The sequence below is a fragment of the Numenius arquata genome, chromosome 26 (genome assembly GCF_964106895.1).
Source record: "Numenius arquata chromosome 26, bNumArq3.hap1.1, whole genome shotgun sequence".
Lineage (NCBI taxonomy): Eukaryota > Metazoa > Chordata > Aves > Charadriiformes > Scolopacidae > Numenius > Numenius arquata.
The window spans coordinates 6,157,673-6,278,360 of NC_133601.1; the positions used below are offsets into that span (position 1 = coordinate 6,157,673).

The window sequence follows — 120,688 nt, forward strand, 5'->3', positions numbered from 1 at the left end:
TGTCCACTTATACCTGACCAGACTTCTCCAGTCTCTCTACAAGGATGTTTTGGCTGACAGTGTCAAGAGCCTTACTGAGGTGGAGGTGAACACCTGCTGCCCTTCCACCAAGCCAGTCATCTCACTGCAGAAGGCCATCAGGCTGGTGAAGCATGATTTGCTCTTTGGCAGTCCATGCTGACTGCTCCTCACCAGCTTCTTCTTCGTCATGCACTGGGAAATGGTTTCCAGGTCATCATTCTTGCCCTTCTCAAAGATAGGAGTGAAATTTTGCTTTCTTCCAGTCCTCGGGAAGCTCTGCTAGTCCCCGTGACCGTTCAAAGCTAATTTAGATCCAGCTCCCCCAAGCACTCCAGAGCTCCTGGTGGGTCCCCACATTGCATCCATCTGGAGAGGCCCCCACACCCATTCACTCCCCATCACATCCTTGGCCCTGCACCCCACAGTGCTTGGCACTGCACCCCACATTCCCAGTGCTGCCCCCCTCGTTCCCAGTGTTGTACCCCTTGTCCTGTTGTTGCCCCCGCAGGGCTGCAGGCACACCTGGGTCCATTCCCATCTTTTGGGGTGCAGGGGGATGAGACCCATGGCCCCGGGACTTGAGTCTTCCCAGCTCCATCCAGTGGCTCCTGCCTGTTACCCCCGCACCCTCACCTGTCTGGGGCAGATGGGGCCACCCAGGGGTGACAGAAGAGCAGGATGGGGACAGGGTGAGGGCACAGGGTTAGCCTCTGCTGCTGCTGCCTCAGGGGGCTGAGAGGGGCGAGAGGACCTCAGGCCTGTGCACCCCAACCCCCCCAGCCCGCCCTCTCCGTGCGCCCAGCACCGCACGTGGCCGGGGACACCAGGCACGCAGGGACACGGGCCGGACTCTGGCCCGGTGATACGGGGGCAGCAGGGCCGCTGCGTCCCGACCGCGTCCCCCCCACCGGCTGCCATCCACCGGCCCACGTCACCAGTGTCCCCACGGTGCGGTTGCCCGTGGCTGCCCAGTTCCAGCCGGCACCGAGCTGCTGACCCGTGTTCGGCCGGACGCCACCGCTTCCTGCGCTGGGCTGCCCCGCTGCCCCGCCACTGCCCGGCCTGCTGGGCCGCAGTTCCTGCCGGGCAACGGTCACCCCGCGGCAGGGCCAGTCACCGGCCGCCCCAGGGCCCCCGTGTGACGCTGATTCAGAGCCCGGAGCTGCTCCACGGGGCGCCCCCAGTGGTCTGCGTCTCGGTGACCCCCCGACACCCGGTGCGGTGCCGGTGCTGGGCCTGGTGCGGGCTAGTCCGGAGCCAAGTCCAGGGCAACCTGGCCCCCGAGCTATGCCGGACCCGCATGGCCCCAAAGCACGAGCCCACACCCGCGCCGCGCCGAGCCGGAGCCCGGCCGGTCCCACACCCGCGCTGGGCTGCGCCGGACCGTGCCGGAGCCGAGCCCGCAGGGCCAGGCTGTGCTGGGGCTGCGACCGCGCCTGGGTTGGACCGGGCCGAGCCCACCCGAGCCCACCCGAGCCCCCTGGAACCGGGCCGGGCCGAGCCGAGCCGGGCAGAGCCCCCGGAACCGGCCCGACCCCCCCGGCCCGCCGCTGGGCGCGCACGTGGTGCCGGGGCGCGCTGCCCGCGCGGGGGCGCGGCGGCGGCGGCGGGAGGGGGTCGTGGCCTGGGCTGCGTGCGCGGCGCTGTCCAATGGCGGCGCGGCCTGGCCCCGCCCCGGCGGCGAGCGGGCCAATGGGGGCAGCGGGCGGTGGCGCGCGGCGGGCGGGGGGGCGGGGGCGGAGTCACGTGGGGCGGCGGGGGGCGGTTAAAGTGCGGCGGCGGCGGGCGGCGGGGGCGGTGCGGTGCGGAGCGGAGCGGAGCGGGGAGGGAGCGGGACCGGCACCGGCTCCGGCTCTTCCTGGCGAGCGCGGCCCGGGCCGGCCGGTGAGGAGCAGCCGCTGCCTCGGGCGGCAGTGGGGCGGGGGGGTGGCGCCAGCCACATGGCGGCGGGAAGGGGGTGGTGCGGCGCGCGCGGGAGGGGCCGTTACCGGTGCGCGGGAAGGGCCGTTATTCGGTACCCCCCCTTCCCCCCCCGCAATCCCTATCCCGCTGAGCCCTGTTATCCGGTACCCACTCCCCCCTCTATCCCGCTGAGCCCCGTTATCCGGTACCCGCCCCCCTCTGACTCCCATCTTTCCCGCAGGATGAAGAGCAGTCCAGGCCATGGCGCGGCACCCGGTCCCCAGACCCCGCGGCCGGTGGGGCCGTAGGACGGCAGAGCCCCCCCGCACCCTATAGCGGCCCTCCTGCTATCTGTCCCCCCTATTTAATTTTGTACCTAATTTATTAATACCTGGCCCACACCATGGACCCCACCCCTGCAGTGCCCCCTGCCCCCATGGCAGGCTTCCTCTGGATGCTGGTCCTGGGCTTCGTCATTGCCTTCGTCCTGGCCTTCTCTGTTGGCGCCAATGATGTGGCCAACTCCTTCGGCACAGCGGTGGGCTCAGGGGTGGTCACCCTGCGGCAGGCCTGCATCTTGGCCACCATCTTTGAGACAGTGGGCTCTGTCCTGCTGGGAGCCAAAGTCAGCGAGACCATCCGGAAGGGACTGATCGATGTGGAGATGTACAACTCCACACAGCAGCTGTTGATGGCGGGTTCGATCAGCGCCATGTTTGGTGAGGAACAGGAGGTCAAAATGGGAATGGGGGGGTGCCCCAAGGTGCCCTGGTGATGGCTTTCTTACCAGGCTTCTCCTCCTCTTCCAGGATCTGCTGTGTGGCAACTGGTGGCTTCATTCTTGAAGCTTCCCATCTCTGGTACCCACTGCATCGTCGGAGCCACCATCGGTTTCTCGCTGGTGGCCAGAGGGCAAAAAGGTGTCAAGTGGTCTGAGCTGCTAAAGATTGGTAAGTTCAGCGGGCACAAGCACCCAATGTGTCCCTGGGGCTTCCCCTTCCAGCAGCAGGAGGCTGATCCTGCCTCTTTTCTCCTAGTGTTGTCCTGGTTCATCTCACCCCTCCTTTCGGGCATCATGTCTGCTATCCTGTTCTTCCTTGTCCAGAGGTTCATCCTCTGTAAGGTAAGGGCCGTTCACCCCATTTTCTGACACCCTGGGGCTCTCGGGTGCTCTGTTGTCTACCCCTTGGACAGCTTGGTTGGCTTATGTGCACCAAAGCTTCTCCAGGCACATCCACCTTTGTGTTGGCTCTTGGTGAGCCCTCACCCAGCAGGAGCTGAAGGGATGGGAGAAATGGGACCTGCTCCCCAAAGCAGAGCCTGGGTGTGAGGAGGCTTCAGTTGGCCCCCTCCAAACCTTTTGGGCCAGGAGGGTCCTATCTGGCCTCAGAAAGAATAGGCTGCAGCTTCTGACTAGTGAAGTGATCCAGAAAAACCTCACAAGAAGCTCTGATCTTAAGTCCTGGTGTGAGGCTGGGCCTCCCCTTGTGTCCTGCCATGGAGGAAGGCAGTGACTAACAGCAATGGCTTTTTCAAAGTCAGGAGGGGCAGAATTGTCCCTGGCGCTGTGGAAACTGCACTCCCCTCCCCCAGGTCCACCGAAGGGTGCTCAGCCTGGCTTTGGGGACACACTCCCACTACTGGCAGCATCTGACAGCCCAGGAAGGGGCATCAGGCACCCAGAGGTGGCAGCTCCAGGCCTCACCTTCCTGAGATGATGGTGACCCTGGAGTGCAGGATGCTGCCAGCCCAGAGCAGAGGTACCCAGCCAGCTCTGCAGAGGGACCCTAGCATTTTCTTCTGCATATTTGAGGCTAACAAATTATTTTAGGACTTAGCTCTAACTATTTCTGGTTCAAGAGATGTTAAGATCTTATCGCTGCTGGTTTATAGCTGGCATCCCTTTAACACAATTCAGCATCACCGCTGTCACAGTAACCTTGCATAACTGGCCTTTCAAAGCTGGGCTGGCCCTGTCAGGCTTCATTCTGGCGTGGAACAGTCCAGTTGCTCTGTCCTGCCCTGCATTCGGTAACGCTCAGTGTGTTTGTACCAGTGCTAGACCCCAATTGCTGGGCAGCAGCAGAGATTAAGTGCTCCTGCTGCTTGGGGGAGGGCCTCTCTGTGCAGGTATGTGGTCAAATAAGCTGCTTTATGAGTAATAGACTTCTTTTATTTTGTCCAAGTCGGCTGGAAAGAGGTAAAAGCTTTGACAAATGGTTTTGTCTGAAAGTGCCTGGGGAGTTGAAAGAAAATATCCATGTGGCTGGAGGCTGGGGAGAGTTTGAGAGCTAGGCACCCCCAGCTGTGGGCACAATGAGATGCTCCAGCCCTGGGACACTTAGCTGGTCCCACCCTGGGGAGCCCCATGGCACCCCTGGTGTCCTGCTGCCTTCCTCCCTGGGCACAGACAGTGGCAGCCCCTGGGTTCTCTAAAAGCTGTTGGGAGCTCTGGCTCTTGGCAGAGGTCATGGGAGGCTGGTATCAGAGCTGCTGTCAGCAGCTTGGTGAGGGCACGAATCCCCTGGTGGGAAGAGGCTGCTCCTCAGCAGCTGCTCAACCCCCAGGGTCTGTGCTTCCTAGCACTGGTCCTTGTTTTGCAGGCAGATCCTGTCCCCAACGGCTTGCGAGCTTTGCCCGTCTTCTATGCCTGTACCGTGGGGATCAACCTCTTTTCCATCATGTATACCGGTGCACCCTGTAAGTATGCCACAGAATACTTGAACCTTAATTTTTAAATGCTTTACAAAACCTCCATTAAATGCACGATTTACCCCTTTTTTGCTTTACAGGGCTGAAATCTCCTAGAAGGCGGCTGGCCTGTGCCGGTTACAGAAGGCTGCAGGCTAGCATGCGCTGAGTTCTGGGCTAGATAGTTGCCCAGCCAAAGAGACCTGCTCAAACTAAACCCCTCCAGACCTTTCTCCTTAGACTCCACAGGACTGGCAGATAACATGACTTCCCCTTCCCTTCTCTTACCTGTACTAAAACTCAGCTGCTGCTGCAGAGACTCCTGGGGCTGCCAGTAGCGAGGCTAGGAGAGGGATGGAGGCTGTGCCTCCCCATTCACCTTGTCCCTAAGAATAAACTCCTTATCCCTGGCAAGAAGAGCTGGCACCTGCACTGAGAAGAGGCATTTAGGCTTTGAAAAGCCAAACTGAAATGCTTGTTTGGCTGTTGTGTAGGGGACCGGGGCGTGGGCAGGGCTAGGAGAGGGCTCGGCAGGGAGGGTGCCTCCATCCGCTGGGGTGACTCGGCCTGAGCTGTTTTCGGTCTGAGATGGGTTTCCTGTTGTGGAGGAGTTGCTGGAGGTGGTGAGGGCAGGCAGTGCTGGCTCCGCAGGGTTTTCTCTGTAAACAGTGGCTGGAAAAATGTTTGGAGAGATGTTGGTTTCCCCTTCCCTTGGCGTTCAGCCCCGGGGTGGGGGCGGGCAGGGTCGCTGTGGTGCTGCTGGGGGCATTGGGGCTGCAGAGCAGCAGTGGTGCTGCTCCGAGATCACCTTATCACTCGGCACCCTGAAGGTGGATTCATGTTTATTCAGAGTCCTCAGCTGCAGGAGGGCTGGGTGAGCTCTGTGTCTGGCAAGTACAGGGTTTGTAGCCTTCAGCAAGCCAGGTTTGGCATAAGCAAAGAGCTGAATGTGGGGAGGAAGTAGCCATGGCGTTGCTGGTGGTGCATTAGGAGTAGTAAGTTATTGCCTGCAGCAGAAAATGCAGGAGTTGAGGGGTCACAGGCACCTGATGCCCCAACTGGGGGCTGTAACAGGCTCTTCAATGCTACACCTCTGCTAAAAGTCACACCGCATGTGAGAATGCCTGTAACTGGGTCACAGAACACCTCAAATGCCTTGAAACGAGTTCCTAGGGACTTGGGGAGCAGGAGAACTCTCTCCCCTCAGCAGCTGGAGGGGTTAATGGAGGTGTGGGGCTCTCCCTTGGGAGCAGCCCAAGCCCTGCATGGGGGAAGAGGTGCTGTCGCTGCAGCAGATGGGCTGGGTGTCTTTTTTTTCTTTGACATTGCAGCAAGTGAGGAGCCTCCTGTCCCTGCTCAGAGCAGACACCAGTCCCTGATGGCGCTTGGCTGTGGGAGGGAGGGGAAGGTCCCTGCACATATGAAAGATTAGCTTTTGATGGGGGGAAATTCTGCATGGGATAAAGTTTTTGGTGCGGTCAGTGATGGCTTTCTGACAGCGTTTCTCCCTGGCAGGTGAATTAGCTCAGGGATGTTGCAGGTGATGGAGTCCCTGTGCTGGGAAGAGCAAAGTCGTATGTTGAGGAGGCTTTTGCCCAGAGGTTTTCAAAGATCCGTTGTTTTATTTCCTAGTGCTGGGCTTTGACAAACTTCCTCTGTGGGGTATCCTCCTAATTTCGGCGGGGAGTGCTGTTGTCTGTGCTCTCGTCGTCTGGTTCTTTGTATGTCCAAGAATGAAGAAGAAAATTGAACGTAAGTAATGCCTCTCTTTGCAATCCTTTGGGGAAGGGCACGCTCGGACTAACCAACTTCTTTTCCCAGTGGGAGATCTCATTAGCTGCAGGGCTGTTATTGGCAGGGATCCTCGGTGTCAGTTATCGCTTAAGCTGCTCTGCAAACCCTGAGTCACTGGGGCGCATCCCCTCGAGCTGGACCCTGCCTGCTCCCAACCCGCCGCAGCACTGGAACACTGCTCTGGGGACCCCAAAATCCCCCTTGAAGTAGCCATTGTGCTGCCCAGCGGCATCTGGCCCCTGACTTCTAGGCAGGGCAAGCACTCCTGGAACTGTGCAGGACAGCAGCCAAACAGCCCCATTTCTCTGAATAGAGAAGAAAAGGAGGCAGGAGACAACCTGCCTGTTAACCGGTGTAACCTTTAATCCTCTGCATACCTGCTGATCAATCTTTGGCCTGGCAGATGCAGATCACAAGTTTAAAGCTGTGTAAGCTGATGAAATCCTTTCCCTGTAGCAAAAAAAATAAAAAAAAAAAAATCTATTGGAAGGCATCCAAAAGAGCAGTCCTGAGCTCTGCCTCCTGAAAAGTACAGGCAGCTCTCCTGGAGCCGTGTGTGGTCTTGCATATAAATGTGGTTTGCCGTCTGGGGCACTTAAGGAACTGGAGATGAGGGATAACCAGTGTCCTTGTCAGACTGGTGTAACTGGGGTGTGACTAACAGCTTTATGGCTGTCTTTGACATTCTTCCGGCTATTCGAGCCTTGGCTTCACTCCTGCCTGCAAGACAGCCTCTGCTGCCTGCCGGGGAGCATCGCTGGGAGGAGGCGGTGGTGCAGGGGGAGACAAGCTCTGCAGGGGCTGGATGCCAGGGTGTTAGATCCTGGTCCGATTGTTGGTCTGAGAGGGGCCCTCACACGGAGTAAGGGGCTGGAGGCCACAGCAAACTGGCTGGGAAATGGTCATGTTTGTGATGAGGAGTTTTTTGTTGTTGTCTGAAGGAGCTGACCTCATGTTTTCACCTGGAGAAAACATGCTTTTCCCGGTAGAGGGGGAGTAACAGCCTCTGCTTCCAGGGCTTGGTGCTGCTGGCTTTGGCAATTCCAGTGGGACAGGAAACCAGGCTGCCCTCGGGAGGTGGAGACCAGCTCCTGTTTGGGTTTGTCACCCACCAGTGGGAGCTGGAGAGGAGCCCAGGCGGCCAGTCCTGCCAGCAGGCTGAAGCCGATGGGCTGGCAGAGGAGCTGGGCTCTTCTGGGCACCTTCACATCAGCTTCAGGAGTCGCAACCATCCCAGAAGCAGGTCCAGAGCATACCACGGCCTCTGGGAATGGGGAAGAGACAAACATGGCTGGAGGAGGAACCTCTGCCATTGGAAGAACAGGCATAAAAGCCCCATAATGGTGCTCACCACACCCTGTGTGGGTGGGTGGGGTGCCTAAAAATAGGAGATGAGTTGGCTTGTGATGGTTTGGCTGTCATGCCCAGGACAAGGTGTGACTGCCCAGCAGTTTCCAAAGTTCAGTATGAGGGGGAAGCTGTAAATTTTATTTAGCTGCCATCTAAATTAAATGCCATCCATTAAATCTGAGTGGTGAGGGGTGTGGGTTTGCTCCTGTTGTTGGGTGTGATGGTGGGATTTGATGGTACCTGTGTCCCTTCCCAGGAGAAATCAAATCCAGTCCTTCTGAAAGCCCCTTGATGGAGAAGACCATCACCCCAAAGGAGGACCATGAGGAGACCAAGGTGCCCTTGGGTGATGCCAAGAGCCCTGTTGCTGATGTGGTGTCAGCTGTGACCCACCGGGCAGCGGTGGAGGAGAGGACGGTCTCCTTCAACATGGGGGACCTGGAGGAGGCCCCAGAGCAGGGGAAACTCCCCAGCCTTGACCTGAAGGAAACCAGCATCGATGGTGGTGAGTGGTGGGGGTGGTGTGGGGGTGCCGGGGTGGTCTCCTGCCACCCCAGGTACCCCAAATGTTAAACACCCACTGTCTCTTGGCAGGAGCTGTGCGGCTGCCCAATGGCAACCTTGTTCAGTTCAACCAGGCTGTGGGCCACCAGCTGAGCTCCAGCGGGCAGTACCAGTACCACACCGTGCACAAGGACTCCGGCCTCTACAAGGAGCTGCTGCATAAACTGCACCTGGCCAAGATGGGGGACTGCATGGGGGACTCAGGGGACAAGCCTCTGCGACGCAACAACAGCTACACCTCCTACACCATGGCCATCTGTGGCATGCCCCTGGACTCCCTCCGTGCCAAGGAGGGCGAGGAGGTGGAGAAGCTGACCTGGCCTGTGGTGGACACCAAAAAGAGGGTCCGCATGGACAGCTACACCAGCTACTGCAACGCGGTGGCCGATGCCCAACCGGCTGCTGATGTGGACCTGAACACAGCTCGGGTGGAGATGGGCGTCAGTGACCGCAAGGGCAGCAGTAGCTCCCTGGAAGAATGGCATGACCAGGACAAACCTGAGGTGTCCCTCCTCTTCCAGTTCCTGCAGATCCTCACAGCCTGCTTTGGCTCCTTTGCTCATGGTGGCAACGATGTCAGGTCAGTTGAGCCAGCAGGAGTGGTGAGGTTGCTCACTGGAGCTGGTGCCCGCCTTGCCCACAGCCTCTGGCCCTCTAGACGAGCTCTCCTTTCTCTTCCAGCAATGCTATAGGGCCCCTGGTCGCGCTCTACCTGGTCTATCAGACGGGTGATGTGGCTACCAAGGTGGCAACTCCCATCTGGCTGCTGCTCTATGGAGGTGTGGGGATTTGCATTGGCTTGTGGGTCTGGGGAAGGAGAGTCATCCAGACAATGGGGAAGGACCTGACGCCCATCACCCCATCAAGGTAAGGTCTGCGTTGGGGCAGGGGGAGGCTTCTGGCAGTCCTAGAGCCCCTCTCTGTGCTGTCTTCTGGGGTTTCATTGCTCAGGTGGTGGTGCTGGGGGGTGTGTGGCCCCCATAACACCTCCCTTCATCCCTTGGGGGGCCAGCCTGGGGCTACTGGGGTTTTGGAGAGCTGAGTGAGGAGCTGACCCTGCCTGGGGTGAGCAGTCCCAGCTCCAGCTTGGGCTAAGCCAGCCTGGTGAGCCAGGTCCTGCGGGGGCTCATGTGCCTTCTGTCTCTGCAGCGGCTTCAGCATCGAGCTGGCATCTGCCCTGACAGTGGTGATCGCCTCCAATGTTGGCCTCCCCATCAGCACAACCCACTGCAAGGTAGGTGGGGGTGGCAGGAGGGGATGGTGCTAGTGCGGGGTGAGTTTGGCTTCCCCTGAATCCTGGTGCTGAGAAGTTTGAGCTGTGCGGGAGGTCTCAAAAATGGGCTGCTGGCTGGCCATCAGCTCCCAGCTCTGCCATTTGCATCTCAATGGGGTGGCACTGGCTGCCCATGGCTGGGTGAGGGGGCACTTGAGGAGGTGACAAGAGAACAAAACCGCTTTGATAGGCTCTGCCAAGCAGCCATGGGAACCAGGCTCTTCACTGCTCTGGGATGGTAGCTCCTTGCCCTGCACTCTGCTGGGTCCCCAAGGGCTTGAGCAAGACCCTGGGCACCACTGGGAGGGGCTGTGGAGTGGTGGACACAGGGGGGGGGGTACCCCATTCCCCTGCCATGCTGAGCACCACTTCCTCATGCAGGTGGGCTCGGTGGTCTCAGTGGGCTGGCTGCGCTCCAGGAAGGCAGTGGACTGGTGCCTCTTCCGCAACATCTTCATGGCCTGGTTCGTCACTGTCCCTATCTCGGGTCTCATCAGCGCTGCCATCATGGCTGTCTTCAAGTATGCGGTCCTGAAGGTGTGAGGGCACTGGGGCTGCTCCTGCTACCCTGCTGCCATCTTCCCTCTAGGAGCTGGGGAGGCTTATCCCGGCATGGGATGGGGGCTACCATTATCTCTGGGGCTTCCTCAGTTCTGCATAGTGTTGTCACTGAAGTATATATATATGTTTTTGTTTTTTTTTTTAATATAAATGTCTTGGCGCTAAGTTTCTAGAGGGGGGTGCAGTGCTGAGGCTGTGCCTGCCCCGGGTGAGCCTCCTGTGCTGCCCTGTAGCTTTAGATTAGCAGTTATGGGAGGCCACTTTTCTTATTTTTAACGACTTAATTCAGATCCCCTGGCAGTGATTGCTCCTTCAGTAAAGACCAGGGCTTGTCCTCACCCCTCCTGGGAGGGCTCAGGGGCCAGGGGGGTTATCCCCCACTGCGGGCTGTGCTGCGTTCAGCTTTGCCTCCATCGCTGTAGTGCTGCGGACACCAGGCACTGCCCACCCATCCTGCTGTGGGGTGCCTGGGGGTACACCCTAACCCCCCCTCACTGCTGCTACCTCGGATTCAATAAAGATTTCCTTCGTATGTCAGTGCTGCTGGTGGTCCTGGGCCCTGGGGGTGGGTGCTGTCCTCTGTCACATGCTGCCCTGTGGCTTCTCTCCTGCCCCTCCTTGGACCCACGCCCTGGGGCTGGGGTGGCTGATAAGAGCCCCACATGTCCTCTGCTGTCATGGGGCCAGCTGCACCCCAGCCCTGCGGGGGGCTTATCAGGGCCCCACAGCTGGGGGGCAGGTCCTCACCCTGTTACCAGCCCTGGAGCAGGAGCCGCTCCTCTCCCCTCCGTGTACCCGGTGATGTCCTGGGGGTCAAGGGCAGGCCTGGGGACCCACGTCAGTGGGTCAGCACTGGGGTGTTGCAAGAGCTGCCAGCGAGTGCCAGGACTGGCCCTGGGCCGCGGTGGGGGCAGGCTGGACACCCAGGGACCCCTGGGGGTGCTGAGCCAGGATGGGGACGAGGGCTGGGGATGCGGGACCAAGAATAGAGGTGGGGGATGTGCATGGGAGCTGCGTGGGGATGTCACCAACTGGGATGGGAAGGTGACAAGTCCCACGGGGATGGGGACGTTTCCCACCGGCACTGCTCTGCTCTGTGTCCTATGGGACGTGGGTGCCCCCTCCTCTCCTTGTCCCTGTCCCTCCGGCGGTGCGAGGTGCCGGGGCGGGGCGCTGAGCCGCCCAGATCCCCCCCCCATCCCCCGGGGCGGCCTCGGGGCGGTGGCGGGGCCGGTCCTTGACCCCGGTTAATGATTCGCCGCCGGGCGCTGCCAGCGGGGCGCTGGGCAAACACCGGCCCGGGGGCTCGGGGCCCGGCGGGGCGCCGCCAGGGCCGTGGGAGGGTGCTTCCCTCAGAGGGGCGGGCTGGGCACGGCGGGGGGGGCACGGGGGGCATCGCCGGGGGGGAGGAGGGGGCGCGGTCCCGGGAGCCTCTTTTGTGGGGAGCACGGGGCGGGGGGGGATCACCGCCTCGTTTTGAGGGTCGTCACCCCGGGTCCCGTCCCGGCTGTTGTTGCCGGGAGGGGGGGCCGGGCCGGTGCCCGGGGGGGGCCGGGTCGGGGCGGTCCCGCGGGACCCCCTTAAAGCGGCGGCTGGAGGCGGCGGCCGGAGACGGCGGCGATGGGCAGCGAGGGTGAGCGGGGCCCGGCGGCGGCCCCGGGCCCGGGCGACTCGCGGGCGCTGCGGAGGGACTGCCAGCACCGGTGGGGCTGGGGGGGGACACGGCGGGGACACGGGGTGGGGGATGGAGGGCAGCAGTGGAGGGGGATCGGGAGGGTCCGATCGGGGGCAGCGGGACCTGGAGCTGCGGGGAAAGGGATTGGGGAGGGACTGGGGGGGTTACTTCTGGGGGGACGGGACCTGGGGGAAGGACCCCAGGGATGCAGGTATGGGGGAGGACTCGGGAGGGCAGGAGGGGGCAGTGGCCCTGAGGGGACACCCCCCCCTTTTCCCTCCCCTCCCCATGGGGACACACCGGAGGGTGCAGGCCAAAACAGGGGGCTCACCGTTCCTCTCCACACGGCTCCATTTACAGCTCAAAAGCCCATTTTTCTGCTCCAATAACTCGCTGTGGGGCCCCTGAGCCAGGGTGGGCGTGCAGCGCACCTCCCTCTTTCTCCCCCCCCCAGCCCCCTGGCCAAGGACAGGGGACGTGGGAACTGATCTCCATCCCCTCCTCCGTGCCCCCCCTCCCATCCCTAGACACCACTCCCATGCCATAACCTCCCCCACTTCCCCCCGTTGCCCCCTCAGGATCTTCGTCAACCGGAGCCTGGCACTGGAGAAGATCAAGTGCTTCGGCTTTGACATGGACTACACCTTGGCCAGTGCGTTTTTTTGGGGGGGGGGGAAGAAGGGGGGTGTCTGAGGTGGGATGGGGGGTGGTGGGACCCCTCCCCAGCCCCTGCCCATGCTGCCCCCCACAGTGTACAAGTCCCCTGACTACGAGGAGCTGGCCTTCACTCTGCTGCTGGAGCACCTCGTCTCCATTGGGTACCCCCATGAGATCCTCGCCTACAAGTATGACCCCACCTTCCCCACCCGGTGAGTTTTGGGGAGGGGGGAGCAGAAGTTGGGCTGTTGGTGCACCCCCACCGGCTGATGGGGTGTGTGGTGCAGGGGCCTGGTGTTCGATGCCCTGTATGGGAACCTGCTAAAGGTGGACTCCCACGGGAACCTGCTGGTCTGCGCCCATGGCTTCCGCTTCCTCAAGGGGTGAGTCTGGGACCCCCTGTCCCGGGGCTGGGGGGGGCGGGACATGATGGGGGGGACCCTTGGCATGGGTTGCAGCTCTGTGCTCCCTCCCCAGGGCTGAAATCCTCCACTATTACCCCAACAAGTTCATCCAGCGGGATGACATGAAGCGCTTCCACATCCTCAACACCCTCTTCAACCTCACCGGTGAGTGAGATCTGACCCCCACCCCCATCGAGGGGTGCTTGCCCTCTCCCCCTCCCCCGTGCCCCCTCTCACAGCCCCCTCCCTGGCAGAGGCCCACCTCTATGCCTGTCTCGTGGACTTCTTCACCAACTGCTCCAGATACGTCAAGTAAGGAAGCTGGTAGATGGGGCTTGGGCCTGGTGGATCTGGCATGGGGGGGGGAAATGATGGTGGGGTAGGGGTGGGGGGGTTGTCTTCACCCCCTCAAACCCACCCCCTTTTCCTGACCATTGCAGCTGCGACACTGGCTACAAGCACGGGAACCTCTTCATGTCCTTCCGCAGCATGTTCCAGGACGTGCGCGAGGCCATGGACCACGTCCACCTCTCGGTGGGTGGGTGGGGGGATGGGGGGGACAGGAGGGGGATGCTGAGGGTGCTGGGGATGCCCCCCTGCTCCCAGGAGGTTTTGGCCAGACCCATCTGTCCCCTCTGCAGGGCTGCCTGAAGGAGAAGACACTGGAGAACCTGGAGAAATATGTGGTGAAGGACGTGAGTGTCTGCGAGCCATACGCCCCCACCCCTCTATCCCGGTCCCCTCTGCCAGGTCCTCATGGCCCCCACCTGCTGACTTACCCCTCACCAGCCCCGGGTGCCGCTGCTGCTGAGCCGCATGAAGGAGGTGGGGAAGGTCTTTCTGGCCACCAACAGCGACTACAACTACACCGACGTGAGTAGGGGGTGTCTCTGTCTGTCCCCACCCCGGTTCAGCCTGCCCCGGGGAGGCCCTGGGCAGGGGGTAAAGCACAAGCAGGGGAATCTGTCCTCCTGGGGACAGTGGTGGAGATGCCAGGTGTCCTTGCAGGCCATCATGTCCTACCTGTTTGACTTCAGTGACGGGGACAAGGTGAGTCTGTTCCCTGGGTTGGGGGTACATGGTGCCATCAGCAGCCCCTTCCTGACACCCCACACACACCCAGCAGGCTGAGACCCCACAGCGTCCCTGGCGATCCTATTTTGACCTCATCGTGGTGGACACCCGCAAACCACTCTTCTTCGCCGAGGGCACTGTCCTGCGCCAAGTGAACACGGTGGGGACCCCTCCGTGCCGGTGGTGGTGGGCACCATCTGGGCATGATGGGGGCTCCCATGGGGACAGCTGGGGGGATTTGCTGTTGGATGGGCACTGGGGGGGCACAGGTAAGGGTATCCCCCCATCATCCCGGCGTCCTCTCACCCCGCAGGACACAGGGAAGCTGCGCATTGGGACGTACACGGGCCCGCTCCAGCACTGCGCAGTCTACTCTGGCGGTGAGTGCCCGGCTGGGCTCTGTGGGCAGTGCGGGGGACGTGCCTGCGCTGTCACCCTGATGTCCCACTGCCACAGGCTCCTCGGACGTGGTGTGTGACCTGCTGGGTGTGAAGGGCAAAGACATCCTCTACATGGGGGACCACATCTTCGGGGACATCCTCAAGTCCAAGAAGCGGCAGGGCTGGCGCACCTTCCTGGTGGTGCCCGAGCTGGCCCGTGAGCTGCAGGTCTGGACAGAGAAGAGTGGTGAGCAGCACCCGGCCAGGGACACAGGCCCTGCTCAGCCTGGGACACGTCTGAGCCCCGCTGGTGGAAGTGGCCAGAGCCTCCTGCCCCACCTCAATGGCAAAGCTGGCCCCGGTGGGACGTGCCCCAACCCCCCCGTGTCAGTCGTGGCAGGCAGTGGGGGATGTTGCCCGCACTGATCCATTCCCGTTGCCCTTACAGAGCTGTTTGAGGAGCTGCGGAGCCTGGACCTCTTCCTGGCGGAGCTGTACCAGTGAGTGGGCACAGGGCAGGTGGGGGGGGTGCAGGCACCTGTGGTGGGGCCCTCCAGTTGAGCCCCCAGTCTCTCTCCCACTCCAGGCACTTGGACAGTGGCAGCAGCGAGCGCCCAGACATCAGCTCCATCAAGCATCGGATCCAGGTGATGCCCAGGGCACCATTCTGGCACCCCCACCCCCAATCCCTCCCCAAGGGGAGCTGGGTGCCCTGACCATCCTACTGCACCCACAGAAAGTCACGCACGAGATGGACATGTGCTACGGGAAGATGGGGAGCCTTTTCCGCTGTGGCTCACGCCAGACTCTCTTCGCCAACCAGCTGATGCGCTACGCCGACCTCTATGCTGCCTCCTTCATCAACTTCCTCTACTACCCCTTCAGCTACCTCTTCCGGGCGCCCCCTGTCCTGGTATGCAGCCCCTGCCCCGTTCACCCACCGGGCCTCAGTTTCCCTCCTTGCCTAAAGAGGGGTTACAGGGCTGATGGGGGCATTCACTGGGCACCCAGCCCCTCAGCTGGCTGGTCCTGGCCCCTCTCTGCACGCCTTCTCCTGCTGCAGATGGCACACGAGTCGACAGTGGAGCACAACCGCCTGGATGCAGGGGAGGTGAGCACAGCCCTGGCACCCTGGCTGGCCCAGCATGGCCCCCCTGGCCAACAGGTGGGTGGCAGGGGATGGGGGGGGCAGGGTGTGGGAGTCCCAGCACTGGCCCCCTGATGCCAGTGGGGTCCTGTGCCCACTGAGTTCCCCACCTCTGTCTCAGGTCACTGGGGTCCCCCCGGACTCTAGTGGGGAGGAGGATGACGGAGAAGCCTGAGCCCACCATGGCACCGACAGCTGCTGAGCTGGCAGGTGCCAAAACGCATGGGGGCATTCAGTGGCCCCGGACCACTGCCAGCTGGCAGACCAAAGCCACCCATGGTCAGCCACCGCCTCCAGTGGCCACAGGATGGCTGGTGGCCCTGGCTCATGCCCCATGTGACACCTCTCCTCGAGCAGTGGTGCCCCTTCTGCCGCCTGCAGCAGGAGCCAGGTCCCTGAGCCCACGGGCTGCCCAGTGCCCCCCAACTTTCACTCATGCTCTCCCTGGCATCAGCTGTGTCTCCCAGCCAACTCGATGCCAGTCTGGGGTCACCTAATGCTGGGGTGAGCCGGCCGCAGCTGAGGACATGGCTGGACCACCTTTGCACCAGCTGGTGGTCCCAGCAGCTCCGGCTCTTCCAGCTTTGGTGCCTGGCCCCAGGGGCCACTGTGTCGCTGGACTCCAGGGCAACACGGGTGGCTGTGGCTCAGGTGAGGAGGGCTCTGGAGGCGACTGCTGCTCCCTGGGAACCTCTTTTCCCTGCTATCACCCTCTTCTGTTTTCTACCCTTTTCTATTTATAAAAGATACTCAAACTCCTGGCACTGGAGAGACATAAAATTGGCTATTTTAAAGGAAAACTGCTTTGCCCTTGAGCCTGGGGACAAAGGGCAATTCCCAAATCCTTGGGCAGCAGCTGGGATGACTGCAAGCCCCTAGGCAGAGAGTGGCCACCCTGAGACACGCCCCCCCATCTGCCAGCACTGTCCTGCACCCCAGAGGAAGGGGCCTGGCCTGCTGGGACTTCCAGATCCTGCTCTGACTTCTTCCAGCACCAGGGTTCTCAATAAAGATGCTGAGCCAATGCTGGTGGTGGCTGTGTCAGGAGGAGGCAAAAGGGTGGGATGAGGACAGGACTGCCACTTGCTGAGGACAGCAGGGTGACAACGAGGCTCCCCTCCACCCTTCATGGCAGCCACAGTGCTTCACTCCTCACAGCAGGGAAACTGTGCAGGCTCCCAGCACCTGTCCCGTCACCAGCAGCCAGTGCTGCTGCTTCTCTGGGGTGCGAACCGCCCTTGAGGGAGGGGGGCTGCTTACAGAGCCCAGTGCCCAGAGCACACTCCCAAGGCTCAGCTGTCCCTGCTGTCCCATCCCAGACCCCCATCCCTGCCCAGGGTCTGGGAGCCTAGACGGCTGCATCCCGAGGACAACTGCATCCCTTGCCTGTGCTGCCTTCAGCCTCCCTGGGGCCCATGCAGCAGCCACTGGGTCCCACAGGTACCCCAGTGCCTTTAGCTCTCATGAGTGGGGCACAGCTGGTGCTGACCCCTGACTCAAGACATCAGGTCTGCACATGGCTCTCAGCCGGGACCCTCCAGGTGCTGCCCAAGCAAGGCACAATGCAGCTCTGAAGGAAATCCCTCAAGACATCGCTTCCAAAACACTGGAAGTTGCCCAGAGCGCTGCAGAGTCTGACTGACGTCATCTTATGGCAGGAAAAATCAGGACGTGCGTCACAGCAGAGGAGCCAAGGGCAGCCCCAGGGGACACAGCCCTTGTCTCCAACCCTGGACCTTGCACACTACTCACTAAGCCACACTGCATCTCTACTGCAAGTTTTTATATATTTATAAACAGTGCTTACATATTTAAAACAGGCTTATTATGTGCCACCCCTACATATTTACATCTGAAAGGCAACAAGAGTCAGTGGAGTGCATGCAAGGCAGCCTGTGGGAGCGAGCAGCCTGCACCTTGCCAGGAATCCCTCAGCAGCACTCTGGGGGATATGAACTCAAACCCTCCAGCTCCGTCACCTCTGGCAAAGCCTTGTTTTTCCGGAAGAAGAACTGAGTCTCCTCCTCAGCATCCAGGATTTCGCTAAGGGACGACACCACGGGGTCATGGTCCTTCAGCATCTCTGGGTAGCGGCTTCCAACCTGCTCTATCCGCAGCGAGCGCCGCACCGGCGTCAGGAATTTCAGCTCCTGGCCTTCCAGCAACTCCTTTCCTCTGCGGAGAGGACAAGAGTCTTTAGGTGAACCCTGCAGAGGAGTGGTGACAGAGAGGGCGCTTGCTGCCAGGAGCAGGCAGCTCAGCCTTACCTGGATGCAGATGTAACTTGTAACTTGATGGAGACAGGCAGGCTGGCCAGGGACCTCCCCGTCAGGCAGGGAGTTGCTGCCACGTCCTGCCTATCGCTCAGGCAAGGCGTTGTAGGCTCCCGAGGAATGGGCTGCTCAGCCTTTTCCCCTGACAGGAGAGGAAAAGGGCAGCGTGGTTGCAGGGAGCAGCAGCTTGGGAGGGATTACAACACCGCAGCGCTCCAGACAGGGGTGAGGGCACCTTGCTGCAGAGGTGTGATGGGCTAGGACAGCTTCCAGCCCTGGCAGAGGAATCTTGCCCCAGTTTTGAGACCAGGATTGCAGACTTTCACAACACTTGGCCTCCATCAAAGTCAAAAGGGACACAAGGTGCTGGGACAGACCGCAAACCAGGCTGCTTCCCTGCCTGCAGCAGCAGGAAACCCCAGCCTGCCTGTGCTCCAGCCTGCCAGCGAGCCCCCCCCCCCAACATGTTACCTTCTGATGTTTGATCTGCAGCCTTCAAGATATCAAGGACAACTTCTCTGAGTTCCTGGAGTGGCTGCAGGAAAAGCAGAATGCAGGTCAAGGCAGACTTGACTTGGGAACGGAGACCAGAGTAACAACTGACAAAGAAAAACGTTTTTTGTTACATTGCAACACCCCACGCTGGAGCCAGAGGGAAAAGGCTGCAGTTTCCTTTCTCCCAGCGCAATCTGTCAACACACAGGCGCGGCCGGGCAGGCACCCACCCTACGCAGTGTTTACCCTGCTAAATCCCACCAGATGCTGCAGTTACACTGCCCAGAATGGCACAGAGATGTCGTCACACTGCTTCCAGCCACAGCTCCACACGGTGCAGGGTGTGTGTCCTCCCCCTGGCCCCATTCGTGCCCGCGCGGCACTGCACGGGACAAAATGAGACTGGCAGCTCTAAAAGGCTTTTTCACCAGTGACTAGTGTTGCTAACCTCATCCCAAAAATCCGACCCCTGGATCTCAAGGAAACCCACTGGTGCAGAGGCAGGGAACACCGGGAGCTACCGAAGAGATGCACATCTCACTCACCACAGCACCAGCGCAGACTGCTGCTTTGTACAACCCCGTCACATCAAAAGGGCCACTCCGGGCAAGGAGTTTCGCTTTGCAGATCCAGAACTTGGCAAACTTCTCTGCCTGGGGCACTTGAGACAGCACTGCAGAGATGTCTTCTGCTCGGACACCCTACAAGAAGGGCAAGGTCCCAGAGAAAGGTGTCAATGGCAAGGGCCAGAGGTGTGCACTGGGGGAGCTGTCAGTGTGTAACTGCTCTCCCAGCGCTCTCTAGGAGAAGGAGCACATAAAGAGTTTGGTTTTGCAAGTTCTTTTACATGACCATGGACAGATAATAGCTTTCTTGCCTCTATTTTCCCCTTGGTAAAATGAGTCTAGCATTTCAGAGGGATGGCAAGGGATAGACTCTTCAGTGCTGGCACTAATGGAGCCACTAAACCCTGGGGCAGGACCAGTGGCCAAGTATTCCCAGAGGCAAGACTTCACAGCAGCTGTGAGGTCCACCAGGGACGTACTCCAGGCCAGCTCAATAAGCCTGGGCTGCTGCCGCAGAAATTGCAGCTGCAGGCTGCACCGCCAGGTACCAGGACACTGGCAATGACACATGCAAGCCCTGTGACCGAGTGTTGCTTCATTTTCCCCGTTAGCTTATCTCGCTGCATGCCTTTGGCCTATCCGTAACTCCACAAGGACTTTTACTTTTCCTACATGTGATGCTACCCCTCTGGCAACTGCAGCCAAGCCAGCAGGAATGCTTGCTCCAAACCTCACTGTGCTGCTGGGCGAACATGGTGCTCATCTCCTGGGGTGCTCCAGGAGAAGAGGAGCCTGTAAAAGCTGCTCCTTTCCTACTCCCACCTCCTCAGCGAGCTCCAGGCACTCAGTCAGTATGTTGTTGATCTTTTCCAGGCAGAGCTGCTCTGGTTTCTCTTGCTTCTCTTTCTCCTTGACATTTCTGCAGGACAGCTTCACTGCCTTTTTCTGAAGCAGCATCATAGGCGGTCGCTTGTATATCTTGCCTTTGGATGCCAACCACTCCTCCAGCTGTTTCCTGTTAAAGGACCAAGAGATCACTGTTACCACCCCAGCAGACCAGCAGCACTTGCCAGGCTACTGTTCTCCCTTGGAATCTCCCTCTAGTCAACTTCAGCTTCTCAGGAAGAACTAGTATATCTATCCTAAACAGGCATCCAAGCTTCAGGCTGGGAAGGAAAACCCTTTCAAATTTAATTGTGCTTTGAGATAAAACAGGACAGTGGCCACACACTCTCCTCCTACTTGGTGAATCAGTGGCAGAGTAAGCCAGGGTACCACCAAATCTCATCTCCACCCTCCTCTTTTCTGGGGCACGGAGCTCCAAGCAGGCATTCACTGATAAGGGGACTCTGGACCCCGTTTACAGCAGGTTGGTGCCGGTTCACCCAGTTAAACACTTTAAACTCTGCTGTCCCCTGGAGGCGAGGTCAAAGCTGCAACTTACTTACGGTCCGCAGCCGATGGGGTCTTGGGAACACGCCTAGCCTGGATTCCACTTGCTGTTGGCAGCTTCGGTTTAAACCTCTCTCTCCTACTGCTAAAGTCACTCTCAGTTGCTTGAGTTTTGGAGCCATGTATGCTGTGAGGCTGGTTTAGGGGGACTGTCACTCGGGATGCCACTGCGTGTCCAGGAGGCACCACCCTCATGCCCTTTCTCCCTGCCTCCCCTGTAGCCGTGGGCCTTTGCCATGGCATGGTGCCAGCTGGTTTCAGGTTGGATTTCAGGTTTGCGGTGCCCTGGGGCCTGCTGGAGGTCAGAGGCTTTGTGGGAGATCTTTTCAGTTGGGGGGGTCTACCGAGGTGCTTCAGACCTCCTGCTGGAAGTATGTCGGGTGGCTTTCCTACGGGTTCCCTTGCTGTATTAGTTTTTTCCTGGTTTGCCCCTGTTTTTTTATGTAGCAAATTAGTAGAAGCAGTAAGTAACCAAGGGGGCTGTGACAGCTGAGTTTTGACACTTGGTTTTTGAGATGCGGTTTTTGAGATGACCCCTGGCAGGGTTTTCCTGAATTTATCTTGAATTGGCTTTTCCTTAGCCTGGTGGCTATTAAATCTGTTCTTTGGGCCCATGATGGTTCTTGACGTCGTGGCTGGGCTTTGCCTGTGAGCCAAGTCTTTCTTGTTCCCAAGATTGTTTCCATCAGACTGAAAAACTCTGCTCCGCACAGGGTGTACAGATGCTTGTGCTCGGCCATTTTCCTTGTTGCAGACCAGCCTGTCCCGCAGCCTCTCATTTTGGGAGCAAGGTACTTCAATAGAAGGGGGGTCACCTCCAGCCTGAGGTGCTGCCATGGTGACAGTCTCCTGTGCAGGCTTCTTGTTCCTTTCTGGCTTTAGGTGACCAGAGTTTGAAGCCGGTAGCCCCTCTCTGGGCTGCGTGTGGTGGCTCATGCTTGGCACAAACCCCACGGGAGGCTTTGTGCTCTTCCTCGGCAGTTCTGGATGCACCACTGCTGCTCTCTGTGATGTATTTGAAGACTTCTGCCGAGCAGTGTGGCCAACATGTGTCGATTTGGCACCAAGCTTGCCATCCCTCTGAGGGCCCTTCACCACATTTCTGCGAATGTCCTTCTTCCTATCAACCTGGAGAGGCAAAGGGAACCTCAGCCCTGAGGAGAGCTCAGCTTGGTCAAACCCTGACAGCTCCTGCCCCAGCCCCACTAGCCCAGGGGATGTCCACAGGAAGGCAAAGGTGACAAAGCAGTTGTCAACAGAACACCACCACAACACCGGCCAGCACATTGGCAGAGGATGAGTCTCCTACACTAAGTTCCTCTGAAAAATAATTATTTATAATAACTTATTGCCAGCTATTTAGCAATGTGTTGACTGCACCCCATTGGGGGTCAGGAACTCACTAACCTGATTTGGGAACGCTGTTCTGCCCAGGCTCACTTCAAGCATGAAATACAAAACTCAAAAGATTTCTACTTACATGCTCTAGTTTAGAGACTGGTTCTAAGGGTGGGTTCATGTGATTCGTCCGGTCCTTTAAAAAGGGTCTGTAGGAAGTTAAACGAGATATCAGGTTATTTAACAGCTGTGTCAGAAAAGGTTAAATATCTAAAACACTGCTGGTTGTCTCAGTCACAGGAGCTTACGAGAAGCTTTTGGAAATCAAAAAGCTGTCAAGGAAGTACTGTGTAATGTTAATTCCTTTTCTTCTATGTGGCAACAGAAAAGCAACATAAAACACTGACATCCAAGGTTGTCACAAAACTTATGGCTTCCAAAAGAAACCAATATGGTTCCTGCAGGCAGGGGGGGCTGGCAGGTAGCAGGTTTGGAGGCTGCTGCCCCCAGTTCCATCCCGACTTCGCCGTGTGCTGTAGGCAGCCGAGGTGCCTCTGAGTCAGCTGCTGCCGTGCTGCGGGTCACAGCGGTGTGTTGGAGCTCATCAGCAGGGTTTACTCTACCAGGATGAGCTACAGCCCTGCGACCGCTGGTTCATGAGCTCCGCAGCTGCCCAGGCACTGGCTGAGAAGCGGGGAGGTGGGACAGCAGCCCTGGCTGCAGCTTTCCCCATCCTGTCCTCCTCCTCCTCCCTGAATCAGAGCCCTCTGACAGCAGCCAGCTGCAGTGTTCTCCCACCTCTCCGCTCCACACCCAGCAGCTCAGCCTTAGGGAAGATTAATGCCTGTGCAGATATTATTCTGTAATGAAAGAGCCTGGAGAGTTAGGGTATTGTCCTCTTTTCTAAACTAGTGGTGTACTATGCCATAAAGATAGATCATGAATCTTCTCTCCTCATTTCTATTGTATTAGTGGTGTTTTCCAGAGTCTGGCACCAGGGACCGGTTTGTTCATTCTAGTCTCCGATCCTGCTTCCCTTTAACTTCTCCCCACAGAGCAGTTTTATGGCTTCCTTTGCACCACAATGTCATGAGAAATACTCAGTGCAACGGGGAGTCTTTCAAGTGTTCAGGTTTCCCGAGCGCATTAGCAGTTTCATTTAAAAGCTTTGCAGAAAGGTGCCTCGCTACCCACAGCCTGCAAACGGCTGCTGTTCTCACAGCAGCAAATTTGCCTGCACAGAGGAACCGAGCAAGGCAGCAAAGGGGCCCCAGAGCCAGGTAACTCATTTAACAGGTGGTTGTATCTATTTCCTTTTAAATGCACTGAAAATGCCCCTGCCTAACATTAACCTATCCCAGAAGGTCACTGAAAGCTGCCATTAAAAAGCAGTGGTAAGGCTTGAACCATCCTTTCTTCAAGACCCAGTTAGGTAGCTGAGATGTTGGCAAAAGGGCCTGTTCCGCAAGACCGAAGAGCTGAGATGAGAAAGTTTCACAGAATCAGAAAATACCCAGAAGAGACAATATCAACCAGCAGGAAATGTCAACACTCAGAGCATCCCTTTGCTCCCGCTGCCAGTAACTCTGGAGCACTGCCAGGAGATTCTCCCTAGGCTCCTGAATCGCTGCGCAGGGAAGGCAGACCCTGGCAAGCCAGGATCTCCGAGAATCACTGAGTGATTTGGGTCAGAAGGGACCTTTACAGATCATCTACCTCCAGTCCAACATCCTCCTCACTTAGAATCATAGAATTGTCTAGGTTGGAAGGGACCTTTAAGATCATCTAGTCCAACCATCAACCTAACTCCGATTAAAAAAACAAAACAAAACAAAACCATACAAAGGAACCCCCCACATTACCAAGCTATGTCTCTAAGCACTATGTCAACCCGTCTTTTGAAAATCTCCAGGGATGGTGCCTCAACCTCTTCCCTGGACAGCCCATTCCAATGCTTAATAACCCTTTCAGTGTAAAAATTGTTCCTAACATCCAATCTGAACCTCCCCTGGCACAGCTTGAGGCCATTTCCTCTTGTCCTATCACCTGTGACTTGGGAGAAGAGACCAATCCCCGCCTCTCTACAACCTCCTTTCAGGAGTGCACTTACTTTGCACTTGGGCATTTCAGCTTTTCTTTGGCTGCCTGATGCTCCTGGAGCCGTCTTCTCTGCTCTTCTGCAAAAAGATAGTAGGGAAAAATGCAGTGCCCGCACCACAACCTCAGTATTCGGAGCACCGATAAGAATGGATTTCTTTTACATTCACTGCACTGCCGTACAGGTCCCCCACGCTCCCCACCCAAGCCTGGTGATGGTGCTCCCAGAAATTCCCAGAGCGTTCCCATGCATGTGATATTGCCTGTCAGCACATAAAGAGCAGAGCTCTCCAACACTCACGGCATGATGCTGCTGGAAGCCCCAGTTATGTGGGGCTTAGTCAATTTGCAGAAGGCAAGGGGAGATGCTGCCCTTGACCCTGCTTCAGCCCCGTGTCCCATGAGCCCGTACCCAGCCGCAGGGGAGCCCTTGGCTAATGCAGGAAGGTGGGAAAAGCGAGGAGCATCTCAACAGGGGGCCAGGGGATATCTCTGACACCCCCAGTTTGGCTGAGGGCTGTGGTGCTGGGGCATCTCCTGGAAGGGATGGCCTGGCCTGGCCGGAGTCTGACATTGCCCTGTCCCCAAAGCTGTCCCACCCTCATAAACAGCCCGCGTGCCCAAGGCCCTGAGGGCACCTCGGTGCCCCCTCCCGCCACGGCCTCCCCTTGGCGCTGGACCCCGAGGCTTCTGCAGAGCCCCGAGAGCGGCGTGGCACCCCCGGGTGCCCCTGCACCCCCACAGGGGCCCTCCCTAACCCCGCCAGTGCTCCCGTTTGGTGGGTATCCTCCGCGCACCCCTCGCCGTCCCTTCCCCTCCGCTCCGCCCCCAGGACAGGCGCAGCCCCCCCCGGGTCCCCCCAGCACCCCCATTCCACCACTGGCCACTGCCAGCCCGTCCCCAGTGGGCTGTCCCCCCTACACCCAGAAGGGCGCCCGTGTCCCTGCCCCACAGGACCCTCAGATCGCCCACAGCGCCCCCCCGGCCTGCTCACCCTGCGCGGCCGCCCCTGCCCGCTCCATGGCGGCCACTCGCCTCAGCGGAGCCCCCGGCCGACCGACCCGCCCGCCGCAGCCAACCGCCGCGCCGCGCTCATTGGCCTCCGCCCTTCTTCAAACCGACCAATGGAAAGCGCGAAAGCGCCGGCTCCGACCTGGGCTAGCGGGCGAGGAGATCTCTGATTGGCTAGAGGAGGGCAGGGGGGCGGGGACAACACGTCCTCTCCGGCAGCGCTACTCCCTGGGGGGGGGGGCAGGGGGGACAGAGCGACAGCAGCTGCCCCGGCAATTAGACCATTTCCATCAATTAGCGTGCGGCAGGGCGGCGTGGCACGGCATGGCACAGTATGCCGTGCAATGCCACACAATGCCTTGCTATGTCACGTCGTGCCAGACCATGTCCTGCCACGCCATGCCTTACAGACCCCGGCCACACCATGTCGTGACATGTCATGGCAGGACATACCAGGCCATGTCATGGCACAGCACACCACGCCGCAGCGTGCTATGTGATGCTATGCCCCGGCAGGCCATGCTACACCAGGCCACATCATATGATGCCAGGCCACGCCACACTATGCCAGACCAGGCCGTGCCAGACCACGCTATGCCATGTGACAGCATGCCGTGCCGTGCCGTATCATGACATACCAGGCCATATCGTGCCGTACCACACCACACCATGCCATGCTGCCCCATGCAAGGCCATGTCACGCCATGCCACGCCACACAGCATGATGTCACGCCACGCTAAAGCCCACCACAACACGCCCCAGGGGGCTGCGGGTGACCCCCACCCATGGGATGTCTACCCCACAGATGGGGATGGGGTGGCCCCTTGGGTGTGGGCTGGTCCCAGGGCTGGAGGGTCACACCCCGCCCCCAGGAACCCAGGCCTGGAGACCCCCCAAAAGCAGCTGAAACACCAGGATTTTCCACCCTTGCAATGTTTAACCCTGTGAGAGCAATGAGCTGAGCGATGCCATCCGGAGGAACCTTTTATTTCCACCTCCATTACCAACAAATACCCCCATTCCCGATAACAAAATCACAATATTTCCATTTAAAGGCATATAAGTTAAAAGCAAGGAGGGGACACAATAAATATAAAAACTCTGGGCAGACACCATAAATAAGTATAAATCGGGGTGACTCGGGCCCACAGGGCCCAGAGCTGCTATTTCACCTGAAATAGATGGAGGGACATGGGTCCCGGTTGGGGGCAGGGTTGTACTCAGTACATACGGCCTGAAAACCAGCAACTGCCAGTTGGGTTGGGTTGGTTTGGGCACGGGGGCTCCTCAGTGCCCGCTCAGCTCATAGGTGGCAATGTTGACCTGGTCAGGGCGGTTGGTGATGCCAACGGGCTGGCGGGGCTGCAGGGAGGTGCAGATGAACCAGCCGGGGAAGGCGGCTGACTCGAAGCGGGTGGTTCCCTCGGCCGGGCTGTCCAGGCGGTAGAAGATGAAGCGGGTCAGCTCCACGCTCTCAATGTCCCTCCTGACGTCAGCTTCCTACAACCAAGAGGATAAACAAGGGGTTCAGAGTGGGATGGAGCCCTCAGCCCCATGGTGGATGAAGCTAGCAGGACCCACAACTCACCTCCAGCTGCAGCACAGGCTCAGCGCCGCTCATCACACATGACATGTAGAGTTGGTAGCCCTTGATGCCCAACGCCACTGGCACCCGCCCAGTCCCCAGGCCACCCTTCGATGACCGGGGACGGTACAGAGCAATGTTGAGCTTCACTGCAGAGAGAAGGGATGGGTTAACGGGTGGTCCCAGGGCTGTGGGGTGGCTCCTGGGTGGTCCCAGGGTTGGGAACGGGGGCATTGGGTTGGGACTGTGCCCCCTCACCTTTCTGCCCGGCAGAGGGTCCCTGCAAGTGCAGGGCCACCAGCTGGGTGGGTGACTCCAGCACAAAGCACTTCTGGTCAATGTCAAGGATGTCGAAGGACTGGGAGCGGGTGTAGCGGTAGACGGGTGCCCCAGCGGAGCTGCTGCTGACCCGCTGGAAGGAGATGGGCTCTGTGGGGAGAGAATGGTCAGGGGGATGCCGATGCACCTGGGTCCAAGAGCATCCCCTAAGAGCATCCCCTGGTTGGGATGCCACCCCCAACACCACCACCCCATACCGAAAATTTCATCCAGGAAGCCCCCAAGGTCACTGTCGGCAAAGTCCTTGTGCGCCGGCCGCTTCAGGAGCTTGGTCACAGCCACCACGAGGACGGCGGCCTGGCGAAAGGTCTTGGCAGGGTGTCCCTTGGTCACTGTCACCTGGATGCCCACCCCAGGCAATGTCACCTCCGAGTCTAGGCGAGGTTTCTGGGGAGGGAAGGGGACACGGGGTGAGAGCCTGGCTTCCCCATCATGGCGCTCCCAGGGCCATTCCCACTGCTCCAGCATTACCTTCTGCAGGCAGAGGCAGTCGGGGCCATAAAATGTCTCCTCGTTCAGGCTGGAAGGAAAGGTGAGATGGTGAAGCCAGGGCCACCATGGCACAAGAGCAGCATCGCGTCCCCAGTGTTCCTGCCCAGCACAGCCACACTTACCTGCCGCATTCCAGTGTGTCCAAGTCAGGGACAAATGCCATCTCTGCTGCTGACTGCGAAGACCCGGGCAGAGACTTGCTGGAACCTGCTGAGTGCTGTGGTGTGTGGCTGCCCGCTCCTGCCTGTCCTGCTGTCAGCGTCGCTTGAGTGCTCTGGGAGCCCAGCCTCGGCGCAGCCAGTTTTCAAGAGCTACTGGAAGGAAACGCCGTCAGAGCGGGATTTCCACCTTTCGCAATGCCCGGATTTGCCCAGTTCCTCCGGTGAAACTGGGAGGGCTGGGGGGCTGGCTGCCCCTGAGCAGTGATGGGGGGCTGAGCGAGGGGCCATGTGTGGGGCAGAGCAGGGGCAACACTCTGGGATCAGTGTGTGGTGCAGAGCAGAGGTGATGCTTTGGGGTCAATGTGTGTGGCAGGGCAGGGGAGGATGCGGTGGAGAGCATGTGTGAGGCAGAGCAGGGGCAATGCTTTGGGGTCGGTGTGTGGGGTAGAGCAGGGGTGATGTTCCAGGGCCAGTGTGTGGGGCAGAGCAGGGGTGATGCTTTGGGGTCAATGTGTGGGGCCAGTGCTCATGTGTCAGCCCTGGGTGGCTGTGCTGACCCAGCAGGGCCTGCCCCAGCCCCATCCCACCAGGGCTGTGATGACGCCCACCCTCGTCAGTGCTGGGGACTGCGGCTGCCCCGGAAGGGGCTGGTGGCGCAAGTGCTGCCACTCTGCCATTTCCCCACAGCTTGATCCTGCGCTGCCTGTGGCCCCTTCCGTCACCCCTCCTGTCCTCCCCATCCCAATACCCCCTCACTCCCTCGTGCCCACCTGTACCTCCCAGGGGACATGGCCTTTGGGGACACGGCCCTTGGGGACACGGCCCTTGGGAGACACTCCTTGCTACCCCCGGCAGTGGCTGCACACCCTGCATCCATCGGGGGGCCAGCGGTTGCGCCACGCCGGCTGGGCTGGGGATGTGCGTGGCCAGGCTTGCGTTGGCTGCGGGAAGTCCGGGTGTTTTCCTGGCACCCGTTTCACTTCCTGAAACGCCGTCTGGCTCCAGCCACCGCTGTGACTCAGCCCCAGGAAATGGCCAGCACCCCAAAACTCCCTGGGGGGGTCCTGCGCCCCAGGCTGCCTCTGCCTGTCCCCCATGCAGGGGCAAGGCCCGCTGGCTGTCATCCATCCATGCTGGGATGTCCCCAAAGGCCTGAGGTCCCCTAGGCCATGGGGTCCGTCATGCCAGGGGGTCTTCCACACCATGGTGAGGGTCCCCAGGCCACGGTGGAGGTCCCCAGGGCACAACAGGTGTCCCCAGGCAACTGTGGGGTACCCAGGCCATAGCAGGGTCCCCAGGCTGTGGGGGAAGTCCCCAGGCCATGGCAGAGGTCCTCAGGGCACAGCGGGTATCCTCAGGCAACAGCGTGGTACCCAGGCCGCAGCAGGGTACCCAGGCTGTGGTGAGGGTCCCCAAGCAATGGTAGAGGTCCCCAGGCCGTTGGGTGTCCCCAGACCATGCCGAGGGTCCCAGGCCACGGAGGGTACCCATGCCGCGGGCGGTCCCCAGGCCATGCCGAGGGTCCCCAGGCCTGAGGCAGGGGCCGCGCCGGATCACCATGGCGATCGCCCCGCCCTGACCCAGCCGCCCAAGCCCCGCCCTTCCACCTGGTCCCGCCCCGGGAGGTTCCGCCCGGCGCGCGGGGGCGACGGCGCAGGCGCCTTGAGCCAACTCTCGGCGGGGGGGCGTGGCGGCAGAGGGCGGGGGGCGTGGCGACGCGGTGACGCAGAGCGGGGCGGCACGGGGCGGGCGCGGCAGGCCGGCGCTGGAGCCGCTGTCAGAGCCGGGCCTGGAGCGGGGTGGACGGAGAAGCCGGTGGGTATCGCGGCGGCGCCGAGGGCCGGGCGCCGAGGGATGGGGGCCGAGGCCCGGGCCGGAGCCGGAGGATCGGGGGGGGTCCCGCCGGGCTGTTGTGGGGCGCGGCCGCTCCCCGGTGTCCTTGGCGCCGCCGCCCGGGCGCCTCAGGGCGGGGGGCGGGACGGCGGCTGGACGGGCAGCCGGGCACAGCCAATGGGAAGGCGGCTGGGCGCTTGGCTGCGCTGCGATAGGCGGAGTGGGGGCGCGCGCGGGTGTGTGTGGGGCCGCGGCCCCCCCCAGCTCTTACTCTGTGGTGAATTTTCGTGTTGTTCGACCTTTTGGTGAAATTTGGGCCAGGATTCGTCTGTGCGATTTTCCCGGGCCCCTTCGCAGCTGTCGCCGCCTCTCCAAGCCCCGGGTCCCTCCACACCGGCGGTCCCGGTCCCCGCCGCTCGCCTGCCCCGCCGGCGCGCGCTGATGGGATTTACCTCAGAAACAGCGCCCAGCTCGCCATGGCCTTCCGCGTCTGCGAGCAGCCAGCCCTCTCTGCCAGAGGCCCTCAGAGACCGGCTGGTTCTGCTCGTTTTGGGGCAAAGCCTGGCTTTAACCCCCCTGTTTTCTAGAGAGGTCACCGGGACGCTGCTGAGGGCGGCACCGAAACCGGACACCAAAGCCGGAGGCGCCGCCAACGCTTGATCCTAAAGCTTTTTTTCCTGCCGCGTGCCTGCCCGTGCGCCGACACCCCCTTCAGCCGGTCTCTGGAATATCTGTCCGTGTTTTGTTGCTTAACTCTGAGGAGGGTAAGCTGGGAAAAGATCTCGTGCTGCCACGCTCGCTGCCCTGCGCCCGTCTGCCATTTCTTGTTTGTTTGACTGTGTGGCAGAAGTGAGCAAGCAGGGTGGAAAGCACGAGGGGTCTTCCCTCCTTCCCTCAGGTAAATCTGTACAACACTTGGGCTGAATTAGAGTGATCCCGGGTCTTCCTCAGTCTCTTTGGACCAAAATCTTGTGTTTTGAGGTGGGAAGCATAGCCACCGCCATGCCGAGTAGCCAGAATTAGATTCTGCAAGGCAAATCTGGAAGCAAGGCTGATGAAACACCGGTAACAAAGGTGTATCATTGTCTCCAGTTCACTGTGATTTTAATCCAGTAAATGCACAATAGCTGCTTTGACATTGGGCTGCTGCTTGTTAATCTGGTCAGGGATATGGAAACCAGTCAGTTGGCTCCTCTCCAGCCTGAGGTCCCACTCTTGCGGAAGGAGCTGGGTGGAAAGGGCAGTTCCAAGAAGAGCTGGCTCCAAGTGCCAGTGCTTCCCCTGAGATGATCTTGCTCCAGCACTTTCCCTTGGGCTGTGGCTGTCGGTTGGATGTGTGTAAGGAGGAGCGTGGTTAATCCCAGGCGACCCCACCAAGAGCTGCGAGGTGGAGGGTGCTGGGGGACTGTGTGAGCCGATGCAGGAACAACCACAAAACCATGGATTAAGGGCAAAGAACAAATTTAATCTCAATACCTCATGGATCAGGGAACCTCTGAAGCACCACCTGGGCAGAGGCAGGCAAGCAGGGGATGCAGGCACCGCGGAGCGAGAGTCCTTGTTAGCAAGGGAGTGGAAGAGTGAGCTCCCACTTGCTGTTTGGGCCTGTATTTCAAGAATTCTGGCAGGCAGAATTTTCTGCTGTGCTTTGATCTATTCCACAGTAGGGCAGGAATCTCAGGTGTGTTTGATAAGGTGCCCCTGAGTCCATCCCAGGCCTGCGTTATCTAAGTGCAGATGTTCTACTTGTTGAGCACACAAGACTAAGCAACAATTAGTGTGATATATGTTTTCTAGCACCCCACATGCGAGTCACTTGAGCGTATTTACAGTCCTCCTCGCCAATCTTCCATTACTTTCCCACAGGGACCTTTGAAGGGGTCCCACGCCAGCTCAGGGTTGCTTTTCTGGGATCTCTGGGCAGGTCTCTCTGGGTCTTTCGACTGTGTTGGCCTTCTCGGATCTGAGCTTTTAAGGAGAAGCAATGAAGTGGTCTGTCCTGGAGCCCACATCTCAAGTGCTTTGCACGACCATACCTCTACTTTGAGAGGGGTCTTCCCTGTAGATGGTTTCTTCCCAGCTTTATCCTGGTGCATGTAACAAAAAGAAGCAAGAAGAAAACCTCAGCCAAGCAGAGTGGTCCTAGGTTGAGTAACGCAACAAACATTGAAGCCAAGACCTTCTACTTGGGAGAGAGAACGCAGAGAGAGAAAAAGCTTCCATGCTGGGTTGGTGTGATGAAAGCTGTCCTGTGGCTTGCGCAGACCTGGAGGAGCATGCCTTGCTAGATTCAATCAGCTTGATGTGAAGGAAAACATTCAGCATTAAAATCCAACTGGTTACAAGTTTTTTCCAGTACCCTTCTGGGCATAGTGCTTTAAAGTGCTTTTCTTCAAACTCGTACGATGTCCCTGCAAATGGGAGATGGAGGGGCTTAAGTGTCCAACTCCTGCTGGAATCTGAGTTTTATAGAGGATTTTCAGAGGAAGAATTAAAAGATCAAAAGAAATGAAAGAATACTTCATAGATTTATTATTGGAAAAGGAGTAGATGTTGTTGGCTAGGAACTAGAGAGGAAAGCACCAGGGGAACCCGATGCTTTACTTTGTTAATCCAGGCTGCATTTCACCATCAAACGTACCTTATTTTGTACAAAGGTGCCGTATATAAAAAGATGTGGGTAGCTTTGATGTGCAGTGGCTTGTCTGATGCCGGCGTGGGGTACCCCACCAACCAAATCTGCTTTTTATCAACGTGTCAGGGGAGATGAGGGTGCCATGCTGGCAGGGACAGAGGAGGCAGACCTGGCTGCGCCAAGTATCTTGAGCAAAAACTGCGTTTCCCAGGGACTGGGGACTCGGCTGTGGGATGGGGTGGACGGACTTACCCAAATTAAAAAACTGATCCTAAGCTCAGTTCTCCATCTTCAGGGTGCAGGGGGGTAGTCTCTGCTCTGTATTCTCCTGCAATAATTTCTAACCCACTTTTCCTTTCTCTCCCAACAGGAATTTGCGTGAGGTGTCAGGACAAACATGCTTAACTTAAGGACTTGTGCGGCAAAGCTGAGGCCGTTGACAGCCTCGCAGACTGTAAAGACAATTTCCCAACACAGGCTGGCAGCACCCAGGACGTTTCAACATATCAGGTGCTACAGCGCACCGGTGGCTGCCGAGCCTTTTTTGAGTGGGACTAGTTCAAACTATGTGGAGGAAATGTATTATGCTTGGCTGGAAAATCCCAAAAGTGTACATAAGGTAAGGAGCAAACTCGCCAGGATATTGCCTTCGCTTCTCTCTCTGTGTGAGCAGTGGGTTCAGGTAAGTGCACACATCTCAAGGAGGATCAAATTCAGCTGGAGGGGCCGGATGGTTGTGGATGGTCCTTCTGCCTTGCTTTGCCCAAAAGAAATATCAGCGATTCCTTGAGCAAGAGCCAAGAGGAGCTTCGCTGTTCAAAAGGGAACACCGTCAGCTTGTGGAACGTGGGCAGCATCCTGGATCACAAGCGGATACAGGGAATGTCTTCTCCTGGGAATTTACCTTTAACGAGCTCCCAATGCTTGTATTTTTTCCAGCTCTGGTGGCTCATCAGGAGGATTTATTCTGGAGTGGAGGATGTGGGGGAGATAGGGAGGGTATTCTGCACTGGTTTCCCTTTTGCTTTGGGCATGGGTGGTGTTCCATGTTGGGGTAGACGGGCTGTCGCTAAACTTGACCCTGAGCTTGTGTGCGTAAAGCCAAGGCTGCTGATTTGCAGCCTGGGGAAAGGGGGGGACTGGGTCTAGTGGCCAGAGGGATTCCCACCAGCTGCTCCTGAACTTAAAACTGGGAAACTTCCCCAGCTGCAGGCAGTATGCGCAGAGCTCTGTCTTGATCTGAATTACTGAAGCTCCTCCAGTGAGGAGAAGGCAGCGTCTTTAATGTAGAGTCCAGCAGGTGAGGGCTCAACTGGGAAGAGGATTTCTGAAACCTGACTGCATTTTTCCCCATCCCCAGTGTTTCACAAGGAAAATGTTCCTCTAGTGACTAAGTCTCAGTATTACCCAGGGGATTTTTAAGACAGTTTCATACATGTCCTGATGTAGAGCAGGGATTTTCTTTATTCAGAAGCACATGAACAGTCCGCAAACCAAGATGCGATGGTTAAATGAGCAGTCAAGGGTGAGTAAGGAGTCTCATGTCCCCAACACATGCAGCAGCGTTGAGTGTGTTTGCGATGGCACTGATCCCACACATCCAAAATGCACAGCCTCTAGGGTGCTGTAAAGGTCTTATGGTAGGACCAAAGCTGGATTTTTCACAGTGTTGACTTTATGCTGCTTTCGAGGCAAACGGGTAGCTGAGCCAAGCAATACAGACTTGAAAAACACAAAGTATGTTGGTTTGGGTTGTGCCCTTTGTCAAATAGTGACTTGACAGCTACCCAGTCACATGCACATGCAACCCAGTCCTTCAGAGGTGGGATACTGAATTAAAAGCCATGAATCTAAATGCTGTGGTCTAATTTGAAATCAAGTGAAGGTTACACCACACTTGTACCAGTGACGGGCACAGTTGTGTCTTTGGCAAAGGGTCTTCACAGTTTGATTTACAGGTCTCGGTCTTGAATGTTGCTCTGAGCAGTTATGTAACCATCAAGTCTAGTGGGGGCAGCTGGCTGGGAAGTGTGTTTGGATCCTGAGGCCAGACCTCTGGATCTCTTCTAGTCCTGTCTCCTCTTTAATGTAGACCCTGGAGTTTCATCAGCTGGTCTGTAGGTAGGTAGTGCATGCAGTGCTGGACAGGAGTCCTTGTGCACAGTCGGCTGAAGAAACTGGGGGAGAATTTAGGTTGGAAGATGTTTCTGGAGCCTCTGCCCTGGTGTGGCCAGCTTGGAGTTTATGGTATTCACCAGTTTATGGTGAAGAATTGCAGGTGTGTATTAGTCACCCCTGGAAATCAATGTCCCTTGAAGTACTTTTAAGTGCTTAGTGAACAGTGCAGGAGTTGACATAAGATTTTGCATCCAGCATGGCTGGGGATGGTTTGTGGCAGCAGAAAAATCAGTGTGAAATGAAACAGGGTCTTACTGTTGCCAGGAGGCGAACCTGATGCTAGTGATGTAAAAAGCAAGTCTTACAAACTTTTTTTTAACCAAAATCAAGCTGACATCCTGCTTGGCAGAAAGTGGGGGTTGGACCAGGGGTTTTGGACTAGACAGTCTTTGAAGGTCCCTTCCAACCCAAACCATTGATCCTATGAAATCCAACACTGGGTCTCAAAGCTCCTGGTGGAGTTGATACCTAAGGTTTGGCCTGGCCTTTGCTGTTACTCCCTGACACATCTGGTCAGATGACACACTGATACTTGACTCATTTCTCTTGGGTGGATCCCACCTTGTTCCAGTGACCCCTTCACCAAGATTCCTTCCCAGCTCCTAGCTTTGCCCCTTTCTCCTCGCTGCGCTTTTTCGTGTTCCGGCTGGGACACCAAGTTGCTGCGGTGGGATTGGGGTTGTGGCCGTCCCTGGTATCACCTTGCGAGCGGTTCCTGTCAGTCTGTGTCCCCTGAAGCAGCAGTGGAGCGTGTCACCCCTGTCCCTGATAAGCGTTGGCCTCCATCCCGTTAGACATAGGGTCAGCTCTGAGGGTGGAGTTCCCAAGAAAAGCTGGGCAGTCACATGGACCCATCTGTGGCTTATCTGTTCCCTGCAGAGGGGAGGCCGGCTGCACCTCACCGTGCTGCTTTTTGCTAATGAGGGTGAGACCTTCAGCCAGGAAGAGCTGGGCTTTCTTTGCTGGTGTCACCAAAAACCTACAAGACTTGCTGCCAGTGCGACCGTCCCAGCTGAGCAGAATTAATTCACTTCCTCCATGCAGGCACTGGTGGTTTAAACTGTAGAACATACTTACATGTTAGGTTTTTTTTCTGTGAGTTGAACTTCTGCTGAAGTCCATTTTCTGAGTTTGATGAGCAAAGAAGAGCAGAGCTGGGGAAAGAGGAGGCGAGGGTGCTGGTGTGCTGCGGCGGGGTCAGTGCTGCTCGTTCCTGGGACCACTTCCCTCTTCCTGTGGTTCCACTCTTTGCTGGCTGGGGTTTGGTGCTGGCTGCTGGCGATGCTCAGCACCGCCCATGCCGTCTCCCCAGGACCCTGAGCAACTTGCTTCAGGGCTGGTGGCTGGAGGGCTTTGACTGCAGTGAGATGATACCCACAGTCGCACCTCTACGACAAGTTGAGCTTTCCTAAACAGCAGTCCCTGTGTTCAGGTTGGACTGTTGTAAAGGGATACAGCTCTCCCCGTATTTATGTACATCAAACAGTCTTTAACATTGAGTTCTTAATCTGCCAGTGTTTTGACTTTTATGCTGGAAGTGGCTTTATGACCACACTGTGTGTAGACGGTGCTGTGTAACTGCAGCTTCGCTGACAGGACAACAGGAGCCCGCAGCCTTCAGCGAGGCCAGAGCCCCACGCCTAGCCCTGGGAGGTGCCTTTGCTGTGTCCTTTGCAGTCATGCTCACAAATAGGGGCACAGCTTGAATTTGGTAGGAATCTCACTTGAGAGTTGGAAACGTTTGGGTTTCATCCTCTATCTTCCAAAGCAAGTACCCCAGAGGATTGAAGGTTGAAGGTCCTTATTTCTGTTGATATGGCACAAAACGATGTGCAGAGCCTGGACTGATCCATCGCTACTTGGCTCCCTACTCTCAGCTGTAAATTACAGTCTTAAGCTCTGAATGTGCCTCCTTGCCTCCCTGCCAGAGCGGGAGGTGATGCCTGGCCTGTTGACCGTGTGGAGCAGGTCTGGTTGGTGCTTTCTGTCCCCCGGAGTTCGTGGTGAGAGAAGGAGCAAGGGTGCACCTGAGCTGGAGGTAGAGGCTGCGTCTCCCTTGTGCACCTCCTAGCCTGGAGCAGGCCCAGCCTAGTTTGAGGCACCCTGGGGCGGGTGAGAGATGTCACCCCTCTCCCTTTGCCGTGTGTGCCTGACCTCCGAGCTGGCTTTGTGGCAGAGGCTGGGCCCACAGCCTTCTCCAGGAACTGAGTCTGATAAATGAAGTGAAAGATGGGGAGCTGTTTTGGGGGCTATTCTCAGCAGAGAAGCCTGTGGTGAGCTCTGCTCTCAGAGCTGATCTCAAAATCTAAAGCTTGAACCACCCAGGCTTGCTGCAGTCAGCTGCCTCTCCTGTCCTGCTTTGCCAACACACGAGCAGCGGCACAGAGTGCTGGGAAAGCCGGTTCAGGCTAATGCCTTGTGCTGTGGCGGTGGTGGGACATGTGGCCGTGGGACAGTCACAGCAGGTACCTGGGGGTGGGAGCGTTTAGCGTGCTGAGACCTGGAGTGCTGCCTGTGCCTTGAGGAGTGGGCAAATACCAGCTTTGAGCCCTCTTGGTATCAGTGGGGTGAATCTGACCTCTCTTATACCCTTTATATAAATACATTATAGCCTATCTATATATATATAGGATGTAAGAGCTGGAGGAATACTTGCAAGGCTGCTTTGGGCACGGAGAGGGTCAGAGGGGAATAACCTGATGAGCTTTATTACTGCTGTTGCCTACAGCAAGTCCTGGATTAAGGCAAAGTCCTACTTCCCGCAATAAAGCGGGATAACGCTGATGGGGCTGTTCAGCCTCGCCCACAGGATACGTGAGCTCCAGAGGCACCTCTGTGGGTCACCAGAAACCACAGGAGTGGTCCTCGAATACCTTCGAATTCAAAACCACATCAGCAGCTTGAAAGTCGATGTTTTTATAGCTCTTATCAGGGCCACAGCCTTCACTGGGGGCAAAGCCTGCGGTGAGGTAGCCTGAAATACTCTGTAATTATGTTGGGCAATAAAGCATTTAGTGAAAGTGCCTGAGCTGACCCAGCCAGTGCCACACCTTGTTTGGAGAGCTTAAAATGAACTTTTCCTTTCAGAACAGAAGCAAATTGCATCTCCAGGAGGTTAATTGTGTTGAATGTCAGAAGGGAGAAGGTCATAAAGGCAACACCTCTGCCTCCTGCTCTGTCCCTGTTCTCCAGCACTGCTGCCAGCCCCCTCCCTGGGCGAGCAGATGCTCCTTTTCTCTTGGCTGTCTTTATTTTCCAGTACATTAACCAAACTTAAACCACCAAGCAAAGCAACAAGCCAGATTCCTCCCCATCCCAAGGACACGGAGCCCATCCTGGGGTACTCATCCCTTCTGCTCCCAGGAGGCGGTGGCTTCTGGGGCACCTGTGAGCTCTGTGAGCCTGGGAAAGGGAAAGGGCTTGGGCTGCTCTCACCAGTGGCCAGGAGTAAGGATCGTACAAAAAGCAGCTCTTCCTCTTTTCCTGCTGAAGTTTCCTTTAGCAGACAACAATCAGAACAGAGTGGGGCGTTTTCTGTCTTAGCTTTTTTTTTTTTTTTTTTTTTTAATTTTTCCTTTGGGGGAGCCTTTGTTTATCAGTTGTGGTGCCAAATTGTTCCAGATTTTTTTAATGTTCTTTCAGTGTGACCTGTTTCTAAATTTAATCACCTTGTGCAGCCGTGTGATGGGGTGTCTGGGTAGATCCATGCTGGAAATAGCTTCCTGGAGCATGTGATGGGTGCTGCAGCTGGAGGAGCTCCAGGGAAGGGGGAGAGCTGGTGCTCCTCTGGCAAAGGTCAGGTTTTCAGTTCCCTCCACCTTGCTACCAGGGTACAAAAGCTGCTTTTTCTGCCCCAAACCACCATTGCTCTCATGGCTCTTTTTGACTTGGATTGGACAGCGCTTCACCTGTCTCTGCATCACCGAGGCTGAGTGATGCAGACATGAGGATGGAGGCTGTGCAGGGTGCTGAGTGCTGGGCTCTTGCTCCCAGTCAGCAGAGAGACCCTTGGGCTGAAACCAGCATGTGAATCTGACAGGATTTTTTTGCTCTAGCTGGTGTCTTGCGTATGTGCAGGCACGCAGATGCTGCTCTGCCTTGCCCTCGTCTTTTGCTGTCGCTCCGTGGCATGTGGAAAGCAGGCAGGGGTGAGAGCGTGATGGGAGGATGTGGCTGGGACTTTGCTCTGCTGGTCTCTCCCCTTCCCCAGGTCTGTAGATGCCTTTCCAAGTAGACAGATTAACTTGAGTTTGGCCTGGGGCACTTCTGGGCTCTTCAGACAGTGCTGGATAAGTACCACAAAGTTACACCAAGTCTGTTGAAGGGCTTTTTGTGGGTTTTTTTGTTTCTTACCACCTAGAAATGCCCATCTGCAGAGGGGTGGTATCTGCCTCACTAAGGGCATGGGAGAGCTGGCATGGGAGTATCCACATAGCACTGGCATCGCTGAAAGGATGGAGAAAAATTGGAGAGGGTACAGAAAAAGAAAAAATCTATTGTTGGTTAAGGGCTGGACAGTATGGCTGATGCTGGGACTTGGGTCTCAGGCCATTTAGACTACAGCAGAGAGGAAGAGATGTATTTGATTACAGGGCAAAAATATTTTTCAGGAAATACTGTGAGTATTTAGAGGGCAGTCTCTTGCCCCGGAGAGAAGGAAACAAGAGCCTGAAGACCAGGCTGGGGCTCATTGCTCATAGCAGTGGTTTTGAGAGGCGAGCCAGGTGAGGGGAGTCACCTGTGTCCTGTCCTAAGTGCTGCTGCTGAGAGGGAGGGGCTCTGGAATGGTCTCATGCCAAAAGAAACAATCCAGATGGATGGGAAGTGGGATAATGGTGTAATTGGAATAGTGGGAGAGCTGTAGTGCTCTCCTGTCCAAGGCAGGTGGGTGCCTTTGGCAGCAGTGGGGGGCTGGGGCATGGGGAGGGGGGGGAGGCAGCTCAGTCCCCAGTGGATTTCACTTACCGCTGTGGCAATAGAGCTGAGACCCCAGTAACCTCGAGTGAAGAGGTGTTTGGGTCACGGATAATGACCCTGTTGCCTTTTTTCTTTCCCTTTTCCTAGTCATGGGACATCTTCTTTCGCAATGCCAATGCCGGAGCTGCTCCAGGCACCGCTTACCAAAGCCCCCCTCCACTGAGTACCAGCTTTTCCACGCTGTCCCAAGCCCAGTTCCTGGGTCAAGCACAGCCAAACGTAGATAAACTGGTGGAGGACCATCTTGCAGTGCAATCTCTTATCAGGGCATACCAGGTAAGGACACGGGCTTTGCGCTGAGGAGGAGCGTGTCCTCTTCAGAAGACACATGCGGTGGCCACCGTGGGCTGGGGCTATTGTGGTTGGTGCGCATTTTGCATGGCGAGCCTGCAGGATGCCTGCTGGGCTACCTGTTTTTTAACAGGAGCTGCTGATCCATCTGGGCAGAAGCTCAGCTGGACAATAGGAAGATTTAAAGCCATTGTCACCCAAACAGAGCAATTACAGTGGCAGGGAGGGGGAGGTCTTCTCCGAGCAGGGTGGTTTGCTGGCTGCTTGAATGACGCTCCTGTGCTGTGGGCTCCTGCCATGCTCAGCAGTGGTGTGGGACACGGATCCTGCTTCCCCCATGTTGCTGAGAGAACTGAGGTCCTAAAATAAAAGTTCAGGAAACAATTCCTTGCAATTTGCAACCAGGAAGAGGGCCATGGTGCTGCTGGGCTGCAACTCAGACCAGTGCTACCAAATCAGACTGTTGGGCGAAAAAAGGAAGAAAACATCCTCCAGCTGGGGCATGGCCAGCCAATATTTTAACTTGAGAGAACATTTAAATGTGTTTCTGTATCTGTCATCCTTTCACCTTTGGTTGCACTCTGGCTTGTCAAATGTGGGGGCTTTAACTGGGGCTGTGGTGTGAAGTTAAACACAGCTGCTGTGGAGGTGTGACCACGGTCTTCTCACCTATTCCTGCAAAGAAGCACCTGCTGCAGGTCGTGTTCCTGCTCGGATAAAATCCAGATTGGAGAATCCAATGTACAAGGCCAAGGGCTGAGGCAAGAACTGCAGCACTGGGCAATTCCAAAGGCTGGGCTGTCTGCCCAGCCTTGGCCCTTCTCTCTGGCTTGAAGAAAGTGCCCCTGCCCTGCCCTCCTCCACAGCCAATGTGCCAATGTCAACAATGGGGCACTGCCCTGCTTTTCTTTAAGAAGGGGAAGCTGGGACGTGTTTGTGAGGACCTGCGTCTTCCCTCGTGACTGATTTCATGAGAAGTGACTACCCAGCCAGCTCTCCCCGACTCTGGGCAGATCCTGACAGGCCTTTCTAAAGGCCATGCAGCTCTCACTGGGGGAACATGCGGGCAGACACCAGGTTCAAACAAGTGGTGACTGATGTAGTTGGAGGCAGCAACTCCAAGTCAGCAATTTGAAGACAAAATCCACAACCTCTTCTGCATTCCTGTCACTTCCTCAGTCTCGGAATGGCAGTGCTGAGAGATGATAGCTCTTGGATGTGTTTTTCTAAGCTGTCTGCAGCGAGAAATCCACCTCCCTTCCTACCTCAGTGTCACTGCAGGGCTGTAGCTGCAGTGGGGTGTCCAGGTGGGGACATTCAGCACAGTGTATGGAGGTACGAAAGAGTAGGAAGGCAGGAGGAAATCCCACCTATGATGGGTAACCTACTTAAAACACCAGGTAATTAATTTCATGATTGGATTGAGCTGGGTTGTCCCTGTAATTATAGGTGAGCAGTGACCCTGCACTGCTGCAGCATTAGCGATGGCTTCTTAATTGTAGCCATGGTTGCATCTCCAAGTCATTATTTCTTTTTGAATCATAGAATGCTTTTGAAGCATAGAATGCTAAAGATGCTCTAGTTCCAACACCCTGTCCTGGGCAGGGACACCTCCCACCAGACCAGGTTGCTCCAAGCCCCTTCCAACCTGGCCTTGAACCCCTCCACTGATGGGGCAGCCACAGCTTCTCTGGGGAACTTGGGCCAGGGTCTCGCCACCCTCACAGCAAAGAATATCTTCCTCAGATCTCATCTCAATCTCCCCTCTTTCCATTTAAAACTTCTCGTCCTATGGCTCCCCTCCCTGATCCAGAGTCCCTCCCCAGCTTTCCTGGAGCCCCTTTAGGGACTGAAGGGGGCTCAAAGGTCTCCCCGGAGCCTTCTCTTCTCCAGACTGAACCCCCCCAACTCTCTCAGCCTGTCCTCCCAGCAGAGGGGCTCCAGCCCTCCCAGCACCTCCGGGGCCTCCTTTGGCCCCGCTCCAACAGCTCCATGTCCTTCTGATGTTGGGGGCCTCAGAGCTCGAGGCAGCACTGGGTGGGGGGTGTCTCCCCAGAGCGGGGCAGAGGGTCAGAATCCCCCCCCACCCTGCTGGCCAGGCTGCTGGGGATACAGCCCAGGGTGCGGGGGGCTTTCTGGGCTGCCAGTGCACATTGCTGGGTCGTAGTTTTTCATCCACCAACACTCCCAAGTCCTTCTCCTCAGGGCTGCTCTCCACCCATTCTATGCCCAGCCTGTATTTGTGTGACCCAGATGCAAGACAGTGCACTTGGTCTGGTTGAACTTCATGAGGTTGGCACAGGCCACCTCTCCAGCCTGTCCGGGTCCCTCTGGATGGCATCCCTTCCCTCCAGTGTGTCGACTGCACCACACCTTGGTGTCGTCGGCAGACTTGCTGAGGGTGCCTTCAATCCCTCTGTCCATGTCTCTGACAAAGATGTTAGACAGTCCCAGTACTGACCCCTGAGGAACACCACTCGTCATTGCTCACCACTTGGACATTAAGCTGTTGACCTCAACTCTCTGAGTGCGACCATCCAGCCAGTTCCTGGTCCACCCATCAAATCCATGTCTCTCCAATTTAGAGACCAGGATGTCGCGTGGGACAGTGTCAAATGTTTTGCACAAGTCCAGGTAGATGCCATCAGTCTCTTTTCCCTTACAATGTTGTAACCCTGTCATAGGCGGCCATTAGATTTGTCAGACACAATTTGCCCTTAGTGAAGCCATGTTGACTGTCACCAGTCACCTCCGTATTTTCCATGTGCCTTAGCGTGGTTTTCAGGAGGATCTGCTCCATGGTCTTGCTAGGCACAGAGGTGAGACTGGCTGGCTTGTAGTTCAAGCATCTTCCGCACAGCCACGACTTTACCAAATATGATGGATAGTGGCTTGGCAACTTCATCTTCCAGTTCCCTCAGGACCCACAGATGAATTTCATCAGGTCCCATGAACTTGTGCTCATTTAGTTTCCTTAGATGGTCTTGAGCCTGATCTGTGGCAGGTCGTACTTCATTGTCCCAGTCCTTTCTTTTAGGTTCTGTGAACTGAGTGGTGTGGCTAAAGCACTTACTGGTGAAGACCAAGGCAAAAAAGTGGCTGAGTACCTCAGCCTTCTCCATGCTGGTTGTCGCCAGATCTCCTGTTTCACTCCTCAGGGGGTTACAGTTTCTTTCATCTTCCTTTGTTGTACTGTGTACCTGGAGAAACCCCTTTTGTTGTTTTTCACGTCCCTGGCCAAGTTCAGCTGCAGTTGTGCCTTAGCTTTCCTGATCCCCTCCCTGCACTCCTCCTGGGCCATGTCCCTGTCATCTCCCCAGGATGTGTCCCTGTCTCCACTGCCTATGCATTTTGGTTTTGTGTTTCAGTTTGGCTAAGAGGCCTCCTGCCTCCCCTGCCTGACTCCTTGCACGTGGGGACTGAGAGCTCTTGTGCCCTAAGAAAAACGTCTTTCACTGTCTCCCATCTCTGGTTCACTCCTTTGCCTCCGAGGGCAGTTTCCCAAGGGATCCCATGCACCAGCACCCCAAACAGCTGAAAGTTTGCTTTTCTGAGGTTTAGGGTCCTGACTACATTTTAGCCATCAAGATTGTGAATTTGACCAGGGCATGATTGCTGTAGCTCAGGCTACCTTGAGTCTTGACCTCTGCAATAAGTTCTTCCTTATTAGTGAGCAACAGGTCCAGCAGTGCCTCTCTTCTGGTCGGGCTCTCCATTGCTAGCAAGTTGTCCCCAACGCACTCCAGTAGTTTCTGGGACTGTGCGTAGTTCGCTGTGCTGCTTTCCCAGCAGATGACCGGGTGGTTGAAGTCCCTGATCAGGATTGGGGCCTGCGAGCGTGATGCTTCCTGCAAATACCTGCTGTGCTCTTGTTTTTGGCTGGGGAAAAACAACCTGCCTGGCTTGCGTCGCGTGTGGAGAATAACAGGCAGCACGGCTCCAATGGGGCTAAAGTAGTTCTCCTCGCTTCCACACCGATTTAAGGATTTGCTGTGTACCTGCAAACTGCTGAGTTGACCCCAAAGCCATGGGACCCCTCAGCTTAAAGCCATTTGCCAGACAAAGTGGCCTCCTGGTCATGGTGAAAACATCCTGGCCTTGGGCAACAGCACGGTGAGCTTGTGTCCTGCCTACTGCTAAACGATGGGCTAGCCCCTGCACTTTGTTGCAAGAGGGACAAGGAAATTGTTCCCAGACAAAGCTGGCCCAGAAGAAGAGCTTTCCATGTGGCTACCAGTGCTCAGTCACATCATCATCTGGCCCTGCAGAGAGCACGGAGGGGGATTGGTGCTTTCTTAGCAGTTTGCCTCAGTGTTAGTGGCTGATTTCAGGCTCTTTGGCTGGTAAAACCACAAAAATCCTTTCCTAAAATCCCATTGGGATACTCTGAATAGGAATGCCTTTCTGGTAAGTAAGGTCAGATCTTTATGTCTGTTTGTACAAGAGGTTTAGTAATCCCCTTGTATATGATTTTTCTAACTGGTAACAGATTTGGTGGCCAGGAGTATCATTTTCACAGTGTAAATACCATGGCAGTAGTGTTTCCTGCCTTGCTCCCACCATAGCTGAGCCTGAAGCTTTGAGAGCAGGAGCTGTGAAGACATAAACTGTGGCCTGTAAATTGGAGAGTGCTGGACACTGAGATGAATGGTGTTTGCCCAGTGAGGTGTGGTGGGGTCCATCTGTGGGCACCTCCTCCTGTGAAGGTGAAAAGCAAAACTCCTCATTACTTCTCATTATTCTCTGTGGCTCCTGGTGCAGGTCACCAGCACCAGCGTGGTGGCTCCTGGCCTGACTGCCGTCGCCGTGAGGCTCAGGGCTCTCTTGGTTCTGCACCTCCCCAGAAGAGGAGCCTGCTGTAGGCTTCCCTCTCCCAAACAATGCTGTGAGCTGCTGACCTCTAATAGCACAGACAGGCAGATGTTTCTTAGACAAGTTCCTCTGCCTTTCAGGAGCTACTGCTGGTGGCAATGCTTGATTTCTCTGCCACGTTGGCAGGAGAGCACCTGATCTGCCAAAATCTGGAAAATTGCCTCTTCATTTGCTATGATGCTTAGGAGGAAACCATTGGTGTGGACTTGCTGCATCCGTATGGAGGAGGTGCTCAGGTTGGACACCAGGCAAGCGGTGGGAGACCCTCGGACATCAGTTCTGGAAGGTTTCTTCTGTGAAGCAGATCACCTCCCCCTGCCTGCCCTACCGAAGCCTGGCTTCAGGCAGAGGCAGAGCGGTCCTTGCAGCTGACAGCACTCACACCTGCATGCTGTAGCTGAAAGAAAACCCAACTTCTCTGGGCTTTAGTTGCAGCCAGAAATTGGGGTGGTGGCTCTGCAGAAAATGTAAAGAGGGAAACTATGCATGACTTGATTGCTTTGTTGTTTTTTTTTTAAAGGAATATCTCTTCAATTAACTTGTTTTAATGACTAATCTGTGTTGTTGCTTCTAGGTCAGGGGTCATCACATTGCAAAGCTTGATCCTCTCGGCATTAGTTGTGTAAATTTTGATGATGCGCCAGTAACTGTTTCTCCAAACGTCGGTGAGAATTACTCTGCAAATTAATTCTAATGTAATTTAACTTTTTTACCCCTCCCCTCTTTTGTTTTTCTTCCTTTCCTCTCTCCCTCTTGGTACCTGTTCTCCTTTCCATTCCTGGCCCATTTCATAGATTCGAGGGCATCATGTAGCACAACTCGACCCACTGGGCATCTTGGATGCAGATCTGGACTCCTCCCTTCCAGCCGATATTATCACATCCACAGACAAACTGGGTGAGGGCTTTGAGAGCAGTTAGTGCTGCATTGCTTGAGCTCCTCTCTCTTTCACAGCTTTGTAGGTAGATTGCTTCTCCAGTAAGGGGGGAAAGGTCTTAAGTTTCCTTAGTAATGATCACTCTAAATTTATAGTCAACCGGCCACCGTGGAGCAATTCTGCCCCCCTCCGGCTGTCACGACGAATGGGTTTTGTGCCAAAACCCTATTGCTTGGCTCATGTTTTTCCTCCAACCGGTGCCAATTAATTATGTCATTGACCTCACTTATCCCGGGGTGGAAGCAATTGGAGAATCTTCTGGAAATGCAAAGCAGAGAGGTTTTGTGTTGGTGAGAACTGGAGGTCTGTTCCCTCAGCTCCAGTGCTGCTCTTGGGGACCCCGAGAGCTGGGGGGAATGGGCTGGCTCCATCTCTGTGAGGCTGAGAAGTGCCTCTTGGCATGCCCCTGCAGCGGTGCCCTGCCCTCCTTCACTCCCAGGTTGCTGCAGCATCTGTAAATCCCTTAATTGCCCCTTTTTTCCAAGACTGAGCTGTAAGTCCCTGCTGGTGATCATAACAAGGAAGCTTTGGGATGTGTTCCCATCCGAGTAGAGAGGTGGAAATCCCAATGCCTTGGAGTGAAAAATGCATGAGTGTTGCACAGAAGTATGTGGTGCCTCAGACTTGAAATCCTAATCTGAAAGTGCTTAAACTCAGCACCTCTCAACATGCTTTAGATTTGATCTCCGTAGTACGCTGCCATTCTTCTATCTAGAATGAGGTTGTGGCGCTGAGCTCTTTCACCTTGCTGGTGCTTTCCAAGGGCCATTACCCTGGCACTACGGGCGCTTGAGAGGCATGCTTCTAACCTAGAGTAGAGCAGCAGTAATGATTACTAACCTCGCACAACTGAAACAGCTGATCAGAGCGTACGGTGCATGTAAACGATCTTGATTCCTTGTTCAGCTGCCAGCGCAGGGACACCAGCCTTGGACCTGCTGGACCTTCATACAGGATTATGTGTACTGGGAGTGGTAGGGAAAGATTAGGTTTTGGTTGTCCCATCTCTCTGGATGATGGGAGATCTGCTTCATCCCCAGGTCTGGACTTCTGACATGCTTGTCCGGAGGACCAAGCCCTCACTGTGCCTTGGGAGCCAGCTGGCTCTGGGCTGGAGCAAGCCCTGTGTCTGGGAGGTTTCGATGGGAAGAGGTGGGGAGATGATGGCCATGAACGCAGGTGCAGGAGAGGACACATGTGCTCGTGGTGAGCCCTGTGAGGGGAGCAGGGAGACCCTTTTAGGTGACTTTGAAGCCACTCCCAGTGGCTAGGGAGAGGAAAGGGGGAAGAGAGCCTTTTCTAGCTCAGGAGTTTTGGCCTCTGCTGTGGGCACTACAGGCCTGCTGAGGCAGAGCAGGAGAGGAGATTCCCAAAGCCGTGTGCATGGTGGATGCGTTTCCATTTTGAGAGGAGAGCAGGGTCTGCCTGAAACCCAGAGCCAATGGGTACAAGTGGTTGCAGTCACTGCTTTCCCTGCTGAGAAAAGGGAATTGAGTGGGGGAGCAGAGTTATCATGCTGCTCAGTAAGTCATAGACTCATGGAGTGGTTTGGGTTGGAAGGGACCTTCAAGGGTCACCTAAGTCCAGCCCCCCCGCCATCAGCAGGGACACCTTCCACTAGATCAGGCTGCTCAAAGCCCCCTCCAACCTGACTTTGAACACTTCTAATGATGGGGCGTCCACAGGTTCTCTGGACAACCTGCTCCAGTGTCTCACCACCCTCACCGTGAAACACTTCTTCCTTATGTCCAATCTAGACCTACCCTCTTTCACTTTAAACCCCTCACCCCTTCTCCTGCCACTACGGGCCCTGGTAAAACGTCTCTCTGCACCTTTCTTATCAGTCCCCTTTAAGTACTGAAAGGCCGCAGTAAGGTCTCCCTGGAGCCTTCTCTTCTCCAGGCTGAACACCCCCAACTCTCAGCCTTTCTGAGGAGAGCTTTTCCAGCGCCAGGATCATTTTCGTGGCCTCCTCTGGACCCGCTGCAACAAGTCCATGTCTTCCTTGTGCTGGGAACCCCAGAGCTGGACACAGTGCTCCAGGTGGGGTCTCAGGGGAATGGAGAAGAGGGGCAGAATTACCTCCCTTAACCTGCTGGCTACGCTTCTTTGTATGCTGCCCAGGCTATGTTTGGCTTTCTGGGCTGCAAGTGTGCAATGATGGCTCATGTCCACTTTTTCATCCACCTGAATCTCCAAGTCCTCTTCAGGGTTGCTCTCCACCCACTCATTCATCCATCTGGTCTGTGCTGGGACTGGGGATTGCCCTGACCTGTGCACTTGGCCTTGTTGAACTTCATGAACTTCAAAGGGACCACTCTTCCTGCCTATCCATGTCCCTCTGGATGGCATCCCTTCCCTCCAGCATATCAACTGTACCACTCAGCTTGGTATCATCTACAACCTGGCTAAGGATGCGCTTGATCCCACTATCCATGCCATCGATGAAAATATTAAACCATACTGGTCCCAGTACAGACCCGTGAAGGACACTGCTCCTTCCTGGTTTCTGCTTTGGCATTGAACTCACGGGACTGCTTCAGTGGGGGAAATCAGTTCAGAGGGCTTCTCTTCTGCTTTGACTGCGGGGTTCCTCTGAAGCAATGTGTGCTCCAGCAGTATACTTGCTTCAGAGGAAAAAGAGCCCAAGGGCCCAAAGTGAGCCAAGAGCAGGTCTTCCCTTGGAGCCCCAACTGCAGGGCTGGGCTGATGGCATCGTCAAAGCTGTAACAGAACCTGGGCAATGTGGTGTAAGCTCCATTTTTCCTGCTCCTCCAGGGTGAGTGGTCACAAGCCCAGCAGTGTGACCCAGCCTTGCTCGCTGCAGTGACCAGTGTTCAGGCATGGCTGGTCTGTAAGGCATCAGCTGGAAGAGAATCTCAGACCGTGATCTCCGTATTGGAGCCAGGCGTTATGTTAAATTTCTGTTTCTTTGTGGCTTTCATATTAAGATGTCTGTCATTGTGGTTCCCGGTGTTGATTTAATGACCAGGAAATCATGAATTGGTAGGAAATAATGAGTATTGGGAACAAGCTATGCTGGTATCAGCTGCTAGCTCACGCTGGAGCTGTGGCGTGTGGTAGGACCCCAGACTCCAATAGCTGTGTCTAATCAAAGGAGACGTTATTATCTTGCTGTAAGTATTATTTATACTGAGTAGACTTGCCCCTGGTAACCTCATCCTGGAAAAACTCATCAGGTCGATCTTAAAATACAACTTGTCAATCATAGCTCTCAAACAGTGCTTGGCAGAAGGGGAGGAGAGTAGTGTAGTGTGGGCAGAGCTCTGGCCGAGTTTAAGATCGGGTGTTGCCTGCTTGTGGCAGGGAATGCCAATTTCTAAGCAGATCCTGCTGGCTTTTTTTCACTTTGAAAGAGTATTTCTTAACACTTGACAGAGCAGTTAATAACAGGAGTGGTTTTGAAACTTGGAAACAATCTTGTTTCCTCTTTCTGAGCAGTGAAATCCTTAAAGGTCAGCTTTTGTGGTGTGAGCTCTGCTGCCAGCAGCTTAAACTATGCCTGGGCAGTGCTGTAATTCAAAGAAATTGCATGATTAATCTCTGAAATTGATCTTTCTTCTCAATTGCCTTTTGTTTAGCAACTGGTTTCTGTCTGGTTTGGAAGCTCTCTTTGGATTAAGCAGTGTGAGCTGTGGAGAAAATGTAAGGGCAGGAAAGCCCGCCTGAGGGTACTTGTTCTGATGAGTGGTGGGGCTGGAGCACCAAATTCCTCTTTATCTTTTCTTTTTAAAAATCAAAATAGTCTCATCCTGGTCTTCTACTGCAGCTGATCTGGCATGGTAAGTGGTGTAAAACAAGGACAAAATAACTGCAGAGCTTGATGTGACCTGTCCAAGGAAATAATACCTTAGCACACTGAAATCCAGGTGGTGTGTGCAAGGCAGTGTGTGTCTGAGCATCCATCTGTCTGTCTCTCTGTGGAAGGCAGCTGCTCTTGCCTCTTGCCCCATCAGTTGATGGAAATCATCTTCCAGCTCAGGAAGAGCCAGGTGAGCGCCTGCAGGGAGATGGGCTGGGAGCGCTGCCACCTCCTCTGTCCCCAGTCTGAGACCTTGGTAACCAAACATCTCATCTAAATGTATGATTTTTTCTGTGGTGACCAAAAGGAGAAGTGTTTCCAAAGCCTTTCTCGTAACCCAGGTGAGATTGAGGCACTCGGGTCACCTAACCTAGCTGGGAAGCGTGCTCTGGTGATGCATGGTGCCTGCCACTCCAGTGGCCCTGCCGGCATCCATCCCGGCATCCCAGCGGTCCCGCCTGTGCTGAGCATGCTCCAGAAGTGACAGCATTGTGCGTGCCTGCCTCACCATTGGTCTTCTTCATTAACGGCCCGCTCATTAACACCTCGATCCCCCTCCTGCCTGTGTGTAGGCAGCAGCGGTGCCTCCTTGGGGGTGACCTTGAAATCCTCCCAGTAGCAAAACCCTCTGGGAGCAGATGTCAGTGGAGGCAGGTCCCTGCTCTGCAGAGGGTAACGCTCCCCTTGATGCAGCTTGATGGGAAGATGCCTTTTGGTCATAGCAGGTGAAGATGCTGTGCTGTCCACACATGTGCACATTTCCTGTCCGAGATGTGTGTGCAAGAGGAGATCTCAAACCATGCAGCTCAACTGCTCCCCAGTGTCTGACGCCCCACGTTCCCCTCCCTGCGCCTCCTTCCTCTCGCTGGACTTTTCACTGGGATTTCTTTTCTGCTTAGTGCTTAGTCATCCTCCATCCTAGCCCTTTTGCCTCTGATGGTTTTTGACTGTATTTTAAATACCGTATTTTTTTGACTCGTGCTTTCAATGACTACTTCTCACAGTTCCAGGTGTTTTTTTTTTTTTTTACTAACTTTGACTGCATCTCTCTATCTTCTCCCTTTCTGCAACCCCTTTCCTGCCCACCTCAGATCTTACAGTGTTCAAGGAGCGGCTGAGAGTGTTAACAGTAGGAGGTATGCAATTAATGAGCCTTTAACCCTCTGGAGTGCAGGACTCTCTTTGAATAGGTTATTCTGGGCATGAACCAAGCCGGTAAAGCAATCCCCTTCCGTCTTGCACCACTCTCGAGTTTTGTAACATATTTATTTTTAATTTGTCCTGCTAAAAGTCTAGAAGTAGGTGCTTGGTTAGCGATGCTTCACCTGTAGAGATCCCCAATTTAGAGCCTTGCTGGCCTTTTCCATACTGTGTATTGCATGCCTAGCTTGCTAGAGTACACATTTTGTTGTGAACATTAATTTCATGAGGCCTCAATCTCCCCGATTGGTTCAAGTCTCCTAAAAATCCAAGCTGTCTTCTGACTGTGCCCTGGTTTTGTCCCAGTCAAAATTTGGCAGCTTATCCTTTGCCTTCCCCCCCATCTGATGGTATTGCTGCCTATAAATACTCAGCACTATCAAAAAAGCTGGCAGGCTGCAGCAAAGCAGAAGCAGAGATGCTCAGAGACTTGAAAACTTTTAAAATCTGATATCCCCCAAAGTGTGCCTGAGTCTTCAGACTGGTGTGGCAGAGCAAGCCGAAGCCCTGTGCTGTGGGGCTGGGAGCTGCAGCAAATTACTGAGGCTTCCCTAAACCCTCCACCCTGCAGCGTAACTGGGATGCTCTGTGCAAATGCTGCCTTTCTGCAGGACTTCTGTTTGGAAAGGGAACCGCAGAGAGGTCCTGGAGACGCGGGGCCAGACCCTCCACGCCTGCTGGCAGCAGTTCAGTGCTCCCAGGCATGGCTTCAGAGCCGAGCTCCCCAGGGTCTGGCTTAATTCCTTCCCTGGGAACTAGCAGTGCCCAGGAGGGTGATGTGGGCAGGGAAGGGGATGGATGGCAGTGGCAACCAGGAAAGGCTCTGTTCCGGGCTTGCTGTGGGTGTTCCCAGCCTCCGGCAAGCACCATTCTTGAAGCTGCACAAGGGTGAGCTGTGGCCAGCCCCATCTCCAGCTCATCCTCCATTCCTGACCGGAGTGCGAGGTCTACTCTTTTAAGATTAAGTTCAAGGAGGGCCAGCTCCGGAGGGGCCAATTTTTCCTCTTTTTGCCCAGGGGAAAGCAGATTACGCCGCCGCCCTGTGGTGTCTAGGGGTGGCATCCCCCATACCCTCCCTAAAAAAGACCCCAGCTGAGCCGTTGGACTGGTTTGGGGGGAGCTGGAGGGAGTGGGGGTGACTCTGCCTCCTCTGTGGTTCCTGCCCCGGGTTAGAGAACACTTCAAAACCTGTCTCTGTTGGGAGTGGGCAGCTCTGCCCGTCTGCCTCCCTTCCAGCCAAGCTCCTGCTTCAAAAGGGCCTTGAGACTTCCCAGCTCTGCTTCTGCCTTGCTGCATTGGTTCAGCCAGTTCCTCCTCCTCTGTGCCTCAATTTCCCCAAAGACAACCATGAGCTTCAGCGGGCACTGAGGCACCTCCAATGGCTTAAGGGTACCGTGGAGCTGCTGCAGGCCCTGGCAGGGACCTGCCGATGCTGTAACAGCAGCAGGCGGCAGCCAGGCTCATCCGCAGCTCCAAAACCTGATGTTCGGCTCCCAGCCCTGCTTGGCACCATCCCCAGGTGCACCCTGAGCCCTGCATGCCGTAAGTAGGAGCTGCCTATGAACCATGAGGTGCCAGCACCGAGAAGGAGGGGGTTTGCTGAGCAGAGCTAGGTTAAACTCATAATTAAAAGGCTGTTAATTGGGTGAGGGGGTATCTGGACAGCAAAACCTTGGAGGGGTCAGCTGGCTGCCCCGCTCCCGGGCTGAGCTATTCAGGAGAGTCCGTCGCAGAGCCCTGGTGCTGTTTTCTCTCTCTTACTTCTCTTTCTCTCCCTCTTTGGGGTTTGTCTGTTTTAACCATTTCCTTTTCCACGTTGACTCTTCATTTTTAATTCCTACCGTGTGGTGACACCTCGGTGACTCCTCAAGTCTTCTGTTTCTTTCCCCTCCCCTCTCAAGTTATAATTTGTGGTGTATTTTTTTCACTCTTGGGGCTACAAACTTCCTGCCTCTCACCCTGGATTTTAATTACCAATTTACGTGCATATATATTGCTTTGTATTTAATTTCCTGCATTACCTTGTTGATCTGTGCTTAATGTCTTTTTGTTTAATTACGGCTTTGTTTTTATCCTTATAAACCTCCTTCATGCTTATTTTTGGTTTTATGCTGCTTTTTTTTGTCCCTTCCCCACCTCTCCCAAATGCATCTGGTCCCTGCGCGACGGTGTCCCCCCGTCCCCCATCCTTCCTTCTCTCTCTTGCTTTCTCTTGTCCCACCCATGAAAAATCCTGCAGGCTTTTACGGTCTGGATGAATCTGACCTCGACAAGGTCTTCCACTTGCCCACAACCACTTTCATCGGTGGAAATGAATCAGCTCTTCCGCTCCGAGAAATCATCCGTCGGCTGGAGGTGAGGAGGGCAGGGGGGCTGTGTGAGACCTGTTTGCAGCCTGGAGCCAGGGCTGAGCAGTTGCTTTTTGGAGGTCCTGGGCCCTGCTGGTGCCTGCAGCCTGCGCCAACCTGCAGATTTTTAGCTTTTCAGGTTGGGAGGTGCTCCTTGGCACTTGCCCCACTCATAGCAGCCACCCCGTGTTACCTGGTCATCTCTGATCACCTCTAGCTTCACAGAATCACAGAATGATATGGAGTTGGAAGGGACCTCTGGAGATCATCTAGTCCAGCTCCCTGCCAGAGCAGGGTCACCCAGAGCAGGTTGCATGGGAACGTGTCCAGGCAGGTTTTGAATGTCTCCAGAGATGGAGACTCCACCACCTCTCTGGGCAGCCTGTTCCAGTGCTCTGCCACCCTCAAAGTAAAGAAGTTCCTCCTCATGTTTAGATGGAACTTCTTATGTTCAAGTTTGTGCCTGTTACCCCTTGTCCCGTTCCTGGGCACCACTGGAAAAAGACTGGCCCCATCCTCCTGACACCCACCCTTTAAGTATTTATAGGCGTTGATCAGATCCCCCCTCAGTCTTCTCTTCTTCAGACTAAAAAGACCCAAGTCCCTCAGCCTTTCCTCGTGAGAGATGCTCCAGGCCCCTCATCATCTTTGTAGCCCTCTGCTGTACCTTCTCCAGCAGTTCCCTGTCCTGGAACTGGGGAGCCCAGAATTGGACCCAGTGCTCCAGATGTGGCCTCCCCAGGGCAGAGCAGAGGGGCAGGATGACCCCCCTCCACCTGCTGGCCACACTCTTCTTGATGCTCCCCAGGATGCCATTGGCCTTCTTGGCCACAAGGCCACATTGCTGGCTCAGTGGTCATCCTGTTGTCCACCAAGACTCCGAGGTCTTTCTCCACAGAGCTGCTCTCCAGCAGGTCACCCCCAACCTGTCCTGGTGCAGGGGGTTATTCCTCCCGAGGCACAGGACTCTACAGTTGCCCTTGTTGAATTTGATCACGTTCCTCTGTGCCCAACTCTCCAGCCTGTCCAGGTCTTGCTGTATGGCAACACGGCCTTCTGCTGTGTCAGTGACCCCTCCCAGTTTTGCGTCAAGTGCTGCATTGGGGCAACACGTTTGGTCCACCCAAGGTGGAGCAAACCCCAGGCAACTAAACATTGCATTTTTGGAAACCTCTTCAGCTATGTTTTCCAGTTTAAAGCAACAAATAGTGCTGGAAGAGCAGGAGCGAGCTGGAGGCAGGTGATACCCCCGTGCTCCCCCCCCAACTCTATAGTGCTGCTGCCCTGCGTGGTGGCCCCTTGGAGGGTCTCAGTGCAGGAGCAGCTCCATCCTGGGGCTGGGGCTTCCAGCTCTTGCAGCCAGTTCCTCTTTCCTGCCGCATTTCATACCCTGCTCTGCCTGCTCTGAGAGTGCAGGTGGCTCCCAGGCACACTGCAGGCTTGCTCAGATGGTCTCTACCGAGACAGGCTGACCTTGGGAGAAGCAAAGCTGTATCAACATCTTAGATATGCTGTGAGAATGAGCTCCTTATTTATTGGGGGAGATTGTTTTGCTGATTCTCTCCCTGCCATATGAAGTGGGATTGTGTACCTGAGCACAGCTGATGCCACCGAGAGGGAAAATCTCGCCTCCAAGGTGGATGTAAAGGACTCAAGAGTCTGGTCCTGGGCCCCTCAGGAAAAGAGAATTAAACATTTTGATGCCGGGTCATATGCAGGATCCAAGGTGCCCTGCAGCATCCCAGGACGTCCCTTGTGGCGTCCCCTTTCCTGGGAAAACAGCTCAAACAGGACTCCTAAAATGGGGCTGGCTGCTGGGTGCTGCTCAATGGCGCCCCAGGCTCCCATTGCCAACAGCGCTTGCCAGTGTTCAGGCAGTGCTTGCCGGTGTTCGGGCAGCGCTTGCTGGTGTTTGGGCAGTGTGGTGCGGATGCCAGGCAGGAGGGTTTGCATCTCCACTGGTACAGGAGGGCTCTTTGACTTGCTGAAAGGTTAAGGAGGGGAACGAAAGAGTCCCTGGCCCCATGGTCCAATACGATGTCGTGTGTGCCTGTGGTTGTGGGGGTGAGGAGGTGTTAAAGCCCTGGCTATTATCCCACTGCCTTTCTTCTGTCGGGGCAGATGGCATACTGCCAGCACATCGGCGTGGAGTTCATGTTTATCAACGACCTGGAGCAGTGCCAGTGGATCCGGCAGAAGTTTGAGACCCCGGGCATCATGCAGTTCACCAACGAAGAGAAACGCACGCTGCTGGCCAGGCTGGTCCGCTCCACCAGGTACCCCGGGGGGGGCTTCATCTTCCTCTTCCCTTGCTGCCAGGGTGATTTGTTCCCAGCCAGAGCGACACAGTCACCACCTGAGTCACTTCTTGATGTCATCTGTTGCGCTCGGCTTAATCAGCAGGGTCATGCCAGCAAGCTGCTGGACTGGCAGGCTCAGGTGCTGGCAAAGAGCCTGAAAACATGGATGATCCTGAAAGAAAAGGTCAAAAAATAAGGTTTAAGTGCATCACAGAGTCGGGGTGGGGGAGCGGTCAGCTGTTCTCTGCAGGAGGGGACTGGGGTGACCAGGAAGGCTGTTGTGCTGCTGTGTGATGCTTAAGCATCACTTGGTGCTGTGGCTCCCTCAGTGCAGTCCCCATCCTTTCTCTGGTTTCTGCCCTCAGCTGTAGCCCTGGCACTGATCCCACTCACCCTTTGCCTTCCAGGTTTGAGGAGTTCCTCCATCGGAAATGGTCTTCTGAGAAGCGTTTTGGTCTGGAGGGCTGCGAAGTGCTGATCCCAGCCTTAAAGACCATTATTGATAAGTCAAGTGAGAAGGGAGTGGATTATGTTATCATGGGGATGCCCCACAGGTAACCCTCCCTCTCTCCTCAGTGCTGCTTGGGGCGTGGAGGAGGGGGATGCTGCTGGGGGTCAGTACTGGAGGGCAAATTGGTTTCTGCAGTTGCCTAACTGGCCTTGGGTAGTGGTGAACCTTAGCTGGAGAGTTCAGGCCTTGGCTGCCCTCCGCTCATCATGGTGTTTTCAGCTTCAGCTCATTTATAAATTGATCTGGAGAGGGGTGGTGGCTCAAGCAGCAGAGCTTGAACCCCAAGGCAGGATTTGGCCTGCCTGTGCCAGAGCAGCTGTTGGGATGCAGTGGTGTCCGGTCCCTCCCCGTGCTGAGAGGTCTTCAGTCTCCCTCTTGGGGGAAACCGCAGAGCCCCCTTCCTGGGTGACCCTACAGCTGTCGCTGGAGGTGTGGGGCTGTCACACCGCCTCTGTGTGATGGGGGTGATGGCAGGTCACTGTCGGCACTCAATGCCAGGCTGACACTGCTGGTTGTCAACAACGGTCTGGCTTTTGCAGGGGACGCCTGAATGTTCTCGCCAACGTGATCAGGAAAGAGCTGGAGCAAATCTTCTGCCAGTTCGACTCCAAGCTGGAGGCTGCTGATGAGGTGAGTCTCCTCCTCCTCTGCCCATAGCAGCTTCTGTTGCCTGTCCCCATGCAGTCCCTGGAGGCTGTGGCCATGCAGAGTGAGCTGGCTTGTGCCACCACTTGTGGTGTCACTCGGTGGCTTTGGCGTTGCAAGGATTTCCACATCACATGCACACTTATGCAACTGAAGCCTTCGTGTCAGTGCCAGTGCTGGTGTGCCCTTTCCTGTTCCAGGGGATACATGTGCCCTGGCTGCTGCTGGTGTCTGCAGTGCAGGCTGGGTGGTCAGTGGCTCTCCATGGCCATAAAGTAGCTGTGGGTTGAACAACAAGGTGAGGGGAAGACAGCGGGAGCAGAGGTTGGCTTGTACCCTTGCAGCAGCCCCTGGTCCCCATACGGGGTCCTAAAGCAGCTCCAAAAGTCCTGAGGCTTGAATTGCTTGTGCCGCAGGCTCTGTCACTGCGAGGCACTCATGCTTCAAAGCTTCCAGCATCGTAAGTGGGGATGATGTGGCTTTCAGAAAGCTGGACTGGGCTGGCTTTATCCTGCCATACCCTTCAGGGGGGGTTTCGAGGTGAGAACGCAGCAGCCTGGGGCATTGGTGCCCTGTGTGGGAACTGCAGCATATTGTGAGCGGTGCCAGGAGCAGCTGTACTGCCACAATGCATGCAGAGCTTGGGTGACCATTATCCCAGCTCTGTTTTGCAGTGTCTTCCCCAAACCCATCACACTTGCTTCTTCCCCTGCACTTACAGCCTTACCTAGATGGTCTTGATGGGTGTCTGATGTTTGTTGGTGGTTTTGCGTCTGGAACAGGCTACTTTTGCTCTGCTGAATGCCAGGTCAGCTCCTCACATGAGTGCCTGCTGCTTTCTGGTGGTGCCTCCAGAAAATGCCCGTTTTCCAGCCCCTGGGGTCAGCACCACCCTACCTCAAGTCTCCTTCTGTGCCCAAAAGCTGCTTGTATTCCTGAGGGTGACTCTCCTCTCCCCTCCATCAGGGCTCTGGTGATGTGAAGTACCACCTGGGAATGTACCACCGGCGGATTAACCGCGTCACTGACAGGAACATCACCCTTTCCTTGGTGGCGAATCCTTCTCACTTGGAGGCAGCTGATCCTGTTGTTCAAGGCAAGACTAAAGCAGAGCAGTTTTACTGCGGGGACACAGAAGGGAAGAAGGTGAGTGTGCTGAGGTGCCCGCAGTGAAATGGCCTGGGCTGGACAGGGTTTGGTGGGAAGGTGAGGAAACGCAGCGTTTGGTGGGTTTCCTGGTGTTTGTTTGCCGTGCCCCTTCCCGTGCCGTCACCGTGCTGTCACCCTGACTTCCCCCATCCTTCCCTGCTCTCTTTGGGGTAGGGACTTGGCCACCCCAAGCTCTTATTGCCGCTTCCTCCTTCTCTGAATGACTGGCTCAGCCAGGCTGTGGGGAGTAGGAAAATGAGGGGTGCTCCTGAAAGCCAAACAGAGCATCACGGCTCGGCAGTAGGAGCCTCAAGCTGAAGGATCTCAACGTGACCAGGGATAACCATTCCTGAGGCTGGGAAAGCTGGAACCAGCAGCAGGAGGCAGCTCTGGGCACCCGGGTGGGAGAGAAGGTGGGGAAGGGGCTGGCGGATGATTTATTTGCAGTCTGATTCACCGCAGACCTGTCTACAACACCAGGAAGTGGAAGGGTGAGATCAGAAGTGCTTTCCTTCCTCCTACACCCCAAGGGCTCTTGTCCTTGTCTGACAGGCGGCGTCCTCAGCCAGCTCCAGGGTACAACAGCAAAATAACGTCACTGAAACTGGAGCAAGCTCCCATTCCAGCTCCTTGCCCAAAGATCTGGGGTGAAAGCGTGGGGGAAAGGGGCATTTTCCTCATCTTCCCCCAGTTAGGAAAAGGCTTTGCTTTGGGATGTGTGTTTGGGAATGGGACTGGCCTCCCAGCCCACTAGGTGCCATCCTGCTGCCCGATCAAGGTGCCTGTGTACGCCATCCTTGCTCGGGGGAGAACTGGTGGATGCAGCCTTCTCCCTGGTGGTTGTGCCGACTGTGTCCGGCTCCACTCTGATCCCTTGAGAAAGCATCGGATGTGTTGATGAGATACTCCGTGTCCTTTCTGGGATGCCAAAGGCTCACGGGGAAGAGACTTGGGTCATTTCCTGGTGGCTGCCCCTGCCCACCGTCCCTGCAGAGGCCCTGCTGACCGCTGCGGCTTCACATCTCACAGGTGATGTCCATCCTCCTGCACGGAGATGCCGCTTTTGCTGGACAGGGCATTGTGTACGAGACCTTCCATTTGAGCGACTTGCCCTCCTACACCACCCACGGCACAGTCCACGTTGTGGTGAACAACCAGGTGAGGAGCAAATCCCCTGCGTCTGTGGGGTCCCCTGCAGAGCAGTTTCTCCAGGCTCAGGTCTGGATGGCAGCTGGAAGCAGGCAGTAGCTGTTTCCCAGACAGTGTTCCTGGCATGAGCCATAGTCCTGAGGTCAGCAGGGGGTACGTTATACCCAGCTGCTCAACAATAGCAGCTTTTGAGTCCAGCCCGGTGCAGAGGTGGTACAACCAGGTGCTCAGTGTGCGAGATTGTGCAGGGCTGCTCCGTTCTGCTCCCGCATAAACCAGAGTCTTTTCACTGGGACCAGCCAATCTCCACGGGTGCAGTGAGATGATGGCACAGGGACTGGGACAGGCTGTGGTGCCTGGGGCGCAGGAGATGGGCAGGCTGTGCTGAGTGGTGCAGCCGTGAGGGAACCCCCAGCTCAGCCGCAGCAGTCGGGCTGCCCTCGAAGCTGCATGTGCCGCTTTCCAAATCCTTACAACTGTGCTGGTCCTATTCCCTCACCTGCTGCAGATCGGCTTCACCACAGACCCCCGGATGGCCCGGTCCTCTCCATACCCAACTGATGTCGCCCGTGTGGTCAACGCACCCATTTTCCATGTCAACGCAGATGACCCAGAGGCTGTCGTTTACGTGTGCAATGTGGCAGCAGAGTGGCGAAGCACCTTCCATAAGGATGTGGTGGTGGATTTGGTAAGAAAAGTGGCACGCGGCTTTATCCTAAAGCTGTGGCTCTCTGTGGATGCTCGCTGGTACTTCTTGGGGTGTATTTTCTGAAAGCTGAGTTTCTCTTCAGGGCTTGTCTGGCCCTTTTGATTTGGGGGGAGGGGGGAGGTGCTGCAAAGCAAGGCAACACGGCTGTAATAGCACTTGGAGAGGCAACACTGTCTCTGTATGGAGCCTGCCCTTGCCTCCAGCATGGGGGAGGACACGCTTAGGTCCCTCCTGGGCTGTTTCAGACCCTTCTTCGCACAGAGACCTGGGTACCTCTGACAGCTTTCGGAGCCATGAGTTGCAAGCAGCTGCTTTCAAAGGCTCTTTCCCATCCTGGCAGGTTTGTTACAGGCGCAATGGTCACAATGAGATGGATGAACCCATGTTCACACAACCCCTGATGTACAAACAGATCCGGAAACAGAAGCCAGTGCTGCAGAAATACGCAGAGTTGCTGATTTCCCAGGGGGTGGTAAATCAACCTGAGTATGAGGTACTGTCCCTTGGGGCCCCCAGCTTGGGGAGGAAAACTGCGGCCGGCATCCCCGGGAAAAATGCTTGTTTGGTTCAGACCTGGGTGTGGACAATGTGACAGGCCCATTTCTGCTTGTGCTTATCACCTAAAGGTGGCAGAGCTGTGCTGGGGTTGGGTGGGTCCTGCAGTCCTGGCAGTGATGGGTTAGAAGCTGAGGCTCGTCCTTGGACTGTGCCAGCTCTGAACAGCGCAGGAACATCTAGTTCAAGGATTGCTCTGTGATCGGTGCAGCACAGGGCATACAGTGCTGGGCCATTGCAGCACGGCCAGGAGTTGGGCTCTGCAGCACTTGGGCTTGCTGTGGCCTGGAGGTATCTGGGGCAGGTCCCCTCCCCCAGCTCTGCTGCCCTGGCAGCAAGCATGGCAGCAGCTCTGCTGGCTCCTCCTTGCCCTGGTACCACTTTGCAGCATCTTTAGGGCTGAAATCGAGTTGTCAGTTTGGATGGTAGCAGAGCTATCTCTTGAGGGACTGGGGCCCCCAGCAGCAGCTCTGGTTTCTAAGGCTGAGCTGCATGACCCTGGATCTCCTCTGTTGGGGCAGCTGTGCCCTCCAGCATCCTGGCAAGCTCGTGCCAAGGCCCCCAGGCTCAGCACCCTTGTTTGGAGACCCCTTGCTAATGCTTTTCTGCCTCCTGGTTCTGCCTTTCAGGAGGAAATTGCCAAGTATGATAAGATTTGCGAGGAGGCCCATGCAAGATCCAAGGATGAAAAGATCTTGCACATCAAGCACTGGCTGGACTCACCCTGGCCTGGTAAGCCACCAGCAATGTTTTGGAGGACCCTAGCAAAGAACCTGGCTTCTCTGGAGCTGTGGCAGCTATTTTCTAGTAAACCACCCTGGTGGAGAGGTGGGGTGATGGTCTTGGCTCCTGGCATCACCACCCATGCTTGAGGGTGTCTGTGACCTGAGCTCTTGACTCGGCGCTGGGCACGGCTCCTGCATGAGGGACTACTCCTCCTGCAGGTTTCTTCACTCTGGATGGCCAGCCCCGGAGCATGACCTGCCCTTCCACTGGTCTGAACGAAGAGGACTTGACGCACATTGGTCAAGTGGCCAGCTCAGTGCCGGTGGAGGATTTCACTATCCATGGAGGTAGGAGCTTGCAGGAGCTATGCCAGACTGGATGTTTGATCCAGAGAAGATGTGGGATAGGGCTGGAGCGTAGGCTGGAAGCAAGGGACCTGATAGAGTGCTTTAATATGCATGGCCAAGGGAAGGGAATCTGCCCCTCTTCTCCATTCCCCTGAGACCCCACCTGGAGCACTGTGTCCAGCTCTGGGGTTCCCAGCACAAGGAAGACATGGACTTGTTGCAGCGGGTCCAGAGGAGGCCACGAAAATGATCCTGGCGCTGGAAAAGCTCTCCTCAGAAAGGCTGAGAGTTGGGGGTGTTCAGCCTGGAGAAGAGAAGGCTCCAGGGAGACCTTACTGCGGCCTTTCAGTACTTAAAGGGGACTGATAAGAAAGGTGCAGAGAGACGTTTTACCAGGGCCCGTAGTGGCAGGAGAAGGGGTGAGGGGTTTAAAGTGAAAGAGGGTAGGTCTAGATTGGACATAAGGAAGAAGTGTTTCACGGTGAGGGTGGTGAGACACTGGAGCAGGTTGTCCAGAGAACCTGTGGATGCCCCATCATTAGAAGTGTTCAAAGTCAGGTTGGAGGGGGCTTTGAGCAGCCTGATCTAGTGGAAGGTGTCCCTGCTGATGGCGGCAGGGCTGGACTAGGTGACCCTTGAAGGTCCCTTCCAACCCAAACCACTCCGTGAGTCTATGAGAATCAGTTCACGAGGGAGCTGTGGTTAAGGAAGTGAACCAAGGAGAAGCTCTTCTTCAGGGCTGATCCTTCCCTGCAGTCCTGATTCCTTGTCCCTGGTTCATCCCTCAGGCAGAGGTGGATCTATTCCTCTGCTCCTCAGCATTTGCAGTCTGTCAGTTTGTGGGCAGGTTGAGGGACAAACAGGGTGTCACTGGAGCTCCCTCCCACACCAACTACAAACTCACTGCTGTCCCGGCAGGTTTGAGCCGTATTCTCAAAACTCGTGGGGAGATGGTGAAGAACCGGACGGTAGACTGGGCCCTGGCAGAGTACATGGCATTTGGCTCCCTGCTCAAAGAGGGCATCCACATCCGCCTGAGTGGCCAGGATGTTGAGAGGGGGACGTTCAGGTAAAGTCATGCTTTTGGTTGTTGTAAAAAGCAATTCCAGCCTTTCGAGAAGGGACCCAAAGGGTGATGATAGAGTAACGCTTTCTCCTCTCCCAGCCATCGCCACCACGTCCTCCACGATCAGAACGTGGACAAGAGAACCTGTATCCCCATGAACCACCTCTGGCCCAACCAGGCTCCCTACACCGTCTGCAACAGCTCTCTGTCGGAGTATGGTGTCCTTGGTGAGCGAGGGGGTCTGCACCCGCTGGCCGGGGGGTGAGCCCGCTGCGGGAGGATAACCCCCTTGCTTCTCTCCCATCCTTCAGGGTTCGAGCTGGGCTTTGCCATGGCCAGCCCCAATGCCCTGGTGCTTTGGGAAGCCCAATTCGGGGACTTCCACAACACCGCTCAGTGCATAATCGACCAGTTCATCTGTCCTGGGCAGGCCAAGTGGGTCAGGCAGAACGGCATCGTCCTTCTGCTTCCCCATGGCATGGAGGGCATGGTAAGGACCCTCCCAGCTCACAGGCACCCAAGGGTGCCCATTGCCTGGCTTGCATCAGCAGCAGAGCCGAGGGCAGCAGCTGCAGGTAGCATTGCTCACGGTGTGGCTGTGCCATTGGCTCCTTGCACCTGTCTTGTGCCCTGCTCACTCTGCCTCTGGCTTGGTCCCGCAGGGTCCTGAGCACTCCTCCGCCCGCCCGGAGAGATTCTTGCAGATGTGCAACGATGATCCCGACGTCTTCCCCGTGAGTGGCAGCTGCGTTGAGCTCAGCCCAGCCCTCTTATGTGCTGGATCCAACCGCTGCCCTGCTGTGGGGAGGGGGGCAAAGCACCCGGGTGGGCTCAGAGCAGCAGTGCGGTTGGGGCGGGCGTTGGGAGCCAGTCGCAGGAGGTGCGGGATGCCCCGGGCTCACGCTGCAGCCGTGAGGGTTTGGGGAAAGGGGCTGAATGCAGTGCCCAGGTTGCACCTTTGCCGGCCCTGGGGCTGCTGCGCAGAGCACGGCAGAGGTGGCCTCAAAAGCGGTGTGGGAGGAGTCTGCTGGCTCCCCAAGGTGAGGGGCACAGACTCGCAGCCTCTCCAGGTCTCCGTGTGCTCTGGAGGGGGAGAGGAAGGAGGGAGGGAGGGCTAGGGGCCACTCTTCTCCCCGCTGCTGGAGCTGCGAGGCCAAGAGGCACCTTGTGTTTCTTGAAATCCTCTCGGCTGCACTTGGTGGGGCAGAAACTGGACGACTTTGATGTGCGCCAGCTCTATGACTGCAACTGGATCGTCGTGAACTGCTCCACTCCGGCCAACTTCTTCCATGTCCTCCGGCGCCAGATCCTCCTGCCTTTCCGCAAACCGGTCAGTGCTGGCAGCTCCGCACCCGGCTTGGTGCCAGGGCAGGGCAGCCTGGGGATGGGACGTGGGCCTGGCTTGTTCTTGCCCCTCGGCAGCAAACACGGGCAGTTTGCCTCTGCCCAGGCCAAGGACCTCTTGCTGTCCAGGGTTGGCTCGGTACATGCCATGCTACCGGGTTGGCTGCAACCCGTTCCTGCACTCCATGGGGAGGTCAGAGGTGTTGGGGCTTGCGGAGGTAAATAATATGCAGGCAGGCATGTCCCCAGCAGCACCTCAGCTGCTTCCCTGGGGGAAACCCAGACTGGGAAAGCTGGTGCTGTGGGAAACTGGTGCCCAGTCTGGCAGAGCACGGAGCAAATCTGGGGGGGCTTTGGCTGCACTGAGGCAGGGGAGGTCAGGCAGGTCGGTGCTCTGGCCTTTGCCTGCAGGGGAGGTGTTTCTGGCGAGGCTGAACCGCCTTCCTCTGCCTCTGCTCCCCTTCCAGCTGATAATCTTCACTCCAAAGTCACTGCTGCGCCACCCTGAAGCCCGCTCCAGCTTTGACGACATGCTGCCAGGTACAATCAGCACAGAGCTATTTGTTCCTCCCCCGTGCCACAAGATGAAGGGTGAAGGGCAGGATCCGGCTGCCTCGGGTAAAGTCCACCTCGCAGCAGCCGCCACACGCCAAAGAGCAGCCAAGCGTGGCTGATGCCACCGGGGCACTGCAGACAGCCCATGCAGGGGAGCTCTGTGCCGGCACGGATAGGGGCTGCCTCCCTCCCTGCTCCCTCCCTCCCCCACCGAGGCAGTGTGCTCACCTCCAGGGTGTGCTGGCTGCAGCCACGTACCCAGGAAATCACAGTCACCCCCCATTAGTCCCAAGTTTGGCACCCTGGGGAAACGTGGCTCGGTTTCTCCATTAGCAGCTGCTTCCCACCGGAGTGGTGCAGCAGGGGCTTGGCAGCCCCGAGTGGCACGCAGTCATGATGGTTTGTACTGGGAGCAAGACCCGCTCCCAGCTGGTCTGGCTCTGCCTCTCTGGTTTGCCGACCCGGGCTGGGGTGCCAGGGGCTGGCGGGGGACGGAGGTGCAGGGTGATGGTGCTGTCCTCTCCCCTGCAGGCACCCACTTCCTCCGTGTCATCCCTGATGGTGGCCCTGCAGCACAGAATCCCACGCAGGTGAAGCGGGTGCTCTTCTGCACTGGCAAAGTCTACTATGACCTGACCCGTGAACGCAAGGCCCGGCAGATGGAGGCCGACGTGGCCATCACCAGGGTGGAGCAGGTAAGCAGGGTCCGGCTGCTTCCAAGCCCGCAGGCTGGTGGTGCCGTGGCCCCTGTGACACCGCCGTGTCTGCCCTGCAGCTCTCCCCCTTCCCCTTCGACCTCCTCCAGCGGGAAGCTGAGAAGTACCCAGCGGCCGAGCTGGTGTGGTGCCAGGAGGAGCACAAGAACCAGGGCTACTACGACTATGTCAAACCCCGGCTCCGCACCACCATCAACCGTGCCAAGCCTGTCTGGTAGGGACTGAGGGGTCGCTGTGGTGCTGGGGGGATCAGGGGGTCAAACCCCCCTCATCCCTCTCTTCTCCCTGCAGGTATGCAGGACGGGAGCCGGCAGCTGCCCCTGCCACCGGCAACAAGAAAACCCATCTGACGGAGCTGCAGCGGCTCCTCGACACGGCCTTCAACCTCGACGCCTTCAAGGACCTGGCCTGAGCGCCAGGCGGCGGCAGCAGCATGTGCCCACCCATCCATCTGTCCCCGCTCGCCTCCCCCCTCCTTAACTATAGACCTTGTCAAGCCCCATGCTGGTGCCTGGAGTCCTTGTCTGCCTCGCGCGGTGCAGCTGCCCAGGGCTGAAAGAGGGGCCATCAGCGGGTGCCACCCTCAGCCCCCACCATCCCCCAAAGAGGGGCCGTCAGCGGGTGCCACCCTCAGCCCCCACCATCCCCCAAAGAGGGGCCGTCAGCGGGTGCCACCCTCAGCCCCCACCATCCCCCAAAGAGGGGCCGTCAGCGGGTGCCACCCTCAGCCCCCACCATCCCCCAAAGAGGGGCCGTCAGCGGGTGCCACCCTCAGCCCCCCACCATCCCCCAAAGAGGGGCCGTCAGCGGGTGCCACCCTCAGCCCCCCACCATCCCCCAAAGAGGGTCCAGTCACCGCAGCTCTGCTCTGGGGGTGTCCAGGGCCACAGAGCCAGTTGCCTCCTCATTCCTTGTCACGGTGCCCTGCAGCTGCTGGCTCTCAGGAAGGGCTCAGGCGAGTCTGGGGCGCTCCCCGTCCTTCCAACTTCCAGGGCACCCGTGGGGTTGTGCCCATCCCTGGGGAGCCCCATCCTCTCTGCCCAAACCCAGCCTTGGGCCACCGTGTTCCCACAGGGGCGTCCTGGGTGGGGGTGACCCCGGTGAGGCTGGCAGGGCGTCCCCAGCGAACACCACGTCCCCCCGGCGCCACCTGGGGGCGGGAGGGGGTGCTGCACACAACCCTCCCACGGGTGCTTGCACACGCGTGAGAGTACTGTCACACACGGTGTCACTGTCACACAGTCACCCTGCCCACGCAGAGGGCGCATCCCTCCGTGCGCACAGAGGCGTGCACTCGCAGGCAGCCCACGGTCACACACGTGTCACGCCCCGTCACCCCACACATCACACGTGCACGTTGTGTTGGCACGCGTGTGCCATGCCCCACTGCCCCACGTACGTCACTTTGTCACACACATGTGTTGCCCCACACAGTCACACACTAATGTCACGCTGCCACACATGTGCCACACCCCATCGTCCCTCCCCCCAGTCACACGTGTGTCACGCTGCCACACACGCATGTCACACCCCACTGCCCCACACAGGGTCACACAGGCATGTCACACCCCGCACACGTTGTCACATACGCGCGTGCCGCCCCGCCTCGCGTCACGCGCGGGCTGTCACGCGCGCCCCGCAGCCCCGAGGCGCTCGGCGCTCGACTGCCCGCGCCTGATGCGGCGGGGCGGGGCGGGGCGCTGTGTCCCCGCGAGCCCGCGGCCCCCATTGTGCGCGCGGGGCGGGGCGGGCTCAGGCCGGGCCACGCCCCCCTCGGCTCCGCCCCGCCCCCTCCTCCCGCGGCCGCGCGCGCTGAAAATCCCGCGCAGCTTCCGCGCAGCCGCGCGCGCCCGGCGCCGCCAGGGCCATTTTGGGGCCGATCGCCACGGTGAGTGCGGGGGGGACGCGCAGGGGACGGGCAGCAAAATGGCTCCCACCCTCCACCCCACCCGGCCCCCCTCACCTTGACGTGCCCGGGGGCGGCGGGGCGGTTGCCTTGGCAACCGCCCCGCCGCCCCCGGGCACGGCGGGGGGGCGGAGATTCCTGTCCCCCTCATCCCTCCCGCTTCATCCCCGCAGGCCTGGTTGAGGGTGACGCTGTCCCACCGCCGATGAACTCCATGAACCCCATGAAACCGTCCACCCCCCACGGGTGAGCACCCCCTTTTTACCCCCCTTTCACCCCCCTTTCATCTTAATTAATTTGTTTTTCTTCCTAGTGATGGTTCATTTGCATACGAGGCCGTTCCTTGGCAACCGAGCACCAATCAGCCGGCGGGATCCCTCTCCGTGGTAACCACTGTCTGGGGGGTCAGCAACACCTCCCAGAGCCAGGTACACCCCCAGCATCCTCAGACCACCCCACCCCAGGGACCCCCCAGAATCCTCAGCCCCCCCCTTCCCCAGGCGCCCCAGCCATGGCCACCCCCTGCCTAAACCCCTCCTCTCCTCACTCCCCCAGGTTTTCGGCAGCCCCATGGGCCCCGGGGGGAGCAGCTCCAGCACCCCGCTGCTGCCTGGGATGGCTGGCACCAGTTCGGGGATGAGCTCACCACCATTCCTGCCACAGCAGCCCTTCACCGAGGGGGCGACTGGGAAGGCTTACGTGCAACCGGGCATCTACGGCCGCAGCGCCTATCCCGGTGGGACAGGCTTCACCGCCAGGTAATGCCATCCCTGTGCCCACCACCTTGCCACGTGACCTGCCACAGGGCCACCGCATGCCCCTTCCCCATCTCTCTGTTCTCTAGCTACACCGGTAGCCCGGGTGGCCCTGGTGGGATGGGGCTGCCCTCACATGCCAGCCGGCCTCCTACCGACTTCACCCAGGCAGCCGCTGCTGCTGCCGTGGCTGCCGCTGCGGCCACAGCCACGGCCACAGCGACGGCAACAGTGGCAGCGCTGCAGGAGAAGCAGAGCCAGGAGCTGAGCCAGTTCAGCGCGGTAAGAGCCTGGCTGCGGTGGACTCGGGGTGCCGCCGGCTGCCACCACCCCCCCATGACCCCTGTTTCTCCCCGCCACAGATGGGTGCAGGGCAGCCCTTTGGCAGCCAGTTCCTGCCCCACGCTGGACCCCGCGGCCCCACCAGCATGAGCCCGGCTGGCATGGCAGGTGTCATGGCTTCCTCCGGCGTCTCCCCCATCAGCATGAGCCCCGTGCGGGCGCTCGGTGCCGGCCCCCTGTACAGTGGGCAGCGGGTGCCCCAGCACAGCTACCCTGCCCCCCCCCCGAACCAGCAGCTCCCCCGCCAGGGCCTCAAGCGGGTGTACTCCAGTGAGGTGAGCATCTGCACTGGTGGGGGCCGTGGCGTGCTGCTACCATCCCCCCACCACTGACACCGAGACCCTGACCCTGCAGGGATATGCGGCACAGCAGTACCTCCAGGGTGGGCAGTACGCTGTGGCTGGTGCCCAGTACGCCCCCAGTGCCCCCCAGCCCTCCGCTCCATCCCCCTCCTACGCCAGCCACAGGCTGCAGCAGGGCATGGGCCAGTACCTCTCTGCCTCGGGCAACGCTGGACCCTATTACAAGGTACTGGAAGGCAGGACAGCAGGCATGGGGCAGGTGGGGTGGGTGCCTGCTGTCGCCTGGTGTCACCCCTTCCTCCTGCAGCCGCCTGACCAGTTCAATGGACAGAGCACCAGCTTTGGCACCTACAGCCAGGCGGCCGTCAACGGGGTGAGTCCTGGCAGCAGGTGGGGTGTGGGGGGCGATGCGGCCTGGCCGGGCGCTGAGGGTGCGCGGTGCCTCCGCAGCCAGGCCGTGGGTACCCCAGCTCGCCGCTGGCCGGGAACCCCACGCCGCCCATGACGCCGGGCAGCGGCATTGCCCCCTACGCATCCCCGGGTCATGATGTCAAGTCGCCCTTCCTGCCAGACATGAAGCCCAGCGTCACCTCCCTGCACCCGTCCCCCTCGGGTAGGTGCCCCCTGGCTGGGGAGGGGGGGCTGCGGGGTGGGGGCTGCTGCTGGCTGTCAGGTGGCCGTTGCCCCTTTAAGGGCAGGGTGCTGCAGAGAGGCATCTAAGGAAAAGGGCGGGGCTTCCCCACAGAGGTCGTGGCCACTGCTAGGGTTTTGTGAGGGTGGGAGGGGCCTCATGCTACTGGCCAATGAGAGGGTAGCTTGGGGTAGTGGGCGGGGCTTCATGTGGAGGGGCGGGGCTATAGGGAGTAGTAGGGGCTTATAAAAAGGTGGGGGCCTCAGGGGGAGGGGCTTCAGCCGGGAGATGCCGCTTTGGTGGGCGGGGCTTGCACAGGGTGGGGTATCCTGGAGTAGGCGGGGCTGAGGGAGTAGTGGGTGGGGCTTATGGTGTGGAGACTGAGTGGGAGGGGCTTCCTGCCTAGGGGTGGGGTGTCCTGGAGTGGGAGGGGCCTCTTTGCAGGGGCGGGGCTTCTCCAGGGTGGGTTCCGAGGCAGGGGGCGGGGCTTGCTGGGGCGCAGTCCTGGCTGACATGGTCCCCGCAGGGCCGGCGCCCGGGGAGGAGCTGCGCCTGACCTTCCCAGTGCGGGACGGCGTCGTGCTGGAGCCCTTCCGCCTGCAGCACAACCTGGCCGTCAGCAACCATGTCTTCCAGCTGCGCGACTCCGTCTACAAGACCCTCATGATGAGGTGGGGGGCTGGGCGAGATGAGGTGCAGTACGGCACTGCGTGGCACCAAGCGAGCGGCACAGTGGCATGACGCGGTGCTGCTTGGCATGGCACGGGGTAGTGCCACACAGTGTGGCATGTCACTGCACGGTGCCATATTGTGTCACGGTCCGCTGCACAGCTTGGTGTGGCAGTGCCCAGCATGGCACGGTGTGGTGCTGTATGGTGTGGTGGTACTCAGATGCCTCAGCATGGCATGGTGCTGTACCCATGGTGATGCTTGGCACGGTGTGGTGCTGTATGGAGTGGTGGTACCTGGTGGTGTGGCTCGGCATGGCACAGCGCCATGCAGTGTGGTGGCACCTGGCGCAGTTTGTCACAGCGCTGTGTGGCACGTGGCATGGTGGTACCCAGTGTGGTGGCTCATGTGTGGGCACAGCCCCTGCCACACCCCAGCCACACCCCACCCTGACCCACCAGGCCCGACCTAGAGCTGCAGTTCAAGTGCTACCACCACGAGGACCGGCAGATGAACACCAACTGGCCAGCCTCCGTCCAGGTCAGCGTCAATGCCACGCCGCTCACCATCGAGCGTGGCGACAACAAGACCTCCCACAAGCCTCTCTACCTGAAGCATGTCTGCCAGCCTGGCAGGAACACCATCCAGATCACTGTCACCGCCTGCTGCTGCGTGAGTCACCCGGGGGTGCTGAGGGGGCAGTGGCGGCCGGGACCGTGGCTCAGTGTCTCCTCTGTCTCCACAGTCCCACCTCTTCGTCCTGCAGCTGGTGCACCGGCCCTCGGTGCGCTCAGTGCTGCAGGGGCTCATCAAGAAGCGCCTGCTCCCCGCTGAGCATTGTATCACCAAAAGTGAGCGCCACCGCTGGCACCCCTGGGGACGAGGGGACAGGAGGGAGAGGGAACACGCTGGTCCGGGGGCTCCCGCATGGTGGGGGAAAACACACTCATCTGGGTGTCTCTGGCATGGGGGTGGGGGACACCTTGGTTAGGGGCTGCAGCACGATGGCAGGGACACTGGTGTGGGGGCTCTGGCATGGTGTGGGGGGACACCCTTGTCCAGGGGTCTGTGGCATGGGAGGGGGAGAACAACACCTGTCCAGGAGCTCTGGCATGGGGGGGAGAGGGAGGGAACACATCTTGGTCAGCAACTGCAGCACAGTGTGGGGGACACCCTCAACTAAGGGCTCTGGCATGGGGGACACACACACTCTGTTCTGGGGGCCCCAGCGTAGTGTGGACACATCCAGGTTAGGGGCTCCAGCATGGGGGTGATGGCAACATGCTGGTCCAGGGGCTCTGGCATGGTGTGGGGAATGACACCCTGATCTGAGGACTTTGACATGGCAGGGGGGACACCCTGATTGGGCGCTGCAGCATAATGGGGACACACACTTGGGTTGGGGGCTCCAGCATCAGGGGGGACATGACATGCTCGCCTGGGGACTCTTGCATGGTGTGGCGGGGAGACTATGGTCCAGGGGCTCTGGCACGGTGGAGGACACACCCTCCCTCCAGGGGCTCTGGCACGGTGAGGGGGAACACCGTGGTTGGGGACTGCAGTATGTCGGAGGGACATGCTGGTCTGAGGACACTGGCATAGAGGGGATGGACACCCTGATCGGGGGCTGCAGCATAATGGGGACACACACTTGGGTTGGGGGCTGCAGCACAGCGTGTGTGTGGGGCACACACTGGTCCAGGGTTGCAGCAGGGTTGGGGGCACACACTGGTCCGGGCACTCTAGCACGGTGTGGGGGACACATGCCAGTCCAGGACTGCAGCATGACGGGGGTGATGGAGCACCATGCCCAGGTGCCATTCCAGTGCCACCCACATCCTGGCCTCCCAATTCTGACCCTTGCCCTTCTACCCCTAGTCAAGCGCAACTTCAGCAGCGGGACAATCCCAGGGACCCCGGGGCCCAACGGCGAGGACGGCGTGGAGCAGACAGCCATCAAGGTATCCCTCAAGTGCCCCATCACCTTCCGGAGGATTCAGCTCCCGGCCAGAGGCCACGACTGCCGGCACATACAGGTAGGGTAGGGGGATGGGGGAGCGTCCCCCACCCCGTGTCCTCCTGCCACCAGCTCAGCTGCCTCTCTGTCCTCGCAGTGCTTTGACCTGGAGTCCTACCTGCAGCTCAACTGCGAGAGGGGGACATGGCGGTGTCCTGTCTGCAAGTGAGTGGGGGGTGATGGGGCCATGCCCCGGTTTCTCTGCCTTCGGGGGGTTCCCTGCCTATGGGGAGGGTGGGGGGGCGTTCCCTGCCCTCACCCTGCCTCTCCCTGCCTGCAGTAAGACAGCCCTGCTGGAGGGGCTGGAGGTGGACCAGTACATGCTGGGCATCCTGATCTACATCCAGAAGTAAGTGTCCCCACTCTGTCCCTCCGTGACTGGCACTACGACGGGCACGGATGCCCCCCAGACTGACCCCCCCCCACCCCTGCCCTCCTGCCTCCTCCAGCTCGGAGCACGAGGAGATCACCATCGACCCGACCTGCAGTTGGAAGCCTGTCCCGGTCAAACCCGACGTCCACATCAAGGAGGAGCCGGAGGGGCCGGCACTGAAGCGGTGCCGGACTCTTAGCCCCACACACATGGTGCTGCCCAACATCATGGAGATGATCGCGGCGCTGGGGCCCGGCTCCGTGCCCTTCCCGGCGCTGCCGCCACCGCCTGCGGGGGCCGCCGCTGACTACGGTGCCCCGGGTACGGGGGGGACCCATGAGGGACAGGAACGGGCCCTGGCCATGTGTCCCGCCCACCCACTCGCCCTCTTTGCTCCCGCAGGTTCCAGCTTTGCGGGACCCGGGGGCTTTCCCGAGCCCTTCCCTCCCCCCGGCACGCCAACGCTGAGCGACTTCGCGCCGGGACCCCCCCCCATCTCCTACCAGTCCGACATCCCCGGCGGCCTCCTGCCCCCCGAGAAGCCCCCCGCGCCCCCTCTCCCCGTACAGGTGAGCTGGGCTGCGGGTGGGAGGCTCCCCTCGGCCCTCGCATCTCCTCGTGGGGAGGTCGCGGGGGAGGATGGGAGTCTCAATGGCGCTCTCCCCCCCCCATCTCTCTCAGCTGCCCCCGCCGGGTCGGATGGAGCCCTCCCACCCGCCGGTGCAGCTGCACAACCTCCCCCCGAGCAGCCAGCCGCCGCTGCACCACCGGAGCGCACCGGCGCGGCCTCCCCCGCCCCCCCCCGCCGACCTCGCCTTCCCCCCCGCCGTGGCCGGGCCAGGCGACGGCGCCGAGCCTGCCCTGGACGTGAGTACCCCGGGGCTTGGGCGGGGGGGCGGCTGAGGGTCCCGCCGGCGGTTGGGAACGCCTGCCGCCGTGCAGTGTTGGGGGAGCCTGCGGTCACACGCTGCCCCCCCCCCCCCAGCTCCTGCCCGAGCTTACGAACCCCGACGAGCTGCTCTCCTACCTGGGCCCCCCCGACCTCCCCGCCAGCAGCAACGACGACCTCCTCTCCCTCTTCGAGAACAACTGAGCCATCCTGCCCCGCCCCCCCCCCCCCCCCCCCCCTCCATGGGGCTGGGGGTGTGGGGGGGGCAGCACCGGCGTGTCCTGCCCGCTGCAGAGACGGGACACCTCCTCCACAAAGGGGGCTTCCCTTGAAGGGACGGACAGACGGACTGGCTCGCCCCCGCCCCCAGAAGCACAAGGCTGTACATAGTGTAGAAACACTACTGCGCCCCCCCGAGCCCCCTACCCCCTATTTAAAGGCAAGTGCGTCGCTGCGGGGCTGGCCCGCGCCCCTGTATAAACGTGCATACGCTGCTTCCCCGGCGGGCGGGGGAACTGTGGGGCTCGGTCCCCCAACCACCCCTCGCCGCCGAGCTCCCTGTACTGTCTCCTTATCGCTGGCTATTAAAGGATTTCGTTTCGGCGGGGCTCACGCGTGTCCCCCTCCGTCCTTTGTCACCCCGCGGTGGCGGCGGCTCCACGCCCCTCCCTCCCCACGGAGGGGCGGGGCAGGGGGGAGGGCTGGAGGGATCCCGCGGCCCGGCCGGGCGGTGGAGCGTGTCCGCCGCCATCGCTCACGGCGGGCCGGCACCCGGCGTGGGGGGGGCGCCCTGCCCGCGCCGGGGGTACCGGGGGGTATTGGGGGGGGGTGAGAGCGAGGTCCGGCCCCCCCGCCCCCCCTCCCGCCGGCACCGCGCATGCGCGCTCCGCCCGCCCCAGCCGCCGGACCCGCGCGCGCCCCCCGCCCACGCCTTTTTTCTTCCCCTTCCCCCCCACCTTTCCGAATGGGGCGCCTCTGATTAGTCGTCAGCCCCGCCGCTCCGCCACAAGGCCAGCGCCCATTGGTCGGCGCCGCGGTGGAGGCGGGACCTCCCCCGGCCCTATATAAGCGGCGGCGGGCGACCGTTCTCCTTCTGCTGCGCCGCGCCCGCCGCACGGAGGTGTCGCCTCGCTCGCGCCATGGCCAACCCCGTCGTTTTCTTCGACATCGCCGCCAACGGCGAGCCTCTAGGCCGCGTCACCTTCGAGGTGGGGGGTGGGTGGGCTGGGGGGGAAAGACGGGGGACAGGCCGGGGGGGGGGGGGGGCGGCGGGCGGGCGGCGCTGGGGGAGGGGGCCCCGCCGCCATTTCCTCGCCGGAGCAATGAGGGGCGGTGGGCGTCGCGCCTGCGCGGCCGGGGGCCCGCGCCGCCTCCACGTGGCCGCGGCCCCCCCGGGCGTGGCGGGGGATGTCGGTGCCCCGCGCCCGCCCGGCCCCGGCGGAGGCGGAGAGGGAACAAAGGCCCCGCCGCGGGGCGCAGGATGCGGCCAGGCTCGCCGGGGAGGCGGTGGCGTGTGCCCGCCCAGGGCGTGCCGCGCCCGCGGCCATTCCGCCCCCCCCCCCCCCCCCCCGCACCTGCGGCCCCCTCCGGGCTCCGTCGCCAGCCCGCGTTCCGGGAAGCTCCGTCCCGGCGGCGGGGCCGCGGCTGCCGCGCCGCCATTTTGTCCCATTTCCACCCCACCCACACCCCCCCCCTTCCCAGATCGGGGCCGCCCCAGCAACCCCCGGAGCCGTCCGGTGCATCGGAGCGAGCCGCGTTCCCCGCCTCCGGGGATGCTCCGAGGGCTCCCGCGGCCGCGAGCGGCGGCAGGCGGATGGGCCGGGGATTATCGCTGCGAAGGGAAAGTATTTATCGCCCCGCGAGGCGGGCAGCCGCGGCGTGAGGCATCCCCGGCACGGTGGGCGCTGCGCCCCAGGAATGGCCGCGCTGCGGCTGCCGCAGAGCCCCGCCTGGCAGCGCAGATGGCGGCCGCTGCCCAAAACCCGCCCGGAGCCGCGGGGCGGCGGCGTGCGCCCTGCCCGGGGTGGGGGGGGCCTCCCGTCAAGGAGGTTTTTAATGTTAACCCGGCCAGCGGAACGAGTGCGCATCTGCCCCGCTGGTGAGGCATGCGGCATATTTAAACTCGTTTGGATGCCACGTCCGTTAGTTCAGAGTTTCCGGATGAAAGCGTGAGGTGTGGAATCTCAGGCAGCCGCAGGCATGGCCAGTATTCACGTCCCAGAGGGGATCCCTGGGCTCTAAGCAGCCAAAGGGTGGCATCCCCGCAGGCTGGAGGTGCAGCTGGCCTTCACCCCAACTCCACTAACAGCCTTTCCTCTCTTTGCAGCTGTTTGCAGACAAAGTTCCCAAGACAGCAGGTTGGTAAAGCAGCACTGGCTGCACTGTGGCTGCACCAAACCCTGATGCTCCCCTTAGCTCTGGACAAAATGAGTAATTTTCAGTGATTTTCCTCTTCTTTTGCAGAAAACTTCCGTGCCCTGAGCACTGGTGAGCAGGGATTTGGCTATAAGGGGTCCTGCTTCCACAGAATCATTCCTGGGTTCATGTGCCAGGTGCGTGGCGCTCCTGCTGCCGCGGGGAGGTGCGCGGGTGAGGAGATCTGGAGCTTGTGTGGGTTTTGGAGTTGGATGCTGGCAGATTTGGGGTGGGAAGGTGGATCTGCCTCCTGCTTGTAGCCACTGTGGGGCTGCCACATCTGGTTCGAAAGTCTTTTGTGCCTGTGACCTGAAACACCACTTATTTGCAGGGTGGTGACTTCACACGCCACAATGGTACTGGTGGCAAATCCATCTATGGGGAGAAGTTCCCTGATGAGAACTTCATCCTGAAGCACACAGGCCCTGGCATCCTGTCTATGGCCAATGCTGGCCCCAACACAAACGGCTCCCAGTTCTTCATCTGCACTGCCAAGACCGAGTGGTGAGTTGGGGGCTGCAGGAGGGTGAGCTGGGGGGGAGTCCCCGGTGGGGAGGTGACAAGCCAGGCCTGGTGTCAAGGTCTCCGGCATGGGGATGGCGGGTACCAGCTCTGACTGGTGCTTCTTCTGCAGGTTGGATGGCAAGCATGTTGTCTTTGGTCGTGTCAAGGAGGGGATGAATGTGGTGGAAGCCATGGAACGCTGTGGCTCCAAAGATGGCAAAACAAGCAAGAAGATCACCATTACCGACTGCGGGCAGCTCTCGTAAACCCTTGTCTTAACTGACCATTCCTTCAGCAGCCTGGGCGCTGTGCCCTGCTGCAGCTCACCCTGTCCTACCCTGCTCCTGACTTACTGCTGCGTTTCTACGGGGTCTCAGCCCCATGTGCACGGTCCAGCTGGGCTGCAGTTACCTTGTATGAGTCTAAATAAAACGAGTTAAACTACAGTGGCTCTCTTGTCTTACTGGGGGGGAGGAAGGGAGGTGCTGGGAAGGGGGGGGGGTGGGCACGGGCGAGGAGCCCTGCAGTGTGGCCACAACAGGTCTTCAGTAGGGTCCAGAGTAAACTGGTGCAATGATCCCATTAAGGGAGAGTCCTGATCTGGGAGGATCCTAGGGCTCCCAGTTTAAGCAACCCAGTTTGTGGGGAGCTTCATGTTTGGGGAACTTCAGTGGTCCCTGTTGGGAGGGGGCAGCAGTCCTGCTTTTGGGGGAGCTCAGCTCTGTGAAGAGTCCCAGTTTGACACAGTCCCAGTTTGATGTGAGGTGGTCCCAGTTCAAGGGTGCTGAGCTTTAGGATGATCCCAGTGCTTCTAATTCAAGGGTGGCTGGTGGTACCCTGTGGGGTGTACCTCCTGCCTGTGCCAGGAGCTGCAGCCCTTGGTGCTCCTGGAGCTGAGCTGCGGGGGGTTCATGTTGGAGCTGGGCTCTGGTGTGGGTGAGTGATCTGGGTGGGTGTGGGGCCCTGGTGCTGGTGGGGCTGTGAAAGCTGCTGGGGGCTGGCAGTGGCTTTGGCACCTGTGGTGTGGGAGCCTGGGGTGGGTTTATACTGGGGCTCTTCATGGAATCACCAAATGTTTTGTGTTGGAAGGGTTAAAAGTCCACCTAGTCCAACCCCCGGTCATGAGCAGGAGCATCTTAACGCTCCATCAGGTTGCTCAGAGCCCCATCCAACCTGGCCTGGAATGTTTCCAGGGATGGGGCATCTCCCACCTTTCTGGGCAACCTGGGCCAAGGTCTCCTGACCCTCACAGCAAAGAATTTCTTCCTTGTATCTAGTCTAAATCTCCCCTCTTTTAGTTTAAAGCCATTACCCCTTGTTGCATTGTAACAAACCCTGCTAAAGAGTTTGTCCCCATCTTTCCTGGAGGCCCTTTAGGGACTGGAAGGGCCTCAAAGGTCTCCCCGGCGCCTTCTCTTCTCCAGGCTGAACCCTGCCCCAACTCTCTCAGCCTGTTCTCACAGCATCTCTGTGGCCTCCTCTGGACCTGCTCCAACAGGTCTGTGTCCTTCTGATGGCAGCTCCAGAACTAGAGGCAGCACTGGGGGGGGGTGGTGGTGGTGGTGTGTCTGCCCCAGGTCCTCATCCACCGAACAGTCCCCCCATCAAATCCATCTCTCCAATTTAGAGAGAAGGATGTTGTGGGGAAGCATGTGAAAGGCCTCACAGAAGTCCAGGTAGACGCCATCTGTAACTCTTCTGTTGTCCACCGATGTTGTCTGCCTGCCATCGTAGAAGGCTATAGGTTGGTCAGGCAGGACTTTGCCCTTGGTGAAGCTGTGTTGGCTGGCTTGAATCAACTCCCTGTCTTCCATGTGCCTTAGCATTGCTTCTTGGAGGATCTGTTCCATGATCTTCCCAGGCACAGGTGAGGCTGATGTGTTGGTAGTACCCAGGGTCCTCCTTTCCCTTTTTCCAGTCACTGGGGACTTCACCTGACTGCTGGGACTTCAAATATCACAGAGTGGCTTGGCAACTGCAGCAGCCAGTTCCCTCAGAAATCTGGGATGCATCTTGTGAGGTCCCATAGACTTGTGTATGTTCAGGATGACTCAGGACAAGGCACAGAAACCCCCCAATTCCTGATAACAACCCTCACTGCATGTGTGTCTGTGCTCCTTGCAGGAGGTACGCTTCCTATGCATGCAGCAAGAGGAATAAAATCTCCAGGCAGTCTTGCTGGAAGAGAAGGAGAAGCAATCAAGGGCCGAGCGAGCAGAACAGCAGGCCTGGCCAGCCAGCGCTGTTGCCCTGGATTGCCAGGTACTGGCAACTCTTTCAGCCAGGCAGAGGAACAGCGTTTCTCTCCCCCAGGCAGGGCTGGGGGTGTGGAGGTCTGCACAGCACGGCTGTGTTGTTTCCCCCAAATTGCGGGGGCAAGTGTAGGGTCCTGCACCTGGGGAGGAAGAACCCCAGGCACCAATAGAGGTTAGGGGTGGATCTTCTGGAAAGCACTACTGAGGAGAGGGATCTGGGAGTCCTGGTGGATAGCAAACTTTCCATGAGCCAGCAATGTGCCCTTGTTGCCAAGAGGGCCAACGGGATCCTGGGCTGCATAGGGAAGAGTGTGGCCAGTAGGTCGAGGGAGGTCATTCTCCCCCTCTACTCTGCACTGGTGAGGCCACAACTGGAATACTGCGTCCAATTCTGGGCTCCCCAGTTCAAGAGAGACAGGGGACTACTGGAGAGAGTCCAACGTAGGGCAACAAAGATGATTAAGGGATTGGAGCATCTCCCTTATGAGGAAAGGCTCAAAGAGCTGGGGCTCTTTAGCCTGGAGAAGAGAAGGCTGAGGGGAGACCTTGTCTATGCTTACAATTACCTAAAAGGTGGGTTGAAGGATGATGGAGCTGGACTCTTTTCAGTGGTTCCCAGCGATAGGACGAGGGTCAACGGGCACAAGCTGGAACATGGGAAGTTCCATTCAAATCTGAGGAAAAACTTCTTTCCGGTGAGGGTGACAGAGCCCTGGAACAGGCTGCCCAGGGAGGTCGTGGAGTCCCCTACTCTGGAGATTTTCAAGACCTGCCTTGATGCAGTCCTGAGTGATGTGCTATAGGAAATCCTGCTTTAGCAGGGGAGCTGGACTAGATGATCTCTGGAGGTCTCTTCCAACTCTGACAATTCCGTGATTCCGTGACAGGCAAGGAAGGAGAGGAGGTGGAGTGGCTCTGAATGTCAGGGAGTTTTATGAATGTCAAGTACTTAATGATGGGGACAACAGGGTTGAATCTTTATCGGTAAGAATCAGGGGGAGGGCCAAAAAGGCTGATACCATGGTGGGAGACTGTTACAGACCACCTAACTGGGATGTAGAGGAAGATGAAGCATTCTACAAGCAGCTGGGAGAAATCTCAAGATCACTAGCCCTTGTCCTTGCGGGAGACTTCAACCTGCCACATACCAACTGGGCACACACTACAGGAGGTTCCTGGAGTGTGTTGGGGAGAACTTCCTGACACAGCTGGGGAGGGAGCTGACTAGGGAAGGAGCCCTGCTGGATCTGCTGGTTTAAATAGAGAAGGGCTTGTGGGAGATGTGACGGTTGGAGGCCATCTTGGGCACAGTGACCATGAAATGATAGAGTTTTCCGTTCTCAGGGAAGCAAGGAGGGGAGCCAGCAGGACTGCCACCACGGACTTCCAGAGGGCAAACTTTGGTCTTTTCAGGAGCCTGCTCAAGAGAGTCCCTTGGGAGGTAGCCCTGAAGGGCAGAGGTGTCCAGGAAGGCTGGATGTTTTTCAAGAAGGAAGTTTTGAAGGCACAGGAGCAGGCTGTCCCCAGGTGCCGAAAAACAAGCCATTGGGGGAAAAGACTGGCCTGGCTGAACAAAGAGGTATGGTCACAACTTAGGGAAAAAAGGAGAGTTTATGGCCTTTGGAAAAAGACGCAAGCCACTCAGGAAGGATACAGAGATGTTGTAAGGCTATGTAGGGAGAAAATTAGAAGAGCCAAAGCTCAACTAGAACTTAACCTAGCTTTGGATGTTAACAACAATAAAAAGAGTTTCTATAAATATAGAAGTAACAAAAGGAGGACTGAGGAGAATCTCCATCCTCTAACAGATGAAGGCAGTAATATGGTGACAAAGGATGAAGAGAAGGCTGAGGTACTTAATGCCTTCCTTTTTTCCTCAGTCTTTAGTAGTAGAGTTGGTTGTTCCCTGAGTACCCAGACCCCTGAGTGAGCAGACAGGGACGGGGAGCAGAATGGAGCCCCCATAATCCAAAGGGAGGTGGTGAGGGACCAGTTCCAACACCTGGACATACACAAGTCTATGGGGTCGGATGGGATCCACCCGAAGGTACTGAGGGAGCTGGCAGAGGTGCTCACAGAGCCACTTTCCATCATTTACCAGCAGTCCTGGCAAACTGGGGAGGTCCCAGCTGACTGGCGTCTAGCAAATGTGACGCCCATCCACAAGAATCACAGAATCACAGAATCTTCTTGGTTGGAAGGGACCTTTGAGATCATCGAGTCCAACCAACAAAAAAAAAACAACAAAAAAACCAAAAACCAACCAAACAAAAGAACCACCCCAAAACCCCCACAACAGCAAACACCAAAACCAAACCAAAACAAACACCCACAACCACACACCACACCCACCCACAAACAGACGCAAAACAACAATCTCGGGCACTAGAGCATGCCCTGAAGTGCCATGTCTACATGTTTCTTAAATACCTCCATGGATGGCGACTCCACCACCTCCCTGGGCAGGCTGTTCCAGTGCCTGACCACTCTCTCAGTAAAGTAATTCTTCCTAATATCTAATCTAAACCTCCCCTGCCGCAACTTCAGACCATTTCCTCTGGTCCTGTCATTATTCACTTGGGAGAAGAGGCCAACACCCACCTCTCTACACCCTCCTTTCAGGTAGTTGTAGAGGGCAATGAGGTCCTCCCTCAGCCTCCTCTTCTCCAAACTAAACATGCCCACTTCCCTCAGCCTCTCCTCATATGACTTGTTCTCCAGACCCCTCACCAGCTTGGTGGCTCTCCTCTGGACACGCTCCAGTAGCTCAATGTCCTTCCTGTAGTGAGGGGCCCAGAACTGAACACAGCCCTCGAGGTGAGGCCTCACCAGGGCTGAGTACAGAGGCACCATCACTGCCCTGCTCCTGCTGGCCACGCTGTTCCTGATACAGGCCAGGATGCCGTTGGCCTTCTTGGCCACCTGGGCACACTGCTGGCTCATGTTAAGCCGGCTGTCCACCAACACCCCCAGGTCCTTTTCTGCTGGACAGCTTTCCAGCCACTCTTCCCCCAGCCTGTAGCGTTGCCTGGGGTTGTTGTGACCGAAATGCAGGACCCGGCACTTGGCCTTATTAAACCTCATCTCATTGGCCTTGGCCCATTGATCCAACCTGTCCAGGTCCCTCTGTAGAGCCTGCCGACCCTCAAGCAGATCAACGCTCCCACCTGGTTTGGTGTCATCTGCAAACTTGCTGAGGGTGCACTCAATCCCCTTATCCAGATCATCAATAAAGATATTAAACAAGACCGGCCCCAGAACTGAGCCCTGAGGGACACCACTGGTGACCGGCCGCCAACTGGATTTCACCCCATTAATTACAACTCTCTGGGCACGGCCATCCAGCCAGTTTTTTACCCAGTGAAGAGTACACTTGTCTATGCCATGATTCGCCAGCTTCTCCAGGAGAACGCTGTGGGGGATGATGTCAAAGGCCTTACCAAAGTCCGGGTAGACAACGTCCACAGCCTTCCCCGCATCGAGAAGGCGGGTCACATGGTCATAGAAAGAGATCAAGTTGGTTAAGCAGGACCTCCCTTTCATAAAGCCATGCTGGCTGGCCCTGATCCCTCGGCTGCCCTGCACTTGCTGTGAGAGCTCACTCAAGATGATCCTCTCCATGATCTTTCCCGGTACCGAGGTCAGACTGACAGGCCTATAGTTTCCCGGATCCTCCTTCCGGCCGTTCTTGTAGATGGGCGTCACACTGGCCACCCTCTAGTCATCTGGTACCTCTCCTGTTGACCAGGATTGTTGATAGATAATGGAGAGAGGCTTGGTGAGCTCTCCCGCCAGCTCCCTGAGTACCCTTGGGTGAATCCCATCCGGCCCCATGGACTTATGCGTGTCCAGGTGCATAAGCAAATCATTAACTACTTCCTCCTGGATTACTGGGGGGTTGTTCTGCTCTCCATCCTTATCTTCCAGCCCAGGAGGCTGAACACCCTGGGGGTAGCTGGTCCGACTATTGAAGACAGAGGCAAAGAAGGCATTAAGTATCTCAGCCTCCTCCTCGTCCTTGGTCGCAATGTTTCCCCCCTCATCCAGGAAGGGATGGAGATTCTCTCTGACTCTCTTTTTGTTGACGTATTTATAAAAACTTTTTTTGTTGTCCCTTATATTAATGGCCAGGTTGAGTTCCAGCTGGGCTTTTGCCTTCCTAATTTTTTCTCTGTATAACCTAACAAGATTTCTGTACTCTCCCTGAGTTGCTTGTCCCTTCTTCCAAAGGTAGTAAACCTTCCTTTTTTCCCCTAAGTCCCATCAAAAGCTCTTTGTTCAACCAGGCCGGCCATTTTCCCCTCCCTTTAATTTTGCGCCTCATGGGGACAGCCTGCTCCTGGGCCTTTAGGATTTTCTTCCTGAAGAGCGTCCAGCCTTCCTGGACCCCTTTGCCCCGCAGGATTATCTCCCAAGGGACCCTCCCAACCAGGGTTCTGAACAGGCTAAAGTCCGCCCTCTGGAAGTCCAAGGTGGAGGTTTTGCTAACCCCCTTCCTTACCTCACTAAGAATTGAAAACTTGACCATTTCATGATCACTAAGACCAAGACGGCCTCCGACCTCCACATCTCCCACTAGTCCTTCTTTGTTTGTGAAAAGTAGGTCTAGCGAGGCGCCTCCCCTGGTAGGCTCTCCTACCAGTTGTGTCAGGAAGTTATCTTCCATACACTCAAGGAACCTCCTAGACTGCCTGCTCTCTGCTCCCAGCACAAAATCCCCCTTGTTAGCCTTCCCCTTCATCCTTACCCATAAACACTCAACTTCGTTGTCACTGGAATCTAGCTCTATACAGTCAAAACACTCCTGAATGTACAGAGCCACACCCCCACCTCTCCTTCCCCTTCCAAAGGGTCGGAAGGATGATCTGGGCAACTACAGGCCTGTCAGTATGACCTCGGTGCCTGGGAAAGTCATGGAACAGACCATCCTGAGTGTCATTATGCAGCGCATGAAGGACACCCAGGCAATCAGGCCCAGCCAGCACATGTTCATGATGGGGAGGTCCTGCTTGACAAACCTGATCTTCTTCTATGACAAAGTGACCCGCTTGGTGGAAAGGCTGTGGATGTTGTTTACCTGGACTTCAGTAAGGCCTTTGATACAGTCTCCCACAGTATCCTCCTGGAGAAACTGGCTGCTCATGGCTTGGATGGGAGTACTCTCCAATTGCTTAAAAACTGGCTGGAGGCCAGGCCCAGAGGGTGGTGGTGAATGGAGTTAAATCCAGTTGGCGGCCGGTCATGAGTGGGGTCCCCCAGGGCTCGGTATTGGTGCCAGTTCTCTTTAACGTCTTCATCAATGATCTGGACGAGGGGATCAAGTGCACCCTCAGTAAGTTTGCAGATGACACCAAGTTGGGTGGGAGTGTTGATCTCCTTGAGGGCGATCTCCTTGAGGTGTTGCAGAAGGATCTGGACAAGCCGGATTGATGGGCTGAGGCCAATGGGATGAGGTTCAACAAGGCCAAGTGCCAGATCCTGCACTTGGGTCACAACAATCCCATGAACCTTCCAGGCTGACGGAAGAGTGGCTGGAGCTGCCCGGTTGAAAAGGACCTGAGGGTGTTGGTTGACTGTTGGCTGAACATGAGCCAGCAGAGTGGCCAGGTGGCCAACAAGGCCAACAGCATCCTGGCCTGTATCAGGAACAGCGTGGTGAGTAGGACTTGGGAGGTGATCGTCCCTCTGTACTAGGCACTGGTGAGGCCCCACCTTCAGGGCTGGGTCCAGTTTTGGGCCCCTTACCACAAAAAAGACATTGAGGTGCTGGAGCGTGTCCAGAGAAGGGCAACAGAGCTGGTGAGGGATCTGGAGCACAAATCTTGTGAGGGGCGGCTGAGGGAGCTGGGGGTGTTCAGCCTGGAGAAAAGGAGGCTGAAAGGAGACCTTCTCACTCTCTACAACTCCCTGAAAGGAGGGTGTAGCCAGGGGGGGTCAGTCTCTTCTCCCAAGGAACAGCCGATGGGACAAGAGGAAATGGCCTCAAGTTGCACCAAGGGAGGTTCAGATTGGATATTAGGAAAAATTTTTACACTGAAAGGGTTGTCAAGCCTTGGAACAGGCTGCCCAGGGCAGTGGTTGAGGCACCATCCTTGGAGGTATTTAAAAGATGGGCAGATGTGATGCTTAGAGATATGGTTTAGTGATGTTTTTTGTCAGTATTGTGTTGATGGTTGGACTAGATGATCTGAAAGGTCCCTTCCAACACAGGTGATTCTATGATTCCTTCAGCGTCTGAGCATCTGTTTGGGGCGCTCCCAGAGCCTGGCAGAGCTGGGGCGCAGAGGATGGCTCCCCTTGCATGGGCACACCCCACAGGGAAGGACGCCTGCCTGCTCCCCCATGACGGACCACTGGCACGGCCCCACCAACGCTTCCCAGGAAGGGGCACATGAACGTCACAAAGCTTCACTTCCCCAACAGCAAGACCAAGACTGACCTCTGGCCCGTAGTAGCGAGTTCTGGATGTCAGGTTGACAATTAGGCACAGTTCTTCCTTCTGCTCCTGGATTTTCTTCATGAGATCATGAAGCAAACAGCTCTCCTCTGGATGAAGGTTCTGATCACAGCTCTGAGAGGAAAGAATGTTGAACAGCGGGCATGCTGCGATGGGTTGATGGAGGGAGGAAGTCTGTGCTGCAGAACTTCCTGTAGATCATTCCTTCAAGGAGAAAGCTGCAGGTGACAAGCAAAGGTACACACACAAGTTGCATGAGACAAATCAGACTGTGCTCAGGCCCTCGCTGCTTTGGGACTGTTCAGCTGAGGGTTCCCACTGAAGAGCTGAGACTGAGGCAGAGCACTGCAGCGTGACAGATGCCCAGAAACTGAAGTTCTCATTTGGTGAAGGCTGTAGCACAGGCCTTCAGCTCAAATGGAGGTGAACAAACAGCATTGCCCCCCTCCCCGGCCAGGGACCGTCCTCTCCACCCCAGCCACCCCGCAACAGGCTGGTACTTGTGTCCCCAGGAACAGCATCGCCACCCCACTACGAGCAACCCCCACAAGTACCTCCTGGGAACTCCCCCAAAGGGACACCCCAGGGGCTCTCATGAAAATCTCATTCCCTAACTATTGCTCCAATATTTCTTGAGAGTATGAAATTGGATCCAGTTCCTTAAGACAGACAGACAGAGATACAAACTAGTTGATGCTGCACAGTCATGGTTCACTCAGCATGACTAAAGGACCCAGCTCACTGCAAGGAGGAGGACAGCCCCCACCCTGAAGAAGAAAGGACACCCCCGGACTATCCAGATCACGCAGCCTTCCAGCCCCTCTGGCACACCTGTGAAACCCTCCCCTCATCTGGCAGCAGAGACAAGGACTCGCAGCAAGACTGACTCCAGGGATGTCTGGATCAAGAAAGAAGCAGGTGGATGATGATGCCACAGAATTAGAGTGGCTTTGCCAAACAGCAGCTTGTATATGTTAAGTAGCGATTGGCCAAATCATGTTGGATCTGAAAGTTTGAAAGGTGCAAGAACCATGTATAGGACTGCACTTGGGGTGCCCCAGTTGGGATGGGACACCTCGTCCACAAATGCAAGAATTCCTCTTGTAATGCTGTACTTTGTGTCCCAGTATCTCTCCTCAGTCAGCATGGGTCAGCTGCCAAATTTTCGTGACAGCTCCCCATCATGGCTGCATGACACTGGTTCCACCACAGTTGGGATCAGCAGTTGCCCCCTTGGAGCAGAGAGGGGGAGGACAAAACCAACCTAATCCCCAGCACCGGGACAGGATGGGACAGCATATGCACATCGGCATTGCAGGGCCACCGCTGCTGGCCCCATCCCTTCCCCTTGGACAGAAAATTCACCTACCCCCGGAAATCACACTTGGGATGGGAAATCGTGGGCATGGGAGACCCTTGGGATAGGAAACCATCACAAGTCTGAGAAATCATTGTTGGGATGGGGAACCATGGTGAGGATCGGAAAGCATTGTGGGGATGAGAAGTCAGGATCGAGGACAGGAAATCACCAGCAGGATGGGAAATCATTGAGATGGGAAGTAGTTGCGTTATGAAAAATCAAACCCTGGCAAGGCTCACTGAAGCAGGTGCTGGTGGATTGATCTCCACGGGGACAGAGTCTGTTTGTCCCCAACAACCCTCCTGCCCCCCACCTGCTCCTGCTCCTCCTGGTGCTCCTGTCCCCCCCCTCCATGCCGGCTCTGCCCCCAGGATCTCACCTGACACCCTCTTTCGCTCCCCTCAACAGGGAGGGTCCCTCTCTGGTTGCCAGTGGCCTCAGAAGTGCCTTGTGGGAACGTCACTGCCCTGGCCCTCACCCTGGCTCAGGTGTGGGGTGCACCCTGGCTCAGCGTGGGGTGCAGGAACTACCCCCATGCCTCACACCCTGCCCAGCAGTGCCCAGAGCCCAGTGAAGACCTTTAAGAAAGATGTAGTGGGCATGGAGGACAGCATCCCTGCTGCCAGTCCCCACCAGCCTGGTCGTTCTCCACCAACTGGCAGAACCATGATAAAGCCCAAAGATGAGGTTTTGGGGGGGAGGCAGGGCCCGTGGGTGGGTGGCCCAAGCTGAGGAAAGCTTTCATCACCACGGGGTTGTGCTGTCTTTGTTTGCTTTTTCAGTGACAGTGACCATCCCAGCAGTCCCAGAGAAGCCTGTGGACCTGCCCAAGCAGGGGCCAGTGCCTTTGCTAAGGTCCTTCCTCAGCAGCCAGGTGACACCAACATCAATGATACGCTCACCTGACATGGACACCATCCCCAATGTCTATGACAACCCCTGCTTGACCATCTTTGTCCACAAGCTCCTTGACCTCTCAGAGCACATGGCGAAGGGTGGCTGCTGCAAGGACCGAGCAGTGGCAGCGGGGCTGGAGGACTGTCCCCAATGTCCCTGACAACCCTGCTTTCCTCAACCAGTCCCCGAAATTCTCAGACCACAGGGCAGAGAAGTGGCAGCAGCAACGTTGGGGGATGCCAAACCCTCCTCATGTCAAACAATTTGCTAAAACTCATGAGACTGGATGGCATCTACGACTCTCCAATGCCATTTATCAATTAAATAATAGATGGAGCAGACATGGCTGCCCCAAAATGAAAGCTTTCTGTGTTAGTGCTACAACTATAGTGCCACAGATGCATAAGAAGCCTGAAGAATATCCTACAGGTTTCTCTGCAGGGCAATCCGTGTTAGTCAAGCTACCATAGACTGGGATCATAGTGATGGTATTGACAACTCTAAAAAATCTTTACGCTTGAGAAGTGAAAGATAGTTCTGGAAAAAATCAAACAAATTAATACCAGATGGATAACGCCCTCTTTCTAATCCAGTGTGCACCAAGTAAATAGAAAAGTGATTCTTTGTTATATTTCTCCAGGTTGCTAGTTGCCCCGGTTCTGGCGGGGAGAGGGCTAATTCTCCCCAGGATCTAGCAGGGACACAGGTATTCCATCCCAGGGGTAGCCGGGAGCTGGCCCGGAAGGGGGAGGACAGGAAGTCAGAGATGGCACGGGGTCAGGGGACATCCTGGGGTGTGGTTGGTGAGTGGTGGTATGGTAATTGTGTTTGTATATTCCTCTATGTTACTGTTGCCGCTTTCTTGTTCTCTCTGCTGTTCTGTTAAACTGCCTTTGTCCCAACCCACAAGTTTTGCCTTTTTCTTCCATGGGCGGTCGACCCCGAGGTTTTGGAGTTGGGGAGACAGAGGATCCAGTTGGCTGTAGACATTGCCAAGCTAGAAAAATGGCCAGTACTTTATCTCTATACCAATTCACGGATGGTGGCATGGGGGTGGTTGCAGCAGTGGAAGCAGAGCAACTGGCAGTACAGAGATAAAACCATCTGGCAGGCCACACTGTGGCAAGATATCGCTGCCCAGATAGAGAATCTGGTTGTGAAAGTACGTCACGTAGATGCCCATGTACCCAAGAGCTGGGCCACTGAGGAACATCAGAAGAACCAGCAGGTGGACCGGGCTGCTAAGGTTGAAGTGGCTCAGGTCGATCTGGACTGGCAACATAAGGGTGATTTATTCATAGCTCAATGGGCCCATGACTCCTCAGGCCATCAAGGAAAAGATGCCACATATAGATGGGCTCGTGACCGAGGGGTGGGCTTGACCATGGACACTATTGCACAGGTCATCCACGAATGTGAGACCTGTGCTGCAATCAAGCAAGTCAAGTGGTTAAAGCATCTTTGGTATGGAGGACGATGGCTGAAATATAAATATGGGGAGGCCTGGCAGATCGATTATATCACACTCCCACAAACCCTCCAAGGCAAGTACCATGTGCTCACAACAGTGAGCGCAACCACTGGATGGCTGGAAACATACCCTGTGCCCCATGCCACCGCCCGGAACACCATCCTGAGCCCTGAAAAGCAAGTCCTGTGGCTTGCACCCCACACCCCAGGGAGAACTGAGTCAGACAACGGGACTCATTTCCAAAACAGCCTCATTGACACCTGGGCCAAAGAGCACGGCATTGGGTGGGTCTATCACATCCCTCACCACGCACCAGCCTCTGGGAAGAGAGAACGGTACAACGGACTGTTAAAAACTGCACTGAGAGCATTGGGCGGTGGGACTTCAAAACTCTGGGACACACATGTGGCAAAGGCTACCTGGCTAGTTAACACCAGGGGATCTATCAGTCGAGCTGGTCCTGCCCAATCAAAACTTCTACGTACAGTGGAAGGGGATAAAGCACCTGTAGTGCACACGAAGAACACGTTGGGGGAGACCCTCTGGGTTAGTCCTGCCTCGGGCAAAGGCAAACCCATCCCTGGGATTGCTTTTGCTCAAGGACCTGGGGGCACTTGGTGGGTGATGCAGAAGGATGTTTTCTTGTTCCCTTCGCTGTTCTGTTAAACTGCCTTTGTCCCAACTCACAAGTTTTGCCTTTTTCTTTCGATTCTTCCCTCATATTTGGGGGAGTTGGGGGGGGAGTGGGGGGGAAGAGAGCAGCTATGTGTTTTTTTGTTGCCCTCTGAGGCTAAACCATGACAACAGCTTAGCACAGCATCTCTCTTCCTATCTATGCCCCAGAAAAATTAGGTTTAATTTCCTACCCGGTCACGTTGCTGACACAATAGATGCAGTTGCAGCAAAAGAGCAGGTATTGCTATCTCCAGTAAGGGCTGCCTTCTCCGTCCGACGCTTTGCAGGCCCCAAACCTGAGGCAACTGACAGAAGCAGCTGCGGCTGCTCCCGCTGCCTTTATGTCTTCTGTGCTTGGCCCCGCCCCTTCCCCAGGGGATTGTGGGGTCCATGCACAGGGCCTCTGGGGGCCCTCTGGCCAGGGGGCTCCTCCTGCCCCTGGGTGTCTCTGGGGTGGGCGCTCCGCTGAGCCTTCCCGTGACTGCGGCCTTGGGGCTGGCTCCGCTCTTTGGGCAGGCGTGTTTGGGCCTTTAGAGGAGCAGAGCTAAGAAGTCTGAGGTAAGACCTCTGGGCTAGTTCAGGTTCAGCAGTATGTGTGGGAGAAAGTAGACTTCTGTGCTCCGGGAGGAGCTGCTCACGGACCCCTGACAGCTGGCCCTGCTGTGCTGCTCAAGGCCGTGGAAACTGTCATGCTACAGCTGTACCCACACCCCCCAGTTCTCATTCTGAGCGACGCTGTCCATTTCTTTATATTCTCACCTGTCTGCAACCAGCTGGTGCCTTCTGTCTTGTAAGCGTCTTGGAAAAGCGCTCTTTTTTGTTCTCAACACCTGCTTTGACTTCACTACAGGACAGGCCCAGAGTCTCTGACTATGGCTGGGAAAGTCATAGCAACACAGAATTGTGCAGGGGTGAAAAATACCCAGTGGTTCACCTTGCTTTAGTAGTTTAAGACTAGGCGTTTGGCTAGAACACAGTTGAGAAAATTTAAACGCTGTACTAACCGGGCGGCTTCAGCTTCTATCTTTCAGGCTGTTTCCCGCTAGAAAATGGAAGCGTATTTTATTTTAAGAAGGAAACCCTTAGTTTGAAACTTAGTTCATGGCCTGATTTGCATTCCTATTCCCATATGTGGTGACTAGCCCAGGAAATGTTACAGAAGGGAGGAGGAAGGCAAACCCAGGACACCTCCAGAAGTGCCGTAACTACACGAGTCTGTCTTTCCTTGTCACCCCAGTTCCCAGCGCAGCGAGGCAGGAGCAGGCAGGGCAGGAGGAGAGAAGAGGAACGGCACCCAGGGCCTTCCTCTGGCCTCGTCTTCCCCAGGCAGAGAGAGGAAAGGCGCCTCTCCAGGGCATCCTCCTGTGGCCAGAAGGAGGGACAGAGCCCTCGTCACTCTTCCCATGGGGGCTGGCCACTGTCCTTTGCTTCTGTCCCCAGGGCTCCCCAGCACTGGCAGGCCAACAGCTCCAGCCCCACTCTTGGCTTTATCCTAACTCTCTGACTGTTTGTCTCAAATCTTAAGCCCTTTTTCTGCTCTTGATGAATTGCTGAGCACATGCATGTGTCGAAGCCTTGGAGTTGCACAAGTTAGCACAAGCAGAACTAAAGCACACCCCTTTACGTCACTTCAGGCATTGGTATTCTTCATTCAGAGGAAAGGAAACTACCACTAGTTCTTTCACCGAGTGACAGAAATTCCCATATGACGTTTTAAAAAAGCACAGTCCTTTGAACACTTTCAAATGAAGACGACAGTATTTGTGCATGAGCATTGTTTGTGTGGGTAAAAGTCTGCTGCCTTGCACCTGTTCTTGCAAGCCCCAATTCAAGTGCCTCAAGGTCCCTGTTTGCCCTTATGTCCCTTCGGGACTTGCTGGTTGCCCTCCAGTGTGTCCTTCCGTATCAGACACCCTGGCAACGGAAAGGGAGGCCCGTTTCCTTTTGGCACACTCCAGAACCCTGCCTCTCCCCCTCAGAAAAGCTAAATGTGTAAGATTCACTCCAGCTTAATGTAAACCATATTTTTTTTGGTATGACGTGTGCCTGGCCCCCACAGCCATTCTGTATCACGCTCAGTATAAATGCTGAGGGACTAAAGGGTCAGCTCTCCTTCTTTAACGGCTGATGTCCAAGAAGGACTGTCTGTTCATCTCCCTTTGATCCCGATCCCTGTGTTCCTGAATCCAGATCCAGAATCCAGTTCCTGACCATCACAGGAGGGATGCTGGGAAGAAGAGACTTCTCACAGCCTAAAGGTTCCAGCAAATGTAGCTGCTCACGCTAAGCAGAGCTAAGCAAGCAGCACAAATCACACCAAATTATGATCCTAAGTAATTTATTCAACTTAAAACTTACTTATATATGCTAAACAATTCACATGCCTCAACAGCTGTCCTGCAGGCAGCAGTAGAGGCCAGGAACAATGCTGTCTGCTCGGCACGCTCAGGCTGCTCCCTGTGTGAAGGACACTGTGGGACTGGGCTGCTTGGTCCAGCTTTATTCACGTGTAGCCAGTTTCACCAGAGGACCTGGTCTCTGCAGAGCCCGCAGTCCAGTGTTCGTAGGGACCATCCTGATCTTGGCTTCTTCTTTGGTGTTTCCAGGATCAGCAACGTCTGAGCTGCCAGGGACTGGACTGAGGGTTCAGCGTCAGTCGCCAAGGGCTCGAGGGCTGTGACAGAAAGAAACAGAGCAGTGGTGAAACTCTGCTGTCTGCAGGGACCCTCCCATGCCAGCCCCATCCCTCTCTTTCTCTGGGCAGGAGGAGCAGGTGAGACCAACCTTTCAGCTGGAAGCTCCTGCTCAGGAATGCCCCAAATGCCCCTGGATGCATTCCTTGGCCCCTGAAGCAGTTCCCTGGAGCGGGGCCGGGGGTGGCAGCACCCTGCCCAGGCTCTGCCCTCTGCCCTGCCAGCCCCAGCCAGCCCAGCACTGCCCCTGCTCACCGTCATGGATATCGCGCAGCTTCTTCTCATTTTGGCCCCTCAGGCACCGCGCACCAAGCCCTAGGCACAGAACTTTGTCAGAACCCTCGCTCCCCAGCACGCCCCAGCAGCACAGCGTGGTCAGCTCGGCTGCATGCCCTCCTGGCCCCCAGCAGGGCTGATGCCAGGGAGGGACAGTACCCGAGGGTGGTGGGACTGAGCATGGCAGCCACCAAGCCCACCCGCATGGGGCAGGGCTGGGAGACGGAGGCCACCAAGCCCTGCACGGGGCAACCACAGGTCTGCCGCTCGCTGCCAGTGCAGCACCGGGACTGGGGACAGGCTGCCAGAAGAGGGAACCCGGGGGCTCACCGATGAACCTGACGGCCATCTCTCGCAAGGTGGCCTGAGCATTCTTCAGATAGGGCAGGCTCTGCTCCAAGTATTCTTCCGCCCTCCTCCTGTCCTGCAGCAGCTAGAGAGAGCACAATGGCACAGGCATGTCACCGTCCCTCCCCAGTTATCCAGACACATTCCTCCTCCCAGCACCCCTGTTGCTGAGACCCCTCCCTCCCGCTGGGTGCAGAAACGGGAGAGAGGCACGGAGAAGAACCCTTGAGGGCTCTGTTCTTGAGGGCAGGGAACAAGGATGCAGCTCTAGGCTGTGGGCTCCGGGCTGGAGCGGGGCAGGCGAGGCACAGCTACACAGCCCACACCCCAGACCTCCGGGGACAGCCCTCATCCAGCCTGGGCCCTGGGCCTTGGGGGTTATCCTCACCGAGCACTCGACAGTCATCCATGTCTGCTGTGGCTCCACCAGGTCTTTGAGGTCTTTCCACTGGAGGAGCTCTGCTGCAGCAAGGAGGGCTCCCCTGGAGGCCTGCAGAGCAGCAAAAGCTGGGAGATGGCACCACAGTCTGGGGAAAGAGACCTGGTGGTCCCTTCCTCTTGGCTTCGTTCCTGGCGTGATCCTGCCCTTGGGGAGCTGGGACATGCCCTGACCTAAACCTCTGGGGGTCTCTTGGGCACAGCCCAGGGGGACAGGGATTGAGCCTCCAGGCCCTGGCCAGCAGAGAAGCCTGTAGGATGCACGTATTCACACCTCGGGCCACGGGCAGGGCAGGCCTGGCAAATGCCTGTGCCAGCTTCTCTGCCCCTGCTGGCGCTGGGTCTGCAGGGGCCCTTCCTCTGGGCTGCGCTGCAGAAGGGCTGAACGGAGGAAGCATAGCCGGGAGGGGACCCCAGCACCCCCTCCACTTCTGCAGCAAGAGGCACTGGGGGACGAGGAAGGCAGAGGTGGGACCGGTGCAGGGAAGGAGGGGAGCTCTGCTCTGTGCTCAGTGACTCGGGCAGTGGGACCCCGAGGTGGCAGACGCTCCCGCGGTCCGACTGCCAGCAGCTCTTGCCCTTGATACCCAGGAGATGGGCACACGCTTCCCTGTGTCACTGGCCAGCTTTCAAATCTGTACCTCGGACACGCTGTCTGTCTCCTCCCATGCATGAAAGAAGAGTGGGAGCAGGCCCCTTCGTGCTTGCTTCTTCATTCTCTTCTTGTCCTTCCCCACCACAGTCTGCACCAGATCTCTGAAGAGGCTGATGGAGAGCTGTCGCAGCTGGCTGGACTCCTGGTAGCGGGGAGAGGAGGACTTGAGAAAGAGCCCCTCCCTGCTTACTGTGAGCATCAGCCCAAGGGCGTGAGCCTGGCAGATGGGAGGGGAGATGCTCCAGGGGCCATATTCTGCAGGAGGGAGAAGCCGTGCTGGGCTGCAAAGCCCAGAAGCCATCCCACCAGAGCCCAGGGGAGCAGACCCTGCTCCGAGTGCTGCCCGTGGGGCTGGGCTGAAGGGCAGCTCTCATCGCAGAGTGCCCATCTTGTGCAGGGCTCAGTCTCCCACACCAGCCTTACAGTGTCAAAGAGGGGCAGGAGCTTCTCCGCCAGCTGCACAGCAATGGGGCTGGCCTCCTTCCTCTCCAGGTGATGCATCACATTTTTGAAGATGACCAGGACGTTCATCTTGATATTGGTGTGGCCATCCTGGAGCAACTCCATAAGATGTGGCAGGAGGACCTGCATTTTTCTTGCCTGTATGAAAGACAGTTTTCTTTTTTGAGAAATGGTCAAAGACTACCCCAGCAAAAATGCTCTGGTCACCGAGCCTCCTGGTGACACAGGAATCTCTGCGGCAGCCTCCTGGTAGGTGGTGGCCATGGGCACGCTGATGGGGATGCAGGAGAGCAGGGGTAGGGCTGGGAGGGCAGGAAAGCAAAGACTCCCCGTCCCCTGCTCAGCCACCCCATTTTCCTACAGGCCCAAAGGGGCAGATGGCTTGGTAACCCTTCGTGCCTGGAAAGCTCCCCAGGCAGCCACCGGGCCCCACCGTGGCAGGGAGGGCATTTGGAGCAGTCATCCCACTGCCCGTCTCCCAGCCACGGCCAAGCCACCACCTCACCCACTGCCCCAGGCCCCGGCTGCCAACGTGCCTCCCCTTGGTGACACCCTGCTCACCATGTCAGGTCTCTCCGACAGCGGGGTAAGGCATCTGAGCAACAGGGAAGCTGTCACCAGGCTTGAATGGGTCTGATAGGCGTTACCAAAATCCTCTGACTGAAGCTCAACGGAGGCCATCAGCTGAAACAAACACAGCAGTGAGATAAAGGCACAGCCTGCAGGGCTCACTGAAGGTGATCAAGGCCTTTTCACTTTTGTCAAGCTAACTCACAGCCAGGTGAAGGATGTAGGCGTTCTCTGTGGCCAAGGCGACTGGGCTGCCCTGGAGTTTGTTGAGAAGCTCCTTTAAGATCTTCTCCAAAGTCTGGGGGATGGAAAGCATCACCTCCCACATTGCCCTGCCGTTGCTGAAAGCCAGAGCACTCTGTCAGCAGGGCTGCCTCGGCCAAAGCAGCATGGCTGGGGACAGCCCCGCATAACACGGACCCTGCCCCTCGGTTGGGATGCCCTGGGCAGCTGGAGAGGGCTGAGCTCCCTGTGGGGCTGGCGGGAGCGTGGTGGCTCTGGGCTGGCTTGGCCAGCTCTGGCTGCTGCAGGCCTGGCCGACCCACCAGGGCTGGAAAGCGTGGTGGGATGGAGGGCCCTGCTCCACAGGGATGTCCTGCAGTATTCCTTGGGTCTGGCAGCCAGAGAGTCTCCGGGTCCCTCTCCCACAGGGAACACGCCTTCATGGCCTTTGGGGCCAGTACCTGTCTCCTGTTGGAGAGAACTTCAACAGGCTCAGGACCACTTTGATGGGGGCCAGGTCAGTCAGCGCGAGAAGTAGTGACTCCACGCTCTGCCGGGCTGACTCCATGTTGATATGTTCCAGGTTTTCATGGATGCAGCTCATGATCTTTGGGACCTGGAGGGGACACAAGTGAGGATGGGGCTGCCACTGGAGCCAGCCCTTTCCATCCCTCTCTGCTGGCTTAAGGTGGCTTCAGGTGCCCGAGACAACTGGGTTTGGGAGGGAGGGAGGAACGAGGCCTGACAGGGCTCAAGGGCAGGGCAATCCAGCCACAGTCACTTACATCCACCAGCCAGAAGCTGGGGCATTTCATGAACAGATCCAGCAAGTTTCTTGCCGCCTCCTGGTCGAAGATGCTGGAGTCTCTCATTGCCTCAATGGCTACGAGGACAACGTCTGTCGTCTCATAAGGTGTGAGGTGTTTTGCAAACTCCTGTGGGAGGAAGGAAGGGAGCAAAGATGTCACACTGAGTCCCCTGATGGTGCTGCTTAGCTGGGCCGTGTGAGCAGCCCTGGAGAGACACGCCTGGCAGTGCCAGTGGCAGGGCCCGCAGGAAAGCTGGCAGCAGGGGCTGCAGTCTCTGCAGGGCAGAGGATGAGAGCAGAGGGTCCCCAGGGTGAGGGAGGAGGCTTAGGTTCACGGGCACAGCGTGCTGGCCCTACAGAGAACCAGGGCTCGCTGGTGGCCAAGGAGGGCTGGAGTTGCTGCTGGGACACCGGCATGCAGCCTTCACATCATCCCTGCTCGGGGACAGAAGGAACCCTCTCACACCAGGGCCAGTGTGGCCACACCACCCCACTGATTCTGGATGCCTTTGCTCGCTCAAGTCCTCTCTTGATGCCTCAGACGAGTCCCAGCAAGGGGGAAGTCATTACCGTGGCAAAGTCTCTGGTGGTGGGCGGATACATGTAGCAGCTGGTCTTAGTTTTCCGACGGAGCCTTGATGCTCTATCCTTTGCCACTGACCTGCCTAAATAGCGAGGGAAACACAGAAGAGTCCATAATACACAGAAGCTTTGCCAGCAAGCTTACCAAACTGCCCTGAGATCCCCTTGCAAGATGGCAGGACACGAGTGGTCCAGGAGATTTCTGGAAGGCATCAGGGACAGCTTCTTGCTACAGGCACTGCAGACCAGCTGGGGTGATGCACAGATGGATCTGCTCTTCACTAACAGGGAAGGCATGGCTTTGGGACTCGATAATCAATAGTAGCTTTGGCTGTAGGGACCACAAAACAGCGAGCAGGGTTCAAGATGCTGACAGGAGGGAGGAAGGAGAGTAGCAGAGAACAGATCCTGGATGTCAGGAGAGCACTTGGCTTCTGCAGCAAAATGACAGCTGGGAAGCAGCTGTGAGGGGCAAAGGAGGTCAGGAAGAGAAGCAGACCTATCAGGAGATGTCTGTGTGCAGAGGGATGAAGCCCACCATTGTGGGTTGTTTCTCTTACTTTTTTGGTTATGGATGAATCTGTGGAGAGCAAAAAGAGCATCCGAAGCTGGAAAGTGCGTCCTTTCCTTGGAAGAATAGAAAAGGAGGAGACGTCCCAGCAGCGTTCCCAGAATTGGGATCTGGAGATCTCCATGGTAGGCAGAGCCGTACATGTCTCTTCCAAACTGTGAGGGAAGCAGAAAGATTGAGGTGGTGCCAAAGCCCTGAACCCAAGTGTGTGCCCAGGGACAGATCCCTGGTGAGTCAGGTCTGTGCTGGCCACGGCCCCCAAAGCAGCCGGCTGGGCAGCAGCCCCGTGTGGGGAGAGCTGCGGCTGCTCTGGTGTTCAGGGAAGGGGAGATGGCCTGGCGGGAGGGGGCCTGGCTCCTTACCTCCAGGGTGGCATGGTTGGCCACCAAATTGCACAGCATCTTAATCCTGTCCAGGGCCCTCTCCTGCACAGCTACTGTCTCAGAGTCAGCGAAGTCCAGCAGCATCTGGGAAGAGAGAAGCTGCTGGTGTGCCCTGGCAGCAGTCGCCTGCTCCAGCAGAAGCAACACTGCTGACCTCCTGGGCTGGACTCGCACAGCCCATTAAGGCTTCCTCTGATCTCAAGGAAAGCCTGTAGTTCCTGCCCTAGGGGAGCTCCCAGGCTTGGGACAAATTCTCCCGGCCAACCGTGTGGCCAGGCAGGAAGGCAGATGCCACCCTCTGCAGCCACTGCGCTCCGGAAGAGCCTGCTGGGCAGCCCCTGGTTGCCCAAGAGAGGTGGGCACCCTCCCTGCAGTATGCTGGCTCTGCATGGCACTTGAAGCAGGACCATCCACTCCAGAGTGGATGCCTCCTTCCCTCCAGGGTGAGGAACAGCCCTTGTGAAGTCCACTCTTTGCACATGCCAGACCTGGAAGATAATCTGCACCAACTCGCTGACTCTGGGGACAGGACAGCTGAGCACCAACGTCTTCAGCATGTTGTCCATGGTGTTCAGGGTCTGCAAGGAGGGCAAAGAGTCGTGCCAGTGATTCCGCTGTCCCTCTCACCCCCAGGAGACTGCTCTGAACCCCCAGAGCCAAGGGAGGACTCCTGTGCTGCCTCGCAGTGCCCGGGAGAGACCCGAGGGCAGACCACCTGCTGCATGCAGAGCAGCCTGCAGCACTGGAGGTGGCCAGGCCTAGGGGAAGGAGACAGAGGGATGAGGGCGGGAAAGCAAAGCCGAGACCCTGCTCTGCCTTGGATCTCTGGTCATATCACAGCACGGGCCAGGGAGCAGCCCAGAGGGACTGGGGGCTCCCAGCACTTACCAGCACGTAGAGGTTAGTGTCCAGGCCCTGCATTTCCTCTTTAGGAGGAAGGGACAAGACCGTCGAGAAGCAAGCTTCTAGGAGGCTTTTCTCTTTGCCCTCCAGCACTCTCTTCACTGAGCTGCAAAGAGAGAGAGGGGCCCGTCGGACACTGGTGCAGTGGACTGGAGCAGTGCCTCGAGGCCTCGTGCAGGAGGACATGGGCCCCTGGGGCAGGGATGGGCAGGTACCTCAGTTCGGCGATGGCAAGCATGGCTTTCCACCGCACTGCTGTGCTTAGTCGGTCCCTGGGCTCCTTTTCCAGCAGCATCTGCAGAGGACAACCGGGATGGGACCTGGCAGCTGCCAGCTCCCAGTGCCACCAGACCCTCGCCCTGCCCCAGCACTGTCCTCAGCGGGGGCCGGTGCCGGGGGGCCTTGCCCCCTTCTCCAGAGCCACCCAGTGTGCTCTCACCTTGACATTCTCTGCCAGCTCGTATGCGTGGCAGAAGACATCGAGGCCCTCTGTCAAGTGACGGGCATGGGCTGTTCTGCACAGCATATAGATGCTGTCAAGAAACTCCATCTTCTGCTCCTTGTCCTGGCAGCCGCGGGGACAGAGAGACAAACGGAGCGTGAGAGGGGGGCCCCACGGCCAGTGGGAGCGGAGCACTGGGGGTGCAGGGCCGTGTGGGAGAGCTGGGAGAAGCAGCTCTGCCCGGCCAGCACACCTGCAGCAGCCCGGCAGCAGAGCCCCTGGCAGGAGATGCCGGCAGAGCTGCAGGGGAAATGGCTGCCATTACCTCTTCTGGGCAGCGGACAAAGGCCCGGATAAAGTCCATGGTTGCCTTTTCCTCTCCGTAGAGCGGTAACCGTTCGACATCTAATAAAGGAGGGGAGCAGGGAGGGCTGTAGAGAGCGGCTGCTGGCAGGAGGGCAGAGGAAGGAGATCTGCCCTCCGTCCAGCCCCGTGCCCGCTCCCCTGGCGCCTTCTTCCCGCCTGTGTCAGGGCCGGAGGGTGCCCGGCAGACGGGCTGCCATGTCGGAGCACGGCGCAGTGGCAGAGGCTGTGCTGGGGCCCGCTCCCAGCCCCGAGCAGCCCCGGCCTTCAGGCAGCATCATGCCCACCACTCCTGGGACCCTCACTGCCAGCTTGCCAGGCCCGTCATCCTGGCCCGGAGCAGGGTGCGCTCACTGGCCCCAGCCCTGCCCAGACCAACAGGGCCCCTCACTCACCCATCTGCAGCAGAAGGGCCATGGTCACCTCGTCAGACTCCAGTGGAGATGTGCGCTCCCGGGGAGCCGCCTTCTCCTCCCAGGCCACCCTGGGGCTGCTGGGGGGTCTCTCTTCCATCCTGCGGGATGGAGGTAAAGGGGAAGGGGACGGAGGAAGCCTTGGCGAAACGCCTCGGCACTGTGAGGCTGCCGGGGGCAGCAAGGAAAGACACGGGCTGTGCTCGGGGGCTCTCGGCTCGCTCCGCTCCTGCCCTGTCCCGTCGCTGTCCTGCCGGACACTGCGGGCAGGGGGCCGCAGCCCCGCTGACCACAGGCAGAGCAGTGGGGTGTCACCAGGTGAGGTCACAAAGGGCCCCGCTGTCACCTGGGCTGGTTGCTACATCCGCGCAGTGGCTCGCAGGCTACACACGAGAGCAGCAGGCACAGGCACCCGCGGTGGTAACTGGCAGGGAGGGGCAGGGCGTTCCCTGGGAGAGCACGAACAGCATGGAAGCAGAACATCCTGAAAAAGGGGGAAAGAGGGAATAGAAGGTACAGCCGAAAATGAGCTGGGGATGCCTGGGGCTCCCAGTCCAGCAGCCCTGTACCTGCCAGTTAATATTGGAGCGGAAAAGGGTGGTCCCACTGATTTGTGCCCTGTCTTATCTTGTAGATACTAAAAAGGCCCAAAGGATTGGTAAATCTGCTCATCAGAAGAACTAGGTTGCGCGACTGGTTCCTTGGTTTACGTCTCTGTTTTCAAAACCACTTCAAAGCCCACTGCAGCTGAAAAGGGAAGGTCCGAACCTGCCCTGTTTGTGCTAACTGGCTAAGACTCCCCCTGCGTCCAGAGCAGATGGGAAGGGGCTGTGTCTCCCAGATCGGTGCTTGTGCCAAGCCTCTGCCCGCCTTGTACTTGCCGAGCAAAAGGCAAGTTTCAGTGGTGGTGATGCAGTCTGCGTTCAAAGCATGCCTGCTCTGCTGGAAGCCTCCACAGCACAGGTCATCTCTCAGCAACCCGAGGGGAAGAGAGGCCTCCAAGGAGTGGGAGAAGAGGCCTGAGTTTGGTACAAGCAGAAGAGGCTCCTGAGAAGAGTGATTCCCGCCCTCCGGTCCTGGCCCTGGCAGTCACCTCACCGTCTTCCTCTGCAAATTTCTGGCTGCAGATGGCACAGGGCACATCTCCTCCTGCCGGCTTTCACTCTTTCAGACAACACCTTGAGCAGAGCTGGCACATACCCACAGTGTGCGGAGGCTGCCACCTGGGTTGTGGGAGTCAGCTCCTGAAGTTGGGAATTTTTGGAGGCCGGTGCTGGGAAAAAGTGAACAAAAGGTGCTTTTGAGAATAGAGGGGCCAGGAAAGCCCGCAGCCCCAAAGTCTGGGTGTCAAGGCAAATAGTTCCCAGAGACCTTGAAAGAAAGCAAGAGTTGTTCTGGCTGCCACCTTGGCTGTGGGAGTCAGCTCCGGACGTTCGGCATATTGGAGGCCGGTGCTGGGAAAAAGTGAACAAAAGGTCGTTTTGAGGATAGAGTGGCCAGGAAAGCCCTCAGCCCCAAAGTCTGGGTGGCAATGCAAGTAGTTCCCAGAGGCGTTCATAAAAAGCAAGATTTGTTCTGGCTGCCACCTTGGGTGTGGGAGTCAGCTCCGGACGTTCTGAATTTTTTAGGGCCGGTGCTGGAAAAAGGTTAAGAGAAAAGGTGCTCTTGAGGATAGAGTGGCCAGAAAAGCCCGCAGCCCCAAAGTCTGGGTGGCAATGCAAGTAGTTCCCAGAGGCATTCATAAAAAGCAAGAGGTGTTTGGGCTGCCACCTGGGTTGTTGGAGTCAGCTCCTGAAGTTCGGCATTTTTGGAGGCCAGTGCAGGGAAAAAGTGAACAAAAGGTGGTTTTGAGGATAGAGTGGCCAGGAAAGCCCGCAGCCCCAAAGCCTGGGTGGCAATGCAAGTAGTTCCAGAGACCTTGCAAACAAGCAAGAGTTATTCTGGCTGCCACCAGGGTTGTGGGAGCCAGGCCAGGACGTTCGGCATATTGGAGGCCGGTGCTGGGATAAAGTGAAAAAAGGTGCTTTTGAGGATAGAGTGGCCAGGAAAGCCCACAGCCCCAAAGTCTGGGTGGCAATGCAAGTAGTTCCCAGAGTCCTTGAAAGAAAACAAGAGTTGTTCGGGCTGCCACCTTGGTTCTGGGAGCCAGGCCAGGACGTTTGGAATTTTTGGAGGCTGGTTCTGGGACAAAGTGAAAAAAGGTGCTTTTGAGGATAGAGTGGCCAGGAAAGCCCGCAGCCCCAAAGTCTGGGTGGCAATGCAAGTAGTTCCCAGAGACGTTCAAAACAAGCAGGAGGTGCTCTGGCTGCCACCTGGGTTGTGGAGTCAGCTCCTAACGTTTGGAATTTTTGGAGGCCGGTGCTGGGAAAAGGTAAAAAAACGGTGCTTTTGAGGATAGAGTGGCCAGGAAAGCCCGCAGCCCAAAGTCTGGGTGGTAATGCAAGTAGTTCCCAGAGAACTTGAAAGAAAGCAAGAGTTGTTCTGGCTGACACCTGGGTTGTGGGATACAGGCCAGGACGTTTGGAATTTTTGGAGGCTGGTGCTGGGAAAAAGTGAACAAAAGGTGCTTTTGAGGATAGAGTGGCCAGGAAAGCCCGCAGCCCCAAAGTCTGGGTGGCAATGCAAGTAGTTCCCAGAGTCCTTGAAAGAAAACAAGAGTTGTTTGGGCTGCCGCCTTGGGTGTGGGAGTCAGCTCCGGATGTTCGGCATATTGGAGGCCCGCGCTGGGATAAAGTGAAAAAAGGTGCTTTAGAGGATAGAGTGGCCAGGAAAGCCTGCAGCGCCAAAGTCTGGGTGGCAATGCAAGTAGTTCCCAGAGTCCTTGAAAGAAAACAAGAGTTGTTCTGGCTGCCACCTTGGCTGTGGGAGTCAGCTCCGGATGTTCGGCTGTCACGGTTTTGGCTGAATTTACCAAAACCGGACCGGCAGATGGCCCTTCCCCCCCCTTTCCCCCCCCTAAAAGAGGAGAGAGGAGGAGAAAGAGATAAGGAGATTCAGAAGTTTAGAATGAACTAAACTACTTTAATGAAAAATTAATATTAAAATAAAAATAAAGAAGAATTAATATTAAAATAAAAATAAAGGAGAAAAATAATGAAATAGATACAATATATACAAAACCGTATCAAGTTCCCAGGATGACAGTCACATCACTGGCAGGCACTGGGGAAGTCCCAGACTGGACTCAGTGACGAATGGGAACTGGATTCCAGCTCTAGGGTCAGGAACACACGGATCGGGATCAAAGGCAGATGAACAGACAGAGTCCTCTCTGGATGTCGGCCATCGCAGGAAGGGGGTTGACCCTTTGATCCCTCAGCCTTTATACTGAGCATGGGGCAGATGGGATGGAATACCCCAGTTGGTCAGGTTTGGGTCACCTGTCCTGTCCACTCCTCCCCACTGATGTGACCCCTCTACGTTTTTTCCGTTTCCGACCCTCTAAGGGGGCAAATAACGAAATTGGCTGACCTTGGTTGTTATAGCAATAAGTATAAGCAAGGGCCTCCCTGCATACCATTCCTTGGCATGGAGCACAAACATTGGTCTGATCACTCTGAGAACGAGCAGTTTTCTCCACAATATGCCGTTAATTTCAGAGAGTTAGAGGAGGCCTAGCTAGGATGTAAAGTTACAGAACAGAAAATTGGTTCGGTTTTACTTCAAACCGGGACATTCCACCCCTTATTCCATACCATTTGCATCATGCTTAGATTACAACTACTATCATCTATAATATCTATACATACATACATATATAGATAGATATATGTAAATCACTCAGTTATAATTTATCTCTATATACAAAAGCTTAAGTCCATTTCACAGCAGATCAGGTTCTCAGGGTAGGAAAGACAGTGTGAAATTCATTGTGGTTCGTGCCCATGGGTAACATGTCCATCTCGGAGAAGTTTTACTAGACGCCACTTGATCAATCCGGCTAGGTTTCATCCTGAAAAACACTTATAAAACACTGTTAGTATTGTAAACAACTAACATCACACTCGGAATTAAGTATTCTCACCCAGGGTCAAATTCCCTTGAGGTACACATTGAACTTCTCCATTCTTCAGCATCACCCACCAAGTACATCCAGGTCCTTGAGCAAAAACAGTCCCACGAATGGGTTTGCCTTTGCCCGAGGCAGGAAAAACCCATACAGTTTTCCCTAGTATATTCCTTTCATGCACCACAGGGACTTTATCCCCTTCTACAATATGTAAAAGGTCTGATTGAGCAGGACCACCTCGATTGATGGATCCCCTGGTATTAACTAACCAAGTAGCGTGAGCTAAATGCTTGTCCCAATTTTTAAAGGATCCACCACCCATCGCTTTTAGGGTAGTTTTTAACAATCCATTGTATCGTTCAATTTTTCCAGAAGCTGGTGCATGATAGGGAATATGATATATCCACTCAATACCATGTTCTTTTGCCCAGCTACTTATAAGATTGTTTTTGAAATGAGTTCCATTGTCAGATTCAATTCTTTCTGGAGTACCATGTCGCCACAAGACTTGCTTTTCAAGGCCCAGGATGGTATTCCGGGCAGTGGCATGGGGCACGGCATAGGTTTCCAACCATCCGGTGCTTCCTTCCACCATTGTAAGCACGTAACGCTTACCCTGGCGGGTTTGAGGGAGTGTGATATAGTCGATTTGCCAAGCCTCCCCATACTTGTATTTCAACCACCGACCTCCATGCCACAAAGGTTTTAACCTTTTAGCTTGCTTGATTTCGGCGCATGTTTCACAATCGTGGATAACCTGCGCAATAGCGTCCATGGTTAAATCCACCCCTCGGTCACGAGCCCATTTGTACGTTGCATCTCTTCCTTGATGACCTGAAGTGTCATGGGCCCATCGAGCTAAGAACAATTCACCTTTATGTTCCCAGTCTAAATCTGTCTGGAAAATCTTAGCTGCTCGGTCCACTTGCTGATTGTTTCGATGTTCCTCAGTGGCTCGACTCATAGGTACGTGGGCATCTACATGGCATACTTTCACGACTAGTTTCTCTAGCCGGTCAGCAATATCTTGCCATAATTCAGCAGCCCAAACGGGTTTACCCTTGCGCTGCCAGTTGCTCTGCTTCCATTGTTTTAACCATCCCCACAGAGCATTTGCCACCATCCATGAGTCAGTATAAAGATAGAGTATTGGCCACTTTTCTCGCTCAGCAATGTCTAAGGCCAGCTGGATAGCTTTTACCTCTGCAAATTGACTTGATTCACCTTCTCCTTCAGTAGCTTCTGCAACTCGTCGTGTAGGACTCCATACAGCAGCTTTCCATCTTCGATGCTTTCCTACAATACGACAAGATCCATCAGTGAACAAAACATACTGTTTCTCATTATCTGAGAGTTCATTATATGGCGGGGCTTCCTCAGCACGTGTTACCACCTCCTCTGGTGGCATTGTGAAATCTCCACCTTCAGGCCAGTTTGTGATCACTTCTACAATTCCTGGACGATTTGGATTTCCTATTCGAGCTCGCTGTGTGATTAAGGCAATCCACTTACTCCAGGTAGCATCGGTGGCATGATGAGTAGAAGGAACTTTACCTTTGAACATCCAACCTAACACTGGCAATCGGGGCGCCAGGAGGAGCTGTACTTCAGTACCAATTACTTCTGAAGCAGCTCTAACTCCTTCATACGCTGCCAAGATTTCTTTCTCAGTCGGAGTATAGTTGGCCTCGGAGCCTTTATAACCTCGACTCCAAAATCCCAGGGGTCGACCTCGAGTCTCCCCTGGTCCTTTCTGCCATAGGCTCCAGGTAGGGCCATTATCTCCAGCTGCAGTGTACAGCACATTTTTAATGTCCTGTCCTCTTCGGACTGGTTCAAGTGCTACTGCACGCATAATCTCCTGTTTAATTTGTTCAAAGGCTTGTCGTTGCTCAGGACCCCACACAAACTCATTTTTCTTTCGAGTCACTTCATAGAGAGGTTTCACAATCTGACTATAACCTGGAATATGCATTCTCCAGAAACCCACAACGCCTAAGAAGGCTTGTGTTTCCTTTTTGTTAGTAGGTGGGGACATAGCTGTTATTTTGTTAATCACCTCCATTGGGATCTGGCGACGACCATCTTGCCATTTAATTCCCAAGAATTGGATGTTTCGTGCAGGTCCCTTGACCTTACCTCTTTTCACAGCAAAACCTGCTTTCAGAAGAATCTCAATTACTTTCTTACCTTTCTTGAAAACTTCTTTTGCTGTATTACCCCACACAATGATGTCATCAATGTATTGCAGGTGTTCTGGAGCTCCACCCTTCTCCAGTGCAGTCTGGATCAGTCCATGGCAAATAGTAGGGCTGTGTTTCCACCCCTGGGGCAGTCGATTCCAGGTGTACTGGACACCCCTCCAGGTGAAAGCAAACTGTGGCCTGCACTCTGCTGCTAAAGGAATAGAGAAAAAGGCATTAGCAATGTCAATTGTAGCATACCACTTGGCTGCCTTCGACTCTAGTTCATATTGCAGTTCTAGCATGTCTGGCACAGCAGCACTCAGTGGTGGTGTGACTTCATTCAGGCCACGATAGTCTACTGTTAGACGCCAGTCACCATCAGACTTGCGCACTGGCCATATCGGGCTGTTAAAGGGTGAGCGAGTCTTGCTGATCACTCCTTGAGTCTCCAGCCGACGAATCAGGTTCTGAATGGGAATCAAAGAATCACGGTTAGTGCGATACTGTCGTCGATGCACCGTGGAAGTAGCAAGTGGTACCTGCTGTTCTTCAACCTTTAGCAATCCTACCACAGAAGGGTCATCTGAAAGGCCAGGTAAGGTAGACAGCTGTGTAACACCCTCAGTCTCTACAGCTGCTATACCAAAAGCCCACCGATACCCTTTCGGGTCTTTGAAATACCCTCTCTTGAGGTAGTCTATGCCAAGGATGCACGGAGCATCTGGGCCAGTCACAATAGGATGCTTTTCCCATTTATTCTTATTCAAGCTCACTTCGGCCTCCAGTACAGTCAGTTCTTGAGATCCTCCTGTCACTCCTGCAATAGTGACTGATTCTGTCCCTTTATGGTTCGATGGCATTAGGGTACACTGTGCACCAGTGTCCACCAGGGCTCTATACTTTCGTGGCTCTAATGTGCCAGGCCATCGAATCCACACAGTCCAATAAACTCGGTTATCCCTCTCCTCCTCCTGGCTGGAGGCAGGGCAACCCTAATGCTGAGGACAGCATCTCCAATTGCAAGGTGAGTTCCTGTCTGGACAGGGGCAGTGCATATTCTGAACTGGAGCAGCCATATTCATGTAACCATCCTTTCTTCTGTTTGCTTTACCTTGCAACTCAAGCACTCGTGCCTGCAGGGCTGAAGTAGGTTTTTTATCCCATCTCCTCATGTCCTCTCCATTATTGCAGAGGCAAAGCCACAGGAAACCTCGGAATGAGTCCTGTTTCCCTTTGGTTGGTCTCATAGGAGGGCGTTTTTTCTTAATGGCTGCAACTCTGGTCTTAACTGCAGCTTGGGTCTGAGCAGGCACCTCAGTCTGAGCTGCAACTTGGATCTGAGCAGGAACTTGAGCCTGAGCTGCAACTTGAGCCTGAGCTGGAGAAGAGTAAGATTCTCTCCCAATCTCAGCAAGTTTTTCAAGCAGTTTGTGAAAAATTGTGTCGTTTTGCTCAACTATTGCCTTGGTCATTTTCTCTATTGTCTCATTCTGTGTCTTATTCTGTTCAGCCATCTTCTCAGTTTGTTCAGCCACTTTCTCAGTTTGTTCAGCCACTTTCTTAGTCAGGTTTTCTATTGCTGCAACACCGATGGGACGAGAGAGACTATCTTCATACTGTCGCACCCTATCAGCGACCTCATTTACAGTTGGGGTATCAGTATCAGATGCTCCCCAGACCATTGTTGACAAAGTGTGGGAATACACTGATGGTGCACTCTGCACAAACTTTTTCAACAAAGGTCGTTGACATGGCATTTCATCAGGATTTATAGTCACTTGCCAATCACCATAAATCACTTCTCGAATAGCCAGTTCTCTCAGGTATTTAATACCTTTCTCCATGCTGGTCCATTGCCTTGGACGGCTTTGGATATCATCCTTAAAGGGATATCTGCTCTTTACAGCTGATAACAGTCGCCTCCAGAGACTGAGAACCTCTGCCTTATTCCCAATCGCTTTATCAATACCTCCCTCTTTGGCCAGATTTCCCAGCTGGCTGGCTTCTCTACCATCTAAGTCTATGGAATTAGCTCCACTGTCCCAGCATCGGAGCAACCAAGAGAGAAGTGGCTCCCCATCATGAAGAGTAAAATCCTTCCTTAGATTTCGCAAATCCTTTAAGGACAAAGAGTTAATAATTACATCTACATCTGAGGCATCATCCTGTATCGAGGCTGGCTGAGAAGGACCCTCTCCCCTATCTACCTGAGAAGGGGCTGCCCAACTGGTTGACTGTGTTGTAAGAGGGGGTTTTCCTTTATCTACACCAGACGGACCCTGTCCTGCATCTTCATCAGAGGAACCCTCTCCCGAGCTCTCTAGCTTGGGCATGTCCTTGTCGTAAGGAGCAGGGGACGGAGCCAACCTCTTTTTCTGCTTCCTGGTCACCGGAGCAACTTGTGCCGGTTCTGCTGGCGCTGGGGGAGCGGCAGTGCTCGGTTTGGGAGCTGGAGCAGTGGCAGCACTGGCTGTCGGGGCCGGAGCAGCTGGTGCAGCTGCGGGCGTAGGAGGGGCTGGCGATGGAGATGTGGGGGGTGCGGGCGGCGGAGCCACTTTTACCGCCGGCTGCGGAGTGACCGGGGCCGGAACGGGCCGGGGCGCGGCTTGTGCCGAAGCCGGTGCCGGAGCCGGTGGGGGGGCGACCGCTGCCGCTGGGGCCGGTGTTGGCGGGGCCAGGGGCGTGGCTTTCGCCGGGGCCGGAGCCTTGGCTTGTGCCGGTGGCTGTGGGGGAGCAGCTGATGCCGTTGGCACCGGTGTCGGCGTGGCCTTGGCCGGTGCCGCTGGCTGTGGGGGAGCTGGAACCGGGACTGGGGCTGGTTCTGTTTGTGTCTGAGCAGCAATAGTACATGTCACACAACGCTCACTTCTGCACTGACATTTCATAGCAAATGCTGCCTGCATTACATTCAGTGAAATCGACACCACTATTACAATTAAGTGACCGTAACAATAATCACAATCATTCTCCAAAGAGCCCACAGGTTTTTCATCCCCTAATTCCGTTGGTATCACTTTGGGATAATCACTAAGAGGCAAGGTAAACTTTCCCCAGCGAAAATCGAAAGTGTGATTAGCAACAGAATCCATCACATGATGCCCAAGATATGCAGGTACCATAGCCATCCAACTGACCACATTATACATCTGGAGGCACATCCACACGAATACAGCACGCTTGACCCACCGCATCCAAACACAAAAAACAAATAAACCTTTCAATATATTCGGCCAGTTTAACACCACTGTGTCAATGCACTTCATACAAAGCTCTCTAAAAATACCATATACAATATTCTGTAGGTACAACATGGTGAAAGCTATCGGTTCTCCCTGAGCAAACTGGAATTCAAACTATTCAGGCAATCTTATCAAACCACAGTCGTCGAGCCCCACGTTGGGCGCCAATAAATCTGTCGTGGTTTTGGCTGAATTTACCAAAACCGGACCGGCAGATGGCCCTTCCCCCCCCTTTCCCCCCCCTAAAAGAGGAGAGAGGAGGAGAAAGAGATAAGGAGATTCAGAAGTTTAGAATGAACTAAACTACTTTAATGAAAAATTAATATTAAAATAAAAATAAAGAAGAATTAATATTAAAATAAAAATAAAGGAGAAAAATAATGAAATAGATACAATATATACAAAACCGTATCAAGTTCCCAGGATGACAGTCACATCACTGGCAGGCACTGGGGAAGTCCCAGACTGGACTCAGTGACGAATGGGAACTGGATTCCAGCTCTAGAGTCAGGAACACACGGATCGGGATCAAAGGCAGATGAACAGACAGAGTCCTCTCTGGATGTCGGCCATCGCAGGAAGGGGGTTGACCCTTTGATCCCTCAGCCTTTATACTGAGCATGGGGCAGATGGGATGGAATACCCCAGTTGGTCAGGTTTGGGTCACCTGTCCTGTCCACTCCTCCCCACTGATGTGACCCCTCTACGTTTTTTCCGTTTCCGACCCTCTAAGGGGGCAAATAACGAAATTGGCTGACCTTGGTTGTTATAGCAATAAGTATAAGCAAGGGCCTCCCTGCATACCATTCCTTGGCATGGAGCACAAACATTGGTCTGATCACTCTGAGAACGAGCAGTTTTCTCCACAATATGCCGTTAATTTCAGAGAGTTAGAGGAGGCCTAGCTAGGATGTAAAGTTACAGAACAGAAAATTGGTTCGGTTTTACATCAAACCGGGACATCGGCATATTGGAGGTCCGCGCTGGGATAAAGTGAAAAAAGGTGCTTTTGAGGATAGAGTGGCCAGGAAAGCCCGCAGCCCCAAAGTCTGGGTGGCAATGCAAGCAGTTCCCAGAGTCCTTGAAAGAAAACAAGAGTTGTTCTGGCTGCCACCTTGGGTGTGGGAGTCAGCTCCGGATGTTCGGAATATTGGAGGCCGGTGCTGGGAAATATGAAAAAAGATGCTTTTGAGGATAGAGTGGCCAGGAAAGCCCGCAGCCCCAAAGTCTGGGTGGCAATGCAAGTAGTTCCCAGAGTCCTTGAAAGAAAACAAGAGTTGTTCTGGCTGCCACCTTGGGTGTGGGAGTCAGCTCCGGATGTTCGGCATATTGGAGGCTGGTGCTGGGATAAAGTGAAAAAAGGTGCTTTTGAGGATAGAGTGGCCAGGAAAGCCCGCAGCCCCAAAGTCTGGGTGGCAATGCAAGTAGTTCCCAGAGTCCTTGAAAGAAAACAAGAGTTGTTCTGGCTGCCACCTTGGCTGTGGGAGTCAGCTCCGGATGTTTGGCATATTGGAGGCCGGAGCTGGGAAATATGAGAAAAAGGTGCTTTTGAGGATAGAGTGGCCAGGAAAGCCTGCAGCCCCAAAGTCTGGGTGGCAATGCAAGTAGTTCCCAGAGTCCTTGAAAGAAAACAAGAGTTGTTCTGGCTGCCACCTTGGCTGTGGGAGTCAGCTCTGGATGTTCGGCATATTGGAAGCCGGTGCTGGGAAATATGAAAAAAAGATGCTTTTGAGGATAGAGTGGCCAGGAAAGCCCGCAGCCCCAAAGTCTGGGTGGCAATGCAAGTAGTTCCCAGAGTCCTTGAAAGAAAACAAGAGTTGTTCTGGCTGCCACCTTGGGTGTGGGAGTCAGCTCCGGATGTTCGGCATATTGGAAGCCGGAGCTGGGAAATATGAAAAAAAGGTGCTTTTGAGGATAGAGTGGCCAGGAAAGCCCTCAGCCCCAAAATCTGGGTGGCAATGCAAGTAGTTCCCAGAGTCCTTGAAAGAAAACAAGAGTTGTTCTGGCTGCCACCTTGGGTGTGGGAGTCAGCTCCGGATGTTCGGCATATTGGAGGCCAGTGCTGGGAAATATGAGAAAAAGGTGCTTTTGAGGATAGAGTGGCCAGGAAAGCCCGCAGCCCCAAAGTCTGGGTGGCAATGCAAGTAGTTCCCAGAGTCCTTGAAAGAAAACAAGAGTTGTTCTGGCTGCCGCCTTGGCTGTGGGAGTCAGCTCCGGATGTTCGGCATATTGGAGGCCGGTGCTGGGATAAAGTGAAAAAAGGTGCTTTTGAGGATAGAGTGGCCAGGAAAGCCCGCAGCCCCAAAGTCTGGGTGGCAATGCAAATAGTTCCCAGAGTCCTTGAAAGAAAACAAGAGTTGTTTGGGCTGCCACCTTGGCTGTGGGAGTCAGCTCCGGATGTTCGGCATATTGGAGGCCGGAGCTGGGATAAAGTGAAAAAAGGTGCTTTTGAGGATAGAGTGGCCAGGAAAGCCTGCAGCCCCAAAGTCTGGGTGGCAATGCAAGTAGTTCCCAGAGTCCTTGAAAGAAAACAAGAGTTGTTCTGGCTGCCACCTTGGGTGTGGGAGTCAGCTCCGGATGTTCGGCATATTGGAGGCCGGAGCTGGGATAAAGTGAAAAAAGGTGCTTTTGAGGATAGAGTGGCCAGGAAAGCCCGCAGCCCCAAAGTCTGGGTGGCAATGCAAGTAGTTCTAAGAGGCGTTCATAAAAAGCAAGAGTTGTTCTGGCTGCCACCTTGGGTGTGGGAGTCAACTCCGGATGTTCGGCATATTGGAGGCCGGTGCTGGGACAAAGTGAAAAAAGGTGCTTTTGAGGATAGAGTGGCCAGGGAAGCCCGCAGCCCCAAAGTCTGGGTGGCAATGCAAGTAGTTCCCAGAGTCCTTGAAAGAAAACAAGAGTTGTTCTGGCTGCCACCTTGGCTGTGGGAGTCAGCTCCGGATGTTCGGCATATTGGAGGCCCGCGCTGGGATAAAGTGAAAAAAGGTGCTTTTGAGGATAGAGTGGCCAGGAAAGCCCGCAGCCCCAAAGTCTGGTTGGCAATGCAAGTAGTTCCCAGAGTCCTTGAAAGAAAACAAGAGTTGTTCTGGCTGCCACCTTGGCTGTGGGAGTCAGGCCAGGATGTCCGGCATATTGGAGGCCAGAGCTGGGATAAAGTGAAAAAAGGTGCTTTTGAGGATAGAGTGGCCAGGAAAGCCCGCAGCCCCAAAGTCTGGGTGGCAATGCAAGTAGTTCCCAGAGTCCTTGAAAGAAAACAAGAGTTGTTCTGGCTGCCACCTTGGGTGTGGGAGTCAGCTCCGGATGTTCGGCATATTGGAGGCCAGTGCTGGGAAATATGAAAAAAAGGTGCTTTTGAGGATAGAGTGGCCAGGAAAGCCCGCAGCCCCAAAATCTGGGTGGCAATGCAAGTAGTTCCCAGAGTCCTTGAAAGAAAACAAGAGTTGTTCTGGCTGCCGCCTTGGCTGTGGGAGTCAGCTCCGGATGTTCGGCATATTGGAGGCCGGTGCTGGGATAAAGTGAAAAAAGGTGCTTTTGAGGATAGAGTGGCCAGGAAAGCCCGCAGCCCCAAAGTCTGGGTGGCAATGCAAATAGTTCCCAGAGTCCTTGAAAGAAAACAAGAGTTGTTTGGGCTGCCACCTTGGCTGTGGGAGTCAGCTCCGGATGTTCGGCATATTGGAGGCTGGAGCTGGGAAATATGAGAAAAAGGTGCTTTTGAGGATAGAGTGGCCAGGAAAGCCTGCAGCCCCAAAGTCTGGTTGGCAATGCAAGTAGTTCCCAGAGTCCTTGAAAGAAAACAAGAGTTGTTTGGGCTGCCACCTTGGCTGTGGGAGCCAGGCCAGGATGTTCGGCATATTGGAGGCCGGTGCTGGGATAAAGTGAAAAAAGGTGCTTTTGAGGATAGAGTGGCCAGGAAAGCCCGCAGCCCCAAAGTCTGGTTGGCAATGCAAGTAGTTCCCAGAGTCCTTGAAAGAAAACAAGAGTTGTTTGGGCTGCCACCTTGGCTGTGGGAGTCAGGCCAGGATGTCCGGCATATTGGAGGCTGGAGCTGGGAAATATGAGAAAAAGGTGCTTTTGAGGATAGAGTGGCCAGGAAAGCCCGCAGCCCCAAAGTCTGGGTGGCAATGCAAGTAGTTCCCAGAGTCCTTGAAAGAAAACAAGAGTTGTTTGGGCTGCCACCTTGGGTGTGGGAGTCAGCTCCGGATGTTCGGCATATTGGAGGCCGGTGCTGGGATAAAGTGAAAAAAGGTGCTTTTGAGGATAGAGTGGCCAGGAAAGCCCGCAGCCCCAAAGTCTGGGTGGCAATGCAAGTAGTTCCCAGAGTCCTTGAAAGAAAACAAGAGTTGTTCTGGCTGCCACGTTGGCTGTGGGAGTCAGCTCCGGATGTTCGGCATATTGGAGGCCGGTGCTGGGAAATATGAAAAAAAGGTGCTTTTGAGGATAGAGTGGCCAGGAAAGCCCGCAGCCCCAAAGTCTGGGTGGCAATGCAAGTAGTTCCCAGAGTCCTTGAAAGAAAACAAGAGTTGTTCTGGCTGCCACCTTGGCTGTGGGAGTCAGCTCCGGATGTTCGGCATATTGGAAGCCGGTGCTGGGAAATATGAAAAAAAGGTGCTTTTGAGGATAGAGTGGCCAGGAAAGCCCGCAGCCCCAAAGTCTGGGTGGCAATGCAAGTAGTTCCCAGAGTCCTTGAAAGAAAACAAGAGTTGTTCTGGCTGCCGCCTTGGCTGTGGGAGTCAGCTCCGGATGTTCGGCATATTGGAGGCCGGTGCTGGGATAAAGTGAAAAAAGGTGCTTTTGAGGATAGAGTGGCCAGGAAAGCCCGCAGCCCCAAAGTCTGGGTGGCAATGCAAATAGTTCCCAGAGTCCTTGAAAGAAAACAAGAGTTGTTTGGGCTGCCACCTTGGCTGTGGGAGTCAGCTCCGGATGTTCGGCATATTGGAGGCCGGAGCTGGGATAAAGTGAAAAAAGGTGCTTTTGAGGATAGAGTGGCCAGGAAAGCCCGCAGCCCCAAAGTCTGGGTGGCAATGCAAGTAGTTCCCAGAGTCCTTGAAAGAAAACAAGAGTTGTTCTGGCTGCCACCTTGGGTGTGGGAGTCAGCTCCGGATGTTCGGCATATTGGAGGCCGGAGCTGGGATAAAGTGAAAAAAGGTGCTTTTGAGGATAGAGTGGCCAGGAAAGCCCGCAGCCCCAAAGTCTGGGTGGCAATGCAAGTAGTTCTAAGAGGCGTTCATAAAAAGCAAGAGTTGTTCTGGCTGCCACCTTGGGTGTGGGAGTCAACTCCGGATGTTCGGCATATTGGAGGCCGGTGCTGGGACAAAGTGAAAAAAGGTGCTTTTGAGGATAGAGTGGCCAGGGAAGCCCGCAGCCCCAAAGTCTGGGTGGCAATGCAAGTAGTTCCCAGAGTCCTTGAAAGAAAACAAGAGTTGTTCTGGCTGCCACCTTGGCTGTGGGAGTCAGCTCCGGATGTTCGGCATATTGGAGGCCCGCGCTGGGATAAAGTGAAAAAAGGTGCTTTTGAGGATAGAGTGGCCAGGAAAGCCCGCAGCCCCAAAGTCTGGTTGGCAATGCAAGTAGTTCCCAGAGTCCTTGAAAGAAAACAAGAGTTGTTCTGGCTGCCACCTTGGCTGTGGGAGTCAGGCCAGGATGTCCGGCATATTGGAGGCCAGAGCTGGGATAAAGTGAAAAAAGGTGCTTTTGAGGATAGAGTGGCCAGGAAAGCCCGCAGCCCCAAAGTCTGGGTGGCAATGCAAGTAGTTCCCAGAGTCCTTGAAAGAAAACAAGAGTTGTTCTGGCTGCCACCTTGGGTGTGGGAGTCAGCTCCGGATGTTCGGCATATTGGAGGCCAGTGCTGGGAAATATGAAAAAAAGGTGCTTTTGAGGATAGAGTGGCCAGGAAAGCCCGCAGCCCCAAAATCTGGGTGGCAATGCAAGTAGTTCCCAGAGTCCTTGAAAGAAAACAAGAGTTGTTCTGGCTGCCGCCTTGGCTGTGGGAGTCAGCTCCGGATGTTCGGCATATTGGAGGCCGGTGCTGGGATAAAGTGAAAAAAGGTGCTTTTGAGGATAGAGTGGCCAGGAAAGCCCGCAGCCCCAAAGTCTGGGTGGCAATGCAAATAGTTCCCAGAGTCCTTGAAAGAAAACAAGAGTTGTTTGGGCTGCCACCTTGGCTGTGGGAGTCAGCTCCGGATGTTCGGCATATTGGAGGCTGGAGCTGGGAAATATGAGAAAAAGGTGCTTTTGAGGATAGAGTGGCCAGGAAAGCCTGCAGCCCCAAAGTCTGGTTGGCAATGCAAGTAGTTCCCAGAGTCCTTGAAAGAAAACAAGAGTTGTTTGGGCTGCCACCTTGGCTGTGGGAGCCAGGCCAGGATGTTCGGCATATTGGAGGCCGGTGCTGGGATAAAGTGAAAAAAGGTGCTTTTGAGGATAGAGTGGCCAGGAAAGCCCGCAGCCCCAAAGTCTGGTTGGCAATGCAAGTAGTTCCCAGAGTCCTTGAAAGAAAACAAGAGTTGTTTGGGCTGCCACCTTGGCTGTGGGAGTCAGGCCAGGATGTCCGGCATATTGGAGGCTGGAGCTGGGAAATATGAGAAAAAGGTGCTTTTGAGGATAGAGTGGCCAGGAAAGCCCGCAGCCCCAAAGTCTGGGTGGCAATGCAAGTAGTTCCCAGAGTCCTTGAAAGAAAACAAGAGTTGTTTGGGCTGCCACCTTGGGTGTGGGAGTCAGCTCCGGATGTTCGGCATATTGGAGGCCGGTGCTGGGATAAAGTGAAAAAAGGTGCTTTTGAGGATAGAGTGGCCAGGAAAGCCCGCAGCCCCAAAGTCTGGGTGGCAATGCAAGTAGTTCCCAGAGTCCTTGAAAGAAAACAAGAGTTGTTCTGGCTGCCACGTTGGCTGTGGGAGTCAGCTCCGGATGTTCGGCATATTGGAGGCCGGTGCTGGGAAATATGAAAAAAAGGTGCTTTTGAGGATAGAGTGGCCAGGAAAGCCCGCAGCCCCAAAGTCTGGGTGGCAATGCAAGTAGTTCCCAGAGTCCTTGAAAGAAAACAAGAGTTGTTCTGGCTGCCACCTTGGCTGTGGGAGTCAGCTCCGGATGTTCGGCATATTGGAAGCCGGTGCTGGGAAATATGAAAAAAAGGTGCTTTTGAGGATAGAGTGGCCAGGAAAGCCCGCAGCCCCAAAGTCTGGGTGGCAATGCAAGTAGTTCCCAGAGTCCTTGAAAGAAAACAAGAGTTGTTCTGGCTGCCACCTTGGGTGTGGGAGTCAGCTCCGGATGCTCGGCATATTGTAGGCCGGTGCTGGGATAAAGTGAAAAAAGGTGCTTTTGAGGATAGAGTGGCCAGGAAAGCCCGCAGCCCCAAAGTCTGGGTGGCAATGCAAGTAGTTCCCAGAGTCCTTGAAAGAAAACAAGAGTTGTTTGGGCTGCCGCCTTGGCTGTGGGAGTCAGCTCCGGATGTTCGGCATATTGGAGGCCGGAGCTGGGAAAAAGTGAAAAAAAGGTGCTTTTGAGGATAGAGTGGCCAGGAAAGCCCGCAGCCCCAAAGTCTGGGTGGCAATGCAAGTAGTTCCCAGAGTCCTTGAAAGAAAACAAGAGTTGTTTGGGCTGCCACCTTGGCTGTGGGAGTCAGCTCTGGATGTTCGGCATGTTGGAGGCCGGTGCTGGGATAAAGTGAAAAAAGGTGCTTTTGAGGATAGAGTGGCCAGGAAAGCCCGCAGCCCCAAAGTCTGGGTGGCAATGCAAGTAGTTCCCAGAGTCCTTGAAAGAAAACAAGAGTTGTTCTGGCTGCCACCTTGGCTGTGGGAGTCAACTCCGGATGTTCGGCATATTGGAGGCCGGTGCTGGGATAAAGTGAAAAAAGGTGCTTTTGAGGATAGAGTGGCCAGGAAAGCCCGCAGCCCCAAAGTCTGGGTGGCAATGCAAGTAGTTCCCAGAGTCCTTGAAAGAAAACAAGAGTTGTTCTGGCTGCTACCTTGGGTGTGGGAGTCAGCTCCGGATGTTCGGCATATTGGAGGCCAGTGCTGGGAAATATGAGAAAAAGGTGCTTTTGAGGATAGAGTGGCCAGGAAAGCCCGCAGCCCCAAAGTCTGGGTGGCAATGCAAGTAGTTCCCAGAGTCCTTGAAAGAAAACAAGAGTTGTTCTGGCTGCTACCTTGGCTGTGGGAGTCAGGCCAGGATGTCCGGCATATTGGAGGCCAGAGCTGGGATAAAGTGAAAAAAGGTGCTTTTGAGGATAGAGTGGCCAGGAAAGCCCGCAGCCCCAAAGTCTGGGTGGCAATGCAAGCAGTTCCCAGAGTCCTTGAAAGAAAACAAGAGTTGTTCTGGCTGCCACCTTGGGTGTGGGAGTCAGCTCCGGATGTTCGGCATATTGGAGGCCAGTGCTGGGAAATATGAGAAAAAGGTGCTTTTGAGGATAGAGTGGCCAGGAAAGCCCGCAGCCCCAAAGTCTGGGTGGCAATGCAAGTAGTTCCCAGAGTCCTTGAAAGAAAACAAGAGTTGTTCTGGCTGCCACCTTGGCTGTGGGAGTCAGCTCCGGATGTTCGGCATATTGTAGGCCGGTGCTGGGATAAAGTGAAAAAAGGTGCTTTTGAGGATAGAGTGGCCAGGAAAGCCCGCAGCCCCAAAGTCTGGGTGGCAATGCAAGTAGTTCCCAGAGGTGTTCATAAAAAGCAAGAGTTGTTCTGGCTGCCACCTTGGGTGTGGGAGTCAGCTCCGGATGCTCGGCATATTGGAGGCCAGAGCTGGGAAATATGAGAAAAAGGTGCTTTTGAGGATAGAGTGGCCAGGAAAGCCCGCAGCCCCAAAGTCTGGGTGGCAATGCAAGTAGTTCCCAGAGTCCTTGAAAGAAAACAAGAGTTGTTCTGGCTGCCACCTTGGCTGTGGGAGTCAGCTCCGGATGTTCGGCATATTGGAGGCCGGAGCTGGGAAATATGAAAAAAGGTGCTTTTGAGGATAGAGTGGCCAGGAAAGCCCGCAGCCCCAAAGTCTGGGTGGCAATGCAAGTAGTTCCCAGAGTCCTTGAAAGAAAACAAGAGTTGTTCTGGCTGCCACCTTGGCTGTGGGAGCCAGGCCAGGATGTTCGGAATATTGGAGGCCGGAGCTGGGAAATAGGAAAAAAGGTGCTTTTGAGGATAGAGTGGCCAGGAAAGCCCACAGCCCCAAAGTCTGGGTGGCAATGCAAGTAGTTCCCAGAGGTGTTCATAAAAAGCAAGAGTTGTTCTGGCTGCCACCTTGGCTGTGGGAGCCAGGCCAGGATGTTCGGCATATTGGAGGCCGGTGCTGGGATAAAGTGAAAAAAAAGGTGCTTTTGAGGATAGAGTGGCCAGGAAAGCCTGCAGCCCCAAAGTCTGGGTGGCAATGCAAGTAGTTCCCAGAGTCCTTGAAAGAAAACAAGAGTTGTTTGGGCTGCCACCTTGGCTGTGGGAGTCAGCTCCGGATGTTCGGAATATTGGAGGCCGGAGCTGGGAAATAGGAAAAAAGGTGCTTTTGAGGATAGAGTGGCCAGGAAAGCCCGCAGCCCCAAAGTCTGGGTGGCAATGCAAGTAGTTCCCAGAGTCCTTGAAAGAAAACAAGAGTTGTTTGGGCTGCCACCTTGGGTGTGGGAGTCAGCTCCGGATGTTCGGCATATTGGAGGCCGGTGCTGGGAAATATGAAAAAAGATGCTTTTGAGGATAGAGTGGCCAGGAAAGCCCGCAGCCCCAAAGTCTGGGTGGCAATGCAAGTAGTTCCCAGAGTCCTTGAAAGAAAACAAGAGTTGTTCTGGCTGCCACCTTGGGTGTGGGAGTCAGCTCCGGATGTTCGGCATATTGTAGGCCGGTGCTGGGAAATATGAAAAAAGGTGCTTTTGAGGATAGAGTGGCCAGGAAAGCCCGCAGCCCCAAAGTCTGGGTGGCAATGCAAGTAGTTCCCAGAGTCCTTGAAAGAAAACAAGAGTTGTTCTGGCTGCCACCTTGGCTGTGGGAGTCAGCTCCGGATGTTCGGCATATTGGAGGCCGGTGCTGGGATAAAGTGAAAAAAAAGGTGCTTTTGAGGATAGAGTGGCCAGGAAAGCCCGCAGCCCCAAAGTCTGGGTGGCAATGCAAGTAGTTCCCAGAGTCCTTGAAAGAAAACAAGAGTTGTTCTGGCTGCCACCTTGGCTGTGGGAGCCAGGCCAGGATGTTCGGAATATTGGAGGCCGGAGCTGGGAAATAGGAAAAAAGGTGCTTTTGAGGATAGAGTGGCCAGGAAAGCCCGCAGCCCCAAAGTCTGGGTGGCAATGCAAGTAGTTCCCAGAGGTGTTCATAAAAAGCAAGAGTTGTTCTGGCTGCCACCTTGGCTGTGGGAGCCAGGCCAGGATGTTCGGAATATTGGAGGCCGGTTCTGGGATAAAGTGAAAAAAAAGGTGCTTTTGAGGATAGAGTGGCCAGGAAAGCCTGCAGCCCCAAAGTCTGGGTGGCAATGCAAGTAGTTCCCAGAGTCCTTGAAAGAAAACAAGAGTTGTTTGGGCTGCCACCTTGGCTGTGGGAGTCAGCTCCGGATGTTCGGCATATTGGAGGCCGGAGCTGGGAAATATGAAAAAAGATGCTTTTGAGGATAGAGTGGCCAGGAAAGCCCGCAGCCCCAAAGTCTGGGTGGCAATGCAAGTAGTTCCCAGAGTCCTTGAAAGAAAACAAGAGTTGTTCTGGCTGCCACCTTGGCTGTGGGATTCAGCTCCGGATGTTCGGCATATTGGAGGCCGGTGCTGGGATAAAGTGAAAAAAGGTGCTTTTGAGGATAGAGTGGCCAGGAAAGCCCGCAGCCCCAAAGTCTGGGTGGCAATGCAAGCAGTTCCCAGAGTCCTTGAAAGAAAACAAGAATTGTTTGGGCTGCCACCTTGGCTGTGGGAGTCAGCTCCGGATGTTCGGAATATTGGAGGCCAGTGCTGGGAAATAAGAGAAAAAGGTGCTTTTGAGGATAGAGTGGCCAGGAAAGCCCACAGCCCCAAAGTCTGGGTGGCAATGCAAGTAGTTCCCAGAGTCCTTGAAAGAAAACAAGAGTTGTTCTGGCTGCCACCTTGGCTGTGGGAGTCAGCTCCGGATGTTCGGCATATTGGAGGCCGGAGCTGGGAAATATGAAAAAAGGTGCTTTTGAGGATAGAGTGGCCAGGAAAGCCCGCAGCCCCAAAGTCTGGGTGGCAATGCAAGTAGTTTCCAGAGGTGTTCATAAAAAGCAAGAGTTGTTTGGGCTGCCACCTTGGCTGTGGGAGTCAGCTCCGGATGTTTGGCATATTGGAGGCCAGTGCTGGGAAATAGGAAAAAAGGTGCTTTTGAGGATAGAGTGGCCAGGAAAGCCCGCAGCCCCAAAGTCTGGGTGGCAATGCAAGTAGTTCCCAGAGTCCTTGAAAGAAAACAAGAGTTGTTCTGGCTGCCACCTTGGCTGTGGGAGTCAGCTCCGGATGTTCGGCATATTGGAGGCCAGTGCTGGGATAAAGTGAAAAAAGGTGCTTTTGAGGACAGAGTGGCCAGGAAAGCCCGCAGCCCCAAAGTCTGGGTGGCAATGCAAGTAGTTCCCAGAGTCCTTGAAAGAAAACAAGAGTTGTTTGGGCTGCCACCTTGGGTGTGGGAGTCAGCTCCGGATGTTCGGCATATTGGAGGCCCGCGCTGGGATAAAGTGAAAAAAGGTGGTTTGAGGATAGAGTGGCCAGGAAAGCCTGCAGCCCCAAAGTCTGGGTGGCAATGCAAGTAGTTCCCAGAGTCCTTGAAAGAAAACAAGAGTTGTTCTGGCTGCCACCTTGGCTGTGGGAGTCAGCTCCGGATGTTCGGCATATTAAAGGCCAGTGCTGGGAAATATGAGAAAAAGGTGCTTTTGAGGATAGAGTGGCCAGGAAAGCCCGCAGCCCCAAAGTCTGGGTGGCAATGCAAGTAGTTCCCAGAGTCCTTGAAAGAAAACAAGAGTTGTTCTGGCTGCCACCTTGGCTGTGGGAGTCAGCTCCGGATGTTCGGCATATTGGAGGCCGGTGCTGGGATAAAGTGAAAAAAAAGGTGCTTTTGAGGATAGAGTGGCCAGGAAAGCCCGCAGCCCCAAAGTCTGGGTGGCAATGCAAGTAGTTCCCAGAGTCCTTGAAAGAAAACAAGAGTTGTTCTGGCTGCCACCTTGGCTGTGGGAGCCAGGCCAGGATGTTCGGAATATTGGAGGCCGGAGCTGGGAAATAGGAAAAAAGGTGCTTTTGAGGATAGAGTGGCCAGGAAAGCCCACAGCCCCAAAGTCTGGGTGGCAATGCAAGTAGTTCCCAGAGGTGTTCATAAAAAGCAAGAGTTGTTCTGGCTGCCACCTTGGCTGTGGGAGCCAGGCCAGGATGTTCGGCATATTGGAGGCCGGTGCTGGGATAAAGTGAAAAAAAAGGTGCTTTTGAGGATAGAGTGGCCAGGAAAGCCTGCAGCCCCAAAGTCTGGGTGGCAATGCAAGTAGTTCCCAGAGTCCTTGAAAGAAAACAAGAGTTGTTTGGGCTGCCACCTTGGCTGTGGGAGTCAGCTCCGGATGTTCGGCATATTGGAGGCCGGAGCTGGGAAATATGAAAAAAGATGCTTTTGAGGATAGAGTGGCCAGGAAAGCCCGCAGCCCCAAAGTCTGGGTGGCAATGCAAGTAGTTCCCAGAGTCCTTGAAAGAAAACAAGAGTTGTTCTGGCTGCCACCTTGGCTGTGGGATTCAGCTCCGGATGTTCGGCATATTGGAGGCCGGTGCTGGGATAAAGTGAAAAAAAGGTTCTTTGGAGGACAGAGTGGCCAGGAAAGCCCGCAGCCCCAAAGTCTGGGTGGCAATGCAAGTAGTTCCCAGAGGCGTTCATAAAAAGCAAGAGTTGTTCTGGCTGCCACCTTGGCTGTGGGAGCCAGGCCAGGACGTTCGGCATGTTGGGGTCCGGTGCTGGGGTAAAGTGAAAAAAAGGTGCTTTTGAGGAGAGAGTGGCCAGGAAAGCCCGCAGCCCCAAAGTCTGGGTGGCAATGCAAGTAGTTCCCAGAGGCGTTCATAAAAAGCAAGAGTTGTTCTGGCTGCCACCTTGGCTGTGGGAGCCAGGCCAGGACGTTCGGCATATTGGGGTC

General features: G+C 56.2%; 7 protein-coding genes across 11 annotated transcripts; 5 read left to right on the forward strand and 2 right to left on the reverse strand.

Moving 5' to 3' along the window:
• The first annotated feature begins 1,812 nt into the window (after positions 1 to 1,812).
• On the forward strand, positions 1,813 to 10,692 carry SLC20A1 (solute carrier family 20 member 1). Its single transcript, XM_074164115.1, has 11 exons — positions 1,813 to 1,905; positions 2,165 to 2,642; positions 2,733 to 2,873; positions 2,961 to 3,046; positions 4,527 to 4,623; positions 6,247 to 6,366; positions 8,015 to 8,263; positions 8,353 to 8,902; positions 9,004 to 9,189; positions 9,472 to 9,556; positions 9,977 to 10,692. Exons 2-11 carry the CDS (start codon positions 2,327 to 2,329, stop codon positions 10,136 to 10,138), a joined length of 1,992 nt encoding a protein of 663 aa, XP_074020216.1. The 5' UTR covers positions 1,813 to 1,905; positions 2,165 to 2,326; the 3' UTR covers positions 10,139 to 10,692.
• Positions 10,693 to 11,776: 1,084 nt separating this feature from the next.
• Positions 11,777 to 16,515, forward strand: LOC141475656 (cytosolic purine 5'-nucleotidase-like). The gene is made up of 18 exons (XM_074164104.1): positions 11,777 to 11,859; positions 12,410 to 12,483; positions 12,583 to 12,700; positions 12,776 to 12,871; positions 12,966 to 13,057; positions 13,147 to 13,204; positions 13,333 to 13,426; positions 13,534 to 13,587; positions 13,682 to 13,765; positions 13,901 to 13,942; positions 14,016 to 14,126; positions 14,280 to 14,346; positions 14,423 to 14,593; positions 14,795 to 14,846; positions 14,933 to 14,993; positions 15,083 to 15,259; positions 15,410 to 15,511; positions 15,615 to 16,515. Exons 1-18 carry the CDS (start codon positions 11,777 to 11,779, stop codon positions 15,666 to 15,668), a joined length of 1,590 nt encoding a protein of 529 aa, XP_074020205.1. The 3' UTR covers positions 15,669 to 16,515.
• Positions 16,516 to 17,262: 747 nt separating this feature from the next.
• On the reverse strand, positions 17,263 to 25,805 carry CKAP2L (cytoskeleton associated protein 2 like). The gene is made up of 9 exons (XM_074164200.1): positions 24,709 to 25,805; positions 23,728 to 23,794; positions 21,760 to 21,826; positions 20,272 to 21,407; positions 19,650 to 19,842; positions 18,807 to 18,962; positions 18,238 to 18,301; positions 17,761 to 17,908; positions 17,263 to 17,668 (listed from the first exon to the last, which is right to left on the reverse strand). The coding sequence occupies exons 1-9, from the start codon at positions 24,734 to 24,736 to the stop codon at positions 17,425 to 17,427; spliced, it is 2,103 nt and encodes a 700-aa protein (XP_074020301.1). The 5' UTR covers positions 24,737 to 25,805; the 3' UTR covers positions 17,263 to 17,424.
• On the reverse strand, positions 25,699 to 27,412 carry LOC141475718 (interleukin-1 receptor antagonist protein-like). Of its 2 annotated transcripts, XM_074164203.1 has the most exons (6): positions 27,265 to 27,412; positions 27,122 to 27,170; positions 26,848 to 27,037; positions 26,570 to 26,740; positions 26,315 to 26,460; positions 25,699 to 26,226 (listed from the first exon to the last, which is right to left on the reverse strand). In XM_074164203.1, the coding sequence occupies exons 1-6, from the start codon at positions 27,303 to 27,305 to the stop codon at positions 26,014 to 26,016; spliced, it is 810 nt and encodes a 269-aa protein (XP_074020304.1). In that variant the 5' UTR covers positions 27,306 to 27,412; the 3' UTR covers positions 25,699 to 26,013. The 2 variants fall into 2 exon arrangements, with proteins under 2 accessions (XP_074020304.1, XP_074020303.1); XM_074164202.1 differs by having other exon boundaries at positions 26,014 to 26,226; positions 26,848 to 27,170; positions 27,265 to 27,305.
• A 1,595-nt stretch (positions 27,413 to 29,007) lies between these two features.
• On the forward strand, positions 29,008 to 64,673 carry OGDH (oxoglutarate dehydrogenase). Of its 4 annotated transcripts, none has more exons than XM_074164052.1 (24): positions 29,023 to 29,118; positions 32,142 to 32,390; positions 39,014 to 39,202; positions 44,664 to 44,754; positions 49,941 to 49,985; positions 52,289 to 52,404; positions 54,519 to 54,673; positions 55,105 to 55,251; positions 55,748 to 55,838; positions 56,820 to 56,999; positions 58,032 to 58,160; positions 58,660 to 58,839; positions 59,201 to 59,353; positions 60,045 to 60,147; positions 60,360 to 60,488; positions 61,407 to 61,557; positions 61,654 to 61,781; positions 61,866 to 62,044; positions 62,217 to 62,288; positions 62,762 to 62,884; positions 63,366 to 63,438; positions 63,985 to 64,148; positions 64,229 to 64,383; positions 64,461 to 64,673. In XM_074164052.1, the coding sequence occupies exons 2-24, from the start codon at positions 32,169 to 32,171 to the stop codon at positions 64,579 to 64,581; spliced, it is 3,096 nt and encodes a 1,031-aa protein (XP_074020153.1). In that variant the 5' UTR covers positions 29,023 to 29,118; positions 32,142 to 32,168; the 3' UTR covers positions 64,582 to 64,673. The 4 variants fall into 4 exon arrangements, with proteins under 4 accessions (XP_074020154.1, XP_074020153.1, XP_074020152.1 ...); XM_074164051.1 differs by lacking the exon at positions 44,664 to 44,754 and adding an exon at positions 44,884 to 44,986; XM_074164053.1 differs by lacking the exons at positions 44,664 to 44,754; positions 49,941 to 49,985 and adding an exon at positions 44,884 to 44,986 and having other exon boundaries at positions 29,008 to 29,118.
• A 1,090-nt stretch (positions 64,674 to 65,763) lies between these two features.
• ZMIZ2 (zinc finger MIZ-type containing 2) lies at positions 65,764 to 72,664 on the forward strand. Its single transcript, XM_074164055.1, has 19 exons — positions 65,764 to 66,057; positions 66,249 to 66,321; positions 66,389 to 66,503; positions 66,631 to 66,833; positions 66,920 to 67,112; positions 67,193 to 67,447; positions 67,527 to 67,700; positions 67,782 to 67,847; positions 67,925 to 68,087; positions 68,632 to 68,776; positions 69,236 to 69,446; positions 69,520 to 69,625; positions 70,653 to 70,810; positions 70,889 to 70,956; positions 71,072 to 71,140; positions 71,241 to 71,485; positions 71,567 to 71,733; positions 71,846 to 72,031; positions 72,150 to 72,664. Exons 1-19 carry the CDS (start codon positions 65,847 to 65,849, stop codon positions 72,255 to 72,257), a joined length of 2,916 nt encoding a protein of 971 aa, XP_074020156.1. The 5' UTR covers positions 65,764 to 65,846; the 3' UTR covers positions 72,258 to 72,664.
• A 485-nt stretch (positions 72,665 to 73,149) lies between these two features.
• On the forward strand, positions 73,150 to 75,419 carry PPIA (peptidylprolyl isomerase A). The gene is made up of 5 exons (XM_074164117.1): positions 73,150 to 73,261; positions 74,380 to 74,410; positions 74,517 to 74,605; positions 74,800 to 74,972; positions 75,103 to 75,419. Exons 1-5 carry the CDS (start codon positions 73,193 to 73,195, stop codon positions 75,236 to 75,238), a joined length of 498 nt encoding a protein of 165 aa, XP_074020218.1. The 5' UTR covers positions 73,150 to 73,192; the 3' UTR covers positions 75,239 to 75,419.
• Positions 75,420 to 120,688: the final 45,269 nt, after the last annotated feature.

Excerpts from the sequence above, each read along its gene's own strand:
- SLC20A1 (XM_074164115.1), top strand. The coding sequence starts at position 2,327 with ATGGACCCCACCCCTGCAGTGCCCCCTGCCCCCATGGCAGGCTTCCTC. Across the intron at positions 2,643-2,732 it reads TTCGATCAGCGCCATGTTTG|GATCTGCTGTGTGGCAACTG; the intron begins GTGAGGAACAGG and ends CTCCTCTTCCAG. Across the intron at positions 3,047-4,526 it reads AGAGGTTCATCCTCTGTAAG|GCAGATCCTGTCCCCAACGG; the intron begins GTAAGGGCCGTT and ends CTTGTTTTGCAG.
- LOC141475656 (XM_074164104.1), top strand. The coding sequence starts at position 11,777 with ATGGGCAGCGAGGGTGAGCGGGGCCCGGCGGCGGCCCCGGGCCCGGGC. Across the intron at positions 12,701-12,775 it reads GACCCCACCTTCCCCACCCG|GGGCCTGGTGTTCGATGCCC; the intron begins GTGAGTTTTGGG and ends TGTGTGGTGCAG. Across the intron at positions 15,512-15,614 it reads ATGGCCCCCCTGGCCAACAG|GTCACTGGGGTCCCCCCGGA; the intron begins GTGGGTGGCAGG and ends CCTCTGTCTCAG.
- CKAP2L (XM_074164200.1), bottom strand. The coding sequence starts at position 24,736 with ATGGAGCGGGCAGGGGCGGCCGCGCAGG. Across the intron at positions 21,408-21,759 it reads CAGTCTCTAAACTAGAGCAT|GTTGATAGGAAGAAGGACAT; the intron begins GTAAGTAGAAAT and ends TTGCCTCTCCAG. Across the intron at positions 18,963-19,649 it reads GCCTGGAGCTCGCTGAGGAG|GGTGTCCGAGCAGAAGACAT; the intron begins GTGGGAGTAGGA and ends CCCTTCTTGTAG.
- LOC141475718 (XM_074164202.1), bottom strand. The coding sequence starts at position 27,305 with ATGGCATTTGTCCCTGACTTGGACACACTGGAATGCGGCAG. Across the intron at positions 27,171-27,264 it reads GACACACTGGAATGCGGCAG|CCTGAACGAGGAGACATTTT; the intron begins GTAAGTGTGGCT and ends CTTTCCTTCCAG. Across the intron at positions 26,461-26,569 it reads ACCCTCTGCCGGGCAGAAAG|TGAAGCTCAACATTGCTCTG; the intron begins GTGAGGGGGCAC and ends TTCTCTCTGCAG.
- OGDH (XM_074164051.1), top strand. The coding sequence starts at position 32,169 with ATGCTTAACTTAAGGACTTGTGCGGCAAAGCTGAGGCCGTTGACAGCC. Across the intron at positions 60,489-61,406 it reads GGATTTCACTATCCATGGAG|GTTTGAGCCGTATTCTCAAA; the intron begins GTAGGAGCTTGC and ends CTGTCCCGGCAG. Across the intron at positions 62,045-62,216 it reads CCCATGGCATGGAGGGCATG|GGTCCTGAGCACTCCTCCGC; the intron begins GTAAGGACCCTC and ends TTGGTCCCGCAG.
- ZMIZ2 (XM_074164055.1), top strand. The coding sequence starts at position 65,847 with ATGCGGCGGGGCGGGGCGGGGCGCTGTGTCCCCGCGAGCCCGCGGCCC. Across the intron at positions 68,777-69,235 it reads TACAAGACCCTCATGATGAG|GCCCGACCTAGAGCTGCAGT; the intron begins GTGGGGGGCTGG and ends CTGACCCACCAG. Across the intron at positions 71,486-71,566 it reads CGCTGACTACGGTGCCCCGG|GTTCCAGCTTTGCGGGACCC; the intron begins GTACGGGGGGGA and ends TTGCTCCCGCAG.
- PPIA (XM_074164117.1), top strand. The coding sequence starts at position 73,193 with ATGGCCAACCCCGTCGTTTTCTTCGACATCGCCGCCAACGGCGAGCCT. Across the intron at positions 73,262-74,379 it reads TAGGCCGCGTCACCTTCGAG|CTGTTTGCAGACAAAGTTCC; the intron begins GTGGGGGGTGGG and ends CTCTCTTTGCAG. Across the intron at positions 74,973-75,102 it reads TGCACTGCCAAGACCGAGTG|GTTGGATGGCAAGCATGTTG; the intron begins GTGAGTTGGGGG and ends CTTCTTCTGCAG.